Genomic DNA, 118,785 nt, shown 5'->3' on the forward strand with positions numbered 1-118,785 from the left:
CTGCTGGATAAGGGTCACTTCTATGCTTTTCCATGCAATGCTGTATTTGGCTACACACACCCCTGTGGTTCCTGCATGGTTTCTTACGTCATCTATGCACTTTTCATTAGGATGACACTGTGAAATTTTCTTGTATCTCTGAATCCAGGAAGGAACTTGCCTAGTGCACCTACCATCAATTTGTGTGGTTGCATCTCTTGCCCATCTCCATTTCATTTCCATTGCAATGTGATTTAATTCTTTAATCCAATCTCTTCCCCGACAAGCTTGATTTTCCATAGATTCTGTTAATTTCTGTCATGCTTCTCTTCATTGCTCTTAGAGCAATAATTTTGAATTGAAAATCTATGTCTGACTGCCATAAGTCAAAACTGGTAACTTGCAGTTTCAGATATGTCAGAGATATTGTTTGGAAAAGTGCTTTAGACTTTTTTACTCTTTGGTTTATTTCTTTTGCTGTCCATCCAGTCATATTTGTCAGCAGTAAAATATTATATCAGCAACTGTCTTCCTGATTAAGACAATTTTCAGTGAATAAAGAAATATTTTCTTTGAGAGAAATTCATGTCAAAGTGCAATTTCTTGGATTTCACAAACACAACACCCACATGAAAGATTTTCATAAAATGGGAAAAGATTTAGTAATACTAGTTACAATTGGCATAACTTACAGACATGAAGATAGGTATTAGACTTTGGTAACAATGAAAACAAAATCTGTGAATCGAATGAACTCGAAAGTATTACTTATAATGTGTACAGGGTGGCAGCCAGTCAAGGAATATTTTAGGGAATTGTTTTAAAACATTTATTTCAAAGGCTCCAGTCAGATCTTTGCAAGTTTTCTCCCAGAGCAACTTCAGTTGTGCCTACGTGACACAAGTTGCCTGTGTTTGAGAACAGAGGCAGTTCTGTCCAGTTAAAGCTGCTGACAAGAGATGCCTTGAACCCCGTGGTGAAACTGCTAGCAAATACATGCCATTGATTTTAGTCAATATCATATGTGGGATACAGGTCATGTGTGGGCACTGGAGGATTCTGGAGTGCAGAACACAGTTGCTTCTCTCTCTCTCTCTCTTGCGATTCAGACCTCGAGCAGAACAGAAGTATTCCGTGGGGAGCAGAGCCTCTGGCTCTGTGTTCCATGATCGGCCACCAACATAAGTTAACATGAACCGCCTCTCCATCCATTGCCCACTTATTTAGTTGTGTATCCTCCTAGACTGGCCTACACGTGGTAACTTCTGACCTTAGGTGCACTCTTCGTATACCATACAATGAAATATATACTATTTATTTTACCTAATTTCCTGTTCTGTCATTTAACGGCAGGCCTGGATGTCCACTTACAAGTCCTGACTGCTCAACCTCCTGTTCATTGTCGTAATAGGCCGGATGCCACAACCTTCTTCCCTCTCCTTGCCCATGTACAAATGTTAAGTCGCCTGTTAGAAATAAACAGTACCAACTGTCTCTTTGAGCCAGTATTTTCTTGTGTAGTAAAAACGAATGTACAACCCTTGGGAGTTTTATTTATTTTAATGTTAACTAAATATCATTTGTCAGTTTAAAAGTAGGTGTGTCTTTTTTTTGTCACTCTACAGGTGTCATTTTATAACAACCAGCATCAAGTTTTGTAATTTTATTTCAGTGTGACTAGCATTTGTGATGCAGCAGACACCACACTGGTAAATCAGTTTCTTCCTACACTTGTTGCAGCAGTGTAGATTCAATTTTTCAGGTCAGCTAAATACTTTGGTAGTGGAGTAACATGCACACAGTCTTTAACAAAACCTCAGAGAAAGAAATCCAATTGTGTCAAGTTTCGGGAGTGAAGTGGCCATGCGTTTGGCCCTTCATGGGACCAAGGAAGCAATTATCGAAGAAACCTTGAACTTCCGTGAGCGAATGTATTAATCAGGATGTATACGACCCGGGACAACCGGGAGATCCGGGAAAAACCCGGGAACTTTTTCATTCGAGAGAAAACGGGGAAAAACCCGTGATTTTTTTAGAATTCTGGGAATGTTTCATTGTTTTAGTTTTCAGTTAAATTTTTGTGACTTTGACTGGTAATAACCATTACTCCAACAAAGGATATTACTGTCTACGCGTCTGCAGGATAATACTGCAGCAACAAAACGTTAACAAGAGGAAGAAAATACGAAAATAAAACTTAAGTCGCAAAGGAAATCCGCCATATACAACATCAAAACATAGTGCTCATACAAGCGTCTGCCAACAGTAAAGTGTGTCAAAGGCTTTAGAAATACTATGCAGTGATTCAGAAAGACAAATTGCCTCCGATGAGCATGACGTGACAGCTGTTGACATTAGATTCGTTTGAGCAGTTGCGGGCGGGCTCTTGTGCGTGCGCAGTTGAGTTGCATATGAGTAAGAACGTTCTCCCGCCACGGATGTGTGGCTGGGCGCCACTGTCTAGTATTGCCCCATTTCGGAAATATCGTACATCTGGGGCTGATACACAGAGCAGTCTGAATTAGAGTGGGGAGGTGGGTAGTCTCCACATGACCTGTTGTTTACGTTTAGTGATTTTGCTGTTTCCTCTTCGTTTATTACTCTCACATCAAATGAAAACAAAACGGATTTCTGTGGCCGGAAGCTATCAGATGAATTAAAATACGTTCGCATAATAACGGAAGGCTAAAATATGTTGTTATTTTCATGTTTTATTTCCACCTTTTGACAGTCAAGCATTAATCACCTTGCAGAACAATGAAGTTATTTTTGTCACTTTGCTGAAGAGATTTGGCTTTTATTAATCTTTTGCGCTGAGGCAGTCAATTTATTTGGAACGAGGTGATAATTTCACACTGTTGGCTAGTTTCAACTGTTCACTGCATTTCAAGTGCACGTTTTCCATCTTCTAGCTCGCATGGTGCTATGCCATAATAAAGAACCAAACATGAGAAAATACAGTACTGGTACACAAGAAAATTTACATCCGAATCTGGACATACGAATGTGCGCTTTAAGCCCAATTATGCATTTTAGTATGGTTCATGAAATTCCGATGAACTTGACGTGTCCTCTGATGTTTTGTTCCTTTTGTGACATAGTGTAAGATCTTTTAATGTTTTACACGTACGGACATACGGGCTTCTTGTGTCATCGTAGCTGCGCAAGAGCGGTGGGACCTATTATCTGGGGCTTTCTGGTAACTGCCGAAACAAATCACTTTCTAACAGGTCACGGGAAAACATTACGCATGGTGGTTTGGAAAGCATTACTTTCAAAGTAGATTTCCTTTTACACAAGATGAACTATTGCGAGAATGTAGGATGAATTTCTTAAATCACAGGGTGTTTGACTCTCAATTAAAAATAAACTCTTTGAGGACGACCATCTAGAAGAATTTCGATTCCAGAAGATCAGACATTTACGTCGTTATTAAAAATTTTACTGGCACTTTTGTGTGATGTATCTTAAAGTGTAACACGCGCAAAAAAGATCAACATTATATGTGGAAACTTAGCTTCTCTTGCAGCTTATTAATGTTCCAGACTACGATTATATGTGAAACCTCTGTTTTTCTTGTAGCAACTCTGTGTATATTAATTTAAACCATCAACTTTTCTTATTTGTGTGTTCGCGCTACTTAAGAGTGATCTTACCAATGGTTGACTACATCACGTGTCCTATGTGTCATCAGCTGGCGAGATCACATGACATGAGCTATGACTGGCTTACAAAAGTGCTTCGCAATCTCGACGATTTCAATGCCTTGGAAAGTAACATGCAGTGTTTAGTGGAATTCGAATTTATATCTTCGTAACACGAAAATATGCAGTGTACATGTTGTTGCTGCACATCACAGATCTATCCAAAACGTGTACTACCCTCCCCCCCCCCCCCCCACCTCCCCCCACCCCCCCGAGTTTCGTTTTCTATAGTGCCGGGAAATTCTACGTCAGCGTATAAAACCACAAACACTCAAAAGAATGATAAGTTTTACAGTGCCGAGGAAAAGCATACTCTCACATAACAAGGGGAAAAATATATTTTCACCCGGGAGAAAGTGTATTTTCAACCGAGAAATCCGGGAAAAATCCGGGAATTTTTTTTCCTTGTCCATGTATACACCCTGTTAATGTACTACATGAACCAAACCTGAAGTTGTTTGTAAGTTATCTCAATAAACTTCAATATGATTCCAAAGTTGTGAAGACCTTTTTGGCTCACTCTGTATAGTCTTGTTTGTAACTCATTTACTGATGTCTAGCTTGCTGTTTCTATTCTAAATTAGTATCACTGCAGTCACTAAATACGATTTGAAGAATGATGTTATGAAACCAGTAACACTAACATAATGCTGATATAACTTTCTTTTTGACACTGGTTTTCGTCTTAGAGATTACCATCTGGTAAACATATTGATAGCAATTATTTAGACACACACACACACACGCGCACACACACACACACACACACACACACACACACACACACACACACACACAAAGTAGGCAATCTTTTTCTTCATTTTGATTGTTCAGCTGTGTGCCACCTTTCTTCCCTGTTATTCAGGGGCTCTAATAAGGTGAGATGTGGCGGGGGTTGGGGATTAGCGGGGAGGTGCTTAAGCCCAGTTCTCCCTCCTAACTTTTTATTGAAAATTAATAATATCAAAATAACTCTGACACATGTAGATGTTGACATGACTGTACATAACCCAGATCCTCTGAAGGACAGCATAGAACTGACTGAACAGCCGCAGCAGGGCTGGGGACCTTTTGTGTTCGAGAGTTTAAATGTTTAGTGGTTGTTTTCATTGCTCCTCTCTGTGACTCAACAGTTCCTCTACAGGGTTAGTGGCAATCTGTCCTTTTCCTACTGTTGTTATTCCATCCTGGGGTTTCCTTTGTTTTATTTTTGCTATAATCCATCATTTACAGTTTGAAGAGTCTTAATCATACTAGTAATCTTACGTTGAACAGGGAAACCAATGGCAAACTCATGATTCTATGAAACTTCTCCTGTTTGTCACTCGGTACATGATGTTCCTTTGTTTGGCTATGTGATTTGTTGTGTACTCAGTCTTTTGCAGTCTGTGGATGCAGTTGAACAAACACTGCTCTTCATATTGTAAAGTAGCAGAATGGGATGACTCTCAACGAAAACTGTGATTCTAACTGTATTGAAGTACCTCATGCTATACCACGATGTTTACACAAAGTAGTACAAACACTTGAGCATCCATTGTTACACTGTAAACTCAATATATTAACATGATTGGACTACCTGGAACATAATTATGATGAAATGTAATAAAAATGTAGTGACGTAGAGCTACTATCCAAAAGTATGTGCAACAGATGTAAACAAATATAAAAGCCTGCACTTACAAAATTAGTACTCAGAAACTGATTGTAATTATTGTTCAGCTAAGTTTAAAGATGCAGGATTCTTGTTAGTATCTACATGAAGTCTGGGAACACTTTCAGTTATTTATTGCACAGGAACTAAACATTATACAGATGTCGTACAATTGCATTTTGAAGAGAAATTCTGAACGTTGTTTTTATAAACTTTCGATATGCGATCCATGAGTGACCTGGCAGACGTCAGTAATCTAATTCGTGCTATACCTGTCCCAGCATGGAATCGTCGACTGTGGCAGTCGCTTCCCATATTCTCTCCCAGAGCTGTGCTACATCATGTGGTAGATGCGGTACGTACACCATATCTTTAATGTGGCCCCACAGAAAAAAGTCACACGGGGTTAGATCTGATGATCGGGGAGGCCGTTTCACGAAACAGCTCTCCCCTTCAGTAGCTCAGCCAAACCATTGCTGTGGCAGCTCTGTGTTCAGGTACCCATGAACTTCATGATGGAAATGGGGTGGAGTCCCGTCCGGCTGAAAGATGAATGGAGAGTTCGATTGCATTTGAGGCATCAGCCATTGCTGCAACATGTCCAAGTAGGAATATCCAGTAGCAGTGCACTCCGCAAAGAAGAATGGCCCATACAGTTTTCGACGTGACAAGGCACAAGAAACATTTACCTTTGGGGAATCACGCTCAAATTCAATGCATTGGTGTGGATGCTTTGTACCCCAGATTCGACAATTATGCCTGTTCACTTTCCCATTAGTGTGAAAAGTGGCTTTGTTGCTAAAAATTCAGCGATCAACAATGCCATCCTCATCCTCATTCAATTGTTACAACTGCGAACAAAACTCAAATTGCTTGTCTTTGTCATCGTCATTGAGCTTCTGCACTAGCTCCAATTTGAATGGTTTCATTGACAGCTTCTGTCGCAGGGCTTTCCAAACTGTCATTGGAGCCATTTTGAGTTCATGGAATGCATGATGCATGACGAGGCACAGCCACCATTTCTTTGGACTCCTTATGAATGTCTCTTGCACGCGCTCCACATTCAACACACTGGGACGTCTGCTTCTCTTTCCCAGGCACAATCAACCCGTTGTTATGAATTTGTTGTGCTAGTGGTAAATGGCCTTCCTTGTTGGTGCTTCGTACCTTACTTGTTTCTAATCATCCATTGAGCAGCTGTAGCACACTTGTTTTTGTCGAACTCCAACACCCAGAAAGCTCGCTGTGCGCCTTAAGTCACCATGTTTGCGACTAGCACAGACTATTGGCGAATTACCAAACTAAGCCATGGCGGTATACATAAAAAAAAAAAAAAAAAAAAAAAAAAACTTTCAGAGTTTCTCTTCAAAATGACATATGTATGATATTTGTACAATGTTTGGTTCTCGTGCAATAAATAATTAAAAGTGTTCCTGGACTTTATGTACACCCTTTATTTTGGTGATAATAACTGTATTATTTTGGCATGTTAACCATTACATAAAGATTGTGACAGTTTTAAGTATACATTCTGTAAGTTGTTTTAGAAACCCAATCAACTTTTAATTGTAAACTTCAAAATTACTGTTTGAAGCAATAAAGCCATGATGTGGCTAGTATTGTCTCCGACATTGTAAGGTCAATGTCAGTTTATTAGGCTAAGACAGCAGCTCTTCTGGGATCTGTGAAGAGTAATCTGCTTTTACAAAAGGTGGGTGTATATGAAATTCCATGTAAGTGTGGTAAAAGGTGCATAAGACAAACGATACACACTGTAAAAGAAAATTGCAGTGAATACAAGTAATACAACCATCTTCTACAACTTAATAAATCAGCTGTGGCTGAATATTGTATTTCAACTTTAATTCCATGGATTATGGGAAAATTAAGATACTGGTCACAGCCTCCTCGTACTGAGATTCAGTGGCCAAGAAAGCCATGGAAATACAATTAGCAGACAACTGGCTCATCTGAGACAAGGGTTCCAAATCGACAAATCATGGTAACCATTTTTTCATGTCTGTCTCTCAAAGAAAATATTGAAAGTCTTCATGCCATCTATAATTATCAATAACACTTTGTAATGCTGTGGATTCACTGAATCTACACTTGCTTTGTTTTACTTTTATATCCATCAACTTTTATCTATGACATGATGCTAAGTGCGTTTACTCCACAGTGTGTAAAGAGATTTTTTTTAAAGAAAATGATCGTGTGGCATTGGTGGCTGGAATGCCATATTCAGGGGAGTTCGGCCACCTGAGTTGCAATTTTTATTTCAGGTGACGCCACATTAGACGACTTGCATGTCGGTGATGATGAGAAGATGATGATGGTGGTGATGATTATGATGATGATGATGATGATGATGATAACACAAAACCAGTCCACATACGGAGAAAATCTCCACCGTGGCCCAGAATTGATCCTGGGCCTGCTGCGTCGTAGGCAAACATGTTATCATCAGCTAAGCAGGCAGACAGAGATTTAAAAACTTTCAAGTGCATCACCTTGAGAATATTTGAAAGATTCTCAGCCAGAATGTCGGAACATCAGTTGAAAATATCTCGGATACATGTCCAAAAAAATGAGGAGATATTCAAAATTACTGTTTGAAACAATGAATGCTTTCCTGTTTCAGTTGTTAAAACACATATAAGGTATAGTGGGGGCATCCATGGTAAGGGTACTGTTGTCTCAAGATTTTGTATGGTCAGTGTTAAGTCATCTTTATGGTGCAAATAAACAAATCATTAAGTTCATTTACGTTTCGGCTACATCAGTTACTAGATTTGATAACCTGACGTGTTGATCCTGACATTACAAAGAGCCCAGACTTACTTTAAGGTGGAGACAGTTTACAGCAATGAGATACACATCTCTAAATATGATCATCAAGAAATAGCAAGTTAAGTATCCATTTTGGATGCCATTAAAGGGGCCTATATTTTAACACTTCAAAAACAAGCATTAATCTGTTTCTTGTTACAAACTAAATATTTTCGTAAGTGAAATCTTACGTACGCTATTCAGTTGACCATTCTCAAATTAATCGACTTAGATATTTTGTTGAACATTATCTCTTGACGGACAGAAAAATATGGAGAATATCTAGCACTCCAGCTGTGACAGTATCGGTTCTGCATGACAGAAACAAACAAACAAACAAGCAGTGTGGCACGCACCAATACAACAAATGTGGCAAGCCATTCAAGGATCACGTGAGTAACATATGTTTAGTGACCCTTCTGTGTCTAATTAGATGCTGATCAAGAGCAGCCCACATAGCCACAGATCTTGTACTGTTTTGGACAGTATCATTATACAGATATTTTCACAGAAGAGTCTGGTATTTCATTTTCCATAGTCTTAACATAGCAATATCTTTTGTGTTGTGCTATGCTTCAGGATAAAACAAACAGTAAAAACCAGGGTCCTGTAGCACTATTGTGTTGGCAACCATTTGCTCACCACGTCTTCCTTCTTTAGCATCACCGTCAGCTTATTCCGAAACCATGGCTGCGTTCCCCATGTCAGCTGATAGGACCAAGAAGAGAGGCTCACTGCATAGCATGCAATGACCATTGTGCTCAGCCCTAATTAATTCATTTTGGGTGGGTACAGTTTCGATTTTGAAAAGACAGGCTCATTTCAGTCACAGTCATCATGTACACCTGCATTGTAGAGAGGGTGATCTGATGGTCAGTCTTATTGTCATCTCATTATTTGTGTGTACTCTAGTCAAAGACTCTGTACACGTGTTCTCCCAATTCTTTGTCAGCATAGGTTTAAACAATCGAAATTCAGCTACATGGAACATGCAGAATATGACTCCATCTGAAACAGTTTAATGTTCACTCAATTACCACTAAATTGTAAGCAAGATCTCAGTTCAGGAAGGCTAGTTATCTCCAGAAGAGTTTGCAGTGATTTAAAGACTTGTTGACCAGAAAAAAAGAGTAAATAATGACTTCACAATTATCAATCTGCAGAACTGAAGTCTGAGTGATCTAAAATGTGTTAGATGACCATTCTAAAAGAAATAATTTCTGGGTAAATCTCTCTCCGCCCATAACAGAAACTTCCCAATGAAAAATACAAAGTGTGCCACCAATATAAAATTATATATACTAATGGAAATGGAACTATAAATCTAGGACAAGTATAGCTCACATAATATTGAAAAATCCAGCTCATTTTGTTCTATGGCAACAGCTTCATGGAAAAGTCGTTTTCTTAATTTCTTCAAAATACTAACAACAAAGGCATAGTTGATAATATTTCAAACAAAATTCTAAAAGCTTGTTCTGACATAATTGTTACATTCTGTCATATATGTAATGATAAATTTCAGAAGGAGTTTTTCAAGAAAGATTTGTTTGTTGCTTTTGAACATGTGGCAGTACAGTCAGGCCAATAGCCTGGTCATGGGCCTGAACCACAGACTTTACCTTTTGTTGTTGAACACAGCTATGAAAACTGAAGTAATGCAGATATGAATAATTATTGACTCGTTTCATAGTTAATACATCCATGTTCCAAAAAAACAGAACACCTTGAATGACTAAAGATAGGAAGTTCATATTCACAGGACATGTACATTAGTATGTCCTGCAGGAATGATCAGCATTTCTGTCACCTCAGTTCAGCATGTGTCCTTTTGCCTAGTAGGTACAGGGTCCGCCATGGATCCTGATAATTTGTTCCATGCATGATGGTATCAGTGCATATAAGGCGCAAATGGAGTCCTGTTGTGTAGCCATCTGTGCTACATTCACCTAGTTCCTAAATTCATCTGTGGTGGTTGAGAGTGTGTCACAGCGCTGCACCCCCCATTTCACCATATCCCACAAATTTTCAATTGATGATGAGTCTGGTGATCTGGCAGGCCAGGACAAAAGGCTGATATTGTGTGACACTAAGAAGGCACATGTTCATGCAGCAGCAGATGGTCATGCATTGTGTTGCTGAAAAATGGCGTCTAGGGTGATGTGCAAAACTGGTATGACTACAGGTTGCAGGATGTCATTCACGTAAGTCACACTGGTCACAGTACCCTGGACAAACAGCAACTGTGATTTGTGGTTTTACCCAATAGCACCACGCACCATAAGGCCTTGAGTTGGCGCTGTATGTCTGGTGTGAATGCAGTTGCTGTGATGCTGCTGCTCCTGTCTGCAACAAACCTAAATGTGGCCATCATTTTCAAACAACAGAATGTGCATTCATCCGAAAACGCTATCTGAGGCCTTTCCTGTCCCCACTGACATCGTTCCATACACCATTGCCATTTAGAATGTTTCTGCAGATTCGTCAAAAGTAGACGGGTAAGTGGATGACTCACACATAATCCATGTTGTAACCAACAGGGACGGACTGTCACCCCCCGATAGTGTACGGTGTGTTCAACTGTTGCACCATAACCAAGGAGGACGCAGATCTGTTCTGCAATGCCATTCAGATGTGGTGTCGATCTTCTCGGGTGGGGGGGTTGGGGGCTGGGGGCTGGGTGATACGACCTGACCCATCTTGTCTTCTACGACCGTCCGCGAATCATTCTGCACACATTGGTTGCACTACCGAGATAATTCATCCCACATTAGCATTAGTTTCCCCGATGGATGCATCACATTCTCTCAGGCCAATGATGCGCCCTCTCTCAAACTCACTGATTTGGTGGTACAGTTCACACATACATCTGCGAGGCATCCTGCATATCTACTCATGTTGCACTGATCCATTACCTCCAGCCGCAGACACATTTTCCTCTATGTTGGTGCGCTGCAATATTGATGTTGACCTTGAACCTGTGGGCCGACGTGATCCAGATGCTAACCATTTCTGCAGAGTATACTAATGTACATGTCCTGTGAATAAGAACGTCCTATCTCTTGTCATTCAAGGCATTCTGTTTTTTCTAAACATGGGAGTATATTTTTCGCAACTCTTTAAAAAGGTAATTTATCCAAGATTGCTTGAGCATTTCCACATTGCATTATAATGCAGGGTGTTTCAAAAAGAATGTTTGTATTACAAATTATTATATTGTCAAAACTATTGATTGCTGTGCCATGGCTCAGTTATTGGAAAACCAAATGCATTGTCTAGTCCATATTCATTGCCACAATCAAACTAGAGAAAATCTAGGATGGAATAATGGCAGTGTTAATGTAAAGGACAGACTTTTGTTCATCATATAGAGATGTTGAGCCACAGATAGGCACAACAAAAAACTGCTAAACATGTGAGCTTTTGCCCGAGAGGCCTCCTTCTAAAGTAGACAACATGTGTTATCTAATTTAGAACAGTGTTCATATTCATTGTTGCTAGATGTCAGTTGTCTTCTGTTTACTTGGTCGCCATCACCTGTTTCAAAATGGCTTCTCCATGCAGAAATCATTGTCTGTTCTCCTTGTTCCCAACAAAAATATCTTACAAATTCAGACTGCTTTTCAGCATAGTCCTACAAAAATCAAATATCATGCCAGTGGGAGTTACAACTGCCTACAACTTCAGTTTAGTGTGTTTTGAGATGTCAGTGGGTTCTGAAGTTTCAAAAGTTTAGTTGTTACAGTATCTTTGTCATGGCAACAAACTGAAGTGTTTGGCGTTTTCTGACAAACTTCAGAATGCTATTGTCAATGATAACACTTTTGCACAATCCACTGAGTTCAGTGATGAGGCAACTATCCACTTTAGTAGAAAAGTAAACAAATATGATGTTTGAATTTGGAGCCTACAGAACTCGCATGCACATAGTGAACACGTACGAAATTCACCCAAAGTCAATGTGTTTTGTGTGATAACCCACTCATTTGTTTACAGCCTATTCTTCTTAGATGGAAACACAGTTAACAGTCGGCAGTATCTTGCTATGGTGCAAAACTGGTTGTTTCCGAGGCTGAACAAGGACAACTTAATGTTTCAACAATATTGGGTAAATCCCCCCCCTCTGAATGAAACTCTATCAAGCTGTTGCATTGGTTGTCAAAAAGCCAGCGACGTAGCTCTTAGCTGGCCTCCGTGGTCACCAAATTTGACACCCTGCAACTTATTACTCTGAGATTTCATTAAGAACATTTCTACACCATCACAACCACAGAACCCAGAAGAGTTGAAGAACTTGATCCATACAGCCTTAACATCAGTGATGATGGACATGTTTATCTGAGTACGGGAGGAATTCAGGTATCAATGTAATATTGATCGTCTTACTGGTGGAGGACATATTGAATGTCTATAATCTAAACCTGAGAGATTCAAAATATGTATCCCAAGTTTCATAGTTGTACGACTTATACTTTAACAAATACATGCATTTGAAATATGTATATTCTATTTGAAACATCCTGTATATTTCATTAGTTGTATTCCATGGATCCAATGGAAGGAGGTCTCTGTGCTGTAAATAGATGGTAAGAATGTATGTGCAGTTCAATGAAATGACATAATGTTATAAAATATTATTGTATTACAGTACTAATTTAATTATAAAATAACACAAAACATTAATTTTAGAAGTTTCCATAAAGATAATGTTCAGGCATGTAGAAAGAATTGTCTGACACAAAAGAACTAGAGCTGGTCCCACTGGCATGGTAGCAGAGTCATCAAAGGCATTTTTTTCCTCAAGATTCATGGTGAAGGACAACTTCTCCACTTCCTGCCACAACTGAACTACTTTTCCCAACTCAAATTTACCTGGTCATTTTCCATATCCTGGACATTTACCTCCACGTCACTGAAAACCACTTCTGAAACTCAAGTCGATTTAAAATCAACCAATAAGCATACCTACACTTCGATAGCTGCCATCTCTTCCATATCGAACACTCCCTTCCTTACAGCACAGTTTTTGGGGCAGATATATTTGCTCCGTCATCTCTCTCAACACTAACCACTTCTCTGAGGTTATCCTCTTTTGCAACTCTCCCACAGATGTTGTTGGCAAACAAGTCTCTCAGGCAGTGTCCTCCCTTTTCAAAAACACTCAGAATCAACTCCCTTGTCACCCAGGCCATGAATGACTCAACACATTATTCCAAGAAGCCTGTGACTTTCTGAATCTGGGCCCAGAAATGAGAGTGCCCCCGTCTCTCTCTCTCTCTCTCTCTCTCTCTCTCTCTCTCTCTCTCTCTCTCTCTCTCTCTCTCTCCCCCCCCCCCCCCCCCCGACATCCTCCCTACAGCACCCACTGCTGCCTTCCATCGATTTTCCAACCTCTGGTAACATCCTAGTTGAACAAAATGACATCGCCAAACCACTGTCCGTACATGATGGTTCCTACCTGTGCAATAGCAATAGTTTCCACTGTAAAGCCTTGTGGAACCACACATATTGTTTATCTGCATCAGTGACTCTGAGGGTTATGCCACACTTCATATGAACCCGAAATCTTTCAGAAGCTGTTAGCAACAGACCTGGAACTTCAAACCACATACAGCTGTACACCGTCAGAAGACCACTATGCCATCCCCTTTACCAATGTGAGCAACTGTTCACATAAGTTAGGAAAAACAGTACACAGAAAGTTGTTCCAAGTCAAAGAAAGTGGCAACTGATGAGCCTTCTCCCTTTCTGATGGTTATTTTACTGTCGAGAATATTGAGATCCATGTGGAGGAACCAGAGCCGGGCACCGTCTAATGTTCCCCCCCTGACCTCTCGGATAAATTACCTCCACCGAGGAAGGACAAGGACAATCACTGCTAATCAATGGCTCCCATAGGGACTTCTGTGTTGCATGGAACTTAAGTGATTTCCAGTCATATTTGGAAGAAATATAGCTCCCGGCCCAGCAGAGACCTTTAGGCATCTCTTACAAGAAACTCCTTTTAAAGTCATTGATACACCTGCATTAAGGGGCTATCACCACTACAAGAAGCATTTATGTCGATGGAGACAGGACTAAGGGTAGTGTGTGCATTTTTTGTCGATGTCAGAGCCATTCCTCTCCTGTCCTTGTACCAGGGCCATACAAGCAATTGCAGTGGAAGTTCTCACAACAGTTAAAATCACAGAGTGTTCTCCATATCTTTGGCCTCATGATCTGTTGGATGCAGGTACACTGACAGAACTCTTCTGGGCACTTCTCTGCCCATTCCTCCTTGTTCAATGCACACAATATACTGGGTGGCTTGGCTACCACTTGCTCCAGGGGTCGAATTACCGAGTGTCTCATCCATTCAGAGAATATCTGCCTTTTGAAATAAGAGGAACTCCTGTAAGGAATTTGTGAATTCCATTAAGCGGATCATTTCCACTGCTCTAGTTTGAGACTCAGTAAGATGAATTCCAGGCAAAGGCAGCTTACATCCCCTTACGGCCTTGTTGAGAAATAGGGTTTTGCAGACACACCCAAAAGACATGGCTCAACTTTGCACTGATCATTTTTTTACCGTCACTGTGTCATTGAGATGAACCAGAGTATTCCAGGTGTTTCATAGGACTGTGGAGATGAGGAGGCTCTGCTACATTTTATGTAATGATGAGGTATGCAGTCTTAGAACTGGAGTCAGCTCTGTCCACAGCTGGAGACAGTGTTCCAGAACACATGGTCAACCACAGCCTCGTCTGTCTCCTTGAATGCAGAGGTCATCTGTGCTGCTCCCAATGCAGTTTCAGGTGCTTCAGTTCTGCTCTTGACAACTTAATTCTACTGGAGACAACAACACCTGGTTGGTGCGTCATTTTACCTTGAATAACTGTACAAAATCACTTGGAGGTACAATATTCTTCATGGATGGGGTCCACCTGGACATCTGCTGCTTCTTATCCAATCTTTTCAGTGCTTTCAATGTTGCACTGATGATCCCTTGTCTGATTGCCGTGTTAAGGAGAGTGGGGTTCCCAAAGGAAGTGTACTCACTGTCACATTGTTTGTAGTCACTACCAGTAACACCACCTCCACAGGCGGTAGTCCTATTAAATGCTCATTGTTTGTGGATGACTTTGCAGTCTTCTACTCTGTCTCAGATCTTACAATGACAAGGAGGTAATTACAGTTGACCACCAGGAGGCTGGAAGCTTGGGCCAGTAAAACTTGTTTTAGGTTTTCATTAGAGAAGACTACATTTATCAGTTTTAACTGTGCTCGTTGAAGTTTAAGCAACCAGAGCTCACAGTGGGAGACAATATTTTCATTTAAGGACAATGTGCACTTTTTGGCCCTACTGCTTGATTCTAAATTAACTTGGCTACCACACCTCAAAGACCCGTGGACAACGGGCTTCAAATCATTGGATATTTTAAAATGCCTCTGCAGAAAATGTGGGGAGCTGGCAGGTCCCTCTTCTTGCAGTTTTACAGGGCCTTTGTCGGTCCACAGTTACTTTATGGCAGCATGGTTTATGGATCAGCCCTTAGTTCCTACCTCAAGATGTTAGACTCTCTTCAACATGAAGGTATTTGATTATCAACTGGAAGCTGCTGGATCAGCTCAGTTTAGAGTATATGGGTATCTGGACCCCCCCCCTCCCCCCCACCAATGAAATTACAAGTGACCTATTGCCATGCAGTGAAACTGAAAAAAGATATTTTAATTTTCAGTCATATAATGAGAAAGGGGTATGCACTGTTGATAAGTCAGCAAGACCATCAATACATTTAAACTGTTGATATATCAATAACCCCATCAGCTATCGCTCATCCCTACTTTAGTAAGATAAACTACTGTACATTGTTGGCCTTGCTTGAGGTTAGTTATTGTTTTGTTGATCAGTTTAGTTCTTACTTGCTGTTGAATTTAATGTAAGCGCTGCAATTTATTGTTTTCGTGCTGTGTGCTGTTATGATAGTTTCTAATTATGCATAAGTTCATGACAAGAAAGAAGAGGAAAACCAATTGTGATTCATCTGCTAGCATTATGGTAGATTAAAAATATGTACGCCCTGCTATAATAGCCTAATTCCTTGAGTTTTGCAGTTTAAAGTTAGCACTGGAGTCATAATTAGGAGACTGGTAGAACTTTTGGGTTGAAATATTTCAGTATTTCATGAGGCAGCATAGTGGTAAACATCATTACAAATAACATTAAACTAAAGTCAGTGCACAAAAATACACTTCAATTTGCCTGTGTCACCCAAAAATCACATTGAACAACAAAAATATCACCCAAATGACATAGTTACATTTATTAAAAATAAAGTTACTCAAAATTTTATCATTAGTAGCCCAAATAACTAAATGTCACCCAGTCTGGTCACCTGTGTGGCACTCTGTTATGAAAAGCAGTTCTGGTATGGATCTTTGGGATTTGTGGAGACTGGAAGAGGTGCGTGATGATGGCACATTCTATAATTTGTTTGTTACAAAAATACAACAATCTGTGGTCGGAGGGGGGGGGGGGGGGGAAGCGTCTTCGATTAATAATCAAAATGTCCTTGATCCTGCGTTCGAAACCTGCCTCTGCTTAAATTTAGATAAATAATCAGCATTGGCAGATGAAGACTTCTGGCATAAGAAGTCAGTCTCATCCTGCCAACGGCCTTGTCAAAGAGGGTGGAGGAGTGCAGAGGTCCTTGGGGTGGAAACTGCCCCTAAAGCTGGAGGAATCAGCAATCATCAATGGCATGACGATGCAGAAGGCAATGGAAACCACTGCATTAAAGACACATAACATGTATCCACAGAACATGTGACCTGTAATTGAAAAATTGTCATGACAACCTCTCCATTGGCAAAAGATTCTGGAATAGTCCCCCATTCAGATCTCCAGGAGGGGACTGCCAGAGGGGAGGTGACCATGAGAGAAAGATTGAATAACCAACAAAAAGATAACGTTCTATGAGTCAGGGTGTGGAATGTCAGAAGTTCGAATGTGGTAGGGAAGCTAGAAAATCTGAAAAGGGAAATTCAGAGGCTCAATCTAGATATAGTAGGGATCAGCGAAGTAAAATGGGAAGAAGACAAGGGTTTCTAGTTATATGTGTATAGGGTAATATCAACAGCAGCAGAAAACAGTATAACAGGAGTAGGATTTGTTATGACTAGGAAGGTAGCGCAGAGAGTGTGTTACTGTGAACAGTTCAGTGATAGGGTTGTTCTTGTCAGAATCGACAGCAAACTAATACCGATAATGATAGTTCAGGTATACATGCCGATGTTGCGAGCTGAAGATAAGAGATGGAGAAAGTGTATGAGGATATTGAAATGGTAAAAAAGTATGTAAAAGGAGATGAAAATCTAATAGTCATGGGGGACTGGAATGCAGTTGTAGGAGAAGGAGTAGAAGAAAAGGTTACTTGAGAATTTGGGCGTGGGACAAGCAATGAGAGAGGAGTAAGATTAGTTGAGTTCTGTAATAAATTTCAGCTAGTAATTATGAATACTCTGTTCAAGAATCACAAGAGGAGGAAGTACACTTGGGAAAAGGCCAGGTGATATGGGAAGATTTCAGTTAGATTACATCATTGTCCAACAGAGATTCCAAAATCAGATACTGGATTGTAAGGCAACCCAGGAGCACATATAGACTCAGATCACAATGTATTATTGATGAAGAGTAGGCTGAAGTTTAAGAGATTAGTCAGGAAGAATCAATATGCAAAGAAGTGGGATACTGCAGCGCTAAGGAATGACAGGATATGCTCAAAGGATATAGATACAGCAATAATCAATAGCTCAGTAGGCAGTACAGTTGAAGAGGAATTGATATTTCTAAAAAAGGCAAACGCAGAAGTTGGAAAGAAAAACATAAGTACAAAGAGGGTAACTGTGAAGAAACCGTGGGTAGCAGAAGAAATACTTCAGTTGATTGTTGAAAGAAGGAAGTACAAAAATGTTTAGGGAAATTCAGGAATACAGAAATGCAAGTCACTGAGGAATGAAATAAATAGGAAGTGCAGGGAAGCTAATATGAAATGGCTGCATGAAAAAATATGAAGAAATAAAAAAAGAAATAATTGTTGGAAGGACTGACTCAGCATATAGGAAAGTCAAAACAACCTTTGCTGAAATTAAAAGCAATAAGAGTTCAATGGGAATTCCACTGTTAAATGCAAAGGAGAGAGCAGATAGGTGGAAAGATTACATCGAAGGCCTCTGAGAGGGGAAGATTTGTCTGATGTGATAGAAGACGAAACAGGAGTTGGTTTAGAAGAGATAGGGGATCCAGTACAAGAATCGGAATTTCAGAGAACCTTGAAGGACTTGAGATCAAATAAGGCAGAAGGGATAGATAACATTCCATTAGAATTTCTAAAATCATTTGGAGGAGTGACAACAAAACAATTATTCATGTTGGTGTGTAGAATGTAGGAGTCTGGCGACATTCCATCTGACTTTTGGAAAAATATCACTCATACAATTCTGAAGACTGCAGGGGCTGACAAATGTGAGAATTATCGCACAATCAGCTTAACAGCTCGTGCATCAGTGACTTACAAGAATAATATTCATAAGAATGAAAAATAAAATTGAGGATGTGTTACATGATGAACAGTTTGGCTTTAGGAAAGATAAAAGCACTAGAGAGGCAAGAAAGATCAAGACACCTTCATATAATTTGTCGACCTGGAAAAAGCGCTCAACTATGTAAAATGGTGTGCGGTGTTCAAAATTCGCAGAAAAATAGGAGTCAGCTATAGTGCGAGACGGGTAATATACAATATATACAAGAGCCAAGAGGGAATAATAAGAGTGAACAAACAAGAACAAAGTGCTCAGATTAAAAAGGGTGTTCAATCTGTACATTGAACAAGGAATGGTGGAGATAAAAGAAGGATTCAAGAGTGGAATTAATATTCAAGGTGAAAGGATATCAGTGATACAATTCGTTGATGACATTGCTATCCTGAGTGAAAGTGAAGAAGAATCACATAATCTCCTAGATGGAATGAACAGTCTAATGAGTACACAATATGGATTGAGAGTAAATTGAAGAAAGACAAAAGTAATGAGAAGTAGCAGAAATGAGAACAGCAAGGAACTTATCATGAGGATTGATGGTCATGAGTAGATGAAGTTCAGTGATTCTACTACCTAAGCAGCAAAATAACCAATGATGGATGGACCAAGGAGGACATTAAAAGCAGACTAGCACTGGCAAAAAGGGCATTCCTGGCCGAGAGAAGTCTACTAGTATCAAACACAGGCCTTTATTTGACGAAGAAATTTCTGAGAATAAGTGTTTGGTGCACAACATTGTACGGTAGTGAAACATGGACTGTGGAAAACCGGAAAAGAAGAGAATTGGAGCATTAGAGATGTAGTGCTGCAGATGTATGTTGAAAATTAGGTGGGCTGATAAGGTAAGAAATGAACGGGTTCTGCACAGAATTGGAGAGGAAAGGAATATGTGGAAAACACTGACAAGGAGAAGGGACAGGATGATAGGACATCTATTAAGACCTCCATGGTATTAGAGGGAGCTGTAGAGGGCAAAAACAGTAGAGGAAGACAGAGATTGGAATACATCCAGTAGATAATTGAGGAGGTATTTTGCAATTGCTACTCTTAGATGAATAGGTTGGCACAGGAAAGGAATTCATGGTGGCCCGCATCAAACCAGTCAGAAGACTGATGAATCAAAAAAAAGTTTTTCAGTCGGCTGCTTGAATTCATCTGAGTCATCTGTGCCCTGCATGTTTTTATGATACTAATTATGAAAGTTTTTTGAAATTTGTTACTGTTTGTTGGACAATTAACTCATAAAGGCACTTAAACAATGATAATGCTTCACTGATTAGCAATCAATTGTTGTACATGGTGAAGAAAGGGACTGATTGCGTAAAGGAGAGGAGAACTCATTATGATCGAAACTCAGGGTTGAAATATCAACATGTTAGGAAAAGGATGGACTGTACTCACCATAAAGATGACAAAAGTGACAGTCTGGCTTTCATATATCTTGAAATAGTTTCTAATTTGTTTGAAGACCTGAAAGTGTTAATAGATGTGTTTCTTATATGTTAACTTTGTGATATAAACTGTATGCTTGTATATTTTGAATGGTTTGTTCCATACGAAAAAATTGTGTGTCATTCTGTGACATGGCAGAGGGTACAGAACACCAAAAAGTGGTGGCCACACCTACTGGATGCCATTTTCCCCTGTCTGGCCTATTTCTGCTCTGGCAGATGGCATCCTATCATGGCCATATGTCACTTGTCTGGAAACTCCATGTTACTCCATGTAAAAATTATTATTATGTCACAATATATGTATGAGGGAGCACTCCATAAGGATTTATGCAATTTTCATTTGTGAACAAACTTAAACAAAAAGATAACAGTTTGTTTAATGAGACGTTATGATTTAAAACCAGAATGCTCAGAGTTGTGTAGCTTATTATATCAATATTTATAAGTTTATTTTTGAAACTCTGTTGATATTTTGATGTTACTGGTAACTCATCATGTAGGAGCATTTAAATTTTTAGGACAACAATGTTATTTGCGCCATTCCAGTTTGTATTTTGTAAATACTTCTTTAATTCCTCAATTTCTTTTTATTTATTACTCTCACATTTTCCCAGCTCTTTTAACGTCTTCATGCAGCCTCTTGGGTATTGTTTGTGTAGTTTCTCTGATGCATTACCAAATGTAATGAGGTGGATGGTGCAGACCTGCTTAATTGCCAGGCTGGCTACCCATTAACACAGGATGGCACATGCAGGGCAATGGGTCATAAAACAACAACAACTCGACTGTCATGAAATAAATTGAGCTCAGTTATAAAATACATTTTCATATTTAATAAGATGCTCATACAGTGATTGAAGGTGGTGACTTGATGCTGTGTGGTGGTCTCCAGGCAACACTGACTACCTCAGCATAACAGAAGGCGATATGCTTGACTGCAGCAGTTCACGGTCACCAGGTAGGAGTTCTGGCTCTGCGAAGTGGCAGTGTTAACATGCACATTGTGAACCTGGGGCCAACGTCAGGTGTTGATAGCTAGCAATTACGTTTGTGTGGAGTGGACAGGCAGCTGCTCAAGCAGTCGGTCTAGCTTGTGCTGCACCGACACACAGGCTCCAAACCCAAGATCTTTTGGAAACACTCAGACTGGATAAGTCACACTGGAGGTGGTCCCTCTTGGTAGCTCTGACTGAAGGCTTGGACTCATCAGGTCTAACAGCAGCTTACAGACTGGCAGCTAGTGGATGTAGTGGCTTGACTTAGATGAAGGTGGTTGACCAGCTTGGGTCCGTCGGCTGGCATGTAGTATGGCTTGGCGTCACTACTAGTCGAAGACAAAGTGATACTGGGGTCTGAGCTGTGAGTATTTCTGGTGGCTGTGCCAAACTTTGTTGTGACAGGGACCCCTTGGTCATGTACAGGATCAAGGCACTGCAACATCAGCCCAAACCACAAGGTAACTTAGCTCACTACTACAGCAGACTGCTATTTGCAGGGTGCTGCCTCAGCAGTGTTCCAGCCCTGGCACTAGGATTTGCCTGCCTTGATGCAGTTTGTGAAGTCTGCATGGAGGAATATTGTCACAATGCAAGGGTGTGTATGGATAATATCCCACTGAGTCCAATAATCAGCAGATCTGTTACCTCAGTTTACCAGACAACACTTTGCCCCTGTTTGAGCAAGGCTGCTACCACAGATGCAACTTGATGGTCATCATCCAATACTTTAATGAATTATGCATTGGTGCTGCTGATGTAATGGTAAGATTTAATGTAGTTTACCTGTTCATCTTGAGAGTTATGATCTGAGAAACCATCAATTATGGAATAATTTATGTCTTGATACTTCCATAAAAAGGTTATCAATAGTGATGCTGTTGGCTCAAGTAACTCTTGCTGCAGATTGGGTGAGAGGAGTTTGATTACAGTATGTGGAATGACAAAGGACTCGAGTATAATTCTAAAATATTTAAATTAAAAAATTTACTATTTTTTACTATACCTCTTTTTGTGTGGAAGTTAAAAAGTTCAGTTACACATAAAGTTGTTTTATGAATAACTAGGGTATTGGACTTGGGTAGCTCGTGCAGCTATTTTGACCATAATGCTGCGGTTGTGTAATGGTCAGCATATCTGCCTAGTAAGTAAGAAGACCCAGGTTCAAGGCCCGGTCAAAGCACAAATTTTAATTCACTTCTTCAGCTTCCACCATTATTGTAGACAAATTAGAGACTTAAATGTCTCGGGGAAAATTTAATTGAAGGTCTTTGTGATCACATGTAGTACTGCACTTTTCCATTATGTCCAATGCTGGGGTGCTATGCCAATGTCGGAGAGCCCTGGTAATAGTGGCAATATAAGGGGAGATGTGAATTGGAGTTTGCAGTGGAGAGGGTATTTGACTTGGGTAGTTCGTGCAGCTATGTTGACCATAATGCTGTGGTGGTGTAGTGGTCAGCATATCTGCCTAGTAAGCAAGAAGACCTGGGTTTGAGTCCCAGCCGCAGCACAAATTTTAATTCACTTCTTCAGCTTCCAACATTACAAAATTATTTACTGGTGTCCTATATATTATGAGTTTTACTGTCAACTTTCCATGCATTTCTTGCTCTGTGCACAAGCTTCAAGACACTGTTCAAAGCAAAATCTAAAAATAACAGTGTTTCTATTTTTATGTTCCCCTCCCTCCCTTAATGAAAGTGGCAAATCCTTTCTCCTTGTGTTACCTGCAGTAACTGGATAATGAGTTATATCCATTCATATTCAGCTTTCTTGTTTTAGTGGTCAGTCTTGATTCTGGAAAGGTCCTTTCACTGCAAGTGCCATTTATCAATTTACAAAAAACATAATAAAGTATTTAAATGATAAAATATCACCTATTAGTATATTCTGTGAGCCATCTAAGACACTTTTTTACACATATTTTACACATATTAAAACATCCTTTTTGCAAAATGTACTTTTATTGTCACTATAGGCATATGTAATAATTGGTTTGCTTCAGATTTAACTAATAAAGGTCCAGGGTCTCATGTAGGGCAGGTCCGTTAGTTTTGATGTAGAGTCATATTTGGACGGGGAAGGGGGAATCTGCTTTCACAGAGTTTGATACTGGTCAATGTGTTATATTTAGATGACCTGCTGCATTACACCACTGAAACAGAAATAATTGTCTTTATTGATGATGTAGGCGCAATAATCAGGGCCACTAAAGATGCACTGGCCGAGGAGAAAGTTAATTTTTCAGCATGATAGGTTAGTAACAGGACAGCAACTTATGTTAACCAGTTTGATATAGAAACAGCCAAAGTTGCAGAATTAAGTGTTTTTTATTTACTTGATGACTAGTTTCGGGTTATGTTGAAACAATTATCAAATCATCCACACAGGGAAAACAATATTTTTCTGTAATAGCATGCAAACCATGTTGAGATTGTACCTACAAGTATATCAGTGTCAGGTAATTCTATGAACAGTGGGAATGGCAGTTGTATGTTTACCTTGGAATTGTTAATAGAAAAACTTGATTTTCATATACATGTATGTGCAATTTTAACATGGTTTGCATGCTTTTATGGAAAAAAAACACTGTTTTGTCTACCTGGATTGTTGAAAGCGGTTTCAGGTAAGTTGAAGCTAGTCATCAAATAAATTAAAAAAAAAGTGAATTTTGCAACTTTGGCTGTTAGTATATCAAACAAAGAAAAAGTATATTAAATTTGTTCTAAAATAATTGCATGACTTCTGTAAGTGGACTGTCATTTAATTTAGAAAAAACACAGTTCTGCACGCAGCAGGTTGCAACCTTCACAGCAGCAGTGGAATACAGGATGACGGAAAATGTAAATTGGAATGTTCAAAGTTTCTTGATACGCGTATTCATAAGAACTTGCTCTGGAAACGACTTCCATTTTTAATTTAATTAACTTTACCATCACGAGTTAATGCTGATTTTGTTATCAGAAGTTAGAAATTTTGTTTGCTTTCCAAATTTCCTTTCACTAATGTCACTTGGAACAATACTCTTAGGTAATTCTATTGATATGGTATTACATGTCTCCACAGCCCTGAATCTCCTGGAGATTCGTGTGAACAACTCAGGAGATTGACAACTCTATAACACATTTAGCCCTTTGTGAAATTTGTGTGACGTGGACACCTTTTTCACATCACACAACTTTCGACTCAGATATTTGCAGTATCTCCTTTCGTAGACAAATTGTGATCAGCAGTTCATGAAACAAAGACCAATATGTTTTTACAACTTAATTGACTACTAAAAACAGGAATTCATTTTTTAAAGTTGAACTATGATTTCTTTTGCATCAGAATAGCAGATTTCTATGAGACAAATTCTACAATATAACTCTTTAGTAAGTATGAAAAGAGATTTCAGAATAAAAATGCATTTAATATTGGGATTTTTGTGCTGTTGTTGAAGCCATTTGAATGGTGTGCTGCCTGACAAAACATCATGCTACTTTCCATATAAACTTGGGTGATTTTGCTAAATGGGGACTAATGCAGGAAATTATCCCTGAGAGGATGAGGAGAAAAACTGATTATATGGGCACTTTACCAAAAATGCTTTCCAAGGGAGAGGCACCTACTCGAGGGTGGAGATAAACGATCTTTGACAGTGTAGATTTCAGTGATTGACAGCACAAATGAGAACACACCAGGCAAGTGAGAATTTTCTTTCAGTACTAGTGTTTTAGCTACACTCTCAAGATGGCTGTGTGTTGTAGCAACATCATATAGCAACTGCATCACCCTTTGCACCAGTAAAGACAACTCTTCAGCGGGGAGGCAGGGTCACCCACAGGTAGTGCAGATATTTCTCACCTGTGAGATGTTGTGGAAGGACAACTGATCCCACGAGACAAGTCACTAGTGATCCCTGCTCACACAAAACATCCAGGAAACATGGGCTCTAAAATGCGTACCTTACAAGCTATGAGCACTTGTTCATTTTCACTACTGTGAAACACATTTCATTTACTGTGCCTACTGAGCTAATAGCTCTATGGTCCACTGGCTGCACTCTTCGGGCAGGGGTGATCAAGTAGCTCGATGAGGTGCAGAATGCGCACAACAGTACCACATGGTGGGTAGCCCACATTACCTGTGCTTACCGGCTAACACAATTATGGGCAGCTACAGATGCCCTTGACCTGTGATGCAGCATTGGAATAACTGGTGTAGTAAACGAAATTCCACCATGATACAGACCAAAGTGAGAAAGACTGCACAAAGGCCAGAAATGATATACATATGGTTCACACATTCATGGTTTGCCTAGAGATAGACATCCACCACCACCTTTAAAGGAAGGCATGGGAGACAAGATATTGGTACCAATAAAAGAACGAAGGGAAAATGAAGTTTCTGAATCACCACAGCAGTCTGAAGAACCTGAACAGCAAGAAACTGTAGGTCAACTAGTTTATTATTCACTAAAAAGTAGTAGTGACCAATGAATACAGCTATTAGAGAAGACAAAGTGACATCAGTACCAGACAAAATGCCAAGCACTTCTTGTGCAGGTGCAGGACATCAAATAATGAGTCCTGGCAGTGATGGTGGTCCATCTAAAAAGAGCTAAAATAAGTGGACCTTTTAAACTTGCTGTTAAGGTGGCAATCAAATTGGTAATTCCTCAAATACCAGAGACTATCCATTACCTGCACCCACATATCCTCCGATTGTAGATGGTGATTTCGTAGTAATGGTGACCACTAGCTGAAATACTTTTTGCTCGATCATTTTTGTATATGTCATCTTCTCCATTTGATTTATTACCAGTGGGGTGCCAGTAGAGGGGATGCTAGTGCACATAAATCACACATAGCATTCCCCACAAATTCCTCATTTTGAAATCTTGCAACACTGGATCAAAATAAAAATTTGGTAACAGACATTGGTTTGAATTTACAAATGCCACAACCCCCATGAACCATGGACCTTGCCGTTGGTGGGGAGGCTTGAGTGCCTCAGCGATACAGATGGCTGTACCGTAGGTGCAACCACAATGGAGGGGTATCTGTTGAGAGGCCAGACAAACATGTGGTTCCTGAAGAGGGGCAGCAGCCTTTTCAGTAGTTGCAGGGACAACAGTCTGTATGATTGACTGATCTGGCCTTGTGACATTAACCAAAACAGCCTTGCTGTGCTGGTACTGCGAACGGCTGAAAGCAAGGGAAAACTACAGCCGTAATTTTTCCCGAGGCCATGCAGCTTTACTGTATGATTAAATGATGATGGCGTCCTCTTGGGTAAAATATTCCGGAGGTAAAATAGTCCCCCATTCGGATCTCCGGGCGGGGACTACTCAGGAGGACGTCGTTATCAGGAGAAAGAAAACTGGCGTTCTATGGATCGGAGCGTGGAATGTCAGATCCCTTAATCGGGCAGGTAGGTTAGAAAATTTAAAAAGGGAAATGGATAGGTTAAAGTTAGATATAGTGGGAATTAGTGAAGTTCGGTGGCAGGAGGAACAAGACTTTTGGCCAGGTGATTGCAGGGTTATAAATACAAAATCAAATAGGGGTAATGCAGGAGTAGGTTTAATAATGAATAAAAAAATAGGAGTGCGGGTTAGCTACTACAAACAGCATAGTGAACGCATTATAGTGGCCAAGATAGACACAAAGCCCATGCCTACTACAGTAGTACAAGTTTATATGCCAACTAGCTCTGCAGATGATGAAGAAATAGATGAAATGTATGACGAGATAAAAGAAATTATTCAGGTAGTGAAAGGAGACAAAAATTTAATAGTCATGGGTGACTGGAATTCGTCAGTAGGAAAAGGGAGAGAAGGAAACATAGTAGGTGAATATGGATTGAGGGGAAGGAATGAAAGAGGAAGCCACCTTGCAGAATTTTGCACAGAGCATAACTTAATCATAGCTAACACTTGGTTCAAGAACCATAAAAGAAGGTTGTACACATGGAAGAATCCTGGAGATACTAAAAGGTATCAGATAGATTATATAATGGTAAGACAGAGATTTAGGAACCAGGTTTTAAATTGTAAGACATTTCCTGGGGCAGATGTGGATTCTGACCACAATCTATTGGTTATGAACTGCAGATTGAAACTGAAGAAACTGCAAAAAGGTGGGAATTTAAGGAGATGCGACCTGGATAAACTGAAAGAACCAGAGGTTGTAGAGAGTTTCAGGGAGAGCATAAGGGAACAATTGACAGGAATGGGGGAAATAAATACAGTAGAAGAAGAACCCAGCTCTGAGGGATGAAGTAGTGAAGGCAGCAGACGGTCAAGTAGGTAAAAAGACGAGGGCTAATAGAAATCCTTGGGTAACAGAAGAAATATTGAATTTAATTGATGAAAGGAGAAAATATAAAAATGCAGTAAATGAAGCAGGCAAAAAGGAATACAAACGTCTCAAAAATGAGATCGACAGGAAGTGCAAAATGGCTAAGCAGGGATGGCTAGAGGACAAATGTAAGGATGTAGAGGCTTGTCTCACTAGGGGTAAGATAGATACTGCCTACAGGAAAATTAAAGAGCCCTTTGGAGAGAAGAGAACCATTTGTATGAATATCAAGAGCTCAGATGGCAACCCAGTTCTAAGCAAAGAAGGGAAGGCAGAAAGGTGGAAGGAGTATATAGAGGGTTTATACAAGGGCGATGTACTTGAGGACAATATTATGGAAATGGAAGAGGATGTAGATGAAGACGAAATGGGAGATAAGATACTGCGTGAAGAGTTTGACAGAGCACTGAAAGACCTGAGTCGAAACAAGGCCCCGGGAGTAGACAACATTCCATTAGAACTACTGATGGCCTCGGGAGAGCCAGTCATGACAAAACTCTACCATCTGGTGAGCACGATGTATGAGACAGGCGAAATACCCTCAGACTTCAAGAAGAATATAATAATTCCAATCCCAAAGAAAGCAGGTGTTGACAGATGTGAAAATTACCGAACTATCAGTTTAATAAGTCACAGCTGCAAAATACTAACGCGAATTCTTTACAGACGAATTGAAAAACTGGTAGAAGCCGACCTCGGGGAAGATCAGTTTCGATTCCGTAGAAATGTTGGAACACGTGAGGCAATACTGACCTTACGACTTATCTTAGAAGGAAGATTAAGAAAAGGCAAACCTACGTTTCTAGCATTTGTAGACTTAGAGAAAGCTTTTGACAATGTTAACTGGAATACTCTATTTCAAATTCTGAAGGTGGCAGGGGTAAAATACAGGGAGCGAAAGGCTATTTACAATTTGTACAGAAACCAGATGGCAGTTATAAGAGTCGAGAGGCATGAAAGGGAAGCAGTGGTTGAGAAGGGAGTGAGACAGGGTTGTAGCCTCTCCCCGATGTTATTCAATCAGTATATTGAGCAAGCAGTAAAGGAAACAAAAGAAAAATTTGGAGTAGGTATTAAAATTGATGGAGAAGAAGTAAAAATTTTGAGGTTCGGCGATGACATTGTAATTCTGTCAGAGACAGCAAAGGACTTGGAAGAGCAGTTGAACGGAATGGACAGTGTCTTGAAAGGAGGATATAAGATGAACATCAACAAAAGCAAAACGAGGATAATGGAATGTAGTCAAATTAAGTGGGGTAATGCTGAGGGAATTAGATTATGAAATGAGACACTTAAAGTAGTAAAAGAGTTTTGCTATTTAGGGAGTAAAATAACTGATGATGGTCAAAGTAGAGAGGGTATAAAATGTAGACTGGCAATTGCAAGGAAAGCGTTTCTCAAGAAGAGAAATTTGTTAACATCGAGTATAGATTTAAATGTCAGGAAGTTGTTTCTGAAAGTATTTGTATGGAGTGTAGCCATGTATGGAAGTGAAACATGGACGATAACTAGTTTGGACAAGAAGAGAACAGAAACTTTCGAAATGTGGTGCTACAGAAGAATGCTGAAGATAAGGTGGGTAGATCACATAACTAATGAGGAGGTATTGAATAGGATTGGGGAGAAGAGAAGTTTGTGGCAAAACTTGACTAGAAGAAGGGATTGGTTGGTAGGACATGTTTTGAGGCATCAAGGGATCACAAATTTAGCATTGGAGCGCACTGTGGAGGGTAAAAATCGTAGAGGGAGACCAAGAGATGAATACACTAAGCAGATTCAGAAGGATGTAGGTTGCAGTAGGTACTGGGAGATGAAGAAGCTTGCACAGGATAGAGTATCATGGAGAGCTGCATCAAACCAGTCTCAGGACTGAAGACCACAACAACAACAACAAGGATTAGTCTTCAGCCTGTTGCATTTGAAGCTACTAATATTGTGGTAATAACTGCTATTAGTAAAGAATGAGGTACGACATTAACAGGTTATATGTGAATACGTGGTATGGATTTAATAATACACATAACAGCTTCTCAGCAAATGTTGAAAAGTATAAAATGGGTCTTCATTTTAATAGAAAATTTTATTACACTTTCATTAATCATGCTGGAACTAATAACACACACACACACACACACACACACACACACAACACACACACACACGGCGTTGGAGATGATTACAGAGTTGTCTCAGAAAGTGACACTGATGTAATGACGTATAGTTCTATTATTCATTCTGAGTACTATCCATAACGTGATTTATTATGTAATCCATACCCATTGCTTAATATTATTTATCCAGCTGTATTAGAAAATCAAATACACATTACATACTTGAATAAACAAGGACCTTATATTAATCCACATATGGGTAAGTTAAATTTGGTATAAACCCAGCATCTGTATTAACTGCTACAAAATCTGCTTTAGCAACGGAAACTGTTACAAGTGTTGGAAGTTACACTGATCTCATAGAGAAAGCTGACATATAAAATCTAGGAAATAGAAATAACAGTGACCCATCTTTGCAGTCGAGTGTATGTGTTGGCATAAATCCTACGTACTCCTTATCCACATTAACTGCTCCAAATGAAACTTCATTTACGGATACTATGATGTTGTTGAAACAACTGCAGAATGTTCTGTGTACTGTGATTGACAAGGAACACTAGCCAAGAGCATATTAGTAGTGTGAATAGTTCAGAAACAGTACTTGGTCTAGTCAGAGGCAGTCACTTAACTATGTTCAATAACAAGTATGATATATAACATACCATTCCAAAAACAAATAACTATTTTTTATAACATTTATTGTAAATATGGATTGGGACTGATAAATAAAACAAGGTTTTATTAAATGCATTTTTTATTTATAACTCCAAAATCGCCTTTTACCACATCAGTATTAAGTAAGAGACTGAATAAAATGGCTCTGAGCACTATGGGACTTAACTTCTGAGGTCATCAGTCCCGTAGAACTTAGAACTACTTAAACCTAACTAACCTAAGGACATCAGACACATCCATGCCCGAGGCAGGATTCGAACCTGCGACCGTAACGGTTGTGCGGTTCCAAACTGTAGCGCCTAGAACCACTCGTCCGAGGAAACTGAAGAAGCATCACCTTTAAAATCCTCTATAGCACCACCTTCCACTGAAATTTCATTATCAAGTATAATCCTTCTGTTAACAGCATCTCAGAGCACAAACAGATTTGTTTATTATCATCCTGGTTAATATGTCCAACATTTATTGGTAAGTTGATGAAACAATTGAAAAACCAGTTTTTCCATTATTGTTAGTCCAGTGATTATTAAAGAATTTAACTTTCTGTTGAATCTGTTATCAGAAACTCCACTTTTGACATCCATTTATTCCAAGCATTTTTATTGAACCACAGAACTAAATTATTAAGAAACATCAGTGTTATCTTTAAACTGAAACAGAAGTATTTTATTCAACCATGTTAAGCTATCAAAAAGAATATAGCAATAGTTCCAAATTTCATTTAACTCTGTAACTGCTATGGATGTGTTAACGCACTCGCCTTTGTACCTGTCCCTGTGTGCTCTGAATGTGTTTACGCGTGCCACCAGTCCTTCTGCCTACATGTAGACACATTCAGAATACCAGTTAGAAGGTCTGGTGGCGCGCGTAAACACATTCAGAGCACACATTAACATGTCCAGAGCAGTTAAAGGGTTAAACTACTATATAAAACGTTACTTTCACCAGCTGATGTTAACAGTTCTTCAATACCTTTTAAGTCAAGTTCATTAATTTTGCATTTATATAGTTCTAAACTAACGTCCCACCATTTGTCATATCTTGGGTTTATAAGTATCTCAAAGGCAGATTGATTTATTGGAACAATCATATTGAGATTTTCTGGTGGTATATAGTTGTACTAAATTAATATGGCCAGAAGGGACACCTTGATCCCTGATGCTTCATACCATTTTCTTTTAAGACCCAGGTGCTGTAGACTGTTAGTTCCTTGATGTGCTGGAAGTGTCTGTTGGCCATAAGAGAATGTCCACCTCTTTCCCCTTCCATTCATTCATGTACTGCAAGAGACCATGGAACCACTCTAAGACTTCAGCTCTACTAGGTGTTCTGTGGGAGACAGTTCGATATTGTGCTTGCTTGTGGTGGTGTTGGGTTGTGTGTTCACATAGGAGCTATAATATTCAACTGGCTGTTTCAGTTCTTGGGTGACAAAGATGTCTGAGATATCCTAGGTGAAATTTTCACTCTACAGCGGAGTGTGCGCTGATATGAAACTTCCTGGCAGATTAAAACTGTGTGCCGGACTGAGACTCGAAGTCGGGACCTTTGCCTTTCGCGAGCAAGTGCTCTACCAACTGAGCTACCGAAGCTCGACTCACGCCCCGTCCTCACAGCTGTAATTCTGCCAGTACCTCGTCTCCTACCTTCCAAACTTCACAGAAGCTCTCCTGTAAACCTTGCAGAACTAGCACTCCTGGAAGAAAGGATATTGCAGGAGAGCTTCTGTGAAGTTTGGAAGGTAGGAGACGAGGTACTGGCGGAATTAAAGCTGTGAGGATGGGGCGTGAGTCGTGCTTCGGTAGCTCAGTCAGTAGAGCACTTGCCCGCGAAAGGCATAGGTCCCGAGTTCGAGTCTCGGTGCGGCACACAGTTTTAATCTGCCAGGAAGTTTCATGTCTGAGATATAATAGTAGGGAGTATTTTTAACTTCTAATTAAACTATTTTTTTAACTTCTAATTAAACTTAGCAGTTCACCAGAACTGAAGCATCTTCTGTATACTCCTCATGAGGTTAAGATATCTGAATCTTCATTTGGCCACAATTGTATCCTACTCAAAACCAGCAACTTAAGAGAGACCCACTTACTTGACCTGACACATTTCATCCAAGTTCATCCAAATAGTTGCTGGGAACATGTGTCATGTAATACCATAGTATACTGTACAGGTGTCCCAGTACACTAGTCAGGAACAGACCAATCAGATCTTTACATATGGACAGGCAAATGGCAGCAAGAGTGAAGTATCCCTGCTGACAGCAACCATATCATAAATTGTTTGCAGCAATGTTTCATTGTTTGTGTGAGGCAGGCTCCTTTATGAGAATGGGTAACCATCAGAGGAAGCGCCTGGACATATGCGAGCTTTGTAGGAACAGGCATTGAACATTATAGAATATGACACAAGTGTGAGCACAAGGCTGATGGCCCACCAGCTTGGGGTAAGATGGCCACGTAGAACATTCTGCATGACAGTTGCCACTATCTATATCACTTAAATGTGTGCATGCTTTCTTATCTGTGGACTTGCCTTCACAGTGACTGTTTTGTTGTCAGTTCATTACACAGACCACCATGGTGTTGGGATTTCTGTCATCCACACTATTCACAAATGAGGCTACTTCACGAGAGGCAGTGTTGGCAACCTTCACATCACCTGTGGGCTATGGAAAACCCAGTGGTATAGTGACAGTGAACTATTAGAACCCGTTCACTCTCAATGTGTGGGTGGGGATTGTTGGTGACTGTCTCGTAGGACCAGTCATTCTTCCACAATGCCTCACAGATGAGACATATTTGCACAACCTGCGAGTGACACTGCCTCTGCTGCTAGAAGACTTGCCTTGGTGGTACAAAAGGCAATATGGCTGCTATGTGATAGTGCCCCAACTCACTTCCACATTTCCATGCAGAGACATCTTGGCAACATCTACTGTCGCTGATGGAATGGATGAGCTAGTCTAGTTGCATGGCATGCCCTATCACTGGTTCTCAGCCTTTTAGATCTCTTCCTGTGGGGGCACCTGGAAGAAGTTGTGTACGCAGAACAATCCTGGACCAGTCACTGCGGAATTGTGTTCACATGTGCTTAAGAGGCCTATGGGGATTGCATTCAACAGTTTGTGTAATGGTGGTCTCATGACAGTATGGTGTGCACTGATTTGCACTGTACAGGCATGAAGAATTAATGTTTGGCTGTATGTCCATGTAAGTCCACAGCTCGTGGTAGTGTTCTCGCTTCCCAAGCACAGGGTCCTAGGTTTGATTCCTGGTGGGGTCAGGGATTTTCATCTGCCCTGAGATAATTGGGTGTTGTTGTGTCATCTTCATCATCATCATTTATCCCCATTACGGTTGGAGGAAGGCAATGGCAAACCACCTCCATTAGGACCTTGCCTAGTACAGCGGTGCGAGTCTCCCGCATCGTTCCCTTACACTCTGTCAAGCAGCATAGGACTTTATTTCCATGTACATGTAACCTTTCTTGCTTCTTATCTTCTAAGGGGCTGTTTTGTGCAGTTTGCCCCCATTGAGAAAAGTGAGACAGTTGTCTTTTTACCTCCTATAACACTCAACAAATGGTCAGATATCTGTCATGACATCTGATGCTTGCACTGAATTTTTGTTCATGACAAAGTTCTAGAATTTGATGGTAAATTATATTAATTTACTTTCACATCAAGTGAGTTCTTCTTGGTAATGTTTTTACAGTATGATGCCACATTTGCTTGCATGCAGGTAACATATCGTACATTAAATAATACATGTAAAGAAAACTAAATATTGTTCACAAAAAACCAGACATGATTTTTCTGACACAAAAATACTAGCTCAGTTTTAAAAAAATTGCAAATCAGAAGTATTTGACACATTTCTATTCGTAGCATTATGTCACTACCTGTTAATCTAATATACTGGGTGTATCAAAAAGAATCATCCAAATCGGATGATTCTTTTTGATACACCCAGTATGCCGATTTGGCATGTCTGTATTTCTGAAACTAATAAGCAATTACAATGAATTTTGTTTTTTTGATGAATGGGAAACTCAAAAAAGTTTTTTTTCATACCTTTTCATAGGTGTTCAATATGCCCACCTTGAGAGGCACAGCATATGTCAGTGCAATATTCAAGTTGTTCCCACACTGCAGCGAGTGTGTCTTGAGTTACAGCTTCCACAGTGCTGTTATGCGATGTCTCAGTTCATTCGCTGTTGTTGGTAATGGAGGCACATAAACAGTCTTTTATAAACCCCCACAAGATATAATCACATGCAGCCAGGTCTGGTGACCTTGGAGGCCAGTAATGTAAGGCTGTATCATTTGGTCCAGTGCGAATGATCCATTGACCAGTTATCCTTTGATTTAAAAATTCCCGCACTTCCAGATGCCAGTGGGGCAGTGCCCCATCCTGTTGGTAGATGAAGTTGTTTGAAGCAGTCTCCAACTATGGGAAGAGAAAGTTCTCAAGCATATCGAGATATGTGCTTCCTGTAACAGTGTGCTCACCAAAGAAAAATGGACCATACGCCCTTTTCCTGTGAAGCTGCACAAAACACAGTAAATTTTAGAGAGTCCCTCTCATGTTATACAACTTCACATGGGACCATGGAAAACTTTCAACAGTACAGTGTTCACGCACATATCTCAAACAACATAGTAATTATGATTTTTTAAAATTGGGTGATACTTTTTGACACTCCCTGTATTATTGGTGTGACTCCATTCCAAACGAAAAGAAATCATAATGGCATATTGCGATTTAATGTTAAACAAAGGAATATGTCCTAATATTCTGAAAAATTACACTCATGAACTGGATTTCAGCTTCTTAGGTCAGCTTCAGGTTGTTACCAAAAGCAAGTTTATTACCAAATAAATATAATTTTGCAAAATATTAGGAAGTGCTTCTTTATCTAATGTTATTACGTTGTACAAAGCACTGATTGAAAATGTAGTTCGTGTTATTGCCAGTTGATGTTTATCTCAAGATCTTCAACTGATGTTAGTTTGTGCAGTTAAAGTGTCAGAAAAATCATTAAGAAAATGTCAACTGGGGATCCTGCGATGAAAGTTAACAAGAAAGTCTTCAACAAGTCTCCAAACAAGTCTCCATTTTGTATTAACCATAACATTGGACTATTATTATTGTCTACTGACTTGAAATTTCCTGGTAGATTAAAACTGTGTGCCAGAACAGGAATCAAACATAGTTTCCATGTCTTTGAAGAGCAATGCTCTTTCTGGGTTAGTTATCGAGGTATGTGTCTCATTTAAAAAAGGTTGACCCACATAAAAATTTTATTAGTGGCAAGCAGATGCAGCTTATTGATTGAAGCAGAGTATTTTTCCTTAATGGAAAAAGAGATCTATGGAGACAACTGTCTTGGGATTTTGATAAATATGTATTTTCCATCTGTGAAGGGTATTGACTCACTTGTTTGTATATGTAATTTCTGGTGATGTTGTGTGTCAATAGCAGGCTGCAGTAGCTATTTAAAGTTTCAAAATTATAAGAAGTAAAAAAGAATGGTAAGATCATTGTTGTCCTTCACTTTAACCCTTTAAATAACACTTGTAAATATACAGGGTGTTACAAAAAGGTATGGCCAAACTTCCAGGAAACATTCCTCACACACAAATAAAGAAAAGATGTTATGTGGACATGTGTCTGGAAACGCTTAATTTCCATGTTAGAGCTCATTTTAGTTTCGTCAGTATGTACTGTACTTCCTCGATTCACCGCCATGATTTCATACGGGATACTCTACCTGTGCTGCTAGAACATGTGCCTTTACAAGTACGACACAACATGTGGTTCATGCACATTTCAGTCGAAGTGTTCATACGCTTCTCAACAACGGATTCGGTGACCGATGGGTTGGTAGAGGCGGACCAATTCCATGGCCTCCATGCTCTCCTGACCTCAACCCTCTTTACTTTCATTTATGGGGGCATTTGAAAGCTCTTGTCTACGCAACCCCGGTACCAAATGTAGAGGCTCTTCGTGCTCGTATTGTGGACAGCTGTGATACAATATGCCATTCTCCAGGGCTGCATCAGTGCATCAGGGATTCCATGCGACGGAGGGTGGATGCATGTATCCTCGCTAACGGAGGACATTTTGAATATTTCCTGTAACAAAGTGTTCGAAGTCATGCTGGTATGTTCTGTTGCTGTGTGTTTCCATTCCATGATTAATGTGATTTGAAGAGAAGTAATAAAATGAGCTCTAACATGGAAAGTAAGCGTTTCCGGACACATGTCCACATAATGTATTTTCTTTCTTTGTGTGTGAGGAATGTTTCCTGAAAGTTTGGCCGTACCTTTTTGTAACACCCTGTATATACCACTGAAACTGCCATGCAATAATTTTTCCTCCTTGTGCATTGGTATGAATATTTACCACCTGATAACTCATGTATTTCTAAATACATTATAAATTGACCAGTTTTGTCACTTACTGGGAGAAAAATCCTTGCTTAAAATTGGCACATACACTCCTGGAAATGGAAAAAAGAACACATTGACACCGGTGTGTCAGACCCACCATACTTGCTCCGGACACTGCGAGAGGGCTGTACAAGCAATGATCACACACACGGCACAGCGGACACACCAGGAACCGCGGTGTTGGCCGTCGAATGGCGCTAGCTGCGCAGCATTTGTGCACCGCCGCCGTCAGTGTCAGCCAGTTTGCCGTGGCATACAGAGCTCCATCGCAGTCTTTAACACTGGTAGCATGCCGCGACAGCGTGGACGTGAACCGTATGTGCAGTTGACGGACTTTGAGCGAGGGCGTATAGTGGGCATGCGGGAAGCCGCGTGGACGTACCGCCGAATTGCTCAACACGTGGGGCGTGAGGTCTCCACAGTACATCGATGTTGTCGCCAGTGGTTGGCGGAAGGTGCACGTGCCCATCGACCTGGGACCGGACCGCAGCGACGCACGGATGCACGCCAAGACCGTAGGATCCTACGCAGTGCCGTAGGGGACCGCACCGCCACTTCCCAGCAAATTAGGGACACTGTTGCTCCTGGGGTATCGGCGAGGGCCATTCGCAACCGTCTCCATGAAGCTGGGCTACGGTCCCGCACACCGTTAGGCCGTCTTCCGCTCACGCCCCAACATCGTGCAGCCCGCCTCCAGTGGTGTCGCGACAGGCGTGAATGGAGGGACGAATGGAGACGTGTCGTCTTCAGCGATGAGAGTCACTTCTGCCTTGGTGCCAACGATGGTCGTATGCGTGTTTGGCACCGTGCAGGTGAGCGCCACAATCAGGACTGCATACGACCGAGGCACACAGGGCCAACACCCGGCATCATGGTGTGGGGAGCGATCTCCTACACTGGCCGTACACCACTGGTGATCGTCGAGGGGACACTGAATAGTGCACGGTACATCCAAACCGTCATCGAACCCATCGTTCAACCATTCCTAGACTGGCAAGGGAACTTGCTGTTCCAACAGGACAATGCACGCCCGCATGTATTCCGTGCCACCCAACGTGCTCTAGAAGGTGTAAGTCAACTACCCTGGCCAGCAAGATCTCCGGATCTGTCCCCCATTGAGCATGTTTGGGACTGGATGAAGCGTCGTCTCACGCGGTCTGCACGTCCAGCACGAACGCTGGTCCAACTGAGGCGCCAGGTGGAAATGGCACGGCAAGCCGTTCCACAGGACTACATCCAGCATCTCTACGATCGTCTCCATGGGAGAATAGCAGCCTGCATTGCTGCGAAAGGTGGATATACACTGTACTAGTGCCGACATTGTGCATGCTCTGTTGCCTGTGTCTATGTGCCTGTGGTTCTGTCAGTGTGATCATGTGATGTATCTGACCCCAGGAATGTGTCAATAAAGTTTCCCCTTCCTGGGACAATGAATTCACGGTGTTCTTATTTCAATTTCCAGGAGTGTATTATTAGTAAGCAACTATTATAGTGGGCTTTTCACATCTGTATCCAGTAATAATGTAAAGAGAGAATATTTTCTTTGGAAAAATAATAAAATATGTGTTTATTGCAGTATGGAAACATTAGTTGCATCACATTATTCTACATCTTCTTTATAAGAGCAGAAAAGTACTGTCGAGACAGAAAATATCATTTGTCTTCAAAGAGAACTTCATCGAGAACAACATCAGTCTCAGTCTGTGGAATTTCAGGTACAATTTGTTCTTTAAATGCCAGTCCTAATATTGTAGGGCGTTTCTCCAGTTTCTTGAAACACTTGGCTAAAAACTTATCATAATAGCCTTTTCCTCTTCCTAATCTGACTCCATCTTTGGTGAACGCCTGCCCAGGAGCCAGAACTAAGTCCAAAGTACCTGTAATCATATTTTGTTAATTTCAATGCTGAATAAGGAAAATGTAGTAGAAATCAAGAATTATTTCATTATGATATATCTATACTGAGCTTATCTATTGGAGTAAACAACTTTACACTTGTAAACTTATCAGTACGACAGAAAAAACTTATGCACGTTAATGCTAGCAATATGACAGAACAAATTTATCCAACTGGATGTTGCCAGTTACAAGGATGGCTGAACTCTGACAACGTGGATACCAAGTAAGAATCCCCTACTTTTTACACTCTCACTTTGTTTTATTTACGAGGACTGCCTTTCAAATTCTCACAAAATCAATGAAATAAAAATATATTTACGATAGATTTCGTTTTCCTGTTGCTTAAAATAAACACCTTTAAAATTTATATATTTTTGGATGTGTTTGAACAAATTATGCTAAACATTTATTTCATTCTGATGTTGGAAACATTCATGCTTGAGGTGATGAAACATGTGTCTACAGTTTTTGTTTGATGTAGGAGGACAAAAAGGAGTAAAGAATAAGTCAGGTGAATACAGGCAATGAGACATTATTTGGTGGAGAAAAACATCAAATTAATCAATTAGTTTATGTGCAGTGTGACAACTGGCAGTGTCATGTTGAAGAGTAGAGGAATTTTCTCAGTATATTCTTGGTATCTTCAAGGATTTCTGTGATATGCCTAAGGATGTCTGTATCTGAGAGTATGTCACACACTGATCCTCATGAGTCATGTTGCAAACATCAACTAGGTTTGGTTGGCCTTTATAAAATTTGTTGCATATCGATTGTAAATTTTGCTTGAAGATAACTGATGACTCTAAGTTGAATGAAGATTTTTTGAGATATTGGTGTGGCAAAAACGAAAACATCTTCCAACAAAGACCATTACATGAAATATCCATTTTATTAATAGCACCATTTCTTTAAGCACTCATGCTAACCATTTCTTTAAGCACTCATGGTAAACAAGTTACTCCACCAGTTTCTGAGCTACCATTGTTTTAACAATATCAAATGACCAAAATGTAAAACAATGGTAATATCACATGTCAATAGCCTTGTATTATATCTGTTTATGTGTTTCTGAGTGTATAGGAATGAATTTGTTTTCACTATTTGATATCTTAATTGAAACTTTATAATGCATGTTTTGAGTAAAGATTTGATGTTGTATGTATGTGGGTTCAGATATTTTTGGCTACAAAATCAGTCTGTGGTTTGCAGATGCATTCATGTACCCACTTAATATTTTTTATCAGTACGTCTCCATGTCATGATTTTCTGTTTTTCAGTTTCTGTAGAGTTGGAGGGAAATAATATTCTTGCTCCTTTATCATTACCATTTGTGTTACAGTGAGGTTAGTGTTTTATCCTATGCTTCCTGTCACTTGTCACTATTGTACTGGCCCAATAAGGGTTTCTTGAAGAATATAAAAACTGGATACTGACTGTGAAACGGTCCACAACTTTTGACAATTTGACTGTTCTTGCACAGTAAGATCTTTGATGATCATGCTTATGGATTCTCCCTGTTATTGTATACCTGGCAGGTAAATGTGTTCACTTTACTGGTATTGTGTAAAAGCTGTTGTATAAGTTGTGCTTTTTAATTAAGGACTGTATATATACCTGAAACCCAATAATTGAACCTACTTTTCCAACATAATATCCACCAATATCAATACACCATAACAAACAACATCCATCTGAATTCTATTCTCATAAAAATGTGCTATTTGGTGTGCAAGTACAAATGTCAGTTTCTGAGCATGCCACACCTTTTGTTTCTGATTGTTTTACACAGTTTGGTTGCAGTCTCACAATGTGCATCAGAATTGATTGTGTTTCCTTGACACAAAAAAAGTTAATCCTCTCCTTAGCCCCCTCCCCATCTCTCCCTGTACGCCTATTCCAGGACCTATATCTGGATCAGAATAATGCGATTGGCAGTTGGACATGGAAGGGGGAAATGTTGGTTTGCTGTTTCATGCAAGGGCAATATGGCTCCCATAACATCAGCTGTGAGGCTCCATACTGACTACATTCCTATGTTCCCCATTAAAGTACAGTGTTGAGTTTGCTTTGTAGGGTAATAATAATCTTAACACTTTCTTACGCAACTTCACAGCTATCTTCACAGATTCTGAAAAAGAAACATACTGGACAGACAAATGAAGCATATAAGAACAAGTCACAACAATCATCTTAAAGACAGCAGTTGTCATCTGCAGCTGACTGGTATAGGCAGTGGAAATACGAGACTGGTATAACAACTGCGAACTGAACAAAAGGTGTGACAAAACTCATGCTCTAATTGGGTGATGTTGAGGTAGTTGTCCTATAAACAACTAGCTGTCAGTCACTTTGTTATTTTGACCCAAGTATAGTGCACATGATTTTAGGGCTGAAATTGTTCTCTTGGACTTCAGTTTCTTTGGTAATGTTATATGAGTCCATTGTCATTTTGATTCTGGTCAGTGTGCAGTTACCTTTGTGGGGAGTTCTCAAAGTCTAAGGTGTATCACAACAAGCCTCATAGTCTTCAATAACTGCAGCAGAACATTTTTGATGAGACTGCAGCAATTACAGCAGTCCAGCTTCGACTTTTTAGGGAGCTGTTCCTCTCTTTGCACATGATTTCTACACCTATCCATAACAGTGGCCATGTGTTATCTGCAAACTGCTGCCCTTGGCTGCTCATGAGTCCCTGTCATCGTGTGTGAGGTCCACACAGTCCAGACACTTCTTTATAAGACTGTTTTTCCAGCCCTGTACCACTGCATTGAAATATGTGATCTGTATGAGATCCATACCCATCCTTTGCAGAGTCATAAATAATTTGTATTCTATGTACAGCGTGTAGAGCCGCTGAAGCATTGACAGCTTTGTTTTGAGATGACAACATCTATGTTGTTGCTCTTTCGATGAATTTGGACCAGGATTCCATGTCCCTTTTGATTAGGTTTTCATACAGCTTAATTTTACTACTTCCTTGCTGACTATATCTTAATGCCTGAGAGTCTCGCCACATTTGCTTGCACTCTGGACTATGGTCCAGCTGGACTTACTTATTGTATTAGCATAATGTGGTGTGGATGTTCCACAGAATGAGTCTCCACTGTTTTACTTTTTTGTCCAGCATATGACAGATTACATTTAATTGTCATGTAATAGATAAAAATAGATAAGATAGATAAAAAAAATCAACTCACCAAGCAGCAGCAGGAAGATTTACTTTATTCAGTTACATTTAAATGGACTGCTATAGATTCCTAGCTTTTTGTAAGTGTAAGTCATCTTTAAAATAGCCAAGTAGATTGTTTCTTTTGATCAGTGACCATGCCACACATTTGCCACTGCAACTTTTGGGGATTTTGTTGACTTTTGTGGGAACTATCCTGTGTAATATAGGTACACTTAAGTCTTTGGCTTTTCTCTTACTTTCTGGGTGCAGTTAGTCAGACATGTTCAACTTGACAATGAAATAACTCCTTAGATGTTGGAACTCAGAGACTATCTTAATATGACAGGATGTGTGTTCTGTGAATGGGTCTTCACCTTAACATTCTGCTGTACAGAATGGTGAAAATAAATTGTGTGGCTCTACAAGTTAGTATGTGTTGGATTTTGGTAGTTGCTGTGTTTGTGTGACCCACCTGATGCCTCTTACTGAATCATCTGTCCATTCTTTCCTACTGTTATGGTATAGATGATAGTAGAATGGCATGAGCAGAGATGTTGAAGGAACTTGTTGAGTTCATCTAGTCTGTTGTGCTAATTACAAAAATGTAAACCACTTGTCATATCAAGAGAGACAGGTTAGCTTGTGAGTGAATAATTCCAAGGCCACTCCCTCAAAGTGTGTCATAAACAGCAACCATTCTAGAGAACACACTGTGCATGGCTACAACTTCTGTTTGTTAATAATATTCTGATAGATGTTAATGTGCCTGAGCATGTTAAATATTGTGGAGTCAAGAAACCTTTAACTAATCAGTTCTAATGTGTCTAAGGACATTCAGATGAATGGGAAAACTATACCTAAATGACAGTAGCACTGAAATTCAGTCCATTAAGGTTTTGGAGTAATGCCTTCAAGCTGTATCTTCAAACATGGGGGAAGCACAGACTTGGAGAATTTTGTGGCTGGGCTAACTGAAGTACCTGTGTATAAGGGAGAAAAGTCTCCCTCCTCATCTAGAATTAATTTGATTTTTGTAGGAAGGATTTTACTGCTCTTTTCTTCGAAACCATTGACAAAATATGTAAACATTGCAGGTACCTATGCAGTATTGGGGATGTTTTTGGCTATTAAGTGCTCCCTATTTAAATATGAAGTGTTGAATATACCAGATTCAAGTAAACACCATATAAAGGCAACAAATGGTAGGTATATTCTGGTGAATTATTCAAAAACTAATCCTAATTTCTAGAACAGCTTGGAAAAGTGAACCATTAAAATGTGAGTTATTGCCAAGCCAAGGTGGTTTCCAGATCAACAGAGTGGAAGAACCTGCTTTCATTTAGCTGAAAGAACAGTATGCATCAAAGACAGAAGCTGTGTTATGGGAGTGAGTTCTCTGTTTATCTGTGGTGGGAGGAGGGTTTTGGTCTATAAATGGACTGCCTTGATCCAAAACAAAGGCCAGGAGGCAAATGCAGACTGTAAACTTTTTACTACTCTACAAAATTTGAAGTGGGGAAACTTGGCCAGTTAGGACAGAAAAAGTGTTCTAATCGCTCCGTGCCACAATCCAGTTTATACTGGCACTGGAGGAGGAGGAGGAGGAGGAGGAGGAGGAGGAGGAGATTAGGACTTAACATCCTGTCGACAATGAGGTTATTAGAGACAGAGCACAAGCCTGGATTAGGGAGGGATGGAGAAGGAAAGCATCCATGCCCTTTTGAAGGAGCCATCCTGGCATTTGTCTTATGTGATTAATAGAAATTATGGAAGACCTAAATCAGGGTGGCCAGATCCAGGTTTGAACCGTCATTCTCCCGAATTCACGTCCAATGTGCTAACCACTGTGCTACCCCACTCACCCTGTCACTGGAGATTGACAACTAAAATAATGTTGCCTTCTAGTACTGTTCTCATGCTGTTTTAGCTATTTCAAAATATGTCATTATACATATGTAGCATCATATTTTACAAATACACAAACTAAACAAAGGAGAAAGCACTACTTATGTTTGAATTATCCATTATGCACTGGAATTTGATTCCTCACAGTATACATAATTGTACATGACAAATTACAGGTAACTGCACTAAAACATACCATTATCAAAAACACTCTCTCTTTGGTCATCAGGTGAGGGCTGTTTTATGTTCCATTTATTTACTGGTAGACTGTTGTAGTCTTGTAGTGAGCGAAGTATAATCATCTCCATTTCAGGAATACCTTTCTGAAATCTTTTAAGGAATTACTTTTAAATTCTTGTTTCTAAGCAAATAATTCTTTTTTAGAAACAAACTCATTTGCACTTACCTGGGTATGTAACATGTCTTTCCATTCTTGAGTATGTCTTCAACTAAAGTTCCTGTTTGCACTTCCTTATCAAAACTTAGGTATATTGAAACAGAGTTTGCTTTTTGATATGCTGGATGCTTCAGGACCTTAAAAATTAATAAGAACATTTTATTACACAAAGTTTCATCTGAATAATATGAAAGTAAGTGCACTACTCACCAAATAGTATAGGCAGGCACTTAAACAAGACTTAAAAACGCAACTAGCTTTTGGACAAATATGGTACTTTTTAAAGCTAGAGAACATTGTGCTAGCTGAATATACAGTGCCAGGACTGCAGTTCTGCAGGTAGACTGGAGTGACGGTTGAAGAGGGGTGGGAAGCAGGAGGCTGGATTTGGGAAGGCTGACTGACTGTTTGAAGGGAGGCAGCAGGTGTATGGGGTAAGTATGTGTCAGGGAGGAGCAGCAGGTGCACTGGATAGGAATGCCACATACACTGAGTGCAACATGCTCAATTTCAATGGCTGCTTCACCATGCGGGCCACCTGTATCTGTTTATGAGCTATACAGTTGGGCGTCACCATTGCAACTCATACTTTGTTTCTAAAGTCTTCCTGTCCTCAATCCCCAATTACCCTTGCCCCCCCCCCCCCCCCCCCCACATCCACCTCCACCTTGTGCAAGAATCCCCAAACTTCACTCATCCTGCACCCACACCTTCTTCCCCCCAGTCTCCCTTCCTCTATTCTGTTATTCCCTCCCTGTCCACTCCTCCAGGTCACTAACATTGTACACAGCATGAACTCCCCAATCCCTCCTGCAGCCACCTCCTTTCTTCCCTCGCCTACCCCACCAAACGCAACCCTTCACCCCAGTCTACTACCTGCAGAACTGCAGTTCTGATATTGTGTATTCAGCCAGTGTACTATGTATCTGTATGTGTAAAGTTTGTGAAATTTCCGAAGGGGGGGGGGGGGTTAGGGGGCCTGCTCTAGCTCGAAAACAGATATGTCCAAACACTAGCAAAGTTTTCACTCTTATTTATGTGTCTGTCAACAGCTCAGAGCTGCTACTGTACTTTACTCCTAAGTTATTTACAATTTACCACAACTTTTCATACTGTATTTGTAAGGTTTTATTTTAGCTATGTTTAAGGGGTGTTTCATGAAAAAATTCAAAACATGCGCACACAGGGAGTCTGCCATTGATAAATTGTCATACATTGGTATGTTATTGTTGTGATGCTCCATCTTGTTGAAGAGTGAAACTATTAGTGTGCTTTTGCCATTATAGAAGAAAACGCTATGTAGTGTTTTGAGGTAGTTCATTCAAGTTACTGAGTTGTCCTCAAAAGAGAATGGGCCATACACTTTTTTGTAACAAATGGCACAAAACACGTTCTCTTTATGCGAATCTCTTTCATACTCAATGATTTCCTGATAAGTACACTTTATGTCTGTTAAATTTACTGAAAATTAATCATGGTAAAAATCTGTTGCCTTCTATGTCCTCTAAGAGAATGTTGCTGACGTCAGTGTGCTTTCCTAGAGCACCAAAATTTGAAGAGCATGCACTAATTTTAGTTAGCACACCAAACATCACCTTAACACTCTACATACATTTGTATGGAGAACTGCAACTTCTCTGCTTGCATGAGGAGTGTACTTTCATGGGCACTGTCCAAAAGCCTGCTTAAAGCTCTTCACTCTTTCCTCAGAAGTGTAAAGTCAACCTGGACTCTTATCTTTGCACAGATATCCTGTCTCTTCATTTTAATGATACCAATGACAAATGTTTTTGATGACAGACTGGATCATCTCAAGATACCAATGAAAATTATGCTAGATCGCAATCACTGTCTCGAAATTAGACTGACAAAGATACTTGTATTCAGAGAAGTACATTTGTACATAATAATGTCATGATAAATAAGTGTCTAAACCAGGAATATAAAGCAGATTTAATGTATAATTCATTTATTAATGAGAAATAATATAATTTTCACAAAAGGTCGTAACGTTACCAATCATGAACTAATACACTGGATATTTAGCATCTCACAGAAACTGGAAAATTGCTACTGTAGATTAAAATTAATTGAACTTGTTCTTTTAATAACACAATGAATTTAGTCAGTTGTTATAAACATAAATAATCTCACTGTGGAGACTGCATGGTTCTTGGCTGTTTAGTTTTGTCAAAGTTGGTCACTCTGTTACTGTACAGGTCCTGTACCTATGCAAAATATTTTGAGACATACCAAACAAATGCACTGATGTTGTTGTTGTGGTTGCAGTTGTGGTCATGATGGTCTTCCATTGTGAAGAGTAGTTTGATACAGCTCTCCATGCTAGTCTATCCTGTACAAGCCTCTTAATCTCTGCATAACTACCATAATCTACATCCTTTCGAATCTGCTTCCTGTATTCATACTTTCATCTCCCACTACAGTTTCTACCTCTTCCCCTCTACACACTCACACATCTTACCTTTCATCCGTTGATACCTCATGGTGTATCCTATCATACGATCTCTCTTCTTTTAGTTGAGCTGTGCCACAAATTTCTTTTCATTAGTCAATCCACTCATCTAATCTTCTTTTATAGAAACACACGTCAAAAGTTTCTGTCTTCTTGTCTGAACTACCTACCATTCATGTTTTACTTCTGCACAAGGCTACACTGCAGACAAACACTATCAGAAAAGACGTCTCAACACTTAAATTTATATTAAACAGTAACAAAATCTTCTTTTTCAGAAATGCTTTTCTTAATACTGCCAGTCTGCATTTTATATGTTCTCTACTTCAGCCATCATCAGTCATTTTGCTTCCCAAATAATAAAACTCATCTACTATTTTTGGTGTCTCATTTCCTGATGTACTTCCTTAACATCACCTGGTTTATTACAGTTACATTCCATTACAATTTTTTACTTTTGTTGATGTTCTTATTATAATCTCTTTTCAAGGCACTATCCACTCTGTTCAACTGCTCTCCCACGTCCTTAGCTCCTTGGTTTCCTTCCAATGTTCCTAATGTTCTGATCGAATAATATCAGGTATAGGCTACAACCCTGTCTCACATTTTTCTCAACTATGGCTTCTGTTTCAAGTCCTTTGACTGTTATAAAGGCAGTCTGATGTTTGTACAAGTCATAAATAATGATTCGCTCCCTGTATTTTTCTTCAAAAAATGTAGCCAGTCCACATTGTCAAAAGCTTTCTCTGTGTGTACAAAGGATATAAACATAGGTTTGCTTCCCACCCCACCCCACCCCCTTCCCCAACATATCTTCTAAGATAAGTATTCCAGTCAGTATTGCCTTGCGTATTCTTATTTTTCCGCAGAACCCAAACTGATCTTTCCCAAGTTGGGCTCCATCAGTGTTTTTGTAAATAATTTGTGTCAAAATTTTTTGCAACAACAACATAAACTGATGGTTCAGCAGTATTCCCACTTGTCAGCACCTGCCTCCTTTGGGATTGGAACTGTTACATTCTTCCTGACACCTGTCTCATAGCCGGCCGCGGTGGTCTCGCGGTTAAGGCGCTCAGTCCGGAACCGCGCGACTGCTACGGTCGCAGGTTCGAATCCTGCCTCGGGCATGGATGTGTGTGATGTCCTTAGGTTAATTAGGTTTAAGTAGTTCTAAGTTCTAGGGGACTGATGACCACAGATGTTAAGTCCCATAGTGCTCAGAGCCATTTGAGCCACCTGTCTCATATATCTTGCACACCAGATGGAATTATCCATGAGTGCAGGCTCTCTAAAGTATCTCAATAATTCTGAGAGAATATCATCTACTCCAGGGACCTGGTTTCTACTTAAGTCTTTCAGTGCTCTGTCGAATCCTTTTTACAGTATCGTATTTCTCATCTCATTTTCATCTATCACCTGTTTCTATAATATTGCTTTTAAATTTTTTACCTTAATATAGACCTCTATACATTCCTTCTAACTTTCAGCTTTGCCTTCTGTACTTTGTACTGGCTTGTCATCTGAGCTCTTGATATTCATACAGTTGCTTCTCTTTTCTTCAAAGATATCTTTAATTTTCCGTTGGGTAACATTTACATTTCCCCCACTTATGCACTCTTCTGCAGCCTTGAATTTGTCTTCAGCCATTTCTGCTTAGCCATTTTGCACTTTTTGTCAATTTCATTTTTAGGTGTTTGTGCTTCATTTTGGCTGCTTCATCTCCTGCATTTTTATATTTCCTCTTTTCATCAATTATATTTAATATCTCCTGAGTCATCCAGTAATTTCTACTATGCCTTGTCTGTATGCCTATGCAATCCTCTACTACCTTTCCTGTTTGACCTCTCAAAGCTACCAATTCATTTCATTCAATGTTCCTTTCCTTTGTTTCACTCCTGTGTTGCCTAATGCTCCCTCTGAAACTCTCACCAGTCTCTGGTTCCTTCAATTCACCCATGTCCCATCTCCTTCATTTCCCACCTTTTCACAATCTCCTCTGTTTTACTCTGCAGTTCATAACCAATAAATTATGATCAGAGTCCACATCAACCCCTGGAATTGTTTTACAGTTTAAAAACTGGTTTCAAAATCTCGTCTTACCATTATGTATTCAATCTGACACCTTCCAGTGTTTCCACATCTCTTCCGTATATACAGCGTTCTTTCACAATTCGTAAACCAAGTATAAATGATGATTAAATTATGTTCTATGCAAAATTCTACCAGGCAGCTTCCTCTTTCATTCCTTTTACACTGTCCAGATTCTCCTAATATTTTTCCCTCTCTTCCTTTTCATTCTGCTGAATTACAGACATTCATTACAATAATCTTCCATCTCCTTTAACTTCATGAATAACTTTCCTTATCTCATCATACATTCTTTCAGAATCTTCATCATCTGTAGAACTAATTTGCATATAAACTTGTACTACTGAGTTGGGTGTTTGCTTTGTATCTGTGTTGGCTATGGTAATGTGTTAATTATGTTGTTCTGAGTAGTTTATATGCATTCCTATTTTCTTTTTCATTATTAGGCCCACTCCTGTATTACCCCTATCTGATTTTGTGTTGATAACTCAATAACAGAACGAAAATGGAAATTCCTAGATGGAATAATATGTAAAATAAAGGAAAGGCAGGCACTTGACTACAGCTGACTGATGTGTGCCATATAGAAACACTCTACTTGCTCTTCTTCTACACACATTCATACACACCACCACACAGACACATAAATGCACACACCTGTGGCTGTGGTGGGATTTGGTCTGTGTCAGTGAAGTATTGTGAATCTGTGTACATTTACTACAGGAAGAGCAAGTGCCTGAAAGTTAGTGAAAGACAGTTTTCTGTTGCATGTATCTATGTGCCACACATCGATCAGCAATAGGTGAGTGATTGCCTTCCCTATATTTTATGTATCAACCCAATACTAGTCTCACCAAAAGTCCTGTTCTTCATGCCACCACACTTCACAAATTCCCACTATACCTATGTATGTATGTGTGTAACCCGGGGACATACACTCCTGGAAATGGAAAAAAGAACACATTGACACCGGTGTGTCAGACCCACCATACTTGCTCCGGACACTGCGAGAGGGCTGTACAAGCAATGATCACACGCACGGCACAGCGGACACACCAGGAACCGCGGTGTTGGCCGTCGAATGGCGCTAGCTGCGCAGCATTTGTGCACCGCCGCCGTCAGTGTCAGCCAGTTTGCCGTGGCATACGGAGCTCCATCGCAGTCTTTAACACTGGTAGCATGCCGCGACAGCGTGGACGTGAACCGTATGTGCAGTTGACGGACTTTGAGCGAGGGCGTATAGTGGGCATGCGGGAGGCCGGGTGGACGTACCGCCGAATTGCTCAACACGTGGGGCGTGAGGTCTCCACAGTACATCGATGTTGTCGCCAGTGGTCGGCGGAAGGTGCACGTGCCCGTCGACCTGGGACCGGACCGCAGCGACGCACGGATGCACGCCAAGACCGTAGGATCCTACGCAGTGCCGTAGGGGACCGCACCGCCACTTCCCAGCAAATTAGGGACACTGTTGCTCCTGGGGTATCGGCGAGGACCATTCGCAACCGTCTCCATGAAGCTGGGCTACGGTCCCGCACACCGTTAGGCCGTCTTCCGCTCAAGCCCCAACATCGTGCAGCCCGCCTCCAGTGGTGTCGCGACAGGCGTGAATGGAGGGACGAATGGAGACGTGTCGTCTTCAGCGATGAGAGTCGCTTCTGCCTTGGTGCCAATGATGGTCGTATGCGTGTTTGGCGCCGTGCAGGTGAGCGCCACAATCAGGACTGCATACGACCGAGGCACACAGGGCCAACACCCAGCATCATGGTGTGAGGAGCGATCTCCTACACTGGCCGTACACCACTGGTGATCGTCGAGGGGACACTGAATAGTGCACGGTACATCCAAACCGTCATCGAACCCATCGTTCTACCATTCCTAGACCGGCAAGGGAACTTGCTGTTCCAACAGGACAATGCACGTCCGCATGTATCCCGTGCCACTCAACGTGCTCTAGAAGGTGTAAGTCAACTACCCTGGCCAGCAAGATCTCCGGATCTGTCCCCCATTGAGCATGTTTGGGACTGGATGAAGTGTCGTCTCACGCGGTCTGCACGTCCAGCACGAACGCTGGTCCAACTGAGGCGCCAGGTGGAAATGGCATGGCAAGCCGTTCCACAGGACTACATCCAGCATCTCTACGATCGTCTCCATGGTAGAATAGCAGCCTGCATTGCTGTGAAAGGTGGATATACACTGTACTAGTGCCGACATTGTGCATGCTCTGTTGCCTGTGTCTATGTGCCTGTGGTTCTGTCAGAGTGATCATGTGATGTATCTGACCCCAGGAATGTGTCAATAAAGTTTCCCCTTCCTGGGACAATGAATTCACGGTGTTCTTATTTCAATTTCCAGGAGTGTAGAAACGACGGAGAGGCTCCGCCCCTGCTGCAGCTGCAGTGGTCCACAACGCCACGATGACTACTGCAGTCCACATCACCCCTCCACCACCCCACATCGAACCCAGGGTTATTGTGCGGTTCGGCCCCTGGTGGACCCCCCCCCCCCCCCTCCCCTCCCGAGGAACGTCTCACACCAGACGAGTGTAACCCCTATGTTTGCGTGCTAGAGTAATAGTGGTGTACGCGTACATGGAGAACTTGTTTGCGCAGAAATTGCCGACAGAGTGTAGCTGAGGTGGAATAAGGGGAACCAGCCTCTATTCGCTGAGGCAGATGGAAAACCGCCTAAAAACCATCCACAGACTGGCCAGCTCACCAGACCTCGACACAATCTGCCAGGCGGATTCGTGCCGGGGACCAGGCGCTCCTTCCCACTCCGAACCCACTATACCTAACTTTAACCAATTCATTTTCCTTTTAAAATCCTTTAAGCTACCATCCACCTGATGGGATCTAACATTCCACATTCTGACGACCCGTGGAATGTGTCTTGTTTATCGAGATGTTGACGTCCTCCTGAGTAGTCCCTGGGCGACTCCTGACAACTACGTGAAAGTTCTAAATCATAAATGGGCACTTACCTTCCACACATAATTTAGAGACCTAGGGAGACTACCTTAAATTCAAATGGGGAACTACCTTACATCTGCAATATTTTACCTAAGCATTATCATTACATACAGTAGATGTGCTTGTCATTGGGGGGAGGGGGGGGGGGGGGAGGGGAATAACAGCTACAGTTCCCTTTTCTTTCAGAGATTCGCAACACCAGTACAGCATGGCCATGTTGGCTAATGTTGCAACCTAGATCAATCATTCATCTAGACAGTTGCACATGTAATTACTGAAAAGGCTAGGGGTTAGTCTGGCCTCTCCACAGATACCCATCTGCTGTGGTTGCACGAAGTCTTATCTGTATCGTTAAGGAAGAAGAGGCCCCCATCTCTGCATGGCCCATGTTTCATAGAGGGAATGCACTGTTATTAAAAGTAAAAACCAAGGCCTGTAAATTATGTGTGGAAGCTAAGTCCCCAAAATATGATTTAGAACTACGAATCTTAATTTTCTTTCTACACTGATTGCATGTAGTTGTCTGGTATCAGTTATTATCCAAACTAATGCCCACACAGTTTTATTTGATGTAAGAATAATTTCTCTGTAAATTTTGATTGGAAGGAAATGTTAATGACTCATCCTTGTTCAATTGCCTACAGTTGGGCAGAGGGCACAGTGTTTCAAACTAATGCTGTATAGGGCCTATACAGTAAATGCATAGACTAGAATCTAGCAGCATTTTTCTAAAACCCTGTGCTACACATATTCTATTGACATACATTTCCTTTCCTGTATACCCGAAGTGTCATAAATCAGAACACTTTATAATTTGATAGAGAGCAATTCCAGTAACAAAACAAAACAAAAAATCTTTAAGGTATACTGAGTTTTTCCTAAGTGATAGCTGTTTATAATATATGTCCATCAACAAATTTTAAATGTTAAAATCAAATATAAAAAAACCTGTATTTGACAGTTTGCCTGATTTTGATACCAGGATTACAAAAAGTACAGTATCACAAGTTTGGACAGGCAGATAAATCGGCCCCAGTTTGCCATCAGCTATGTAGGGTGAACCTTGGCAGTGCCAGTCACCATGTTGGTGAGACATCAGAAAAATTCTTAAACACACTGGCTGATGATCTTGGGAGAAAAGCTAACATGTAATTCATCAACAAGTGGCCACAAAAGGTTCAACAATTCTGTAAATTTGTATCTCTTCTTAATAGCTGTCTTTGACTTTAATACCATATTTTCATTCAGCCACACATTAATTCCATAGATCCAATTTTCAGAGGAACCTCTTAACAGATGTGAAGTCAGGAAAAATTGTCACCACATTGATGCAGTTGTGATGAAATGCTTTTGTACACTACAGTGCATACGGTAACCATTATTAAAGACAGACTGCTGAAGTTATTTATGAAGGCTACTTTTTACACTTAACTTACACTCAGAAGACTGCAAATTATTGTCTTAAATAACTGAGAGAAAATATACAGGGTGATTCAAAAAGAATACCACAACTTTAGGAATTTAAAATTCTGCAACGACAAAAGGCAGAACTAAGCACTATCTGTCGGCGAATTAAGGGAGCTATAAAGTTTCATTTAGTTGTACATTTGTTCGCTTGAGGCGCTGTTGACTAGGCATCAGCGTCAGTTGATGCTAAGATGGCGACCGCTCAACAGAAAGCTTTTTGTGTTATTGAGTACGGCAGAAGTGAATCGACGACAGTTGTTCAGCGTGCATTTCGAACGAAGTATGGTGTTAAACCTCCTGATAGGTGGTGTATTAAACGTTGGTATAAACAGTTTACAGAGAATGGGTGTTTGTGCAAAGGGAAAAGTTCTGGACGGCTGAGAACGAGTGATGAAAATGTAGCATGCATCCAGCAAGCATTTGTTCGCAGCCCAGGAAAATCGACTCGCAGAGCTAGCAGAGAGCTGCAAATTCCACAATCAACTGTATGGAGAGTCCTACAAAAAAGGTTAGTTATGAAACCTTATCGTCTGAAATTGGTTCAAGAACTGTCTGCAGCTGATAAGTTTAAAAGAATCGATTTCTGTGATTTTATCCTTGCTCAAATGGAAACAGATGAATCTTTCGTTTCAAAGATTGTGTTTAGTGATGAAGCAACTTTCCACACTAACGGGAAAGTCAACTGTCACAATGTCTGTATATGGGGCACTGAGAATCTGCGGGAAACAACTCAGTATGAACGTGACTCGCCTAAGGTGAACGTTTTCTGTGCCATTTCAGCCAATAAAGTTTTTGGTCCCTTTTTCTTCGAAGGTGCTACTGTAACTGGACTACAGTATCTGGAGATGTTAGAGAATTGGCTGTTCCCTCAGCTCGAACAAGAAGCACAACAATTCATATTTCAGCAGGATGGAGCGCCACCACATTGGCACTTATCTGTCCGTAACTACCTGAACGTCAACTACCCGAGGCGATGGATCGGCCGCCAGGCAGCCCATGACAGAGCACTTCGTCACTGGCCTCCAAGAAGCCCTGATCTTACCCCCTGCGATTTTTTCTTATGGGGGTATGTTAAGGATATGGTGTTTCGGCCACCTCTCCCAGCCACCATTGATGATTTGAAACGAGAAATAACAGCAGCTATCCAAACTGTTACGCCTGATATGCTACAGAGAGTGTGGAACGAGTTGGAATATCGGGTTGATATTGCTCGTGTGTCTGGAGGGGGCCATATTGAACATCTCTGAACTTGTTTTTGAGTGAAAAAAAAAACCTTCTTAAATACTCTTTGTAATGATGTATAACAGAAGGTTATATTATGTTTCTTTCATTAAATACACATTTTTAAAGTTGTGGTATTCTTTTTGAATCACCCTGTATAATTTAACAAAATGCTGTTGCTTTTTATGAGCACATTATTAGCAGCAATCTATCTACTACTATTTACTCAACAGTAATGCAAGTGTAAGGTCTCATTGGTGTTAAATATTAACACTTAATATGTACTGTATGGCTGAAGCCTTTCTTATGATGAACACTGAAAACCAGGATTTGTAAACTCAGAAGTTAAAAATATAGATAGTTCACAGAACAAGTTGTTAATGGAAGTTTAGTTTTATGTCAATAGGCAAAATGTAAATTTTTTTCACCAGAATAAAGATCTCCACATAGTAAAGCTGTTTGAGCAGTCGACATATTACGCCAATATCCTAGATCTCCTGGTAACAAAAGCACCTCATTGTTTCAACTCATCAACGCAGTGGAAGAAATCAGTAACCGTAGGATACTGTAGCATCAAGTTACTTGTGTTGAAAGAAATGTTAAGAGAAAAGTGTGCAATATTTTTGTTCAGCACTGCCACAAAAACTGTTCATTAATAACTTGTGTAGGCAGCAGTAAGTATTTACTTCTCAAATTAAATAAACATTAAGATGTGTGCTCTGTGCAAGACAATGGGGATGGAAAATAACTCTATCAAATTTTTTAAATTGGATGGATAAAAAAAATCTTCTCACCAAGTGGCAACAGAACACACACATAAAAGAGAGCTGTAATTAGGCAAGTTTTCAGAACCAGTGGTTTTTCAGGCAGACGGGTTGAAGGGGAAGGAAGAGGGGTGAAGGAAAAGGACTGGAGAGGTCTAGGAAAAGAGGTAGGTTTCAGGAAAGTTCTGGGTGACTTTCTGGAAATCTACCCCTTTTCCTGGACCTCTCTAGTCCTATTCCTTCATCCCTCTTCCTTGCTCTTCAACCCTTCTGCCATTAGACAGAGCCACTGACTCTGAAAGCTTGCCTAATTACAATGCTCTTTTATGTATGTGTCCTGCTGAGGCTTGGTGAGTAAATTTTTTTATCTAACCAAATGAATTACAAAATTGATTGTTTTCATTTTCATTAAACTTTTGATGCAGTGTATGAATGATATCATCATGCCAGAAATAGTCATTGAAACTCAACTCACCATGCCATTTTTTTCTCTGTTCACTATTGAATTCATTCCTATGTGTGTTTCTGTATAAACTGAACTAGCAGTTCTATGTCTGGTTCATAATATCTTTTGAAAAACTGTCTAGTTTTATTTCACAAGTTTCCATGGCAAAATGGTGTGACACTATTCCATAGTCTTGATGTTTGCTTATGGATCTCATATGTCATTACCTGTAGTGATGTTATCAATAACACAATTATCTTCATATGCAAGCCAAAAAAGGGACATGACAACATATCCTCTCCTCTGGATGTTTTGGTCATCAGAAATAAATTTTAGGCATTTAATGAGCACCAAACTTGCAGTAGCATAAGCTGTTAATTACCACCGCAAATGGACCTATCTGTGAAACACGAGGAAGCAGGCTGATAATTCTGTAATAATGAATTGTTAGTTTACACCTGTTGTTTCAACTACATTTCTTGTGTAGGTTTGTTGGTGCCTACAGATAATTGTTTATTCCTCACCTGATCATGCTCATTACATCATCCAGCCTAAAACATACAGCACTGTTGTCTTACAACACTGTCAGTTATAACATTCTTTCTATAAACTGCACACATTTTATTATGAATGTCAGCAGTTTTTTTTTTATTTTTTGCCCACAGTAAATGAATCACTGTACATACTTCACAGTCAGTGGGAATTAAAGCACTGCCTTTAGTAGATTGCTAGAGAAGACAGGGACATAAATAAAATAAAGTCAAATTATGTGAAAACTGACAGTGATTCAACCGCAATCTGATGTCAGGGAGACTTAGAGTCAGCATGGTTTAATGTGAGAAATATGAGAATAAAAAAGGATCATTTCAAATCTTACGTATACAACAATGTAGAATGAAAGGTATTAGCTTCATTGTTGTGGTGCTCCAGCCTTGTTACTCAGGCAGTCATGGCTGACATTAAGCTTACTTGTTCATCTAGCATCTTTTGACCCAAACATCTAGGTGGGCTCATTTTGTTCCTTCCTCACCTGTTTGACCTACTTTTTCACTTTCTTTCTTTCTGACAAAGACTACTATTGCTCCAAAAAGAATGTAGTGTGGTCTGTGTTGAATAGTCCTAGTTTCTCACAGTTCCATTTCTTAGGAGTGTTTTGCAATTTGTGTCTTATTTCAGCAGTGCTTGTAAACAGTCCAGTCACATGAATGTGACTACCACCTATGTTTGACATCAGTGTGCAATAGCCAGTCACTTATGGCAGGTGGCTGCACTAGCAGTGGCGGGTATATAAAGTGTACTTGGGGGTGGGGGTGGGGGGGGGGGAGGCGGCAGTTGAAAACAGTGCAGTTGCTGCCATAATGCAGAAATGGAGCGATTTATCGGTCATTCAAAAGTTAATGATCACTGACTTTTGGGCCAAGGCTAGAAGCATTTCTGAAATGGCTAAGATCGTAATGTATTCACATGGTGCCATGGTTGAAGTATACCAAACATGGCAAAATGACACTAACCTAAAACCAGTGCCAAGGCAACTGCAGTGCACCACAGGTCATAGATGGCAGGGGTGAATGACAACTGTGGAGATTTGTATAGCCGAATAGATGTGCAACTGTTGAGCAACTGACTGCCCAGGTAAATCAAGAGGCTACAAACAGTGTGTCTTCAATGACCATTTGGTGAATGTTGCTGCATGTGTGCTTCACGGCAGATGCCTGGTTCATTCGCCCATGCTGACTGTCGTTCATCAGCGATGAAGGCTGGAATTTGCATGCCATTACCAAAACTGGACGTCCACTGAGTGATCACAAGTGACTTTTTCAGATGAATCTCATCTTATGCTCCATCAGATAAATGGCTATTGGTGTGCCCAGCATGAAACGCCTGAAAGCAAACACCCTGCAGCAATCGCCTGAGTGTTAAAGTCTGGGGAATGTTTTTGTGCCATTCTGTTGGTGGTCTCATGATTCTGGAAGACACGATAACAACACAAGTAGGCATCTACACTTGGGGACCATGCCACCCCTACATGCAGTTTGTTTTTCCTCAGTATGATGGCATCTACCAGCAGGGCAATGCAACATGTAACACTGCTTACAGCGTCTGGGGAATATGGGGAGCGGTTCAAAACATCCCAACCAAATGAGTTCGAGAACGATGTGGTAGCTAAGGTTGTGTGAGGATGGAGCTTTGTCGTGCGACAAGCACATTCCTCTCATTAGCATTCCCCTCCTTTTGAGTTTTTTAGGGTCTCAGAATATCGTTGTGCATTTATGATCTCCCACTGAGGCAGGAATTCAATCAAAATTATGCCTTTTCAGTGCCAAAACTCTGTAGCCATGACTTCTTTTTGTCCGAAATTGTGGTTTTGAATTTTTTTGCACACAGGGAACTGGTGTGACGCTACTGTGACGACTGTCTTTTTGTCTCAGGCGTGCAATGAGCGACCCATGTTTCATCTCGAGTCACAACAGTGCTCGGAAAATCTTCACCTTCCAACTCGAGTCGCTCAAGCAATTCGAATGGGTGGTACTGTCTCAATTTTTCTTATGCTGCTGTTTTGGGACCCATCTTGAGCAGTTTCCGGCATCCCAGCGTTTCTGTGAGGGTTTCGTATAAGAGTGATCTGGAGAGTTGTGGTAACATCGCAGAAATTTCATCCACTGTCAATCGACGGTCTTCAGGAACAGTTTCCTCGATTTTTTACACCAACCCATCAGTCAGAATGGAAGGTTTTCCACTTCTCTGTTTGCTATGAACGTTTGTTCTGCCTCCACTGCACTTCTACACCACTTAAACACACTCGTTCTGTTCACAACACCTTCGCTGTAAATCGTTTTGATCCTCGAAAAAATTCGGTTGGTGTTATTCCTTCCGCGAATCGGATCACACCACGTGGCTCTTGCTGACATCTTTCACACGACTGGCCGCTAAAACGTGAGTTTACGTGCTACCCTGTTCCTGCTCTGCTGGCTCTGGTAAGGGAATCCCCCTCTCCTATTTAGTACTGCCAAACCTCAAAACACCACACTGTACACTTGCTTTCTGACCATTCTTCGTATATTTCAGCCTTAGGTCACATATGTGGTATCATAACCAGTTTAGGCTTATTACCAAATCATCATAGGATCAAAAAAACCATGAACTCGTTGTGTCTGCTTCGTAATAATACTTTTAACTTTTGCATATGTGGGGTATCATTGTTCACCCAATCAAAAGCCTTTCGTAAGTCACAAAATATCCCCAATGTCCGTATTTTCTGAGTGATTGATTCTAGCATATCTATCAGGGTAAATAGAGCCTCATCGGTCAATAGTTCTTTTTAGAATCCAAACTCTTTGGTACTGAGTATGTTTTCCTGTACTAGTTTTTTATGAAGTCTATTGTACGTAATCTTCTCGATCTTTAAAAAAATACTGGCAGGTCTGAGATGCGCTGGTAATTTTTTACCATTGTTGTCTCCTTGTATTGAAAAGGGTTGACAGATTTCTCTAGGAAAGTACCACTGTGAAAAGATTTGTTACATGGGTACTCTGCAAATCACATTGAAGTGCCTGGCAGAGGGTTCATCGAACCACCTACACAATTCTCTATGATTACAATCTCGTATAGCGTACGGAAATAACGAACACCTATATCTTTCCGTACGAGCTCTGATTTCCCTTATTTTACCGTGGTGATCGTTTCTCCCTATGTAGGTCGGTGTCAACAAAATATTGTCGCATTCGGAGGAGAAAGTTGGTGACTGAAATTTCGTGAGAAGATCCGTCGCAACGAAAAAGCCTCTCTTTTAATGATGTGCAGCCCGAATCCTGTTTCATTTCAGTGACACTCTCGTCCATATTTCGCGATAATACAAACGTGCTGCCCTTCTTTGTACTTTTTCGATGTACTCCGTCTCCTATCTGGTAAGGATCCCACACCGTGCAGCAGTATTCTAAAAGAGGACGAACAAGTGTAGTGTAGGAAGTCTCCTTAGTAGGTCTGTTACATTTTCTAAGTGTCCTGCCAATAAAACACTGTCTTTGGTTAGCCTTCCCCGCAACACTTTCTATGTGTTCCTTCCAATTTAACTTGTTCGTAATTGTAATTCCTAGGTATTTAGTTGAATTTACGGCCTTTAGATTTCACTGATTTATCGTGTGACCGAAGTTTAACGAATTCCTTTTAGCACTCATGTGGATGACCTTATACTTTTCGTTATTTAGGGGCAATTGCCAATTTTCGCACCATTCGGATATCATTTCTAAGTTGTTTTGCAATTTGTTTTGATCTTTTGATGACTTTATTAGTCGATAAACGACAGCGTCATCTGCAAACAACCTTAGACGGCTGCTCAGATTGTCTCCCAAATCATTTACATAGATAAGGAACAGCAAAGGGCCTACTTTGGGGAACGCCAGAAATCACTTCTATTTTACTCGATGACTTTCCGTCAATTACTACGAACTGTGACTTCTCTGACAGGAAATCACAAACCCAATCACATAACTGAGACGATATTCCATAAGCACGCGATTTCACTACAAGCCACTTGTGTGGTACAGTGTCAAAAGCCTTCCGGAAATCCAGAAATACGGAATCGATCTGAAATCCCTTGTCAATAACACTCAGCACTTCATGCGAATAAAGAGCTAGTTGTGTTTCACAAGAGCGATGTTTTCTAACCCCATGTTTTCTTCGAGGTAATTTATAATGTTCGAACACAATATATGTTCCGGAATCCTACTGCATATCGACGTTAATGATATGGGCCTGTAATTTAGTGGATTACTCCTACTACCTTTCTTGAATATTGGCGTGACCGTGCAACTTTCCAGTCTTTGGATACGGATCTTTCGTCGAGCGAACGGTTGTATATGTGGTTGTTAAGTGTGGAGCTAATGCATCAGCTTACTCTGAAAGGAACCCAACTGCTATACAGTCTGGACCAGAAGACTTGCTTTTATTAAGTGATTTAAGTTGCTTCACTACTCTAAGGATATTTACTTCTACATTAGTCATGTTGGCAGCAATTTTTGACTCGAATTCTGGAATATTTACTTCGTCTTCTTTTGTGAAGGCATGTCGGAAGACTGTGTTTAGTAACTCAGCTTTGGTAGCACTGTCTTCGATAGTTTCTCCATTGCTATGGCTCGGAGAAGGTATTGATTGTTTTTTGCCGCTAACATAATTCACATACGACCAGAATCTCTTTGGCTTTTTTGCCAGGTTTCGAGACAAAGTTTCTTTGTGGAAACTATTATAAGCATCTCGCATTGAAGTCCGCGCTACATTTCGAGCTTCTGTAAAAGGTCGCCAATCTTTGGAGTTTTGCGTCTGTTTAAATTTGGCATGTTTTTTTCGTTGTTTCTGCAACAGTGTTGTCACCCGTTTTGTGTACCAAGGAGGATCAGCTCCGTCGTTCGTTAATTTATTTGGTATAAATTTCTCAATTGCTGCCGATACTATTTCTTTGAATTCAAGCCACATCTTGTCTACACTTATATTATTAATTTGGAATGAGTGGAGATTGTCTCTCAGGAAGGCGTCAAGTGAATTTTTATCAAAAAAAAAAATTATTTCAAAAATTGTGTGTTACAGTCATATGTGATGCGCTCGTCACCAAAAACGTACTTATTTTCATATGGATGAAAAAAAAAGATCAATTAACCGTCTCAAAAAATATTTTTTATCAGAAATGATGTGTTGCATATGAATGCACGGAATTTCAAAAACATTTTTTTTTGCAAGAAAGATGGAATTAATAACAAAATTTTCTCAGAAAATCATATTTGTTTATTTTGCACAGATATACAATAAAGTTCGAATCACAGATTAGATAAAAACAGCTACCTCCAGTTAATTTGCAGCATTAGGGTAGATTTTTCGAACATGCTCAATGAAATTGTGGAATGGATTTTCCCCAAAACGTTGACGCCAGAGAAATCCCGCCAGGTAGTTATTCAACGTAGCAAGGTGAGTTCCGAAACGCCTTTTATTGTTTTCTTTAGCTTTTTGCTAGACTGACTCCACGTGATTTGTGGTTGCATTTGTAAATGGATCGACAAAATAAAGCGAATGATTAACAGTCTCTGTGAAGAAATGTATTAAAGTGTCTGCAGCATATTGACATAGCGACATGAAGAAGTTGGTGAAAGCAGACAGTTAATTGATCGGTCTCGCGGTTCTAGGCGCGCAGTCCGGAACCGTGCGACTGCTACGGTCGCAGGTTCGAATCCTGCCTCGGGCATGGATGTGTGTGATGTCCTTAGGTTAGTTAGGTTTAAGTAGTTCTAAGTTCTAGGGGACTAATGACCACAGCAGTTGAGTCCCATAGTGCTCAGCACCATTTGAGTTAATTGATCTTTTTTTTGCATCCATATGAAAATAAGTACTTTTTTGGTATTCCGTGCATATATATGCTTATATCTTCAGAAATAAGCGTTTCCTTCAAAAATAGGTACTTTTCTCGTGATCAGCGCATGTACCCCCTAAACTGCATAAGTGCCTAATATTCAATCTCGCTACGACAACCCTGTGTTCACTAATCCCTGTACCCGTTTTGATGCTCGTTATTAACACAGGATTACTTGTCAGTATTTTACTACTGATTTTGTCATAACCTTTTGAACATTTGTTTCCGAGAGGGTTGATATGGTGAATGAAGCTGTATTTTATCGAACAAGTTTTGGAAGGCTTTACTTAAGAAACTGAAGGCTTTCTATTAAGGAAGTGCTCAGACCTAAGATACCTATTGTTACTGACAGTAACAGTTATTAAACGTTTCTGCCATTTTAGGGTTATCTTTGATGAGTCCATTATCGATGGTGTTGTTAACGAAATATCTTCGTTTTCTTGATTTGTTTTTCATGTTTCGTTTTATACTAAGCTACAGATGGCTCTTATTTTGTTGCTTGAGGAGCTTATTCTATAACACACACACACACATTTTTAGCCTGAATAATCGGCTTACCGTACCTATTTTATGACGGGACGAGCAGGGTGTCGAAGGTAAGTCTGATAAATATAAAGAAAATTTTTATTGTACGCTTGATAAGACATTAGTTGCGGTTTTGACTGGAAACTACGGGTGCATTGGAACCGACCTCATTAGTGTTAACCTGTTCTTCAGACGGAGAAAAATCGCTACTCACGGAAAACATGAGGCTTTCGTTAAACGTGTACGTCTGGAGCGACTGAACGAGCGATTCAAATGGTTCAAATGGCTCTGAGCACTATGGGACTCAACTGCTGAGGTCATTAGTCCCCTAGAACTTAGAACTACTTAAACCTAACTAACCTAAGGACATCACAAACATCCATGCCCGAGGCAGGATTCGAACCTGCGACCGTAGCGGTCTTGCGGTTCCAGACTGCAGCGCCTTTAACCGCACGGCCACTTCGGCCGGCTCGAGCGATTCATGTAAACATAATTTCAGAACCGTATGGCGAGAATTATCGTGTCATACAAAACACAGTTGGCGTCAGTCGTATTGTGCAAGTGCAACTACTCGTACATCATTGGTTCTGTCGACAACCGCAATGCATCACGCGAGACACTGACGCCACACTTGCGACAAACTATATCCAGCACGTCTGCATCGGCAGTAATTTATCAAACGTTGGACATCAGCATGTGATGAACGTGAAGGCATATAGGTTATATTTAATTAAGAAATTCGTTGACTTTTCTTGCTAATTGTCTGAAACAATCATCATATTAGAATTGTTTTATCTTCGCCAATGTCCGCTGCTGAACTACGGTACTCGTCGTTAAATAATAGATACGGTCACATAGACATAATAAACACTGGTTTAATGTAATCCTTACTTCTTATGACTTAATTAATTTAATGTTCAAAACGCTTCTAGCTTTTTGCCTGTGTTCGGATGATTATACAGGATGAAAGCGACTCACATGTCTAATTATGGATGTAGGCACCCGCAGATTTTTTAAAGAGGGGGTAGGAATAAAAAATTGCTAGTTCTGGTATTAGGCCTAGTGATTTGGCGAGTTTGAGATCGTATTGTCCCAAGAGGTAAATTTGATGAGAAGTATCGTAGACAATAATTTTAATACCTCAAACCCTTGATAGTTATACACTTAATATAGGTACATAACTTCGATATCTAAATCTACATCTACAGCTACATTTATACTCCGCAAGCCACGCAACGGTGTGTGGCGGAGGGCAATTTACGTGTCACTGTCATTACCTCCCTTTCCTGTTCCAGTCGCGTATGGTTCGCGGGAAGAACGACTGCCGGCAAGCCTCCGTTGCGCTCGAATCTAATTTTACATTCGTGATCTCCTCGGGAGGTAAAAGTAGGAGGAAGCAATATATTCGATACCTCATCCAGAAACGTACCCTCTCGAAACCTGGACAGCAAGTTATACCGCGATGCAGAGCGCCTCTCTTGCAGAGTCTGCCACTTGAGTTTGCTAAACATCTCCGGAACGCTATCACGCTTACCAAATAACCCTGTGACGAAACGCGCCGCTCTTCTTTGGATCTTCTCTATCTTCTCCGTCAACCCGACCTGGTACGGATCCCACACTGATGAGCAATACTCAAGTATAGGTCGAACGAGTGTTTTGTAAGCCACCTCCCTTGTTGATGGACTACATCTTCTAAGGACTCTCCCAATGAATCTCAACCTGGCACCCGCCTTACCAACAATTAATTTCATATGATCATTCCACTTCATATCGTTCCGCACGCATACTCCCAGATGTTTGTTCTGCTATCATATAGTCATACAATAAAGGATCCTTCTTTCTATGTATTTGCAATATGTTACATTTGTCTATGTTAAGGGTCAGTTGCCACACCCGGCACCAAGTGCCTATCCGCTGCAGATCTTCCTGCATTTCGCTACAATTTTCTAATGCTACAACTTCTCTGTATACTACAGCATCATCCGCGAAAAGCCGCATGGAACTTCCCACACTATCTACTAGGTCATTTATATATATAGTGAAAAGCAATGGTCCCATAACACTCTCCTGTGGTACGCCAGAGTTTACTTTAACGTCTGTAGACGTCTCTCCATTGAGAACAACATGCTGTGTTCTGTTTGCTAAAAAGTCTTCAATCCAGTCACACAGCTGATATTCGGTAGGCTCTTACTTTGTTTATCAGGCGACAGTGCGGAATTGTATCGAACGCCTTCCGGAAGTCAAGGAAAATGTTATCTACCTGGGAGCCTGTATCTAATATTTTCTGGGTCTCATGAACAAATAAAGCGAGTTGGGTGTCACACGATCGCTGTTTCTGGAATCCATGTTGATTCCTGCAGAGTAGATTCTGGGTTTCCAGAAATGACATGATACGCGAGCAAGAAACACGTTCTAAAATTCTACAATTCTAAATGGTACGCATGTTTCAATATTATATGTAAAGTCCATCGTAATGTAAAGGTGGATTAATTAAAATGAACAGGGGTGACAGGTTTTTATTCAACGATCTGAAATTACATCGTCATATGATTAAAACCAGGGCGATATAAAGCTAGAAAATATGCACACCATGTACTAATGTTTCCATGATGTTTCATTGCAATTGAAAATTATGAATCTGAAACAGGAAAATGTCAAATGGTTCAAATGGCTCTGAGCACTATGCGACTTAACTTCTGACGTCATCAGTCACCTAGAACTTAGAACTAATTAAACCTAACTAACCTAAGGACATCACACACATCCATGCCCGAGGTCGCTCGGTTCCAGACTGTAGCGCCCAGAACCGCACGGCCACTCCGGCCGGCGGAAAATGTCAAAATGGCCGAGAATATCCTGTTGAATGTCTACAAAAATAACAAAACAAATTTTATTTCATCTACAACATTTCGTTTGCTTACAAAACTTAACATCTTAATGGGTTTATTGCATTACTTTCATGCTTTCTGCTTTTTTCTGTGTTGACTACCATAACTAACGTTGAAGAAAACGTGTTCTGAATGCTACACTTTTTGGGATGGTTGGCTGAAGTGTACGCGGGCCAGTATACGATTACATGAACGAGGGAACACAGCTAGATGCAGCCTCAGATTGGCCGGCAGACTCGATTTTTAGCAGGTTTCGACTGAACCAAGTCAGTCCACGTCTCTGCAATTCGTCACGTTATTGTGCATGCATGCGCACTGGCCTGAAGAATTTGCAGCTCTATGACGGCATGTGGTGCTGCGTTACAACTCATATAGTTTGAACACGTGCCAGTTCCTAGAGAGGTAATCTTTTCGACCTCGAAATTTCACCTAATTTGCCTCTGTTCTAGCACAAAAACTGGTATTTCCTTTTCACATCTGATACATTTGAGCCAATGGATTCAATACAGATGTTTGCACCTACAATGTAATATGTCAGGATCTACCGTAACAGCTTTGCCGTGTAAAACTGAATGTAGAAAGCACACAGGTGTCTTGTTTGCCTATATACAAGCCAGCGAAAAAAAGTTCCTGTTTGAGCACAAAAAAGGTTAATATCCTGCTCTTTAAAAGACGCTGACAGAAAAGTGGGGAATCAGCTACCTCAGTCTTCGCCAAAAAGTTTCGACATGCGAACATATTCGCGCTTTTCTTTAACACAGAACGTTCTATATCCTTTTACCCACTCTCTGTTTGTAGTGAAGCCTTCATACTCAGCTTCTCCCTCTCACTGCCACTGTCGCCTTTTTCTCCCACTGGTACTTCCTCCTGTCTCTCTCTCCCACTGTCACTGTCTTCACACCTTTCTCTCACTCCTCCTTACCACTGTCTTCTTCTCTGCCACTTTCACTCTCTCTGCACCACTGCCATAGTCTTTGTCCTATGCTTTATCTCTCCTATTGCCACTGCCACTTTATTTCTCGCTCTGTAAAGTTCTGACGCCGCCAGGTGACACCACAGAATAATGTCCGGATATAGACAGCCTGCACAGGCGTGAAGTGGCTATTACACAGAGACAGCGGGTCATAAAGATTTATTGGTGAAAAATCGGCGACTAAAAACATAGTTTCTTAACCTCAGAATCCTTCATATGATTCCAGAACACTTGTCATGTGTTCACTACGTCAGTTAAAACTACATTTACGCCTCAGACGGGATATTACATGCTTATTTTACGTGAACAAGTACAGTAACTTTGAACCTCTGGTTCAAGTGGACATCCTCACAATCCTGGTACCACAATATCCGGTTTCTCGGAGTTTTCTCTTCAACCGCCCGTGAACAAATGATGCTTTACAAGCCGTCTAAGGCCCACCCTGGACCATACCCAATGCAAGAGAACCAACGATTTGTTCAATTTACATGGGCTGGAGGTAGCGTGTAATGCTTAAATTTTGACCCCGTACTGCAGGATCGTTATAGTACGCCCGTTCTTCCGATAGGAATACAAATGATCGCTAGGCCAAGGGCTATCCAAGACACTTGACCGCTTATCTCTGTGACCAATAGAACGTGAGATATGTCCTCCTTAATATTCTCATTTTCGCGAGCGGGTTTTTGAATATATTGGTACGGTGCACAGGCCAATGGTGGACTACAGTTGTGTGACGGTTATGCAGCAAGGAGGGGTAGGGAAAGCGTCTCTGGAGGATGAACAGCACGCACGGTACTGCTGCCATGTAGTTACGTTGTGCCGGGAATCTGCGTGCTAGGGTACTGGACCGATGCTTTCCTGTAGTTCGATAAGAGCTGTACGAGAAAGGGGCAGAGCAAATACTGAGAACACTATTTCAACGATGTTCTATAAATATTCGCATCCATCTTGACCGCAGAATAGCGCTGAAATCGCCGTCGAAGTAGCAATCAGCATAATTTACCGTGAGCAATGTGACAACCATGAAAAAAAAAAGACTAGATATGTAGCGGTTGCTAAAATTTTAGTAATTCCCATCGCGCTCGGCAACGTTAAAATACATTTATTGGCGTGCCAACAATCATTGGCAGAAATGCGTGAGAATACTGAAATAAATGAGAAATTTATATCCTAGATTATTCCAGATGGGTCGGAGGGCAAGTAGCCCCTCTTACACTTCCCCACTCCCCTCCCTTTGCAGACGGCAGTCCGTCCCCGTTAGCTGAGTGGTCAGCGCGGTGGAATGCCACGCCAAGGGGCCTGGGCTCGACTCCCAGCTGGGGCAGGAGATTTTCTCCGCTCAGGGACTGGGTGTTGTGTTGTCCTCATCATCATTTCATCCCCGTCTCAGACGCGCAAGTCGCCCAATGTGGCGTCGAATGCAGTAAGTACTCGCCCTCGGCGGCCGAACTTCCCCCAATGGGGGAATCCAGGCTGACAACACCGCACGCTCATTTCCATTTTTTTACGCGGATGGCTATGATATGGATGCTAATTATGCGATCTCCCAGAAAGCACGCTATTAACTGATGTTAGTTATGTTTCTTTTGTCATCTTTCCGAGAAGATATGATGAGCATTGGGTAACAACATTCGACAAAATATACCTTGGCCCATTTGATTCATTCTGGCTGTCCGATGCTAACGGCAACTAATTTCACAATTGCTTTCCCTGTCTTGACACTTTAACTGCTAGTAATGTTTCATCACAAGTTTTATTGTACTTTTCGTAATACGTAACGCTGGACGTACCCTCATTTGGCGAGAGGTGGAACATGTAATGCACTCAGGAACAATTTTGAATATGATAGTTTTGGTTCCTGGTTTTATGGTGCGAGGAGGCATAATGTAGCTTGGATGGACTGACATACGAATCTTTGAAGAAAGCACACTCACCGGTCAACGTTGCTGTGACGCTTTACTACTTCTCCATGTGCGCCTTCCCATGGGTGCATTTGACCCTTGTTTCATTTTTAAAGAAGACTGCGCGGCCGCATCGAACAGCGCAGGTGGGGGAGCTCTTGGAACGATAAGATATTAAGCGAATCAACTGGCCTGCCTATTGCATCGACGTAAAAATACCATCGAGCACTTGTGCGATACGCGTGTGTGTGTGTGTGTGTGTGGGGGGGGGGGGGGGGAGGTATTGCAGCACATATACATGATGCACGAACGGCCGCCCAGCAGTTGTCAACAGTGCAGGTGGAGGAATAGAACGCCCTGCCACAAGAACTCCTTACCACCGTTGTGGCCAGCACGAGAGCGCGTTGCAGAGCACGCACTGCCGTCCATGGCGACCGCACACCCAATTAAGAACCATGTCTCGCCTTTTATAATGTCCAGAAGACTGTTATGCATCGCTGTGAATTCAGTGCAATTAGAGTTAAAGTGTCATTTCTGTTCTTCGCATTGCATATTTCTTTCAGTTACCTTTTGTACTATACTGAAGCAGTTATTCCCATGTATGGTCCAAGTTTCATGGAGCTATGTTGCTTGGCAGTGACACATCACGCGAGAGTCATTTTCGTCCTTAAGTTTTGCACACCATTGTTTAAAACACTTTCTGCCTCACCCTGAAATTGCGTAAGGCCCAAAACGTGACGAAACGCCACTCAATAGAAATTATTGCAGGAGCGGAAGGAATGTTGCTAATGAATATATTACTGTAATTAAACAAGTGTAGCCATCTGAAGATGGACATGATACCCTGAAACCGGTAACGCCTTTTACAGGTATGTGTGGCTCGTTCCACTCTCCACCAACAATCGGTAACTGAATAACAAACACGGAGTTCAACAAGGTCCTGCATGGCTAAAATAACACTGACACATGTTTCCCGCTCGTAGAAAGATAGACTGAAGGGACTGGGATGTGTCCTGAAGGGTTTCTTCCGACCAAATTTTCAGCCTTGTTCTCTGCAGTGCAGGTCTTTATGAAAGAAGGGATGCTAGAGATTGAGTGATAAGAAGCCAACCCCTCAAACTGCCATCGATCGTCTTGTGAAGAGGACGGAGGAAGCGGCAGAAGCTCGCGGCACCTTTTTACTCTTCGGATGGAAAACTGGCCCTGGGGCCAGATAAGCTGCATTCTACTACGCAAGACAAAACAAACCGTGATGTTAAAGACGTATGAGTTACCTAAACAATTTGTGTGTGTGTGTGTGATTTTGTTTAACAAGAAAGTCGTTCTGAGAGAAAAATGCTCGAGGCAATCCAATTTTCTGGCCAGATGTTAGTGGGGATAGCCAAAAGAAAAACAAACAAATGTTATTTCATGAATGAGGGCGTTTTGTGTTACAAGTCTCCAAGTGATACTCGAATCTACATCTACATGATTACTCCGCAACCACAATTAAATGCCTGGCAGAGGGTTCACAGAGCTACCTCCAAGCAATTTCCCTACCGTCCCACTATCGAAAAGTGCACGGGAAAAAATAACACTTAAATCTTTCCGTTCAAGTTCGGACTTCTGTTACTTTATTATGACGCTCATTTCTCCTTATGTAGGTTGGCACCAACAAAATATTTTCACACTCTGAGGAGAAAGATGGTGACTGAAACTTCATGAGGACGTCCCTGCAACGTCCCGAGGCACTCTCTCCCCTTTTCGCGATAATACAAAATGAACTGCCCTTCTATGGACTTTTTCGATGTCCTTCGTCAATCCTATCTGATGTGGAACCCACACCGCACAGCAATACTTTAGAAGAAGGGAAAAGTGTAATGTAAGCAGTGTCTTTACTAGACTGTTGCATTTTCTAAGTCTTCTGCCAATAAATCGCACCTTTTGTTTGCTTTCCCCACAGCATCATCTATGTGATCGTTCCAATTTAAGTCATTCGCAATTGTAATCTTTAAGTATTCAGTTGAATTGACTTTAGATTTGTGTGATTTATTGTGTAACCGAAATTTAGCGGATTTATTTTTGTATTCATGTGAATGACTTCACATTTATCATTATTTAGAGTCAATTGTTACTTTTCGCATCATAGTTATATCTTGTCTAAATCATTTTGCCATTGGTCTTGATCACCTGATGATTTTACAATACGGTCGAAACTACAGTATCATCTGCAGATAATCTTACGGGGCTGCTGAGATTGTCTCCTAAGTCGTTTATGAACAGCCGAGGGCCTGTAACACTTCCTTGGGGAGGAACGACAGATATTACTTCAGTCTTGCTCGACGACTTTCCATCAGTTACTACGAAAGGAGCTGGAAAAACTTACAGGTTGCTATGGCAAGAACAAAAGAAATGTGTGTAAACGGAAATGTCTAAAGGACTACAATCACACGATGTAGCTTTTAATCATATATGCTGTAATTCTATTGTGCGGGAGGAAAGGAGTATGAATCGCTGGTAACAAATGAAAGCGAAGAAAGTTTCAGATATTTCACTATAAGTGTTCATTAGTCGAACAAAACAAAACTCATTTGATAATTGCGAGAGGTAGAGGTATAGGTCTACTACGAAGACAAAGTGATGACCAGAGAGGAACGCAGGAATAAGATTTTGGACTATAAGGCATCCAGTGTGCTGATCTTTCAGATCATTATCCAGTAACGGCGGTTAATTCTGAAATTACTTTCTGAAGCAAATAAATATATAATTGTCATATTTATTGTAAATAATCCATTTACAGAATATTACATTAAAACGTGCTATGAAAAGAAACGAGAGGTTCCACAATGAAAATGAACATTAAAACCCGTTCCACTCATCGAAAAAATTAAGAGATTGTGTCTTAGGATATCACACCATTAGTCATATAGTTAACTAGCGGGAGACAGTTAGCACTGTGGAATGCTGAAGTTATTTACAGGAAGGTGAGTACGATGTTCGCATGATGAACGGACTTGTGCCAGTGTGGTACCGGAAGCCGAAGTTATTTATAGAAATACTACTAAGGTGAGTATCATATTCTCATTATGAACACACGAGTGCATGTGATGTGATTCATATGTATTTGACGATGCTGGTGCTGATTCCGCATTTAACATTTGACGATGCCACTATGGCTGCAGTACATTAGGACTTTGTTTTTATGAAACAGATCTGATAATGGTCATTAAAGACCGAAACCGGTAATCTGTTAAACAAAAAAGATTGTGACCATAGACGTAAATTAAAGGAAACTTATTACATATACGGGTCACTTGTTCTTTCGCGACGATGTCGCAGCTTGTGAAACAAGCTGTTGATGTTTTCGTTTACATCTGGGCACTAGTCTGGTGGTCGATGGGAGGATCGAATTATAAGCTTATGCTCACCGTTCGGAATCTTGCCCAAACAATCTCGCATGCAGCTTCAGTTTCTATCTCGCTAGATTTGAGTTTCTCGTCTACTGTAACAAATACACCAATTCTTAGTAGCCTGTCCTTCCGATGTAGATTCATCACAAAATGTCACTGCTGTCAATGTCGGGTTTTAGGCAGTTTTCAGTAGCGGTTGTTATATGAGCCTAACTACTTTTTACGACCGCTTCAAATTATGACTCTGTGTTGCGGATGCTTTGGCAGTTCTTCACAGCAGTTTTTAGGTCTTGCACTAATACTTTTGGGTTCCCTACAGCGATCATATTCTAGAATGGATGTAGTGTCGCCTCACCTTTTTTTTTATTTATTTTTTTAAAAGCCTTGTGTACTTGTACTCCGCGTGCAGTCAGCCACTGGGTAGTAGGGTAGCATCTCTGATGTGTAGTGCGCTCCTGACTAATTTGGGTGAATCCTACAATTCTCAAACGCAATGTCGCAAGTCCAGGAAGTCGAAACCTAGCTTGTCGCAGAACCTTCCTGTCCTCTAATTCAAATATTCTACAGGGATCAGAACCAAGGACTCACGTTCTGGGGAAAATGCTGCAGACTTCGAGCTTTGCTGGAACTCGATGTGCAAAGTTGGTTTTGTCCACTTTCTCTGCCAGTCGCTGGAATGTACCATGTAGGGGCAGGCCTCATACACCATTCGGCTCATATTTGGCAAGTCACTTGAAAGTATCTGAGATATTCTGGCTCAACAGCTCTCCGGTTTTGAGAAAACCACCCCTAAAGTTCATCACGCGCAAACGACTCAAAATTGAAATGATCGATAGATAATTAAAAATTGGGCATTTTTTCATGATCATACGTGGGATCCGCAAATGCATATTCTCCCAGAAATCGAGGACTGGAACTATTACGACTGCTGCTTATGTACCAATAACGTAAAGGCTGTTAAATGAAAACGCCGCTGATGTAACGACCAAGGCATGTGACTGAGGAGCAGAGAATCTCTGTCGGATTCCCATATGCATTCTGCATTTTTATTGGTCTTTTTTTCGCATCGAAATTGGTAGAATAGGAGTTCAAAATGGTTCAAATGGCTCTGAGCACTAAGGGACTTAACAGCTGTGGTCATCAGTCCCCTAGAACTTAGAACTACTTAAACCTAACTAACCTAAGGACATCACACACATCCATGCCCGAGGCAGGATTTGAACCTGCGACCTTAGCAGTCACGCGGTTCCAGACTGAAGCGCCTAGAACCGCACGGCCACACCGACCGGCCAGAATAGGGGTGTTAATAAGATACCGGTAATCAGTAGGAATAATAAAAGGGTAGACACCGAGCGGGGTGGCGCAGTGGTTAGACACTGGACTCGCATTCGGGAGGACGACGGTTCAATCCCGCGTCCGGCCATCCTAATTTAGGTTTTCCGTGATTTCCCTAAATCACTCCAGGCACATGCCGGGATGGTTCCTCTGAAAGGGCACGGCCGACTTCCTTCCCAATCCTTCCCTAATCCGATGAGACCGATGACCACGCTGTCTGGTCTCCTTCCCCAAACCAACCAACCAACCAAAAGGGTAGACAAATAAATTTCGCAAACGACGTTGATTGTTTATTTATTTATTATTGCTAATAATTTCGGCACCCGCCACCTGGAATCCAGTGGAGGTTGTTCACTACAAGAAGTCTAATTTAATGGTTGCGAATAAAGCACCTTCGTATAGATATGCGGCTTCTGGAAACATCTCATCATTCTTGATTTTTTTAATTGTTGTAATTTTTATAATTTGAACTGTTATTGAGTATTGAGTGTTGTTACTGTTATTCATAATTTAAGGATTTTCATTAACTGTTGTTGTTGTTCTTGTAGTCTTCAGTCCGAAGACTGGTTTGATGCAGCTCTCCAAGCTACTCTGTCCTCTGCAAGCCTCTAGTCAGTTTGTGTTACATATTTCTCGTCTCCCCAATTCTATTCCGTTCTTCCTCATTAGTTACGCGATCTATCCATTTAATCTTCAGCATTTTTCTGTAGCACCACATCTCAAAAGCTTCTATTCTCTTTTTGTCTGAACTGTTTATGGTTCATGTTTCTCTTCCATACATGGCCATACTCTGTAACTAGTGAAATTAATTATAAGAAAAATAGAAAATTTGTAAAATGTTAAGTGAAAGGAAGAAGACCCAAAACTCTTAAACCATTGTACCACATTTGCTAATCATCTACACTATGTTCGTAGCAGGTGGATTACTGCCAGTTCTAATCTTAACGATTGGTAAACATCAAGGTTAGTAAAGAATTAAAATTTTAAGCCTAATTTTATGAAAACACTTTTCGATTAATACTGCTGAGAATTTTTCACAAGGGAGCACGGATGGCCGACTTTATTTGGAGATTTCAGAATTGTAATGTGCTTCTGCAAAAGCCAGCAGCAACTGCACAACCGCGCGGATGCATCAACGATTCATAGCATAATTCATGATCAACTTCAGCACCTATTTTTCAGGCGATGTATGCGTGGTATTAATTCCCGAAAAAGAAGTTTTTTAATGTAATCCAAGTCTTTTTCCAGCCGAATATTCGGAAGAAACGAAGACTGCAATCATTAGATGTTCCTGGAGCCGCGAGTATATTTGTTTCGAATGTTTATATGACAAGTATTATCCATGTAGTTGTTCGAAGGGAAGTGAGGACATGTAACAGAGTGAGTGAAAGAGCCATTGTAAGGCAACCAGGATTAACATTTTAATTCTGTGCTAATCCAAGTAGTCTGAGAAACCTTGTTTTTCTTGCTTATTGATTATCTTATTAACCCTCGTGTTTCCACCAATTTCGATACTGAAAAAATACAAATACACAAAAAAACTGCATGATGCACTTGGGAATCGAACACTGGTTTTCCTCCTCCCTAGCCAGAAGCCCTCATCGCTACACCAGCAGCGTTTAGCTTATGTGTACATTAGCGGCAGTCGTAGCTGTTTATTCATGTCCTCGATTTCTAGAAAAATACGTGTTTACGGACCCCACATATGATGATTAAAAATGCTGAATCGATTAAGTGTCATGAACTTTACGTGTGTACTTCGGAAGACACCGTAGGGTGCGTGGAGGAGAGTACTCTGTACCACCACTTATCATTTCCTTTCCTGTTTCACTCGCAGATAGAGCGAGTGAAAAACGACTGTGTATATGTCTCCGTATGAACCCTCATTTCTCGCATCTTATTTTCGTGACCCTTACGCGAAGTGTACGTTGACGGTGGTAGGATCGTTCTGCAGTGCTTCAAATACCGGTTTTCTAACTATTCTCAATAGTGTTCCCTGAAAAGGAAGTCGCCTTTCCTCCGCGGATTCCCATTTGAGTTCTCAAAGCATCTCCGTAACACTTGCGCGTTTGTCGAACCTACCGGTAACAGATCTAGAAGCCCGCCTCTGAATTACTTCGATGTCGTCCTTTAACCCGACCTGGTGCGGATCCCAAACACTCGAGCAGTACTCAGGGATCAGTCGCACCAGCGTCCTATATGCGGTCCCGTTTACAGATGAACTAAACTTCCGTAAAATTCTCCCAATACACCGAAGTCGACTAATTTGCCTTCCCTACCACAATCATCACATGCTCGTTCCATGTCATATCGCTTTGCAACGTTACACATAGACATTTAAACGGCGTGACTGTGTCAAGCAGGACACTACTAACGCTATATCCGAAAATTAACTTTCATTTTTCTACATTTAGAGCCAGCTGCTATTCATCACACCTACTAGAAATTTTGTGTAAGTCGTCTTGTATCATCCTATGGTCACTCATCTTCGACACCGTCCCTTACAGATTACTGCCCACCCCGTCCCCGAGATCATTTATGTACACAGAAAATAAAAACGGTCCCATCACACTTTCCTGGGCCACTTCTGTTGGTACCTCTGATGAACACTCGCCGCCGAGGAGAACTTGCTGGGTTCTATTACTTAAGAGTTCTTCGAGCCACTCACATATCTGACAGTCTATTCCGTATGCTCGTATCTTCGTTAACAGTCTACAGTGGGGTACACTGTCAAATGCTTTTCTAGAAATATGAAATCTGCCTGTTACCCTTCATCAATATTTCTCAGTACATCATGTGAAAAAAAGGCAAGCTGAGTTCCATACGAGCGATGCTTTTTAAAACCTTGGTGGTTCGTGGACATAAGCTTTCCGTCGCTAGGGAATTTATTATATTCGAACACAGAATTCTTCAGACAAATCGATATTGTTATAAAGTACTGCAGCAAATCGATGTTAAGGATATTGGTCTGTAATTCTGCGGGGCCGTTCTCTTACCCTTCTTAGGGGTGGTTTCCTCAAGAACAGGTGGCTGTTGAGCCAAAAATCTTCCAGACTTCCATTTTAGGTTGTACACAAGCTACCTACCAAATAAGGTATGAGCCTCTTCGGTTGGTCATGTGTGACGTCTTACCCTTGTGTACCGTGGGGACAGGCATCGTTTGGTAAAGGGCGCCTCAATCTGCAACTGTTTGCACCCTGATCGCTCACTGGCTGCCAGAACACTTGCCTTTACGTGTCGAATGAGGTGCCCAGACATATACATTTAGTGCACGAGGCGATTATTGCTATCCGTTTGTGCCATTTCCTCTATGGTAACCATTATTCACCGCACGTCAGGGCTGCCTACGATAAACGGACCCCTACCGTTACCCTTTTGTGTTTACTTCCCAGTCACGCGGGACACACGAGACTTCCCAACGGGCGCAGCGTGTCACACTGGCTCAATTTCGGCACCTCTCCATCAAAACGTTGTATTTACGATGGATCTACAAAAGAGCATTCCTTTCTTTAGGTCGATGGCGTGCTATGCCACACATTTTACGGGAAAAAGTTCCACACAGACTTGTACCTGCACGTTAACGATGTGCCAGCATCAGGCGCAGACGCATGCATCCATTGTTAATCACACTGGTACATAGGGCGCGTGTCATCTACGACGAAGAAAACGAACCAGCCGAGCTTAACACCTGAAAGAAGTCTTCGTCTAAATGGGTCAAGTGAAGCCCATATAAGAAAAGTGTTTTAAGGAATGAAAAGATGCAGCAAACCAGGAAGAAGAGGCAGGAAACAAGGGGAAAAGAAGGAAGGTTAGTGGTTAACGTCCCATCGACAATGAGGTCATTACAGACGGAACATAAGCTGAATTAGGGAAGGATAAGGAAGAAAATCGGCCCGGCATTTAACTTGAGCGATTTGGGTAAAGGAAAGCTCCGCATTATGGCCTTATGGGCTATTCGGGAGCGACCGACCGCCGTGTCATCATCTGTCAATGACGCTACTGGATGCGGTATGGAGTGGTATGGGCTCAGCACAGCGCTCTCTGGGGCGTCGTCGGCTTGCTTGACTTTGGACCCGCTACTCCTCACTAAGTAGTTCCTCAGTTGATGTTACGAGGTTCAGTGCACTCCGCCCGGTGGGAGGCCACCATGGAAAAATCCCTACGAGTATAGAATCATGGTCCATAGTGTAGCAACCAGACACGATGCCCCTCAGCTTTAGAGGCGAACTACGGAAATCACGGGAAACCTAAATCTTGATGTCAGAACGAGGGTTCGAGCAGTCGTCCTTCTAAATGCTAGTCCAGTGTCATAAACTATGCGGCAGCTAGCTCGGTGTCGGAACCACTCTCGGCCATTAGGCTTCTAGACAAATGCAACATCAAAATCGTCTTTCCTCTCCGAAGGACTCCGTGAAGCTTCACATATCAAGAATATATTGCATTCTATGTGACTCAAAACAAGCGAACAAAATAACAATACCGGTACTATTTCGCAACTATGTGAGGTGCAGATCCACACTGACCGTGACAACGGTAGTTGTGAACTTGGCACCAGCGATCTCTACGCTACCTGAGGTCGCAAAGTAACAACTGTACATATACCGTGCCGTACCAACTGTATACCGCACATTTCCACGTTAAAAAGAGGAAAAGGAAACAAAAAATGAAATCTGATAAACCGGAAATCGGGATTAATGAGAGCCGGATGAACAATGTCTTTGTGTATTCCTCTCCCAGCCGATTCCACGAAGAATCTCATTTCTTATTTTATTAGTCTATTTAATTTTCAGCATCTTTCTAAGCACACATCTCAAACTCTTCTATTCTCTTCTTTTTCGGTTTCCCCACACCCCACAGTTAAATGGTGCATAAAGCAGCGCTCTATCGAAACGTTTCGCGTAACACGTTACGTGAGCACGTCTGGGACACACAGGGTAATAAGTAGTGGCAGAGGACGGCCTAAATGAATATACGTTCGATTTTGAGAATACCAAGTTGCCGTGCTACTGGGGAAGCATACTAAATATAAGTGTAGGAATAAGGATTCGCGAGAGTTTTGTAATAACAGATGAAGGTTAACAACAAAGGTGGGCGATAAATTCCGTGTTAAGCTGGCTATATACGTAACTGCATGCTTGACAGGCAAGCATGGACAAGCGTGCTTGCGCAAGAATGAAAAAATTCTTATGCCTCTACACGGCTCAAGAAGCGTGCATCATTTTATTTATCAGAAAACGTCGGGCTCAGACGACAATGCACTGGCTTTCGCAGCCGTTTCGCTTGCGTTGCGAAAAAACATAAGAGGAAAAGTGATGTACGGAGTAAAGAGTGGTTAAATAACAGATAATATTATTCCCATATTAACTATTCGCGGTAGACACGCTCCAGAAACTGCCTGACGGAATTGCTGTTTTCCTCAAAGTAATATCGTATTCTTCGACTTGTCCTACATTACAGCACAACCTTTGTACGGAATGTATTTTAACAGGGGCAAATGAAAATTAAATCACATTAAACCACTGACGAAGTGCTCGAATTGGAAAAAGTATAACACAGGAACCATACATCGAAGAAACAATGACGGTATTAAAGGAAAGGTAGAGGAGTGAGATTAAAATTCATTGTGATGATATACCCACGTCAAGATTTGTTGATAACATTGTTGCCCTCAGTGAAAAGAGAAAGAATTGCAGGACGTTCTGGATAGAATGATCAATATAACGAGCACACATTATGGATTGTCGGTAAAGAAAGACGAAAATAATGACTAGCCGAAAGGAGATTAGTGACAAACATAGCATAGAAATTGGGGACGACGAAGTAGATGAAGTGAAAGAATTACGCTTCCTCGGAAACAAAATAACAGCGGACGAAGCAGATTAGCACAGGCAAAGAGGGAGTTCCTGACCAAGAGACCATTACAAGAATCAAACATCGGCCTTAATTTCTGACAATGAAGGTTTGGAGCACGGTATTTTCTGGAAGTGAACCATGTGGTGTGAGGAAACCGAAAAAGAAGAGAATAGAAGAGTTTGAGATGTGTGCTTAGAAAGACGTTGAAAATTAAATGGACTAATGAAATAAGAAATGAGATTCTTTGTGGAATCGGCTGGGAGGAAAACAGAAAGACCTTGTTCATCCGGCCCTCATTAATCCGGATTTCCGGTTTATCCGATTTCATTTTTTGCTTCCTTTTCCTCTTTTTAACGCGGAAATGTGCGTGATATAGTTTGTACGGCACGGTATATGTACAGTTGTTACGTTGATACCTCAGGTAGCGTAGAGATCGCTGGTCCCAAGTTCACAACTACCGTTGCCACGGTCATTGTGGATATGCACCTCACAGAGTTACGAAACTGTAATGGTATAGTTATTTTGTTCCCTTGTTTTGAGTCTGTGTGACTGAAATGGGTTCGAAGCAGAAGAAAGTGGTTGCTTCGATGGACAAAAAGTTGGAAGCACTGAACGGAATAGACAGGAGAACCGCTGAAAATCATACCTGAAATATATGGTGTAGGAGCATCAACTGCGCCAGGCTGAAAGAAGAACCGAAAATAAATTGAAGGCTTCTGCTTCGAAATGATGATTACGGACGGATCGCGCGCCACTTGTGCAGGTCTGTGTTGCTACGCAATCGAGCCTGAGTACACTGATCAATGTTTCTGATTGAATCATGGGGACAGGCAGGTGGATCAGTCTGTTACTAGTGATAATACAATATTACATAATCAATTCATCTAAACCTGTGTCGCACCATGCCCTTTCATCCAAATAAACACACCTTCCGCTGTACCAAACTTTCTTCTGTTACTTGTAGACAAAGTCAATGGCATAGCGCTGGTATAAGTCGATTTAGCAAAGTTCTTATTAGCAATTTCCGACGTTAGAAATATTTTTATACTCCGTAACATCTCTCTCATTAAACCTCTCAAGCCCAGCTAAGACAATGTCTTGAAAATGGCGGGGTATGTACCAGTCGAAGTATCGGCTGTTCTGCACTCCCATAAATTATTTGAACAGTGTATACCACGGGAGAAACTCAGGTATCACATGATTAAGCACAATTTGTAGAACAATAAAGAAGGCAGGAAAACAAACACTGGACGAAGCATTGTTCGTTTGGTTCAGAAAAAACAGCAAGCTATTCGGCGGCAATCCTAACTCCACAGACATCCAAGGTTGGTTTGAAAGATGCAAACCTCGTGATGGTGTAACGCCGGAAATGCATATCCTCCTATTTCCATCTAATGTACTATGAATTTTTTCCTTATTTCATTACCTGAATATATGACATTTCTGTGCCTTTATATATTATAATTGTTTTACTATTTGTATATATGTATATATACACTCCTGGAAATTGAAATAAGAACACCGTGAATTCATTGTCCCAGGAAGGGGAAACTTTATTGACACATTCCTGGGATCAGATACATCACATGATCACACTGACAGAACCACAGGCACATAGCCACAGGCAACAGAGCATGCACAATGTCGCCACTAGTACAGTGTATATCCACCTTTCGCAGCAATGCAGGCTGCTATTCTCCCATGGAGACGATCGTAGAGATGCTGGATGTAGTCCTGTGGAACGGCTTGCCATGCCATTTCCACCTGGCGCCTCAGTTGGACCAGCGTTCGTGCTGGACGTGCAGACCACGTGAGACGACGCTTCATCCAGTCCCAAACATGCTCAATGGGGGACAGATCCGGAGATCTTGCTGGCCAGGGTAGTTGACTTACACCTTCTAGAGCACGTTGGGTGGCACGGGATACATGCGGACGTGCATTGTCCTGTTGGAACAGCAAGTTCCCTTGCCGGTCTAGGAATGGTAGAACGATGGGTTCGATGACGGTTTGGATGTACCGTGCACTATTCAGTGTCCCCTCGACGATCACCAGTGGTGTACAGCCAGTGTAGAAGATCGCTCCCCACACCATGATGCCGGGTGTTGGCCCTGTGTGCCTCGGTCGTATGCAGTCCTGATTGTGGCGCTCACCTGCACGGCGCCAAACACGCATACGACCATCATTGGCACCAAGGCAGAAGCGACTCTCATCGCTGAAGACGACACGTCTCCATTCGTCCCTCCATTCACGCCTGTCGCGACACCACTGGAGGCGGGCTGCACGATGTTGGGGCGTGAGCGGAAGACGGTCTAACGGTGTGCGGGACCGTAGCCCAGCTTCATGGAGACGGTTGCGAATGGTCCTTGCCGATACCCCAGGAGCAACAGTGTCCCTAATTTGCTGGGAAGTGGCGGTGCGGTCCCCTACGGCACTGCGTAGGATCCTACGGTCTTGGCGTGCATCCGTGCGTCGCTGCGGTCCGGTCCCAGGTCGACGGGCACGTGCACCTTCCGCCGACCACTGGCGACAACATCGATGTACTGTGGAGACCTCACGCCCCACGTGTTGAGCAATTCGGCGGTACGTCCACCGGCCTCCCGCATGCCCACTATACGCCCTCGCTCAAAGTCCGTCAACTGCACATACGGTTCACGTCCACGCTGTCGCGGCATGCTACCAGTGTTAAAGACTGCGATGGAGCTCCGTATGCCACGGCAAACTGGCTGACACTGACGGCGGCGGTGCACAAATGCTGCGCAGCTAGCGCCATTCGACGGCCAACACCGCGGTTCCTGGTGTGTCCGCTGTGCCGTGCGTGTGATCATTGCTTGTACAGCCCTCTCGCAGTGTCCGGAGCAAGTATGGTGGGTCTGACACACCGGTGTCAATGTGTTCTTTTTTCCATTTCCAGGAGTATATATATATATATATATATATATACTCCTGGAAATAGAAAAAAGAACACATTGACACCGGTGTGTCAGACCCACCATACTTGCTCCGGACACTGCGAGAGGGCTGTACAAGCAATGATCACACGCACGGCACAGCGGACACACCAGGAACCGCGGTGTTGGCCGTCGAATGGCGCTAGCTGCGCAGCATTTGTGCACCGCCGCCGTCAGTGTCAGCCAGTTTGCCGTGGCATACGGATCTCCATCGCAGTCTTTAACACTGGTAGCATGCCGCGACAGTGTGGACGTGAACCGTATGTGCAGTCGACGGACTTTGAGCGAGGGCGTATAGTGGGCATGCGGGAGGCCGGGTGGACGTACCGCCGAATTGCTCAACACGTGGGGCGTGAGGTCTCCACAGTACATCGATGTTGTCGCCAGTGGTCGGCGGAAGGTGCACGTGCCCGTCGACCTGGGACCGGACCGCAGCGACGCACAGATGCACGCCAAGACCGTAGGATCCTACGCAGTGCCGTAGGGGACCGCACCGCCACTTCCCAGCAAATTAGGGACACTGTTGCTCCTGGGGTATCGGCGAGGACCATTCGCAACCGTCTTCATAAAGCTGGGCTACGGTCCCGCACACCGTTAGGCCGTCTTCCGCTCACGCCCCAACATCGTGCAGCCCGCCTCCAGTGGTGTCGCGACAGGCGTGAATGGAGGGACGAATGGAGACGTGTCGTCTTCAGCGATGAGAGTCGCTTCTGCCTTGGTGCCAATGATGGTCGTATGCGTGTTTGGCGCCGTGCAGGTGAGCGCCACAATCAGGACTGCATACGACCGAGGCACACAGGGCCAACACCCGGCATCATGGTGTGGGGAGCGATGTCCTACACTGGCCGTACACCACTGGTGATCGTCGAGGGGACACTGAATAGTGCACGGTACATCCAAACCGTCATCGAACCCATCGTTCTACCATTCCTAGACCGGCAAGAGAACGTGCTGTTCCAACAGGACAATGTACGTCCGCATGTATCCCGTGCCACCCAACGTGCTCTAGAAGGTGTAAGTCAACTACCCTGGCCAGCAAGATCTCCGGATCTGTCCCCCATTGAGCATGTTTGGGACTGGATGAAGCGTCGTCTCACGCGGTCTGCACGTCCAGCACGAACGCTGGTCCAACTGAGGCGCCAGGTGGAAATGGCATGGCAAGCCGTTCCACAGGACTACATCCAGCATCTCTACGATCGTCTCCATGGGAGAATAGCAGCCTGCATTGCTGCGAAAGGTGGATATACACTGTACTAGTGGCGACATTGTGCATGCTCTGTTGCCTGTGTCTATGTGCCTGTGGTTCTGTCAGTGTGATCATGTGATGTATCTGACCCCAGGAATGTGTCAATAAAGTTTCCCCTTCCTGGGACAATGAATTCACGGTGTTCTTATTTCAATTTCCAGGAGTATATATATATATATATATATATATATATATATATATATATATATATATATATATATATATATATATATTACGCTGGGTATTGCCTAGGGAAAACTATGCTATCGAACGAATACATCGATAGGTCGTGTGGAGAACCAAAGTGTTTAGGATCTTAGGTAGTGTGAACTCGGCCGCGTGGAGCGCGGGCAGAGCAGAGTCTGGCTGGAGGAGGGCAGTGGAGCAGGTGTGTTGTGTGACGCTCCCGCGAGTTGCCGCGCTTTCGGGGTTTGGCAGCATGTGATTGCGCTCGACTTGCTATGATAGTTTCTGACATAGTGTCGCGGGCGGGAGCGTTAGCTGGCACACATCAAGAGCCCGTTTCGGCTGGTGACCGTGTCGACAAGAAGGCGCGTCAACATCCAGCTTCTGCAACAGCGACGGCCGACAATGAGTGACTGTCGCCACCTCCTCGATCGATGACTTGAGACCTTCAATCAACCAACAAGGAAGACTGGTAGCACGTAAAGTTTTAGAACTGTAAGGCAGACCTCAGCTTTTCAAACTGTTAAATTTTTCTCACTAAATTACAGCAACGTAGCATGAACCTTTGTTGCTCATTGTCCCAATTGCATTACCAAGCAGGGTCCCTTCCTTTTCCGGAATGAACCCGAGTGTCGTTGGAATTCAAACGCCAGCATTAAAGTAATATCATTCGATTTCACTGCTTCAATTTCAAAGTTCAGTTAAGGTATTCATAGCTGGCTACAATATTTAGATTACACAAGCACAAATTAAGAGTGCGAGTTTTGTTACCGTATTTTAGCTTACCTGTGACTGTAGCTCAGCTTGGTACGTACTAAATGCCACTATTGTTAATTGTTCAGAATCATTTAATTCAAGTTCAAAGTTAAATCTCTTATTTCTAAATCGCGTAGATTCAAGTAGCTTTTGAAATGATTGTTGAGGTAGCCCAAGACTAACCGTATTTTACTGAATTTCGATGTGCTTCAGAAACAAAGCTCACTATTAATTTCAGTCACTAAATTAACTTTCAGTTTTCCAGTTTTATTAATTCTTTTGCTAAATTAAGTCAGAGTGTAGCGAAATTTATTACTTCTGACAAACTTTCAGTTTTCACACTACACGTGTCAACCTTCAGTTGCCACGCTTCTAGTGCTAATTATATGTGTAATAACCTTTCTTTTTCAGTTACTATAGTAATTGTCCATAGGACTGGCGACCGTAATTTCCCCCAAGTCTCAAATATCTAATTACCGCTAGTTAATTGTTAACGTAACGGCCGCACATTTACTTTCTTTATTAACTTTACTCCTTTTCAAAATTAATTTCCACCAGTTTCATTTGCATTTTTCCTTTCATTCAGATGTAACCCTTTCCTCCCTCTTTACCGACAGATTAACTTCGGTGACGATTGCTTTTCCCAAATTTCCATTAGGTACACGCGGTTTAATTTTTCACTGTCATTAAGGTCGATAAGTGAGGAGGAGGTTACAATGGTATACGCCAGCTTTCAGTGTTTCTGAGGATACAGTGGCGGACAGAAAACTTCAAACTTGAATTTGAAGGAAGTATAGCCTCAGAAAGACTTAAGTTATGTGAGTTTTTGTATTTAGTAAAATATTTCCAGATTTCCGGTCCCATCAAGTCGGGATAAGCGAAGTTCTAGTGTATGTGAAATATGTTGGAAAGAAGAAAGGACAGTATGGTAGGACATACGTTAAGGCACCAAGGAATAATACATGAAATGCATTAGCGATTGCGAATGTGGACACCATTCAGCTTATAATGGAATGACGACAATGAGAACTTGTGCTGACGTGGGCTCGAATCTGAATTTCCCGCCTGTCGCGAGCAGTCGCCTTACCATTAGGCCAGTGGTTCCCAACAGGTGGTCCGCGGACCCATGCCAGAGGGGTCCGCAAGATGCTATTAGAATAAAAAATACATTAAATATATTTCGTATGATAACAGATTTTTTGTTTTGACCGCTTCCTGCATGAGCAGAGCTTTAGCGAACGCTAACTTCTGCGTCTGGCGTGTAAAGAGATCGGCAGTGAGCATGAGCATCTTCTTATTCATACGGAAGTAAGATGGTTTTCTCGAGGTAATATCTTGTCAAGATTTTTTGAACTGAGAGACGAGGTTCGTGTCTTCCTCCTTGACACAAAATACGCGGGATTTTCTCACTAACGTCTCTTGGCTTTGCTCAGTTGCGTACTTAGCTGATGTGTTTGAACACTTGAATGTATTAAACTTGAGTTTACAAGGAAAAAATGTAGAAATGTTCAAAGTTGAGGATAAGATTAGTTCTATGGTCAAAAAGTGTCAGATCTGGGCATCAAGGATAGAAAACGAGTCACTAACTAACTTTTCTACTTTAAAACAATTCTTGGCGGCATCAGAGGAGAGATTGCCTGACCAGATCAAGATCAATGTAGCTGAACATCTACGCAGTCTAGCCACCACTTTTAGAGAGTATTTCCCTGAACCTGACCCTGACGACAGATGGATTCGAAATCCCTTGAGCTGTGAAGAAATAGACAAAATCCAAGGCCTCACTGAAGGAGAGAAAGATCAACTTGTGGATCTGTCCAGCAGTGGTCAAATGATAAACATTTACATCGATGATAAAATTACGGACTTCTGGGCATCAGCACGCAAGGACTACAAGAAACTTGGAGATGAAAAAGATCCTTCCATTTGCAACCACATATCGGTGTGAGCAAGCATTTTCATCCACGTGTTTCATAAAAACAAATATAGGAATCGGCTCGACATGCGGTCGGATTTCAGAGTGGAAGTTTCAAGTTTGGAACTTAATATTTCAGAAATAATGGACTCAAAGGTCAGATTGTACACATCTCATTAAGAACTGAAAATTAAAACTAACTGTATACTGATGGAGCACTCTGTTGTAACTGTATTTTTTCAAATAAATAATAGGCTACCTTGTATGACATTAGTGGCCGGCCGCTGGTGGCCGAGCGGTTCTAGGCGCTTCAGTCTGGAACCGCGCGACCGCTGCGGTCGCAGGTTCGAATCCAGCCTCGGGCATGGATGTGTGTGATGTCCTTAGGTTAGTTAGGTTTAAGTAGTTCTAAGTTCTAGGGGACTGATGACCTCAGATGTTAAGTCCCATAGTGCTCAGAGCCATTTGAACCATTTGACATTGGTGTTTTCTTATTTTTCACACATGTCTACTCAATGCAATCACAAGTGTAGTACACCTGAAAGACCAATACACTCAGTTTTAATTTTTTCCTGCGATTTTCAGTTCATACTCATTTTTTTTAAAGGAGTTTGTTATACTAAACATCTAGATTTGAAGACAAATATTTTGAGCAATAATCAAAAATTTAACAATAACAATGACGGCTAAATTGAAAAAGTTTTAAGCTCAATATTTTTTCAAAACACTCTTAATTTGGCTCTTTTAGGTACTTGATACTGTGATATGACAAGGTACCAATCTTGCTCGATGAGGGGGTCCTCGAGAAAATTTTGTTGGGAACCCCTGCATTAGGCTATCCGAACATGACTCAGGTCCAGACCCAAACTTCCAAATGTCGTCAAGTATGTGTCTACAACCTGCACTCGCACATCCACCAAGTATATTCGCTCACGGGGGAGACATTTTAATTGAAAGTTGCTCGACCTGTGTCGGCGGATAAATACGATACTGTAGTGCCTGCATGTCTGAAGGATCATTGCATCGTACCCTAGGACAACACAGGCACTGCAATATCGTATCCATGAATAATTTCCATCGTATTATAAAGAGCTATATTAAAGAGACCTTTGGAGAAAAGAGAACCACTTGTATGAATATCAAGAGCTCAGATGGAAACCCAGTTCTAAGCAAAGAAGGGAAAGCAGAAAGGTGGAAGGATTATATACAGGTTCTATACAAGGGCGATGTACTTGAGGGCAGTATTATGGAAATGGAATAGGATGTAGATGAAGATGAAATGGGAGATACGATACTGCGTGAAGTGTTTGACAGAGCACTGAAAGACCTGAGTCGAAACAAGGCCCCGGGAGTAGACAACATTCCATTAGAACCTCTGACAGCATTGGGAGAGCCAGTCCTGACAGAACTCTACCATCTGGCGAGCGAAATGTATGACACAGGCGAAATACCCTCAGACTTCAAGAAGAATATAATAATTCCAATCCCGAAGAAAGCAGGTGTTGACAGATGAGAAAAGTACCGAACTATCAGTTTAATAAGTCACGGCTGTAAAATACTAACGCGAATTCTTTACAGACGAATGGAAAAACTGGTAGAAGCCGACCTCGGGGAAGATCAGTTTGGATTCCGTAGAAATGTTGGAATACGTGAGGCAATACTGACCCTATGGCTTATCTTAGAAGATAGGTTAAGAAAAGGCAAACCTACGTTTCTAGTATTTGTAGACTTAGAGAAAGCTTTTGACAATGTTGACTGGAATACTCTCTTTCAAATTCTGAAGGTGGCAGGGGTAAAATACAGGGAGCGAAAGGCTATTTACAATTTGTACAAAAACCAGATAGCAGTTATAAGAGTCGAGGGACATGAAAGGGAAGCAGTGGTTGGGAAGGGAGTGAGACAGGGTTGAAGTCTCTCCCCGATGTTATTCAATCTGTATATTGAGCAAGCAGTAAAGGAAACAAAAGAAAAATTCGGAGTAGGTATTAAAATCCATGGAGAAGAAATAAAAACTTTAAGGTTCGCCGATAACATTGTAATTGTGTCAGAGACAGCAAAGGATTTGGAAGAGCAGTTGAACGGAATGGACGGTGTCTTGAAAGGAGGATATAAGATGAACATCAACATAAGCAAAACGAGGATAATGGAATGTAGTCGAGTTAACTCGGGTGATGCTGAGGGAATTAGATTAGGAATTGAGACACTTAAAGTAGTAAAGGAGTTTTGCTATTTGGGGAGCAAAATAACTGATGATTGTCAAAAGTAGAGAGGATATAAAATGTAGACTGGCTGGCAATGACAAAGAAAGCGTTTCTGAAGAAGAGAAATTTGTTAACATCGAGTATAGATTTAAGTGTCAGGAAGTCGTTTCTGAAAGTATTTGTACGGAGTGTAGCCATGTATGGAAGTGAAACATGGACGATAAATAGTTTGGACAAGAAGAGAATAGAAGCTTCCGAAATTTGGTGCTACAGAAGAATGCTGAAGATTAGATGGGTAGTTCACATAACTAATGAGGAGGTATTGAATAGAATTGGGGAAAAGAGGAGTTTGTGGCTCAAGTTGAGTAGAAGAAGGGATCGGTTGGTAGGACATGTTCTGAGGCATCAAGGGATCACCAGTTTAGTATTGGAGGGCAGTGTGGAGGGTAAAAATCATAGAGGGAGACCAAGAGATGAATACACTAAGCAGATTCAGAAGGATGTAGGCTGGGCGCTGGGCGCAAGTTCTTCAACGGTGAAGAGGTTGGGCCGCGGGGGATTAGCCGAGCGGTCTAAGGCGCTGCAGTCATGGACTGTGCGGCTGGTCCCGGCGGAGGTTCGAGTCCTCCCTCGGGCATGGGTGTGTGTGTTTGTCCATAGGATAATTTAGATTAAGTAGTGTGTAAGTTTAGGGAATGATGACCTTAGCAGTTAAGTCCCATAAGAGCTCACACACATTTGAACATTTTTTGAAGAGGTTGGGACATGAGAGGAATTCATGGTGGAATGTAACAAACCAGTCACAAGACTGATGACACCCCTTCCCCCTCCCCCCCACCCTAGAAACAAAGGAGAGAAAAGTAAGTACGCAAAACAGTAACTATGGATTGCTTTAAGTTTCTTTTCTGGCAGGTAAACTGGTCCAAGGACCAACGAACGGCGCACATTTCTACCTCACGACGCTGCATCCGATACGTAGTTTTTCTCGGCATATGTTACGTAAGCGACAGCGCTGCTCGGCGGGCTTGTGGTGCGCGTGCGTGCGACACGAGCAACAGGATCCGAGTGTCGTTTCGTCCCGTGGCCTACTCGGTACTCATGCCTCGCCGCTGCTATGGTCTCGAGCAAATGCACCCGTGGTTGGGCCTCTCTCTGGCAACTGACGCATTAGCGTTACCCACCTAACAGAACATAATGGTTCCTTCCGGTTATAACTGGTACCAAGCGGTCATGTGACCTTCCGTCTCAGACGTAATAAATGCCTGTGTGTGTGTGTGTGTGTGTGTGTGTGTGTGTGTGTGTGTGTGTGTGTGTGCCAATCGGTCGTATGGTATCAGCACAGTGGGGTGGGTCGACGTGGCCGTAAGAAGCTATCGTATTTCAACATGTCCGTGACAACCTCGTGAATAAAGTTTCTCGATTTCTTGGTGTATCAACGCCGACTGTTCAGTCAACTTACAGGGAATGGTGTACCACTAGCACCCATGTAACGTGGCCTATGAAAAGCAGCCGTAAAAAATTCCTAACTGACAGAAGCCGGGGACGAGTGTTACGCCATGTCAATGGCAACCAGTGTCAAACTCGACAGGAATTGCTGCTGTCAGTGAATGCAGGTCCTTCACAACCAGTTTCCGACCGAACATTGCACATCGCAAGAGAACTGCATGCAGTGGACATCGGAATGGGGTACCTCGCGAAAGGCCACCTCTCACAGGCTCACAGAAAGCTGCACGTCTGCCGTGGGGAAATACTGCATAAAACTAGACAGTAATTGACGGGATCCGGGAAATGGAATCCAAAGAGCTGCGATTTGTCTCTTTTCAAATCGGACAAGACCATTTTTGAATTTATTTCAACTGAACATGATCATGTACCCATAAGTTATGCATGACAGAGTAAAATGCAGTACGTAATAAGACAATGTACTTTTTCTCCCAACATAAAAAGTTAGTGACGAAAATAACAAAGTAATTTAATTCTATTCAAGCCTCGATTAAAGTACTCATTTCTTCTACTATTTTTTTGTAACTTTTTTTCTGTGACTTTACGATAGTACCACTCCTTCTTATATGTTTCTTTATTTTTGTATCATCAACAGTCTTCTGGCGTTCCTTTCACTCGTTTTTCCCTGTTCATTACTGTCACGCACTGGAACCGAACTCTACCATTATTAAACAATTCTTATCATCACCTCTATCTTCCTCAATTACAGATCAGATTCACGCCATTTTCCTGTTTTATACATCCACTGTTCAACCTAATTACGGGAACACCTGTATCAACGTCCATTGTGATAATCTATTTTGATACGGGCGCCAGCGGCCTTGCCGCAGTGGTAACACCGGTTCCCGTCAGATCACCGAAGTTAAGCGCTACTGAGCTAGGCTAGCGTTTGGATGGGTGGACCACCCTGTCTGCCGAGCGCTGTTCGCAACCAGGGTTCACTCAGACCTTGTGAGCCAAACTGAGGAGCTACTTGATTGAGAGGTAGCGGCTCCGGTCTCGTAAACTGAAATACGGCCGGGAGAACGGTGTACTGACCACATGCCCCTCCATATCCTCATCAAGTGACGCCTGAGGGCTGACGATGACACGGCAGTCGGTCGTTGCACAGGGCCTTCATGGCCTGTTCGGGCGGAGTTTAGTTTAGTTTTTTGATACATGCGGTACCTGTGGTCTTAATGTATGAGTTGAGTCTTTGCTTTCGGAGCAGACAACAATTATGGCTGTTATACATTACACTGTCAGGTGATTCCTCAGAAGGAAATGAATACCGGTGTCGAAGTGTTTTCTAATGAGGCACACAGACGATAGTAGTCATCTGTGGACGTTGTATTCAACCAAGGCCATTTAATGCGACGTCTTAACGCAGTGCAAGTTGCAACAGAGTTCTATTTGATCCAAAAAGGATGGATTTTCGATTCCGTTGCTGCACACGTCAATGCCTCTCCAAGTGTCATCCGTAAGTTGTGGACACGCTTCAGGCCAACAGGTCAGTACATCAGTGCACGAGGTGAGTTGGACAAGGTCGCCGACGCATTAGTACCCCACGTGAAGGCTGATATTTCGCCATCTCTGTGCTGCGGCGTCGTACGGCTACCGCCACAGCACTGCAAGACGATATCAGAAGGACCACTGGAGCCGCTGTGTCCAATAAGACTGTAATGAACAGGTTAGGAGAAAGGACCTAATGACGCAGACGTCCTCTTCGAGTACCGCACTTGACACAACATCTTGCAGCAAGCCTTCAGTTGCGCCGTTCCCATGTCAACTGGCAACTTCGTCACTGGCGGAACGTGTTATTCACAAACGAGTCCAGATATTCTCTGACACAAGGTGATGACAATGTTCGCGTGCGGAGACACGTGGTGTGTGGTATATGCCAACTGTTGTCCAGAAAATTGACATTTTCCAATGTTGTGGGGAGGCTTCAGTGTTCACAGCTATACGGATCTTGTCGTTGTCCATGGCAGGCAGTACTTCGAACAGATCCAACACGGCTCCTGAGTTCGATTCCCGGCCGGGTTGGGGATTTTCTCCGCCAAGGGACTGGGTGTTTGTGTTGTTCTCGCCGTCATTTCATCATCATTCATAAAAGTGGCGAGATTGGACTGAGTAATGATTGGGAATTTGTACGGGCGCTGATAACCGCGCAGTTGAGCGCCCCACAAACCAAACATCATCATCATCAACAACAACAACAACAGATTATGTTGGACCATTTGGTGGCTGCTGCATCCGGTGGTGGCCCTGAATTCCTTCTAATGCCTCGGCCTATGTGGCGGACCTCAGTTGGGATGTTTTGCGAAGCCTGGAAACTGAAGTAATGAAATGGTCAGGGGTGAGTCCCGACCTAAAACCCATCGCGCCTATTTGGGACGTGCTTGACATGCGCGTTCCTGGTCGTTCTGCTCCACCACGGACTCTCCAAGGACTCTTTGGGCTCTCATTGAAGAACAGGATCTGATGCACAGGCTGACCTCCGTAGACTTAAGAGGGAGCATACCACTTAGGCGTCATGCAGTGATAAATGCTCACCAAGGGCACATAAGTTACTGAAGCTCTCAAAGTCCAATGAGAAGCACCCAGGATGACGGCATGAATGATTGTTTTCGACATCTGACTGACATTTCAGCTCTTTTTTATGTAAACGATCAAAGACGAAATAATGTTTTGTAGTGTACTTAATTGTTTGAAAGATAAAGATATAATTTGGTAAAATACCTAGTCCTCAATTATTGCTCTGTGGGGTTTCCCTAGTTATTTTGAGCGTGTTTCTCCTAAGAGTCTTCAGGAGAATTCTCTCTGATGTTTTGGCACATATCTGTAATTTAATTTTTGCAATGTTGAGCTGGAATCAGCCCAAACAAATACTGCTCGTCACGTTCTTCACACGACGTCCAGTGTCGGCGGAAAGCGTCGCTTATTTTCCTGTTACAAACAAAATTATTTTTAAGGGGGAATTTTATGTGCCTATTCGATAGCTCAGCCTAAAATTAGTCTAATGCAATATTTGTTTTATCGGCACGTATTAACGGGGACCGTAAAACACGAAGAATGACCAGTACTCCAGCAGCGATTGAACAACACTGCTGCTTGGCAGTAGCGGTCAGCACAGGCCTGTGCTACACACGAGTCGCTGCTGGGGTTCAAATCGGGAAAGCGAGCAGGCCATGCCATGTTTGTAATATCTTCCGTTAAAAAAAAATCAACGCTCTATGAGGTCGAGCATTATCGTCTACCAATACGAAGTCTGGGCCTGCAGCGCCTCGCAACAACCGCACATGAGATCCCCAAGCAGCAGTTAAATCTTACTGGTTCACCCGTACAATTTCATGAAGAGGTGTTCAGGTGGTCAACATAATCCCGGGGGGGGGGGGGGGGGGGGGGGGAGGGGCAGGGGGGGGGGAGGCACGCCATTAGGGATCCTCCTCGATGTAGGTCTCCTTCGCCGGCCGAAGTGGCCGTGCGGTTAAAGGCGCTGCAGTCTGGAACCGCAAGACCGCTACGGTCGCAGGTTCGAATCCTGCTTCGGGCATGGATGTTTGTGATGTCCTTAGGTTAGTTAGGTTTAACTGGTTCTAAGTTCTAGGGGACTAATGACCTCAGCAGTTGAGTCCCATAGTGCTCAGAGCCATTTTTTTAGGTCTCCTTCCACGTTTGGGTCCCGAAATCGAGATCCACGTGCCCCCCCCCCCCCCCCCCCCCCGAAGATACGAATATCCGTCGAGAATGATCCGCCAGACCAAATCGGGACTCATCTGTAGAAAGAAAATTGGCCCACCATTCGACCATAGAGTTGGCATGTTGACGGCTCCACTCCAGACGTTCCCTTCTGTGAAGACACGCCAGAGGTAAACAGATAGTAGGTTTCCAACAATAAAGGCCACTCCGCTGAAGCCTTCTGTACACCGTTTGCCTCGATAAAATACGTCCAGGGGACGCTGCGAGGTCAGATGGCAGTTGCAGTGCAGTAGTAAGGCGGTGCCGGCCGCTGTGGCCGAGCGGTTCTAGGCGCTTCAATCTGGAACTGCGCTGCTGCTACGGTCGCAGATTCGAATCCTGCCTCGGGCGTGGATGTGTGTGATGTCCTTAGGTCAGTTAGGTTTAAGTAGTTCTAAGTCTAGGGGACTGATGATCTCAGATGTTAAATCCCATAGTGCTTAGAGCCATTTGAACCATTTTTGCATACGACCTACACTTTGAGCCATCGCTAAAAATCATCTCTACCATTTTCTACGTCGAATAATAAGCTTTCATTGTGCTGGCAAATGCAAAGATAAAACTACAATGTAAAAGCATTTCACGTACTCATCAAAACACAAACTGCTCCCCTCAGAACTAATATATGCGTTGCGATTACCCAGAGCTGTGAACTTAGTTTATAGTAATAGCACAACAGATGTTTACTGCATGCTGCATCCATTGACAAGAGAGGAATGTCTCCTGACTTGTTTACTGCATTCTGTAGGTCGTCCGTAATAGCAAGGAGCTTACAATAGAGTAGATACGTTTCAGACTAGCGAAGATGGACAAGTACTCGTAGCTCATGCTTTTTAGAGCCTTTGTCTACGGTATATTTTTGTGTTGGCTGGCTCTGAGCAGTATGGCACTTAACTTCTGAGGTCATCAGTCCCCTAGAACTTAGAACTACTTAAACCTAACTAACCTAAGGACATCACACACATCCATGCCCGAGGCAGGATTCAAACCTGCGACCGTAGCGGTCGCTCGGTTCCAGACTGAAGCGCCTAGAACCACTCGGCCACTACGGCTGGCCATTTTTGTGTTGTTTTGGTCCATACTATTACTTCTCAGAATACGGAATACTTTTGTTGAGTGTGTGTGTGTGTGTGTGTAAGTAACTGTTGCTTCAGCCTCAAAAATGCCGTTTTTTATTATTTATAGCCTAATTTTATTAATCTCAGCTTATAACTCCTACGATCGCTTAAAGATTTACTTTAACTCTTATCACTTCTTTTTACCAATATCTCCTGTAATTTTTCATTTCAGAAACTCCATAGTGACGTAAGTATATGCATTACGAAATTAGTGCCTCTTGAAGACTTTCTGTATACTCAGCAATAAACTCTACTCCGCTGAAGTTTCTAGTTTTTATTTCTTTTTAAAAGTGACGCCTGAATAATAGCAACATAGAAATATGTCACTTCTCTGAAATGAGAAGCGAATCGGGAGAAACAGTCCTCCATAGCGACTTAGAGTCGGCAGTAAACAAATAAGACTAAACAGAGATTACCAATATTAACGTTGCTGTCTTCACGCCAACATTTAGATCGTTCAAAAATTACAGCGGCCATTATAAGTGTTCCTGCGTTCGTAGTACCCCGCAGACAGTGATGTACGCCTTGGTTTGGGTCATGGGAGGTAAGAAATAGCAGCAGAAACACGGCCGTCCCACGGCAGAGCACCGCCAAGCTGGCGATCACCGTGCGTCGTCCGCAGGGCCACCTGTTGCTTTCGCAGCAGACAGGACTCTGCTGTTTACACGCGGTCCGCGTTCCTTGGCGCGGTTCATGTTGACCGGACGCTGCGAAAACAAAGACACGTCTCCAGTCGGCGGTTACGCAGCGCTACAAGTCAGTTCAAAGGTGGGAGAAAGACAACGGCAAACGACGTCCAGTAGAACCTGTTTTGTACAGCGCTAGAAGTAAAATTTTGCCAGCCAATCTGACTAAAAATCCTAAGAAGTCCACGGTATTGGTGATAAGTTGAGAAAACCGTCCCGACACACATGTGCTACAAAACGCCACTGTTTCCTGCGCATGTACCACGTCATCAATATGGGATATGATCACCAAGCACACGTACACAGGCCGCACAACGGGTTGGCATACTCTGGATCAGGTGGTCGGGCAGCTGCTGGGGTATAGCCTCCCATCCTTGCACCAGTGCCTGTCTGAGCTGCTGAAGTGTCCTACGAGTTTGAAGACGTGCAGCGATACGTCGATTGAGAGCATCCTAGCTCGATGTGGTTTAGGTCTGGAGAACAGGCAGGCCACTCCATTCGCCTGATATCTTCTGTTTCAGGGTACTCCTCCACGATGGCAGCTCGGTGGGGCCGTGCGTTATCATCCATCAGGAGGAAGGTGGGACCCACTGCACCCCTGAAAAGGCAGACATACTGGCGCAAAATGACGTCCCGATACCCCTGACCTGTTACAGTTCCTCTGTCAGAGACATGTAGGGGTGTACGTGCACCAATCATAATTCCACCTCACACCATCAAACCACGACCTCCATTCAGGTCCCTTTCAAGGACATAAAGGGATTGGTATCTGATTCCTGGTTCACGTCAGATAAAAAACCGGCGAGAATCACTGTTCAGACTATACCTGGACTCGTCCGTGAACAACCTTGGACCACTGTTCCAATGACCATGTACTGTGTTCTTGACACCAGGCTTTACGGGCTCTCCTGTGACCAGGGGTCAGTGGAACGCACCTTGCAGATCTCCGGGCGAATCAACCGTGCCTGTTCAGTCGTCTGTAGACTTTGTGTCTGGAGACAACTGTTACAGTGGCTGCGGTAAGGTCCCGAGCAAGTCTACCTGGCAGTACTCCGTGGCCGTCTGCGGGCACTGATGGTGAGATATCGGTCTTCTTGTGGTGTTGTACACTGTGGACGTCCCATACTTTAGCGCCTGGACACGTTTCCTGTCGATCACACTTTGTGGCACACGGAGGGCCCGTTCTACGACCTGCTGTCTTTGACCAGCCTCCAGTCGCCCTAGTATTCTACCCCTCATAACGTCATCAATATGAGTTCTTTGAGCCATTTCAACACAGTCAGCCGGCCGGGGTGGCCGAGCGGTTCTAGGCGCTACAGTCTGGAACCGCGCGACCGTTACGGTCGCAGGTTCGAATCCTGCCTCGGGCATGGATGTGTGTGATGTCCTTAGGTTAGTTAGGTTTAAATAGTTCTAAGTTCTAGGGGACTGATGACCTCAGAAGTTAAGTCCACTAGTGATCAGAGGCATTTGAACCATTTCAATACACAGTCACCATTAGCGTCTGAAAACGTCTGCACACTTACTCGCTGCGCCGTACTCTGACATGCACCAACACATCTCTGCGTATGTGGACTGCTGCCAGCGCCACCGTGCGACGACCGCAGGTCAAATGCACCGCATGGTCATACCCCGAGGTGATTTAAATCCGCAAACCGCCCACCAGAGCGTTGTTTCACCATGTATAAGCAATATTCTTAATTTAGGAGCATGAGTGTAGCAACTGCAAAAAAGCGCAAGTCATTTCCGTTTTCAAGAAGGATCGTAGGACAGTTGCATACACATCGCTGGAAAAAAATTAGTAAACCATTTTAGAGGCTTCCCATCCACTCAAAATTTATTGTTGCAACAGAGCATTGGGAGTACATGAAATGATTACACTTAACAGATCATTAGCACAAACGGTTCTAAGGTACCAGGTATCGACCCGTGTTGCAACACCCGTATCAGTATTCAGTACGCTTCCACGGGTGGCAATGCAGGCGCTGACTCCAGCATCCATTCGATCGTACAGATGGCGAATGCTGTCCTGGGATAACGTTATGCCACGCATGCTCGACATGTTCACGTAGTTCTGTAAGAGTTGTTGGCTGGCGAGTCGCATCAGCCATTTCTCGTCCCATCATATCCCTCACGTGTCGATTGAAGACAAGTTCGGAGATCGTGCTGGCCAGGGAAGTTTCTGCACGTCTTGCAGAGCACGTTGAGTCCCATGGACAGTGTGTGGGCGAGCATTATCCTGTTGGAAGAACACATCAACTCCCTGTTGCAAGAACGGCAAAAGAACGGGTCTAACAATGTTTTATACGTAACGAGATCTGGTTAGCGTCCCCTCCAGAAACACCAAAGGTGTACGAGACTTGTAGCTTATCGCATCCCGGACCATAAGGCGTGGGATGGGGCCAGTGTGTCTTGGACGAATGCACTGTACGAGACAGAGCTCACCTGTTCTACATCGTACGTAGTGAGCACTCCCTATTAAAGGGCACACACAGATGGAGCGCTGGCAACTATGGCAATACGCTGCCTGTTGGTGGACGACGTTGAAACCATTATTAGCGTATCTGTTATCCCCCAGGTGGCATATGCCGTCATCGGATCAAAATCAACATCGTCTTCTCTGGTGCACCAACTGTTTTCCGAGAGTGTAATTACAGGCCTGTATCGCTAAGGCGACTGTGTTGCAGAATTATGGAACATGCTTTTGCTCACGTATTGTGATGATTTTGAAGAACGAAAATCTCTACAAAAATCAAGACGGATTCTGCATACAGAGGTCTTGCGAAACTCTTCTCGCTCTGTTCATCCATGAGATTCTTAGAGCTTTAGACAGCGTCGCTCAGATTAATGTCGTGTTCCTTGACTTCAGGAAGACATTTGACAACGCATCGCACTGCTATTTAGTGCAAAAATACAAGCTTACTGAGTGTCGCACCAGTTTCGTGCTGGATTCAAGACTTCCTTCCAGGTAGAGCTCAACACGCCGCTCTTAACGGAACAAAATCGACAGATGTAAAAGTAAGTTCTGATAGGATGTGTAGACGTAGTGGATGTGGTGTTCTAACCAACGATTGTCTTTGCTTTATCTCAGTACTGATGTTAGATGATTGTGATACCACACCCCCATATTCTCCCCCCCCCCCTCCCCATTCTCCTCCCTCAGTGGGAAGGCATCTGTTTCGTTTCTACAAAACCGATGAAAGAAAAACATTTCCTGTGGTATCCCCAAGACATGCTTCTGGAAGGATTCAGCAACTTCTTAGAGTGACGGGAATCACTGTCCATGCTTTTTTAGTTTGGCTTAAGAGAACAGAGGGTGAATTAAGACAATGCGGGTAATGATATTGTAATTCGTTGTTTTTCCTCGTCAAATAATCAATTCTTTGTCTTGTTGTGTGACACCTGGGACTGTCATTATGAAGAATTATCGATGTTATCGGTTGTTTCTCCTGATTGTTTGTTAACTTACGGCAAACAAAGTTTTATATGCTTAGATCCTCTACAGTAGTGGCCGCTACATATCAAGTGTAAGCAAATAAACGAACGAACAACCATTTGCTTGGAAATGCTTCGCTAACGAACCTCGTTTTGTTGGTTTTTCGGTTAATCTTAGAACACTCGAACAGTTATCGACTGCTGCTTAATTTCCGGCTCCTACGGCAATACCCAAGTTTCAAGTCTTGTTGCGATGTTATATAAAGGGTCTTCTTTCATAGGCCGTACAGTCGAGAATCGGTATGCCAATCAGGCTAAATCGCCGTCAACAATGAGGCAATCGTCCCACCGAAGCGCCAGGGCCGGCAGCAGTGGCCGAGCGGTTCTAGGCCCTTCAGTCCGGAACCGCGCTGCTGCTACGGTCGCAGCTTCGAATCCTGCCTCGGGGATGGCTGTGTGTGTTGTCCTTAGATTAGGTAGGTTTAAGTAGTTCTAAGTCTAGGGGACTGATGACCTCAGATGTAAGTCCTATAGTGCTTAGAGCCATTTGAACCATTTTGAAGCGCCGGGTTGGCGGGTACCCTTCTGGAAAAACATCATGTCCTGCTGCGTCGTCGATAAGTCCGAAACCGCCTGCTCCACATACCCGTGCGACTGGAATCGTCGACCCATCAAGGCCTTTTCAAGGGACAGAGAAGACGTGATAATTGCATGGAGAAGGTTCAGAGCTATAGGACGGGTTCTCGAATGCCTCGCACTCTAGTTGGCGTAACTTATGCTTTACGATATTTGTGATATGGGCCCTGGTAATTCGAGAACGGGGTAAGCATCACCTTTACAGTAGGTGGCTGACTCCTGAATTCCGAGGGGACGATGTATGACACCACTGCAGAGTCGACACTTACGACCACGGTTCCCTGTGGTGGCACAGCTGCAGCAGTGCGCTAAAGGACCGTGACGCACCATTCCACAACGGTGGTTGCCGACAGACATGCTGCCCCATACACATTCTTCATTGTCCGGTGGATGTCTACAGGTGTGCGTACTTCAGCCCCCAAGTAAACAATAACAGCACGTTGGTCATTTTTGGACACATTTGGTAATAACGTCCTCATAGGTTGTGTTTCTGTATTTACCGCATGCACTTTGGAAAGATACGAATCCTAATTAATATCATGCCTACATGTCGGTGCTTATGTACACGCATCGGGGTCGCGCTAGGGTGCATACATGCTGCAACAACGCCCTCGAACGGAAACTTTTTGATCGCCCTTTATATATCAGATTTTTGTGCAGAATCCATCACGAAAAGCCCTTTTTCACAACTCGCTATCTGATAGAGAGTATGTGGGCACCTATTACTGGACATTAATATACCGCGTGATTAAAAAGTCAGTATAAATTTGAAAACTGAATAAATCACGGAATAATGTAGATAGGTACAAATGACTCACATGCTTGGAATGACATTGGGTTTTATTAGAACCAAAAAAATACAAACGTTCAAAAAATGTCCGAGAGATGGCGCTTCATCTGATCAAAATAGCAATAATTAGCATAACAAAGTAAGACAAAGCAAAGATGATGTTCTTTACAGGAAATGCTCAATATGTCCACCATCATTCCTCAACAATAGCCGTAGTTGAGGAATAATGTTGTGAACAGCACTGTAAAGCATGTCCGGAGTTATGGTGAGGCATTGGTGTCGGGTGTTGTCTTTCAGCATCCCTAGAGATGTCGGTCGATCACGGTACACTATTGCGACTTCAGGTAACCCTAAAGCCAATAATCGCACGGACTGAGTTCTGGGGACCTGGGAGGCCTAGGATGACGAATGTGGCGGCTGAGCACACTATCATCACCAAACGACGCGCGGAAGAGATCTTCCACGCATCTAGCAATACTTTTTTTGGTTCTAATAAAACCCCATGTCATTCCAAGCATGTGTGTCAATTTTTACCTCTCTATCTACATTATTCTGTGGTTTATTAAGTTTTCAAATTTATACTGACTTTTTGATCACCCGGTAGATTGTGTGCACGCTTTGTCTTTATGACGGATTGAAGTCTGCCTGGAGAGAGTTTCAGTGAGGGGGTCTGTGGAGGAATGGCAGCCCACTCTCTCTCAAGAGCCGAAACCAAGCACCATGGACGCTGGGGCTTGGAGCGAAGTCGACGTTCTAACTCATCCCAAAGTTCAGGTCGGGACTGTGGTCAGGCAAGTCCATTTCAAGACCGTTATTGTCCACAGCTGGTGCTGTATGTCAGGATGCACTGTCGCGCTGATGTAATCATCCTCTCCGAACTGTTCTTCTACTGTACACAGTACACAATGCTGTGAAGCGTGTTCATGTTCAGCATTTAGCGTTTTCGTAAATGCAACAAGGGGACCACACCCTAACCACGAAAAACACCCCCAAACCGTAACACCACCTCCTCTGTATTTAGGTGTTGGCACTATACATGATGCCAGATCACGTTCTCCAGGAATCAGACAAATCCATATCTCCTATCGGATTGCCACAGAGCATAGTGTGAGTCATCACTCCTTATCACCCGTCTCCAGACATCCGTTGTCCTCGCTCTTTACGTCACCTCAAGCGTCGCTTAGCATTGACTACACAACTGCGTGGATTATGAGGATCTTCTCGACCATTCTTTTTCATCCCTACGCACACTCGTGGTGCTAGTTAGACTGCTGGTAGCACTTTGGAACTTTCGAGTGATTCCTTCCGCCGATTTAATGCGGTTTTTACATCCTCCCTCCGCACTGCTCGACGTCACTGTCAGTCAGTACATGAGATCTGCCTGGTCTTGGTTTAGCTATGGTTGTTCCTTCGCGGTTCAACTTCAGAGTCACATAACCAACAGTAGAATCTCGCAGCTTTGGCAGGGTTAGAATGTCCCTCACGTAATTGTTACCCAGATAACATTCAATGACTAGTCGAGGGCCGGCCGCGGTGGCCGAGCGGTTCTAGGCGCTTCAGTCCGGAACCACGCGGCTGCTACGGTCGCAGGTTCGAATCCTGCCTCGGGCATGGATGTGTGTGATGTCCTTAGGTTAGTTAGGTTTAAGTAGTTCTAAGTCTAGGCGACTGATGACATCAGAAGTTAGATCCCAAAGTGCTCAGAGCCATTTGAACCATTTGAACTAGTCGAGGTTTGAGGTTACTGAGCTCTCCTGACCGCCCATTCTGCTGTTACAGCTTCTCTACTGACAATGCATTAGTTCTCGCCCCCTTTCATACTGCAGGGTCCGCCTCTCGTGGCATTTAATTATAATTCCACATTTCATAACGTTGTCAGGGTACTTTAGGTCAGACAATTTATGGGGCTACTATTGCATTAGTTCGTTTTGCCTGGACAAAGGGTTACTCTTACATAAAAGAGTTTGTTTGGCTGTTATTACGTAAAATACTTTTAGTCACAGTCGTTGTTTACATTTTCGTTACAGTAGCTGCTTATATACACTCCTGGCCATTACAATTGCTACACCAAGAAGAAATGCAGATGATAAACGGGTATTCATTGGACAAATATATTATACTAGAACTGACATGTGATTACATTTTCACGCAGTTTGGGTGTATAGATCCTGAGAAATTAGTACCCAGAACAACCACTTCTGGCCGTTATAACGTCCTTGATACGCCTGGGCATTGAGTCAAACAGAGCTTGGATAGCGTGTACAGGTACAGCTGCCCATACAGCTTCAACACGATACCACAGTTCATAAAGAGTAGTGACTGGCGTATTGTGACGAGCCAGTTACTCGGCCACCATTGACCAGACGTTTTCAATTGGTGAGAGATCTGCAGAATGTACTGCCCACGGCAGCAGTCGAACATTTTCTGTATCCAGAAAGGCCCGTACAGGACCTGCAACATGCGGTCGTGCATTATCCTGCTGAAATGTAGGGTTTCGCAGGGATCGAATGAAGGGTAGAGCCACGGATCGTAACACATCTGAAATGTAACGTCCACTGTTTAAAGTGCCGACAATGCGAACAACAGGTGACCGAAACGTGTAACCAATGGCACCCCATACCATCACGCCGAGTGATACGCCAGTATGGCGATGACGAATACACGCTTCCAATGTGCGTTCACCGCGATGTCGCCAAACACGGATGCGACCATCATGATGCTGTAAACAGAACCTGGATTCATCCGAAAAAATGACGTTTTGCCATTCGTGCACCCAGGTTCGTCGTTGAGTACACCATCGCAGGCGCTCTTGTCTGTGATGCTGCGTCAAGGGTACCCGCAGCCGTGGTCTCCGAGCTGATAGTCCATGCTGCTGCAAACGTCGTCGAACTGTTGGTGCAGTTGGTTGTTGTCTTGCAAACGTCCCCATTTGTTGACTCAGGGATCGAGACGTGGCTGCACGATCCGTTACAGCCATGCGTATAAGATGCCATGTCATCTCGACTGCTAGTGATACGAGGCAGTTGGGATCCAGCACGGCGTTCCGTATTACCCTCCTGAACCCACCGATTCCATATTCTGCTAACAGTCATTGGATCTCGACCAACACGAGCAGCAATGTCGCGATACGATAAACCGCAATCGCGATAGGCTACAATCCGACCTTTATCAAAGTCGGAAACGTGATGGTAGGCATTTCATCTCCTTACACGAGGCATCACAACAACGTTTCACCAGGCAACGCCAGTCAACTGCTGTTTGTGTATGTGAAATCGGTTGGAAACTTTCCTCATGGCAGCACGTTGTAGGTGTCGCCACCGGAGCCAACCTTGTGTGAGTGCTCTGAGAAGCTAATCATTTGCATATCACAGCATCTTCTTCCTATCGGTTAAACTTCGTGTCTGCAGCACGTCATCTTCGTGGTGTAGCAATTTTAATGGCCAATAGTGTACTATTTTCCAGATGTTCAAATGTGTGTAAATTGCTAATGGTCCAAACTGCTTAGGTCATCGATCCCTAGAATTACACAATACTTACACTAACTTAAACTAAGAACAACTCACACACCCATGCCTGAAGGAGGACTCGAACGTCCGACGGGAGGGGCCGCGCAGTCTGTGACATGATGCCTCAAACCGCGCGGCCATACTATTTTTCTTTACGTCACAGTATCGACACTTCTTGTCCGCGTTTCTGATGACAACACTTCAATGCTGACTACTTTAGATGAATTGAAACGTTCGTGATTGATTGGATACTCAGGTGACATCCAAACATCCAATGATTAGCCCACGTTCGAGGTCGCTGAGCTCTCCTGAATGACCCATTGTGTTGTTACTCCTTTCTACTGACAACACGATACTCCTCCGCCTCGTTTTACACTGGCGGGACCGCCTCTCGTGACATCTAGTGGTCAATTCCGCATTATATAGGAGTATCCCCATTATTTTGGTCGGTTGTTTAGTTGTTAAAGCGAAAATCGAATGTGCTGTAGTTTTCGAAATGCCAAAGTATGCCACCATCTCGCGCTACATTACATGCCGATTCTCTTCAGCCTAGATGTTTTCTGGAACAAAAATCTATTTTGGTAGACCTTCATGCAATTTGTAGCGACGGAGGTACCATCACGACAGAATTCTGCAAAGCAATGGCAAACAGTATTTTCTGAAGATGACTGATTACCTAAAGGTCAATGAAGGTATTCAGTCGTTGTTGGTGACGCAGTCTTTTCATAAAATAGTAAAAAAAAAAAAAGAAAAGAAAAAGCATCCAACGGCGACATTCAGGTGGAACTTCGATTTTTACACAACACTTTCGTTAAACGCTGACTGTAAACAAACTACTCGGATAATTTCTGAGCTCTTTTGCTTTAACAAGAACTACAGATAAATTTTGAGATAGTAGTAATGTCACGTCTGAACTGCGCCATCCAGTGGTCGATTGTTAAGAGTTTAAAGGCGAGCCTCAAGTCAAGGAGAAAGTCGTGCTTTATCTTTCTGATCTCTTCCGTGCGACCTTTAACGAAAGAAGCTAACGACGTTTGACGAACTGTTTCGCGCATAAATTAAATTTAACTGGGCTGATTACTGCGAAAGAAATGTCGTTCTTCTTATTTAAGTTCATCAGCTGTATATGTAATGCCCTGGAGCCTAGGTAAAGTGAGCAGCTGTCTCGTCCAGTTTAATGCCCCTGCTGTAGTATTAGTTGCTCGCTGCAACACATATCACGTAACGGGGTTCCTTAGCAAATACCCCGCAGCCTTGCGCAATACCTCAGTGGCGTCCTTGGCAAGCCGACGTCTTCCTATCGCACTTGGCTGTGTAACTTTCTTTTCTTCTGTAGTGATTTGAAGTGGCTGTCTGTAATTGGTGCGGCAACAGAACGTTAGACTCGTCCTGATGAAATTTGAAATTTGATCCGAATGCGGTCAAAAATAAAAAATAAAACTTTTCTTTTATTAAACGTAAAGCAAATGCCTGAAATAGTCTCCTGAAACAGGGTTACAGTTTGTTACTTATACGGCTTTTACTAAAATCGAGTAGGTCCTTTGTAACTACCTCGAAATTTATAGGAGCCTGGCATCGCTTGTCGATGATTGTCAGCAGTTGCTCACTGTATTAAATGTGTATGCACTAAATACATCAGACGTTTGTGGCCTCGAATGCATCCTACTTCGAATGTGACATCACTAACTGAACATGCCTGCTAAGTTCGTGTGTACAGAAACGAAGCTTATCTATTATCGATTCTGTACGACACGTAATTGTATATAAATCGAAATAGATACGGATAACTCCGATCAGTCACTTAAGAAACATTTGTTTATTTCGATTAACTAGTTTTCGCCATTTTCAGGCTCATTTTTAGATAAAATGTATAGAAGATAAGCCTGAAAAGGTTTACTGTAAATTAACAAACATTTCATAAATGACTAGTCCAGTTGCCGCCCGGGGTGGCCAAGCGATTCTGGGTTCAAATGGCTCTGAGCACTATGGGACTCAAATTCTGGGCGCTACAGTCTGGAACCGCGCGACCGCTACGGTCGCAGTTTCGAATCCTGCCTCGGGCATGGGTGTGTGTAATGTCCTTAGGTTAATTAGGTTTAAGTAGTTCTAAGTTCTAGGGGGCTGATGATCTCAGAAGTTAAGTCCCATAGTGCTCAGAGCCATTTTTGAACTAGTACAGTTATCCTTATTTATATTGATATGTTCACAAATTTAAAGCATATAAATCTGTATCTAAATATCCTTCAAGCCAATATACGGTGCTTGGCGGAGGCTACCTTGAAGCACTGTCAGTTATTCGCTTTCCTGTTCCACCCACAAATTAACAAAGTGAGGAAAACAATTGTCCATAAGCTTCCGTACGAGCCCTAGCTTCTCTTGTCTTGTCTTCGTGGTCACTACGCGATATGTATGTTGGTAGCAGTAGGATCGTTCCGCAGTCTGTCGCAAATGCAACAGTGTTCCGTGAAATGAACGTTATCTTTCTTCCATGTGTTCCCATTTGAGTTCACGAGGCATCTCCATAACACTCGCGTGTCGATCGAACCTGCCTAGAACAAATCTAGCAGCCCGCCTCTGAACTGCTTCGATGTATTCTTATAACCCGACCTCAAGAGGACCCCAAACACTCGAGCAGCACTCAAGAATGGGTCGTGCGTGTTCTGAACGCGGTTCGCTTTATAGACAAGCTAGAGTTTTCTAGATTTCTCCCAATAAACCGAAGTCGACTATTCGTCTTTCCTACAACTGATCTTAAATAATCTTTGTATTTAATGTCGCTTTGCAGCGTTATGGCTAGATATTTAATCGGCCTTACTTTGTCAAGCAGTAAGGCAGTAGAACATTAGATGGTTGTTTTTCTTACTCATCTGCATTAACTTACTTTTTTATCCACTAAAGGTAAGCTGTCATTCATCACACACAACAGAAACTCTATCCAAATCATGCTGTATCCTTGTATAGTCACTCAAATACAACATTTTCACTTCACTACAGTGTCATCAGCAAACTGTCGCAGATTGCTGCATATTATACCCGTCAGGTCGCTTACTGATATAGAGGACAAGGGCGGTCCAGTCACATTTCCCTGCTGCAGTCCTGATGACGCCTTTTGTTTCCGATGAACACTCGCCGTCCAGGACAACGTGCTTGGTTCTGTTACTTAATACCTCTTCAAGCCATTCATTTATCTGAGAGTCTATTCCGTATGCTCGGACCTTCGTTAGCAGTCTGTACTGTGGCACTGTGTCAAACGCTTTCCGGAAACACAGGAATATGGAATCTACCTATTGTTCTTTTTTTTAACATTAAGAATATTGATCCGAAATTCTGCGGGACTGACCTACGCTTTATTCCAGTTGTTTGAGAATTTCCGCTGGGCGAGAGATTCGCGATACATGTACGCTAAGTAAGGACCCACTCTCTGTAAAATCGAACAGGGGTTCCGTCGGATCTGGCGACTTATTCGTTTTCAACTCTTTGAGCTTTTTTTAACCCCAGGGATGCCTTTGCATCTGTCTAGTTTTTAATAACGTCTGGGAAGTGTGGCCCACAAACCTTACAAAATTACTAAGTAGCCGCATGTTTTCTTTATCAGGTTGTAAGCATTATACAAGTGGCTTTATGCCTCACACTGTGAGCTGATTTTGGCCACTGTGGACAATTTCAAATGAGGTGTATAGCCTCTTGTGTAATGGTTACATTTTGGTAAAGGAGAAATGATGGAACCTAATAATCTTCTTTCCACTCTTACACGAAATTTTCAGCGGAGCGGGAAAACACGTCTGTGATAAACTGCTCGTCCAGCGGCGGTGAGCTGGAGTGCTTTAATAAAACTTGCCACAGCGTTGAGCGTCGGAAAACAGTCGCGCACTATTACGCTACAACAAATAGGCCTTAGTAGCGTGAGCAGTACCAAAACTGTCCGCAGACGCTACGCACGGCACTCACGATAGGGATGGGAAAAACCGACCGGTTAAAACCGATAACGGTATTTCAGTTCTGAGCAACCTATACTTTTCGGTATTTATTTGGTCTCTGTTATAAAAGGTACTTTTATTTTTTACTGAAAACTGATTCAAAAGCGATATATCACTTTTTCATGGCAATGATGCTACAATTTTTGGTTTTAAATAAATCTTTATTTTAAAAAAGAAACGAGTTTGGCAGGAAATTCTATGGATTCTGAAAGATTTCGTGTTGTCTCTGAATAATATTGATTCTGATTAAAGGAGTCAGCTTACAGATCAACACATTATATAACGAGTAATATGAACAGATTGGGGGAATAAATATCGCTCAATGCATTAATTCATTACTGAAATTTTAATTTCAATTTGACACGTAATCGTTTCTGGTAAATGACGTATTTTGTCTATTACCGAACTTATTCATCTGAATTTTTGAAAGTGCAATTCACATGTTGTCATTAAAAAATTTGTTGCACTCAAATTCCCATAAAAAAGATATGTATTTCAGAAAAAAAATGAGTTTTTAATTTAAAATAATTGAAGAAAAAAATGCATAAAATATTTCACAAAAGCTTATTCCTTGCCATTTCTATAAAATTATGAAAGATAAATGAAGTTGGTCCGCAGCTCGTGGTCGTGCGGTAGCGTTCTCGCTTCCCACGCCCGGGTTCCCGGGTTCGATTCCCGGCGGGGTCAGGGATTTTCTCTGCCTCGTGATGGCTGGGTGTTGTGTGGTGTCCTTAGGTTAGTTAGGTTTAAGTAGTTCTAAGTTCTAGGAGACTGATGACCATAGATGTTAAGTCCCATAGTGCTCAGAGCCATTTGAATTTGATAAATGAAGTTGTGGCAACAGCAGTAAATTAATATCTTAACAATTTATACATAATTTGCAATAACAATAGAAAATAGCGGATCTGCTGCCTATGCCTACATATATTATCTTATCTACCTGTTGTCCTTGGAAACACACAGTTTACCACGAAAAATAGAGTTTTACAACCTCAGTTCTCACTCTTTAGCATTGACTATTCCTATTATTTTTGAGCAGTGATTAAAAAAAGAAAAAAAATAGAATCAGTAGATAATACTGGTTAATTTTTTGTAGCGTTCAATCTCCCATTATTTTTCGAGCACAGCAAAAAATGCTGGACAGACTAAATTTTCTTTTATTTGCTATTTTGACTATATGCATCTTGAAATGTATAATAAAGAAATGCGAGGGAACCTTGGAATTATTCAGTTTCTGTTTCTGTCCACGTTTATCGCTGAAATAATGGCAACAAAAAACCGAAAATCGAGTATTTCAGGAACCAGTTATTTTCTCAGGTTAAACTGGAGATGAAAAAAACCAGCATAACCAAAAACCGGTCGTTCCAAAGATAACCGCCATTCCTTTCTCAGGGTGGAGTCAGAACTGTATCCGAATATAAGTGCAGGCAAAGTATGACTATCCTATACAGTAATTTTCATAAGATGAGCAAGTGCAGAGACAAAACCATCAGCTATGAAAGGCATGCACAACCAAGTATTCTGCTGGAGAGATTTCATAGGCTGGCGCCGGTCCAAAGACGGTGGCATCAGGACCTCCGTCCAAAAAATCATTTTTCTGCAAGCGATGATATTTTTACGTGTCTCAATTTCAAAATTTCGCGTCAAATTTTCGGAGAATAAAGTTGCACGGAAACTAAGAGTCTCGAAAATGGTAATGAGTTCTAGAAATTACATGCTACTCTTAACACTGAATGTTTTACAGTGGCTTACATGAAGGGACCTGCCCACGTCTCTGTGCTTGGTGTCTGACCAGTGACATTCCAGCTACCTAAGTGTGCACATTCAAAGGTTAACTGTACCTGCTGCCAACAACAAATCCGTTACGGTTCGTCAGTCCACAGGTAGAACTTGCCTAACCACAGGAAGTCGAGCAGGCCAAGACACAAGAGGAATGGCACTCCGCTAAAGGGGGAAGGGGGGGGGGGGGGCACAACAGAAAGGTTGGGTACCTGAAGGCAGCAAAGAACGACTCAAAGGTACAGCATTCCCGTCGTTTACGTGCTCGCACAGCCATATTTTACACAACTGACTGCAGAATCGCGGTGCTAAGTTAAATTCTGATAATGGCGAGTCCAGTTTCCTATTTTATATCGGGTAGATTACGACGTGGAGGGAGTTGCGAGAATTTGTTGCTATCATTAGTATTAGGTTGGTGCATAAGTTCGTAGCATATTTGTTTTGCATGCTGATATTCCGGTTGCTACGGGTTAATTTATCGGCTGTAATATTTCATTGGTAATTCACTGTTGCTATTTGAGTTTACATATTGTCATTTTGTCATTTGGAAATAGTGAGTGGACCTGTGGGCGCTAGAAAATGCAGTTCCAAGAAATAGGAACGTTTTCGACGTTCTGTTCTGTTTGAGTTCAAAAGAGGGGTGACAGCACCGGTGATAATGCTATTGGACAAAGCAAGGTGTGAAAATGATTTTATTGTTTTAAGGAGGATGATTTTGATCTCAGTAACTGTCTACGTTCGGGGAGACCTTCAGTGTTTGATGAAGATCATTTACACGCATTAATCGACAAAGATGCACGTTATTGTACTCGAGAACCGACAGATGTGATGGACTGTGATCATTCCACCTTAGTGCGACATTTGCATGCAATGAGAATGGTCCAAAATCGGTTGTATGCGTGCCGCATCCTTCAAGCCAAAAGCACAAAACTCGGCGCGTGGTCGCATGTGCACCTCTCCTTCGTCGTCATCAATTTGCTCGCGAACAGCGCCGACCATTCCTATCCTGTATCGTTACTGGAGACGAGAAATGGTGTCTTTACGCTAACACAGGAAAAAGAAAGGATTGGTTGAGGCTAAATAAAAAAAACCTACGCGTCAACGAACGATAATGTTATGCATCTGGTGGAGCTGCGAGGGTATGGTGTACTACGGACTGCTTCCCCGAGGTGTAACCATCACTGCTGATGTTCATTGTGGACTGAGACTTCTTGCTGACGCACTCCAAGAACAACGGCCAGGAAAGCTACGCGAAGTGATGTTACTCCATGATAACGCCCGCCAGCGTTCTGCTAGACAAAAAACACTACACGGGAAATGGGTTCGGAAGTCATTCCACACCCACATTATTCACATGATTTGCGCCCTTGGATTTTTACCTCTGCGCTCTCTATCGAACAACTGTCACGGAACTGCCTTTCCAGATGAAAATGCGCTACGAACAGACCTCGACGACGTCTTCGTCTCATACAAAACTACGTGATTTCTACAGTCGCGGAATCTGAAAGTTACCCCAGCCTTGGCAGACTGCTGTAAATAGAGAAGGAAAATATATTATTGACGACTAAAGTCTTTGTTATGTGTATCTGTTCTGTTTGCTAAACTTACGGAAAAGTAATACGAACTTAAGCACCCACCTAGTGAAATGAAATGAGCGTATGGCATTGTTGGCAGGGACGCCCCATGCGGGGGGGAGTTCGGCCGGCGTATATTATTAAAATATTTTATACATTTTATTATTATTAACTTCATAGCCACCTACGTCACATTAAAAGTTGAGATGACAGCAAGTTATCTGGAGAGCGAGAAAAAGAGAAACAGAGAGAGAGAGAGAGAGAGAGAGAGAGAGAGAAAGGAAGTCTGATCCAACCTTCCTCCTGTTCGCGGATATTAAACGTGTCCAAGTCTCCTATTGGCTACTTAGCAGGTCTAAAGCATATTGTTCGAGCCGATGGTAAGACAGGGCAGCCATAAGTAAGGGTTTGTCCGGCTGTGGGGGCGTTCTGGGTGAGGGGTTATGCAAGTTTCCGCGGTAAATGCTGACTTATTTGTATCTGGATAAATTCAATTAATGGAAATAAATAGACTTTAAAAAACCTCAGTTAAATTTCAGCAAATGAAGACTGGCGCTTAGGTAGTTTCGTTCGTTATTTTATATTTAAAAAATAACGGCCAGTACACTAGACGCTCTCCTACGCACGTATGTTCCACACTTCGTTGTTGGGAACAATGAGAAGGCGCTGACAATCGACGATCACATGCCCCGCATTTCTGCCGCCCTGCCCGCCAGAGTTTTGCTCATGCAAGCCAACTGTGCAAGAGTAGATTTCATTCCACAAGTCCGTGACGCAAACATAATATCTCGATACTGCAGTACATCGACTTACATAACTTCGCATCATTTGTATTCTTTAAGATTTATTAACTCGTCATGGTTTTATTTGTATCTCTTGCCCATTTTTTTTAAACTATTAATCGCCATAAAATCCGAATAACAACAGCCTATTCCTTGTCTCCAGATGCAAAATACCACAACGTGAATGCTTATTTAATAGCGAACTGCACAACAAATATCCAACTTTAAAAACAGGAAATCATGATGGTATGTGTCCGGGAAAATAAACCGCTTCAAAGACCGGGATTTCCGAAGTCTTCGTCAAGGGTTGGCAATTTAAGTGATGGCTAGCCTAGTAAGACATCACTGTCATTTGTCGTCGCGTCTCAGATACTAAACGACAGAAATACCTGTCGATAAGTATCAGGGCGTGATTGTCATAGCCCTGCAGTGCCCAGCAGCAACTGACGACAAGAAATAATGTATGACCAGCCCTAGTGTTGTCGGAACAATGCCGTCATTGGTCAGTGTAGCAGTGGAAGGAGGGCTTCCACAGTCGCGAGTCACGGCACAAGGACGCGGTATTCAGGCAGATGCGCGCGGACCTGTCCAAACCTGTATGCCAAAGCGCGTTACGGGGCGAGGGGGGAGAGATATTCGTTGGGTTTTGTGTAACGACCTGGGGCTCCTTTCCTAGCTTTGGGCTCCCATCAGTAGCTTTGCTCGATGACATCTCAGTTATTCGTGACAGTAGCATGCGCCCCGTAATATGGCAATAATTTCGAAACAAACCTGTTCTGTATAAGCAATATGGTCCTTCCTGAAAAGAAGCATCAAGGGTGTGGTGGACTGGTCTACTCAGTGGCTCGACTCGAACTTTACAACATGCCACTGCCGTGACCTAGAGTGCCATTTCCGTGACAGATCAGTGTGCAGGTAAACGCGACATGAACTATTCCTCATCAGGACGAGCGTAAACAAGTTCTTCTACCACTCTACCAGACATCAGAGGAACGCCTTCGCTGCGTCTACATCCACAGTCATCCCGTACAAGGTAGAGGGTACTCCCCAGTGCACCACATATTATGATTTTAAGATTTCTTCATATATATGACTCTAAGCACTATGGGACTTAACATCTGAGGTCATCAGTCCCCTAGAACTTAGAACTACTTAAACCCAGCTAATCTAAGGACATCACACACATCCATGCCCGAGGCAGGATTCGAACCTGCGACTGTAGCATAAGATTTCTTCCTTTTTCCTTCGAATGATTAGAACGGGAAGAGTGTCTACGATAAAGCCTCTATGCTGTATTTAGTGTAAACTTTTCTTCGCCGTCCCTACAGGTCGGACTCGTAGAAGATTGTAGTACATTGCTAGATTCCTCACTTAATACAGCTTCTCGAACCTTTATAAACACATTTCTGTGACGGACTCCCATGAGTAAAACAAACGTGACCATTCGTGGTGTCCTTCTTTGTACACTTTCAATACCCCTTGTTAGTCCTGTTTGGTGTGAATCGACGTCTGCCACATGCTTTACGTACTACTAAACCTATGACACCATCGTATTTCATGTCCTCACAAATTACTACATTAAAGTGTTTTTATGAGTTGACTGATTCCAATGGTGAGATATCCAGACCATAGTCGTACGATACCACGTTTTACCAATTTGTGAAGTGAACAGTTTTACATTTTTGAACATATAGAACAAGTTACCAATCCTAGCATCACCTGGAATTTGAGTGGATAGAAGCAAATTTTTTCAGATTGTCATTCAATATGTAACTGCGTCATCTGCAAAAAGTGTGAGGCTATTTCTACTTCTGATAATGACTTTGCATCCAAGATAACATTCTGCGTCCTCCCTTCCAAGAAATCCACCCACTTCCCATGGACGAGCGTAGAAAAGAGGGCGCAAGATCCCAAAATTGTCGTTTTCTTAATCTGTTCGATGAATCTGAGCCACATTAATAACCCTCGAAATGGGCCCCAGCTCCAAATCCGCTGCCGCGCCGAGAAACGTACTGTTTCCCGTGAACGAGTGACAACCAAACAAACCTAAGTAGTATAGTGATTGGCTAAATACATAGTACTCCTCAAAGCATTCCGAAATGCTAAATCTGCGAGTTAGTAGACTTTCAGACAATCACTGGTAGAAATGTGTGAGAATTTTGTAACGAATAAAACGTCCATACTTCTGTATTCCAGGAAGGAGAAAGTGCCCCTTCTTGCCTCCATTGACAGACGCCTCTGCTCCCTCCCAAGAAATCCTCAATCCAGCCCAAATGATGGTACTTTCACTGGGTGTAGTACTGCGCCAAAAACATTTCGAAAGTGAAGATATAAAGCATCTGCCTGTTTGCCTTAAACCACATTTTTAAGCTTGTCATATAAGATGAGTGTCGGTTTCCGCAAGACCCATGTTGTCGGAGTCCGGAAAGTAATAGCAAACGCAACTAGGCTACTATAGTTAAGGCTGCTTTTTCCTGGGTAACTTCTTCGGAAGGAAAAACAACTCGAGTACGAAATCTTAGGCCACTGTAGTGCACGTCACGTAGGAAAGCGTTGCAGTTTTGACCGATCTATTAACCCACGGCGGCCAATGAGATTCAGTCTTCCTCCAGACGCCTTGCCGGGCATGGTGGAAGCTGCTCCTCAGCCATCTTCTGGCTGCAATATTGCCATACTTCAGTGGCGATGCAATTTTATCCAGAGCCGTCCGCAGCAGCACTATGTAAGGCTTAGCAACATGGAAGGTGCTTGCGCTCTCTCTGCAAAACATCCCCACTTCCTTAATGCTACCCTTCTGCGGCGAGGCACCTTCCATGTCACGTGGCCAATAGTGAACCTTGATGAGTTCAAAAAATTTTCAAATGCGTGTGAATTCCTAAGGGACCAAACTGCTGAGGTCATCGGTCCCTAGACTTACACAATACTTAAACTAACTTATGCTAAGGACAACACACACATCCATGCCCGAGGGAGGACTCGAACTTCCGGCGGGAGACATTGATGTGTAAACTGGCCATTAAGTAAGTAGGTTTTGGGCACTGATGTTGTAATGAAATGTTTATAAGTGTATCGATGTTAAAGATCTGATAATGATGTAACGGAAAATGCACCATGAAAAGTTAAAAATAAAGGAAAAAAGATTTTGGCGACTAAGAGAACTGTATACAGGGTGTAACAAAACGGTACGGCCAAACTTTCAGGAAACATTCCTCACACACAAAGAAAGAAAATATGTTATGTGGACATGTGTCCGGAAACGCTTACTTTCCATGTTAGAGCTAATTTTATTACTTCTCTTCAAATCACATTAATCATGGAATGGAAACACACAGCAACAGAACGTACCAGCGTGACTTCAAAAACTTTGTTACAGGAAATGTTCAACATGTCCTCCGTTAGCGAGGATACATGCATCCACCCTCCGTCGCATGGAATCCCTGATGCGCTGATGCAGCCCTGGAGAATGGCTTATTGTATCACAGCCGTCCACAATACGAGCACGAAGAGTCTCTACATTTGGTACCGGGGTTGCGTAGACAAGAGCTTTCAAATGCCCCCATAAATGAAAGTCAAGAGGGTTGAGGTCAGGAGAGTGTGGAGGCCATGGAATTGGTCCGCCTCTACCAATCCATCGGTCACTGAATCTGTTGTTGAGAAGCGTACGAACACTTCGACTGAAATGTGCAGGAGCTCCATCGTGCATGAACCACATGTTGTGTCGTACTTGTAAAGGCACATGTTCCAGCAGCACAGCTAGAGTATCTCGTATGAAATCATGATAACGTGCTCCATTGAGCGTAGGTGGAAGAACATGGGGCCCAATCAAGACATCACCAACAATGCCTGCCCAAACGTTCACAGAAAATCTGTGTTGATGACGTGATTGCACAAATGCGTGCGGATTCTCGTCAGCCCACACATGTTGATTGTGAAAATTTACAATTTGATCACGTTGGAATGAAGCCTCATCAGTAAAGAGAAGATCTGCACTGAGATGAGGATTGACACATTGTTGGATGAACCATTCGCAGAAGTGTACCCGTGGAGGCCAATCAGCTGCTGATAGTGACTGCACACGCTGTACATGGTACGGAAACAACTGGTTCTCTCGTAGCACTCTCCATACAGTGACGTGGTCAACGTTACCTTGTACAGCAGCAACTTCTCTGACGCTGACATTAGGGTTATCGTCAACTGCACGAAGAATTGCCTCGTCCATTGCATGTGTCCTCGTCGTTCTAGGTCTTCCCCAGTCGCGAGACATAGGCTGGAATGCTCCGTACTCCCTAAGACGCCGATCAATTGCTTCGAACGTCCTCCTGTCGGGACACCTTGGTTCTGGAAAACTGTCTCGATACAAACGTACTGCGCCACGGCTATTGCCCCGTGCTAATCCATACATCAAATGGGCATCTGCCAACTCCGCATTTGTAAACATTGCACTGACTGCAAAACCACGTTCGTGATGAACACTAATCTGTTGATGCTACGTACTGGTGTGCTTGATGCTAGTACTGTAGAGCAATGAGTCGCATGTCAACACAAGCACCGAAATCAACATTACCTTCCTTCAATTGGGCCAACTGGCGGTGAATCGAGGAAGTACAGTACATACTGACGAAACTAAAATGAGCTCTAACATGGAAATTAGGCGTTTCCGGACACATGTGCACATAACATCTTTCCTTTATTTGTGTGTGAGGAATGTTTCCTGAAAGTTTGACCGTACCTTTTTGTAACACCCTGTATAGTGCCAATGTGGCCAAAGATGCCCTTAAAAGAGTTACTGTGTAAGGTGATGAAATAACTAGGTAGGTGCAGAGGAGTCTGCGTCGCTAAAGGACAATACACACGTCAGGTACAATACGCATTTACGAGGGCTGATAGATTGTTCCTGTAAACATAGCATGGTGGAGGTTTTTACGAGCCGCGAGTGTCATACCTTGTCGGTGATGATGCGGGACTGGCGTTGGATCTCGGCGTCGGTGAGTGCGTCGACGGCGGCGGCCACCTGCTTCCGGAGAGCCGCCTTGCGCTGCTGGATGGTTGCGGAGCTCATGGTGGCGCTGGCGAACTGCCGCTCCGTGCCCAACTGTCCCGCCAGCGGTTCGCGCCAAGCCAACGCGAGCGCTAGCGCCGCACGCCATTGGAGCGCCAGCCGCCTGTGGAGGGGCGAGGAATGCGGCCTGCCGTGCGCCTTCTGCTATCGGCATCTCGTTAAGTGGCTGGAAGGCCGCGTTCTTGATCGTGGTTCACTCGCTTACGACAAATACGTAGTATTTTCCTTTTTTCAGAATGGCTGTGCTTCCGAAACAGGAAGGTCGACACATAAGCGCGCCCCAAGGCGGTGGATGGGCCTTATCTGAGAGATAACGGCCTACAGTGCAGTATATTCACAAAGCTGTGTTGACGACCGGTTCGTAGAAACCGAGCGCCGCTTGCCTTTCTCACTCTGCGCGTCCATATGCTCCACAAGACAAAGATTCACTTCACACGAAGTCAATTAAAACAACATTCGGTGAAATTAAAAGCATGCAATGGAAATTTCGCTGTTAAATGGTAAGGAGAGAGCTGATTGGTGGAAAGAGTGCATTGATGGCCTCTACGAGTGGGGACGGCTTATCTGATGACGTGAAAGAAGAAGAAACAGCAGTCGACAGGGGAGATATGGAATCCAGTATTAGAATCAGAATTTAGAACAGCTTTCGAAGACTTAAAATCAAATAAGGCAGAAGGGATAGATAACATACTATCGGCATTTCTAAAATTACTGGGGTAAGAGGCAATAAAATGATTAAACACTTTGGTGTGTAGAATCTTTGAGTCTGGTGTATGAGTCTGCCGATAAGCCATCTGACTTCCGGAAAAACATTATCCGCACAATTCCGAAAGATAGCAAGAGCCGACAAGTGAGAGAATTATCGCTCAGTCAGTTTAACAGCTCACACATCCAAGTTGCTGACAAGAATAATATACATAAGAATGGAAAAGAAAATTGAGGATCTGTCAGATGACTATCAGTATGGCTCCAGGAAAAGCAAAGGCAGCAAATAGTCAGTTCTGACGTTGCGGTTGATAAAGGAAGCATTAGTGATGAAAAATCAAGACACATTCATAGGATTTTTCGACCTGGAAATAGTGTAAGATGTTCGAAACCCTGAGAAAAACAGGGATAAGCCACAGGGAAAGACAAGTAGTATACATTATGTTCAAGAACCAAGGGGGAACGATAAGAGTGGAAGACCAAGAACGAAATGAACAGATCAAAAATGGTGTAGGTCAAGGATGTAGTCCTTCGCCGCCGCTGTTCAAGCTACACGTTGAAGAAGCAATAACGGAAATAAAAGAAAGGTAAAAGGATATCGATGTTATGATTCGCTGATGACATCGCTATCCTCAGTCAAAGTGAAGAAGAATTACAGGAGCTGTTGAGTGGAATAAACAGTCTAATGAGAACATATATGGAGTAAGTCAAAGAAAGTCGAAAGTAATGAGAAGTAGCAGAAATGAGAATGGCGAGAAACTTAGCATAAAAATTGGTGATCTCGAAGTAAATGAAGTTAAGGAGTTCTGGTACCTAGACAGCAAAATAACACATGTCGGCCGGAGCAAGGAGGACATAACGAGCAGACCACCACTAGCCAAGAGAAGTCTACTAGTATCAACCACGGTCCTTAATTTGAGGAAGAAGTTTATGAGAACGTACGTTTGGTGCACGGCGTGGTATGGCAGTGAGACGTGGACTGTGGGAAAACCGGAACAGAAGACAGTAGAAGCATTTGAGATGTGAGTACTACAGAAGAATGTTAAAAATTAGGTGGACTGATAAGGTAAGGAATGAGGAGGGTCCTTGCAGAATCGACAAGGACAGAGATATGTGGACATGAAGAAAGTACAGTCTGAAGGGACATCTGTTAAGGCATGAGTGAATAACTTCCATAGTACTACAGGGTGCAATACAGGGTAAAAACAACAGAGGAAGACAGAGATTAGAATACATTCAACAAACAATTGAATGTACGTTGCAGGTGCTACTCTGAGATGAAGAGGTTGGCACAGGAGAGGAATTCGTTGCGGGCCGCATCAAACCAGTCAGAAGACTGAAAACAGCGAATGTAGCTTCAAAATTATATCATTTTACGACACATAGCTAATGAGATATGATGTTTTATAAATGGGAATTCGATTCTTTAAA

At 42.4% G+C, this 118,785-nt stretch overlaps 1 protein-coding gene and 1 non-coding gene across 2 annotated transcripts; one reads left to right on the forward strand and one right to left on the reverse strand.

Annotated features, from left to right (window-relative positions):
• The first annotated feature begins 22,633 nt into the window (after positions 1-22,633).
• Trnat-agu (transfer RNA threonine (anticodon AGU)) lies at positions 22,634-22,706 on the forward strand. Its single transcript has one exon. It is a non-coding gene; the product is annotated as a tRNA-Thr (tRNA).
• Positions 22,707-38,327: 15,621 nt separating this feature from the next.
• On the reverse strand, positions 38,328-116,693 carry LOC126236115 (5-formyltetrahydrofolate cyclo-ligase). The gene is made up of 4 exons (XM_049945190.1): positions 116,533-116,693; positions 44,160-44,287; positions 43,950-44,083; positions 38,328-38,657 (listed from the first exon to the last, which is right to left on the reverse strand). Exons 1-4 carry the CDS (start codon positions 116,647-116,649, stop codon positions 38,434-38,436), a joined length of 603 nt encoding a protein of 200 aa, XP_049801147.1. The 5' UTR covers positions 116,650-116,693; the 3' UTR covers positions 38,328-38,433.
• Between the last annotated feature and the right edge of the window lie 2,092 nt (positions 116,694-118,785).

Source organism: Schistocerca nitens, chromosome 1, assembly GCF_023898315.1.
Source record: "Schistocerca nitens isolate TAMUIC-IGC-003100 chromosome 1, iqSchNite1.1, whole genome shotgun sequence".
NCBI lineage: Eukaryota > Metazoa > Arthropoda > Insecta > Orthoptera > Acrididae > Schistocerca > Schistocerca nitens.

Excerpts from the sequence above, each read along its gene's own strand:
- LOC126236115 (XM_049945190.1), bottom strand. The coding sequence starts at position 116,649 with ATGAGCTCCGCAACCATCCAGCAGCGCAAGGCGGCTCTCCGGAAGCAG. Across the intron at positions 44,084-44,159 it reads AAGACATGTTACATACCCAG|ATTTCAGAAAGGTATTCCTG; the intron begins GTAAGTGCAAAT and ends ATTCCTTAAAAG. Across the intron at positions 38,658-43,949 it reads AGAGAGTGTTTTTGATAATG|GTACTTTGGACTTAGTTCTG; the intron begins GTATGTTTTAGT and ends ATATGATTACAG.